This window comes from Thermobia domestica, chromosome 3 (assembly GCF_964235325.1).
Source record: "Thermobia domestica chromosome 3, izTheDome1.hap1.1, whole genome shotgun sequence".
Lineage (NCBI taxonomy): Eukaryota > Metazoa > Arthropoda > Insecta > Zygentoma > Lepismatidae > Thermobia > Thermobia domestica.
The window spans coordinates 41,783,116-41,891,162 of NC_137456.1; the positions used below are offsets into that span (position 1 = coordinate 41,783,116).

The 108,047-nt window shown below is 36.1% G+C and overlaps 2 protein-coding genes across 3 annotated transcripts in view; both read left to right on the plus strand.

The window, feature by feature from the left end:
* The window catches only part of LOC145681422 (uncharacterized), a 5,657-nt gene extending 685 nt beyond the window's left edge, over positions 1-4,972 (plus strand). The window contains exons 2-3 of the mRNA XM_081753067.1: positions 283-612; positions 4,847-4,972. Of these exons, the coding sequence (XP_081609193.1) occupies positions 283-612; positions 4,847-4,888 (372 nt within the window). The 3' untranslated portion in view covers positions 4,889-4,972. The remainder of the gene's footprint in view (positions 1-282; positions 613-4,846) is intronic.
* Positions 4,973-28,255: 23,283 nt separating this feature from the next.
* LOC145681423 (uncharacterized) lies at positions 28,256-98,956 on the plus strand. 2 transcript variants are annotated; one of them, XM_081753068.1, is made up of 8 exons: positions 28,256-28,403; positions 35,339-35,506; positions 52,421-52,711; positions 61,924-61,953; positions 82,696-82,722; positions 83,586-83,651; positions 95,924-96,024; positions 98,752-98,952. In XM_081753068.1, the coding sequence occupies exons 1-7, from the start codon at positions 28,362-28,364 to the stop codon at positions 95,990-95,992; spliced, it is 693 nt and encodes a 230-aa protein (XP_081609194.1). In that variant the 5' UTR covers positions 28,256-28,361; the 3' UTR covers positions 95,993-96,024; positions 98,752-98,952. The 2 variants fall into 2 exon arrangements, with proteins under 2 accessions (XP_081609194.1, XP_081609195.1); XM_081753069.1 differs by lacking the exon at positions 82,696-82,722 and having other exon boundaries at positions 98,752-98,956.
* Positions 98,957-108,047: the final 9,091 nt, after the last annotated feature.

A 108,047-nucleotide genomic window follows, 5' to 3' on the forward strand; every position in this document is an offset into this window, starting at 1 on the left:
GGCGAGAGGCAGCATCCTTGTCGAACTCCCCTGCCAATTGCATTCTCTTCCGTCATTTCTTCCCCTATCCTCACACTTGTTGGTTCATGTATAAGTTCATTATTTAACACAAGAAATATAATAAAAATAAATTTGACTCCATTCTTTTCTTTGTTCGTCTTTAAAATACCTAACACTTCTGTAAAAGCACTATTTTCTGACTGTGTAACTAAACATCGAAAGCTTCCTGATTATTAGAAAAAAAATACTGATTCCATTGTCTTGATTATTTGTTTAATACAGATCAAGAATAGTCCCAGGTACGGAACTAATAACCAAGTTGCTTCACAAACTGGAGACAATCAAGTTCAACAAGTTAATACTGACGGCAGTGGTTTATGGGGCTATAATGGTAACTTGGGTGGCTCTAATAAAGAAGTCGCTAACCAACAAGGTAATGGCCAAATTCAACAAGTGAGTAAAGAGGATGGTTATGGTGGATTAAATAGCCAAGCTGCGCAACAATTTGGTAATGGTCAAGTACAAGTTCATGGGAACAACAATGGTCTTCGAGCTTATCGTAGCTATGCAACTGGTACAGGAGTGGATACTCGAAAAGCACGGAGTTATGGGGTTAGTATTTAGCCATCATTTTTCTAAGCATAATAAATAACTGATGAATAGGTGTCCCATAAAGAACGTACCTTTTGTAATGCCCACCATCTCTGTTCTAGTAAGTTGGAAGAGCGGAACGTTACATGATTTTCATCTGTTGCCTTCGTGGTCAGTAGTCACGGAGAGCGGAATAGCACATGTCGTCTGTTTTCTGTACAGGCAGGAATGAAGCGTTTCATATCATCCGTACAAAAAGCAGATGACAAGCACGCGCTATTTGGCGCTCCGTGTCTACCAACCACAAAGGCAACAGATGAAAATCGTGTAACGTTCCGCGCTTCCAACTTACTAGAACAGAGGTGGTGAGCATTGCAAAAGGTACGTTTTTCATGGGACACTCTTTGTTTCTTGAGAATGTAAATTTCCAAGTTTGTACTTTTCAGCATTGTATTCCGTAAAGTTCAACACTATCGGAAGGTGGGGGTAATCTTGTAAATTCCACATATGAAAAAAGAAGGCAATTATGTTCAGTGCACTGGTCGTTTTGTAGGGTGTGAGGTATTGATCTATAATTGTTGGGTGCAGGCTTTGCACCAATTTTTTTCCCGGGCTAAGGGTAGGAAAACTCAAATAGCAGAGTCTGCAATTGAACTCTGTTTGCTAAAGAATGTATCATGCTTAAGAGTAACACATAATTTAATTTATCTTAGCTTGAAGAGACGAACCTCCATGAAAAGTATGCCTGGCAGAAACAAAGATTGGTTGATACTGTAGTAATGTGGAAAAGTGCTTTCATTTATATGAATGAAATATTTTACATAGTGGCCTAATACGATATCAATGAATATTTGTGAGAGTGCATCTGAGCAGAAACCGATATCCAAAGAGTGACATTATGACTGAAAAGAAGGTGACGCTCTAAATAATATTAGAATGTTGCAATGACTTCCCGTATATATTAGTAATAAAGTGTGTGTGTGTGCATCTTTTTTTTCTTTTTTTAACTTAAGAGTTAGAAAAGAGGAGAAGAAGGTATAGTGGTTCTGAAAAAAAAATCGAATTCAAGATTTCAACGAATTTACACACTTCATAGACCCTAGATATATAAAAAAATATTATTCTCTAGTCCGTCCGTTTGTCTGTGCGTCCCTTCATCCTAATGTACACTTACCTACGGGCCAAACCGTTCAACGTATCTCAACCAAACTTTAAACTTAATGTTTTCATGTGATCCTCCAGGCTGGTTTTTCGAATTTTCTTCGAGGGCCGCGGTGACTCAGTGGTAGACCGTTCACCTCAGGTGCTTGGGATCACGAGTTCGATCCAGCACCCGCCAAGTGAACTTTGTTGTGGACAAACACCGTGTGCGTGGGTTTCCTCGGGGTTCTCCCGTTTCCTCCCACTTTCTTCATTCCAACATTTCATTCATTACTCATCATCACCGTCTCCTTTAGCCTAACCGGCATAAGCGTGGGACGTAAACGTCACAGATTTCATTTCATTCATTTTCGAATTTTCTTCCTACCCTTAAAAATAAGGCTAGTTTGCTCAAGGTAAAAATAAAATAATGCAATTTTCTTCCAAAAAAAAAACTGCTAACACGACCTTGTTTATATTTCATAAATAAATTGCCCAAAAACAACCACCACAGTACGTGATATAAGTCATTTCTGTGGGAAAAATCGACTAGGGTAGTTTATTCTTGGGATCAGTTTTTTTTTTTTCGGAAATTTTTCTCTAAAACGACTCAGGCGATTTTGTTGATACTTCATAAATAAATATTTTATTAATTACCTGACAATATAGTATAACTCACTTGTACTGTAAAACGTGCGAGGAGTAGTTAATTCTTGAGTGTGTTTTTCTCGTATTATATTCTGAGAAACGCTAATGTTATTTTCTTCACATTTCATAAATAAATATTTCATTAATTCTTCACATTTTATAAATAAGTATTTCCTTAATAACTGTATAATATTCCTTACGGAAAAGTTCAATGGGGTATTCACACTTGGGAATGAGTTTTTTTTTTTCAGAATATTTTCTCAAAAACGACTCAGGTGATTTTGCTCGTATTTAATATATAAGCATCTCATTAATATTCTTATAATGCTGCATAAATCGCTTCCCTGAGAATATCCACAATGGTGGAGTTTATTCCTGGAGTGAGGTTTTCTTACAGTTATATTAAAATATTACTTATGCGATTTTGTTAGTATTTCATAAATAAATATTTCATTAATAATCTTTACATGTAGTATAAATTATATCTTATAGACACTGTTTCAAGTGATTGTTTACTTTTGGGGATGCGTTTTCTTTCAGTGAAGTTTTCCGAAAACGGCTCAAAAATTTTGTTCGTATTTCATAACCAAATGTTAATTAATAACTGCAGCACTACTTGATTTTGTGTAAGGAATTTGAGAGTTGAAGTTCACTGCAGTGGCCCGTACCTTTTATTATAGTGAGATCTTTTAGTAGCAATGACGACTGTGTCAATTATTGGTTTGGAGATATTGGTTAGGTTTATATTTTCGTAAATTCTTTTCACTATGTACCAATGGGATGTCAGCACCACATTTGAAATTATATTTGTGTTTCCATTTTACTTTTGAAATAACTCTTCAAACTATTAGTAGAAATTTTTATTAATGCTTTACCAATTAATTAATTAATCAATATTGTATTTTCATAAATTAACAATACTTATGATTGATAAATTAAGTAAGATTCGATAAGACTCAGTGCTGCTCAGAATTAAGCCAATGATATTCTTAGTCAGTGGTTTCAGAGCAGGTATATGCAAATTGGAAAAAATGAAATCTTGAGTTTTACGTCACACGGTTATGCCGGTTAGGCTAAAGGAGACGGTGACTATGAGAAATGAATGAAATGGTGGAATGAAGAAAGTGGGAGGAAACGGGAGATCCCCGAGAAAACCCACGCACACGGTGTTTGTCCACCACAAAGTTCACTTGGCGGGGGCCGGGATCGAACCCGGGACCCCAAGCACCAGAGGTGAATGCTCTACCACTGAGCCACCGCGGCCCCCATATGCAAATTGGAATAGGAGGTGAGCCAATCACAGAGGACTTGCTGGCATCGAGAGCCGTATGAGACAATGTACAACATTTTCATAACAATCGAATAACTATATTTAATGGAGATACTCGTTCAACGTACACTAACATGACCTGTTATACAGACCGGGAACAGAAAACCTGTTATAATGTTTTCCAAAATATCTATTTACTAAACAAAAGCAGGAAAAATACTTATTTATAATTTTAGTGGGAAATTGTATTCTTCGTGTTTTGAACTAGTTTCTCAATGTTCCGTGATATACTGGATGTTCCAACGCGGATGATATTTTCCAAGATGGACATCAGTTATCTACGAAACATTTTCAGTTCACTTTAAAAAGTTGAATAATTTGTCAGGCGGGCCGGATGAAAGGGTTCAGTGGAGCGAAACTGACCCGGGGGCAAAATTTGGCATATAGCTGTTTTAGAGGAAGGTTCATAGATAATGCTGACGAATGCTTGCTATATTCTGTTGTTTTATACTAGGCCTATTTGTGATTACAGAAACTAAGGTTGCCAACTCTAAACAAAATACCCCTATAATCCTCAAATCAGGTGAAGAATAATTGTATGTTAAACTTTCAAATATACCTACACCGGAAAAAATTCTATAGTTTAAATTGCCAAATACCAATCATTTATCCTTCGTTTTGTAAATTGATATACATTTTCTGAGATTAAATTACAAAATTTGCTGTTTTTTCTCTTTTACCAATTTAAAGTAAATTTATAAGAAAATATGATGTTTCTATTGATAAAATGTAATTTTACATAGTTGCATATTATTAATTTTACTTTAAAGGTATAAATTGTTTTTACATAGAGGTTTGGCAGACAGATTGCCAGCCTTTTCTTGTAAAATTACCTCTGAAATTTTTTAGTGTAGGTATAGTATAACGTAACAAAAATATCAATCTTCCGGTAAACTAACGACCAGTTAGCGACCCTAACATAAGCTAAATAGCACAAAAATTATAACAACACTTTAGAGAAATAATTGGTGTTCTAAATATACATTTGGTTATCTTATTGTCCAAATAAAATTAATTTTAAAAGCATCAAGAGCATTAAAAGAATCTAAAAAATTCTTGCGAAAGTAACCCCTGTTTATCTATTAGTCTAATTATTGTAAGGATGAATTAAATTTTGATATTTTGACTTTTTTTCAGCAACAAGGAAAACCCAGGAACTTCAACATTGGATATTATTAAGAAGTAGATATAATGTTCTTCCACACCTAAACTGAAGTTTGAATCTTATGACAATAACTACAATTCCGTATGAAAGAGAACAACAAATAAAATTTCATTACAGTATATAAAAAATATAAAAGTTTCGTGATCAGTGTTCACTTTGAATCAGAACAAATTAGCTGCTCAAGTTACGAAAAACTTTCCTACACACATTCAAGTGACCAAAAAAAAAAAAAAAAAAAAAAGCTCAAGTATTGTCTGCGCAACGAAAGCTGGCCTCTGGCAGATTGCAGCACGTGTTGTAAAACAAAACGAAAAGGAGGATTGTTCGAATCACTGCAGTATTCTTACACGCTGTTTCTAGGCAACGACCGCGCTCTTGCCGGTAGTAAAGGGTTGAATCTTCTGTGAAATGGCTGTTTCAGTGTGTGGTACTGTGTGCTGTTAAGTATTCTTTCCCAATTGTTGGTTGTGAATAATTTCAGTGTACGCTGTATTTAGAAGATAAACATGAACACTGAAAATTCTAGAAAAACTATGAAAATCAAAATTGGTTCAATATATAGAAGTAAGTCACAGGAAACGATATATAACTCTCGGTACTATTACGAAGCCAAGAAAAAGAATAAAGGACTATTTTTATACTACTTTAAATTTTCTTCTTGATTCTTTACAGAAAGATTTTACTCTACTTTACGGAAAGTACTTTAAAGCTATGGTTTCGATATATGAAATTTTCGTTAAGAAAGATTTTATTAGAGAGGAAGGATATAATTATGCGCTGTCGTTCTTTGAGGGAAATAGCAAATATCGAACCCGAGAAAATAGTATGACTTGATGAAACATGGATTCATGCTAACCACTCATATAGCAAATGTTAGTCTGACTCGACACCGAAAGGTATAATGTCTGTCCCAATTGGTAAAGGTTATAAGTCAGCTCTTGTTGCATGAACAAAAAAAAAAAAAAAAAATCCAGTTAACCAATCTCTTGCAGATGGCAAATGATGAGACTTCAAATAACAGACGACCAGATTGTCATTGTTAAATATTTCTTTGTTATTATTGCAGTGTATACTTGCATAATAACTTTGTACTATTTTACAAACTTACTTCAAAGTCAGAAATAAATTCAATTCATGATATAAATAAGGAGTATTTGGTTTCAGTTTGTTCAATGATTGGAACTGGGATGTGTAAAAGATTAATAAATAGACATAAATAAAAGGTATTTCAAATAGTACTTGCATTTTATTATTTATCTTAAAACCACGTTTAATATAAAGCGTAATGATAAAATAGAAAAGCATAAGTATACAGAAATAAAGTACAATATGGGTTATGCACAAATTAATAAGTATACATCAACCATTCGTCAGTACAATATGAATGTACACAATAGGCACATCATAGATAGTTTCCAATTTAAATTTTACGTTATATAAAGGGCTATCTTTTTTTTTCATATTGCGTTTTGTCCTTGTATTCCCAAATGTACAACTTTTCCGAAGTAATTTCAGATGATGTGATTGGCTATTAGAAGATAGGTTGTCAATATACATTGATAAGATAAGGTTTCAGTGAATGCGAATGATGATAACCTTTGGCTGTTTCTCAACAAAGGAAGTTTAATTTGCTACCTTTATCACAGAGACAGAACAATGGTCGTTTCCACAGAAGTTAAATAACAAAAATAAGAAAACGAATTGATTAACATTGTCACACGGACACAAAAAATGCATAAGGTCTATAGTACGCATATTCAAAGAACATTATATTACTTGCTTTTTGGAATTGAATAGATTATTCATTTTTTGTTTGCTGTGCTCAAATCACGATCGAACGCACTTTCTATTTATAGATCAGGGACAGTTCTAGAATGTTGATCCGCACACATAGGTAAAGGTGGATTAGTAGCCAGAATGGTTCAATACTCTATTTACATAGTAATGCCCAGCGAGCGATAGCGAGTGAAGGCGGGTTAGTAGCCAGGTTGACTATTCTGTTATTACAATTCGTTGGGGAAGAATTCTAGAACCCTGTCCATAGTCCAAAACTTGTTCTTGAAACTTTAGAAGAATTGCAATATTGACATTTAAAGCAGATATCAATTGACAATGTGTATAGAAAGTGTATAATCTTTTCAAGAATCACAGGTTTAATAGAAGACACATTCAGGAGAAGAAGATGCCAAACGTAGGGACTTGGAATGTAGATTTTGTAATTGTGGAGGATATATCAGGAGTATTATTGCCATGGTGGTTACAGTTTTTGGCAAGATCAGCACCAAAAATTAAGTACGTAATATTACCAACATGTTATACACGTATGCAATCGTGTGGGTAGGACAGGGTGGGACTGTTTATCTTGAAACGCCCTTGTAAGTATTAAACTAATGGATAAAAACGCCAAAATTTTGTACAATGGAAATATCGACAAGTGAAAATTGTCTGACATACTTCGCAATATTTTTAGATGAACAAGATTGCGAACACAATATGGAGTTGCATTTTTAAACGCACCCAGTCAGATCATTATATCTTTCAAATTAGCATGTTCAACGAAACCTTACAATAGTTCATTTATTATTCAGTGTTATATTAAGTATAGAATCTCCAGTATCACAAATATCCGTGACGGACGTGTAAAGCACAGACAATTGCCTTAGTGTCACATGCTATAATCATGATATGGCGTATTTCAAATGAAAACTAATTTGCAAGGGAATGAAAATTTGATTGTTTTTAAAAAGGATTTATTTATAAAGAGTGCTTAAGTTAGTATCACATCAAGTCCAAAAGATAGTTTTCAATACTCTTGAAGATCGCAATAATATTTACAGCAAATCGATACCTCAAAGAGGGTTCAGATATGCGTATTGTTGCGAGACCCACTTTGGAGTCTTTGGGTTCGACTCCCCAGCGGCACTTCAGTTAAATGATTATTATCTTATTAATTCTTTTTAATTTATTTATTTGCTTACTTAGTGTCAGTTGTGAGGAAGTTCAATACTGATATTTGATCTCCAGTAGTTTTGGTAAATCTTAAGAAATATTTACTAATATTTTGATTTATCCTCGTATATGTTTATATTATTATTATTATTATTATTATTATTATTATTATTATTATTATTATTATTATTATTATTATTATTATTATTATTATTATTATAGTAATTTTAGTGTTTTTTAATTATTCTCAATATTTGAAGTTTGGAATATATTTTGTTTTATTTCTTGTAGTATTTTAATATTCAATGCAATTTGGATATATTTTTAAATGTTCCAGAATGATTTTGAACTTTGAGACAATAATAATTATGATTATGAAAATAATTAATAAAGATCTTCTTTAACTGAAATGCCGCTGGGGAGTCGAACCCAAAGACTCTAAAAGGGTGTCGCAACAGTATAGTAAAATTGTTAAATTTGTAACATACCTCCAAATTACATAATTGAGAGAACTTATAATGTAACTAGTGCTCTCAAACGGGTCGGGTCGGGTCAGTCGGGTTGTCGGGTCTGACTACTCGGGTCGGGTTGTCGGGTCGGGTCAGCTCGGGTCGGGTTGTCGAGTCGGGTCAGTCGGGTCGGGTCAGTTCACTTTGGTCAACTGAGTTTAGGCTGAGCTTAAACTCGGCTGGAGTCGAAAACTGTTGTTTTTCACTAGCTGCCTAATTAAAAATAGCAATTTTCAATTGATTTTATAGAAACCATAAATCTATTTTGAACACTTGCAGCTAGTGCTTTTATGGTAAATGCTTATTTTTGTAGTTGTGTGTACTTTAATTTTTAAATGTGGAAGATTGATTTTACCAATCGACTGTAATATTAATATCTACGCCAATATGGAGTCTGGACTTAGAACAAAACTAGAAGTTGTTTAAATAATTCCAAAAGAAAGATTGCATATGGACGACCAAGCCCAAGCAGGGCTGCGGTGGCTCAGTGGTAGAGAATTCATCTCTGGTGCATGGTGTCCATGGTTCGATCCCAGCTTGTGCTAAGTAGGCTTTGTGGTGGAGAAACGACGTGTAGTGGGTTTTCTCGGGGTTGTCCTGTTTAATTCCATTTTCTTCATTCCACCATTTCATTCATTTCTCATGGTTACCATATCCCTTAGCCTCGGTGCAGAATCGAAGGACCTTAAGCTGAATATTTCATTTTATTTCACTAAGCCCAAGGACACCGATACAAAAACAAGATAAAGATTGGATATGCAAGACGAATTGCATAGTAATCTTGCTCTTGGCCTCGTTTTGGTTATCACCAAGTAGTGACGAGCGTATTTTCTTGCTTTCCGTATAGTATGAAAGACCATAATCAAAATCACACTTGGTCTTCATTTGTACTGATGAGGCGAGCATTCTTAGCTCTTGTATAGCATGAAAGACCACCAAGACTACGAAATGCAGGACCAAGACTTGACTGCAAGATAAAGAATAAGACGCAGTATTGATGACCAAAACTCAGGGAGCGAATTGTTTGAATTTCATTTGTTGGGCTGAAAGTGATGAAATAAAATTAGTACTTTATAATTAAATATCATACTGTATTTTTAAATTTTAAATTACAAAATTCATATTATGTATCTTCTTACGTGCAACTATATACATTGTAAAATACGTTTTAATTACCGAGAAAGAAAAATCAAAGTGGCGCGGGTCCCGGAATCATAAGAACCTATTTTGGAATGAAAGTTGAAGGGTTGGAAAAAATCACAGGTGTTCTGTTTCCTCAACCCTTATCATTGTAGTTACACGATTTCCTTTTGTTTCCGCAAAGAGACTCTTGCTACTGCCTTCCGAGAAGATCCCCTGCCGTCCGAGCAGGTGAGAACATTGACCTTGAAGAAAAATTTCGTCACATAGAACTAAAGCAAGAAAAAAATTCTCCCACGTCGGACATTGGTATCAGTTATAAAAAGAAATAACCAAACCTCAAAAGTGCCAAATATTCATTAAGATGCATATACAAATCCGCCGCTTGATCTAGCTAGTGGTTAACGTGTAAGACTTCGGTACACATGGTCCGGGTTTAATTCCCAATGGGAGTTCATTTTGGCGTTCACCCAGTGTCGTGACCATAGTGCTCTCAAACGGATCGGGTCGGCTCGGGTCAACTCGGGGTGGGTTGTCCAGTCGGGTCAATCGGATCAGCTCGGGTCGGATTGTCGGGTCAGGTCAATCAGGTCGGATCACGATTCGGTTCAGTCGGGTCGGGTCGGGTCAGTCAATTCGGGTCACGGGTCGGGTCGGGTCGGTCTTCAGCCTGACCCGACCCGACCCGTTGAGAGCACTAAATGCAACTAAGAAAGCTATTGATGTAGTCGCGTAGTCGCGATGATAGTCGCATGAGGGCCGTAACTAACATTTTTCTCCATAAATGCATGATTTTAAGCACTACAGAACGTGATAGAATTGTGCTCAATATTTTCAGAATGGATTAATGTAACGAATTACTGTAAACGACCTTAGAATCATTACGTCCATTGTAAAGTACCTACTAATTGCATATAATACTAATTTTTCGCAGAAGTACTTTGGAAAAAGTCAAATTTTGTATCCCTTACTCCTTTTTACCTAAGTACTTATTTACTCGAAATACCTGATATCAAAACATAATATTTGCCAACAATGTACTATAGGTATATATTGTTCCACTCGTCTTACATGCGTTGTTACTGTTGTAAGTGTTGATGTCCAAGGTACTGTACAGTTCTTACACATCTAAAAACTGATGAGAAATCGTTAATCGTGTCTTTGGACCAATACAATATTTTCATAGAAATGAGAGTTAGTATTTTTAAAGAGTTTGGTTTACCAAAATCCCTTCACATGTTTACCTTATCGGTCTCTGTGTACGACAATCCGAAACACAAAAACTTCACATATTTATTCTAACTGTCTATGTTTACGTCCATCCGGAACACAAGAATCCCTTCACATATGCGGTCTCTGTGTACGACCATACGGATAACAAAAACTTCACACATTTATTCTATATGTCTGTATGTACGTTCATTCCATAAAAACTCTTCCACATATTTAGCTTATCTGTCTGTGTGTACATCCTTCCGGAACACAAAAATTCCTTCAAATATTTACCCTTTCTGTCTGTGTGTACGTCAGGCCGAAACACAAAAACTCAAAAACTAATTGATCGACCATCATTGATTTTGGCCAGGATGTAGAGAAAAAAAAAGGATTTTTGATTCATACAAGAACGTGCATTGCATTAAGTTGTGCAATATAAGGAAATAACTCATAGATACTTTGGACTAAGATAGCTGTAGTTAAACATGAATACAATTGTAGATTTTAGATTAACATTGGTCAACTTTAGAAAAGAAAAGGAACCCGAAGCAAAGTTGCAAAATTTCTTATTTGTTTTTATCAGCGTTTGTGGGATCTTTATGCATCCGCCTTATGAAGAGTCGTTTTGAAGTATGATTAGCGTCATACTAAAGGAATGACTACTGCAGGAAACATATATTAGTAGAACACTTTAGTATGATACTAATCAATCGTCAGAATGACTCTGCATAAGGCCACGATTATTTAAGTTACTGAAATTGTAGTAAGAAATGATTTCAAAAGAATCTTACTTTTCTTTGAATCATTGGGTACTATTAATTTAAAATTTGAAAAGGTTATCTCAACAAAATCAAATATTAGCATTATTCTGGCATTTTAAATATTTAAATTTCTAGTCATGGCAAAAGGTAAAATTCATACGAAATTCAGCTTAAATTAATTATTTTTGTTACACTTAGAGGCTAAAGGAGACGGTGAGAATGAAAAGGGTGGTAATGTAGAATGAAGAAAGTGAGAGAATATGAGAGAACGCCGAGAACACTCACACTCACGGTGTTTTTCCACCACAAAGTGCAGGGACCCTACACGCCAAAGATAGAAATAACAAACAAATCATTATATATATATATATATATATATATATATATATATATATATATATATATATATATATATATATATATATATAATGAGATTCACGATTTTAAAGGCTTTTCTATTCATGTTTGTATGTTTATTTTTCAATACTAGTTACAGAGTTATTTGCTGAAGGACTTTACAGAAAATAAATTACAAAACCTTTATATATTTCCTGAAAAACTATCATTTAAGAGCTCGCTTAAAAAAGGTACGAAAGTAACTGGTCTTATGTGTAACAAAACGTATTTCAGTTTTGGTTTATTTTCTGCTAGGTTTTAATATTGCTATTGAAAGTAAATTTGACTTTACTTTTTCTTTACCAAAAATGTACAACCTCTTAGAAATAAAAGCCAGTTTCCTCTTAACTTTCTATGTAAAAGACGGGTAGAATGAATTATATGTTACACTAAAAACAGCAGAACGTTTTCAAATATTCTTCCTTGTACGCTGCTGATTATGATTGTTTTTTCATGAATTATTCCTAAGTTTTGGAACCGAAGAAAATAACAGAACAAAGGTATGCTTTGGGCCCACTAGAATTGGCAGTGAAACAATTATCAAGTCGTGTGAAGCAGATGATTAGTCATTGTAGTTTCATTGAAGTTACGATTTTTATCCTACTTCCACGATTATTTAATAGTTCTAGATTATAAATATACATAAAATATCAAATTTACGAGTTAACTGTAAATTTCCTGTACCGTTACAATTTTGTTTGTCTACAATGAAATTTGTATATGTATACTTAATATTATTCTTCCGTTTCCATTCCTGACTATGGTAAAACTGAAGAAAAATCGAGCCAGATCTAATGGGAATTCGTAAGGATCTAGGGTTATTTTTTTCGGATTTAGTCTCTGAATGGTAGGCTAGGTTTTCGTGACCAGAAGTATACAATAACAAGTATTAGGCCCCTATGCTCTATACAATCATACTCATCCTGTAAGAAAAAAGACATTTCTTCTGAAACATTTACAGAAGCCCCAGAGGGAGAACTGGTAAATTGGCACGACGTATGCAAAGTAAAATGGGCATGCGATTTGGAACATGGAACAAAAGAAGTCTTTGTAGGGCAGGGGCGTTGAATTCATAACGAGTGAGTTAGAAAATATATGATGGGCCTAGTGGGAGTTTAGGAAGTAAGATGGGAAGAAAAGAGTGCAGTAAAGTCTGGAGATTTTACGTTCTTTTATGGAGAAGAGAATAAAAATCACCAATTAGGAACAGGTTTTTTTTTTTTTTTTTTTTTGTTCGAACGAATAATATAAGAAATTAAACGGGTTGAATTTGGTACACTTTCTTTTGTCATTTTTAAAGGTCAGTGGTGCGATATTATTGTTCTAAATGTGCGTGCCCTAACAAAAGATAAGAATGATGATATAAAAGACTAACTCCCGCGAAGAAAGGTATGTGACGAACTCCTGCGATATCATGAAAATTCTATTAGGTTATTTCAATGCGAAGGTAGGACGGGAGGATATTTTCAAATCGACTATAGGGAATGAACATCTGCACAAGGAAAGTAATGACACCAGGTAAAAAATTCCCACATCGCGATGTTCATAAATATACTTGAATCTCACCAAACGGAAAAATACACAATCAAATTGATCGCGCTTTAACATTAGTAGATAGAAGAACACAGTTTAACTTAACTGATGTCCGGGCGTTCAGAGGAGCTGACGGTGACATTGATCACTACCTGGTAGTAGCGATAATAAGAGAGGGATTGTCTTTGAATATAGGAAATATTTAACATCTGAAAAGGGAGTGGTTTAAATTAAAGAAATTAGAGGAGAGTCAGGTGGAGGGAAATATCAGATTAAAGGTCGAATAGATTCTCGGTTTTAGAAAGTTTGGAGCGCACTACTGTTCAGGACTCTTGGATTGCAATTAGGAATAGCATTAAAATTTCAGCGAAAGAAAAACTGGATCACACGGAAATACATAGGAACAAATCATGGTCCGATCAGGAATGCACTAAACTAGCAAAGAAGAAAATAGACAAAACTACGATGGATACAAAATTCGAAAAATATAATTACACCAAATATTCGTCACATCAGGAAGTGATCTTCCAAAACTTTTTAGAACAAAAAACTTTAGAAAGGCTATCAACTTCGCTCTAATATATTAAAGAAAGCCGATGGAATAATTCTTAGCGATACAGATAGCATCTTGAATAGTGGAAAGGTTTCTTTGACGATTTAATTAACACGCAGCTAAAAACTAATGTTCGTGGAGAAAGTGATATGTATACAGCGAAACCGTATATTCCAGAGCCTAACCTTACAGGAATAGAAATTGCTATAAAGAAATTAAAGAAATGAAAATCTCCGGGTGTAAGTTAGACGTAATTCCGGATGAGCTAGAGGGGGGGAAATTGTGGAACAAAATACACAAACTCATTCTCCTTATCTGGAACAAGGAATAATCTATACAAGAATGGAAAGAATTAATTTGTTCTAATTCACAAGAAAGGCGATTGTAATAATTATTGAGACATTTCTCTTCTGTCAACGTCATATAAAATTCCTCTCAAATATTCTATTAGCAAGATTGACCCCATATAAAATTGGAGGCTCAGTGGTAGAGCGTTCAACTCCGGTGCTTGGGGTCCCTGGTTCGATCCCAGCTCGTGCCGTGTGGACTTTGTGGTGGACAAATACCATGCTCGTGGATGTTCTCGGGGCTCTTCCGTTTCCTCCCGCTTTCTTCATTCTACCTTTTCACTCTTTTCTCATTATCACCGTCTCCTTTAGCCTAACCGGCATAACCGTAGGATGTTAAACTTAAAGATTTCATTTCATTTTTACGCAGATAAAATTATTCAGTGCGAATTTGGCTAAATCGATCAACTATCGACCAGATATTTACCATTCAACAAAACCTCAAAAATAAATTGAAATACAGTACTCCAGTACAATCAATTACCTAGGTATTTATAAATTTTAGAAAAGTTTACAACTCGGTTATGAGGGAAAAACGACACTCTTACAGAATTTGAAATACCGAAACAGCAACTTATATTAATTAAGATGTGTTTAAATGAATCCCAAATAAAGACCGCGTAGCAAACTTCTTGTCCACTAGCTTTCACGTCAAGAATGCCCTGAAAGAAGAAGATGTGTTGCCGCCTTTATTATTCAACTTGGTTCTGGAGTAAGCTATAAGAAAAATGAAAGACCTCAACCAGGGTCTAGAGCTGAATGGTGTTCATCGGTTTATTGTGTATGCTGATTATGCAAATTTAATAGGAGAAAAAAGAAAACAAATACAGAGGTCTTTGTAAACACTTGCAGGGACATAGCTAGATTTAGAAGTAATTACATGGAAGTTCGTCGGAATTGTAATGCTACAAGTTATAGGTGTGTCAAAATATCAAATTATACTTTTGAGAAAGTAGATACTTTAAAATATCTAGGATCAATGTTAACAGATCAAAACCACATGCACAAAGAAATAAATGTCGACTGAAAGCAGGGAATTTGTGTTATTATTCAGTTCAAAAACTTTTGTCGTCCCGAATTCTGTCGAGAAATTTGAAGCTTAAAACATATAAAAGGATAGTCATGCCTGTTGTGCTGTATGATTATAATTATAGTTATATTAATAGCTATAACACAATGATGACGACATGTAACCCGAGAAGGTGCCTATCACTTATTCTGAGGAAAGAACTTAGACTGAAAGTATTTGAGAAAAACAGCCTGAGACAAATATTTGGACCCAAGAAAACGGGGGTGGGGAATGGCGGAAATTTTATAACGAGGAACTACTACTTAATTTATACTGTTTATCAAGCATGGTTAGGGCCATCAAGTCTAGAAGGCTCAGATGGGTACGTCATATAGCCACAAGGAAAGAAAGTAGGAATGCTTTCCAAGTTTTGACTGGAAATCCAATCGGTAAACGAATATTAGGAAGACCCAGGCCCAGATGGCATCACAATATTAAGGTTGTTCTCGCAGAAATGAGAAAGCAAAGTAGAAACTGGATCCAGTTGTATAAGGAAAAAGTTGATGACGAGCTTTTGGGGGTGTGCGATTGAACCTATGTGTGTGTGTGTGTGTTAGAAACCAAATTCGTTGATGGACGTAATCTATACACCAGAAGTTACTGAAATCAACAATTTTTCGTTTTTCGGGTTGATCACTATAGAGTAGGAATTTCTATACAAGTAAATTACGCTTTGTCGAAAAAAAAGCTTCTTTCATTTAATGTTTATTTTTTCTGTCCAACACTGATCTTTGATTACTATTTAAATATTATTTATTACGTTTTCATTTTATTCCAAATAAATTGATTTAGATCTTTTTTATGTGGATAATTTAGGAACCAGAAGCTCACATTGGATAACATTTCACGACCTCGTATTGTCAAGTTCTACTAGCAGCCAAAGTTTCATTCTGATCGAATAAGTTCTGGTTGTGTATTTTTATTTATTTATTTATTTATTTATTTATTTATTGGTCTCGAAACTGTAACTCAAAATTTGACCTCACACAACATGAGAATCAAAATACTGTCCAAGATAACATCTATCTCACACTCTTGTACAGCGAGTTAAGGTCTATCAAAATGGGAAGTTTGTTCTCGATTGGTTAAGTTTCGTTGGACTTGTCCGATATATAGGGTGATATCAATAAAAATAAGTAACTACTCCTGAGAAGTCCTGCTCGAGAATCGGAGTAACTACACCTGGAGTAATCTCCTCCCTCAATTTCGTATCAATAAAACAAGCCACTACTCAGGTCTAGTCTGCTCCAGATTTATGAACGTTTACTCGCGCTTCCTCTGCACGTAGCACTGAGTCGTATCAATAAAAGAAGTGATTACCCATTTCTCCCATTCATCGCGCAGTCATTTCGTTGTTTTTAACCTATGGCGTAGTATCTTAAAAGCCATGAAACGGGCAAGTAGCAACGATAGCTTCAATCAAAGTGCATTTGTGGATATTCTAAAAGAGTTTCCAATGGTATTTTCAAAGTCACAGCTACCAGAAAGTAAACGAAGGAAAGCCGAAACTTTGAAGGTAATTACAGTGAAATGCAACGAAATATCAAATACATCTACGACTGAGACACAAATTTAAAAGAGAATCTTTAATATTCGAGCGAGAATAATAATAAAAACGGGAAAGAAGAAAGTAAGACTGAAACCATGGGAATAAACCTATTTGAGCTGATGGATGTTGATTGGAATCCAGCAATATCAAGATTAACACGACAAGCGCATATCACGTGTTGTCCAAGGTCTTTGTAGATTGTTTGGCTTTAAGAACGAAATCAGACACTTGGCTCCTTTGTTTTCTTTTTAAAAAAGTCCAGCCACCCACGTCATAAATCACGTCCATCTAATTGCGTTTTCCACACCATACGTGTCCCCTTTCGCCTTGACATAAACAAAATACATTCTCATGTATACACCCTTTCTATCAATGTTGAGTTGAGTTGATTATTAGTTTAACGTCCTTTTCAGTAGCGTGCCTATATGAGACGGAACCCACTGATTAACGTGGAATCCGAACCACATAAGCTTCTGCCGGGAATCGAACGCGGGTCTCCTATGCCAAAGGCATGTATGCTAACCGCTTAGCCACGAAATAGCTCTTCCTATTAACGTATTACTCTCCAAAATACTAGGTTTCTTTAATGCCACTTGTGTATAGTCAAGTGCTCCGATAGCACCCGGAAATGTATATTGCTCTTGCCACTCTGCCTTTGCTGTTTGTATATTACGCACACTTCCGGAAACAATCCATTTTCAGGTAGTCATAAACAGTATTTTGAGCCACACCAGAATCCCCTGACATTCCGACCTGGAATCCCGGATCACTCACGTAACGCAAGAAAACAAAGGGCACCGATTTCTCTGTAAATTTGGGGGGGCATTCAGATGCAGAAGGTATATATATCAGGATTTTAAGACAAATTGCACTCTAATTATGCCAAATATTGTATATTCATAAATACAATAGGGGGTCCACATGAGCTTTGGGGGGCCCGGGCCCCTGCCCCCCACAAGATCGGCGCTCTTGAAGAAAACCCGCATCTTTTCATCATTACGTAGTCCACCACCCCGAATTTCGGTTGATTCTCCTTAAAAAATGTTGTGCTAATCACTACATTTTCTTTTATAAACTTATAATGCTTTTTGCAATCTCCATTTCCAACATTTCTATGCAGTTTATAAGTTTTTCTACCTAGTAAAACAATCATATACTCTGCCATATTTCGCACGGAGTCACCTATTTAGCTTGCTCCACAAATTTGGAGAAGTTACTAGCATCACAGAGGAGTCTTTCATTTTTATTGATATCAAACGCGTAGTAGTTACTCGGCTCGAGAATAGAGGTGTAGTTACTTCAAAAGGGCGGGGCTTCTCCGAGGTCAGTCGAGACGACTAGTGCTCAGTTCTCTTTTTATTGATACCAATGCGAGTAACTACCTCAAAATTGGGCGTAATGAGTAACTTCTCTGTTTTATTGATATCACCCATAGTATCTTTGATTTTGAGTGGAGAATTAAACGAAAAAGGAAAATACATCATAAGGAGTTTTATAACAAGATCTGATCTAAGCATCATGCAGCAAATAAGAACTTCATGAATTCCGAAAAGTGAGAGCTTTAAGAGGTTGGGGAGAAAATTACATTTGGAAGTCAGAAGTTTGAATAATAAATTTTTCAGTTTAACATTCAACGTGTATGGACTTTAGACAAAGGGAGACGGAAGGTTAAGGATCGAGCCAGGAACTCCACGCATCAGACGTTAGCGTTCTACCACTGAGCCACCGAACTTCCCAAGAAGTTCGAATATCGTACGGTTGATATAATCCGACATCGCAGCAGATACGAGTGAGCATTTTTATATTACGTTTGCAATAGTGGGACAAATATAACGGTTAAGATCTTGTGTCTGTATTATGAAGAAGACAATATTACAGAAATTTATACCAATCCTAATAGGTTGTGGTTGTGATATCAAACGCATCTGAAAAATAAACCTAGAGTAATCATTTCATTCCTAAATGTCCAGAAATCATCTGATAATAGCTCTCTAGTTGTCATACGATTATCAATTTCACAGGAGCTACGCTTCGTCAGAAGACCTTACATGCACTTTTGCTTTAAGCCAATTAAAGCAAATTTCTTGCACACGCTAGTAGAGTTTCAAAATTCATAAAACATTATATTATCGATACATACCTTTTCAACTGACTTAAAAAGGAAAGTGGTTATCAATTCGACCCGTTTTTATATGTCGTGTTCATACAGACGCATAACTACAGCATGGATACATCAATTTTTTAAAATTATTTATTAATTTATTTATTTTTGAAAGGCTATCCTTTACTTGGGATACGGACAAAATCTCGCGGCCGAAACATCGCCGCCCAAAATCTCGCCGGCCGAAACCTCGCATGGCCAAAACCTCGAAGCCCAAAATCTCGGAAGGCCAAAACCTCGCCGCCCAAAACCTCGCGGGACAAAATCTCGCCGGGCCAAAACCTTGCCAACCAAAGCCTCGCGGCACGAAACCTCGCGTTGCCAAAACCTCGCCGCCCAAAATTTCGCCGGGCCAAAATCTCGCCTGTCAAAACCTCGCCATCCAAAACCTCGCGAACCAAAATTTCGCTTGGCCAAAAGCTTGCGGAATGAAACTTTTCTTTAAAATTTACCCAATGAGTTTCTTAATATGCAATTCCACATTACAAATAATAATAATAATAATAATAATAATAATAATAATAATAATAATAATAATAATAATAATAATAATAATAATAATAATAATAAGAAGAAGAAGAAGAAGAAGAAGAAGAAGAAGAAGAAAAGAAAAAGAAGATACAAAACATCGTGAGCGAGGGCTTTCTCGTGTTATTCCCGTTTCCTCTCACTTTCTTTATTCGATCATTTTCTTCATCCTGGTCATCTATGTCTCCTTTAACCTACAGGACATAATCAAAGGACGTCGTAAAAACTCGTATATTATTTCATACTTTCATAAATATTATTAGATTTTTGTTAAAATTTTAAGTATATATTATTTGAAGGTTGGCACAGTTCTCACAGCTTTGATTAAAATCAGTCAGGAATAAACGATGAATTTAGCCTCCAACTAAGGGCGAATTAATCCCCCTTGTTCCCGATTTTAAAAAGTTCAAATATACAGTAATTTTCATTTAAATAAATAGTATTACATATTGACGCAATATGGCACTTCTTTTTGGTTGTTTTCAATAACTGGGGACTCGAGGTCGGTTGAACCTGAGAGCCTGCCATTGGATCTGGCAGACGTTCGGCCTAGGACTAGGGGTGTTCGGCCTAGTCGATATTTTGGGACGCGAGGTTTTGGAAGGCGAGGTTTTGGCCCGGCGAGATTTTGGCCCGCGAGGTTTTGCCCAGGCGAGGTTTAGGCCCCGCGAGATTTTGGCCCGCGACGTTTTGGGCGGCGAGGTTTTGCCCAGGCGAGATTTTGCCCCGCGAGGTTTTGGGCAGCGAGGTTTTGGCCAAGCGAGGTTTTGGCCAGGCGAGATTTTGTCCCGCGAGGTTTTGGGCGGCGAGGTTTCGGCCCGGCGAGATTTTGGGCCGCGAGGTTTTGGGAGGCGAGGTTTTGGCCAGGCGAGGTTTTGGTCCGCGAGGTTCTGGCCGCGAGGTTTTGTACCCAAACCCCTTTACTTGTGATCCCATGTAAACGTCGTAAGGATCTAATGATAGTATTTGGAGGTAGATAATAAAATTCCTGAATTCTTTTAAATTGAATTTCTTGCCACAATTGCATCATCATGGATAATTCTATAAAAGTGCACTGATTATGATTATTCTTGTTTTGTTCTTGTTTATTTGAAACAGTATTTATGTTTGTGGTCCCATGTAAACTTCATAATAACCTTACGATAGTCTTTAAAGCCATACCATAATATCCCTCAATGGTTAACGGTGTTCACCATTAATAATGCATATCATCATATAATATATTATAACTTTGACAAAGATCTGCAGATTTTCATTTTTTTTTGTTTTTTTTTTTGTTTTTTTTTGTTTCAAAGAACATTCTTTTCTTGCGACCTCATGTAAACTTCATAATGATGTAACGATAGCTTTTGAACCTACAAGCTGTTCATAAAGTTGCGCAACCTTAAATTTGAAGCATCAGAACTTTTGAACCATAAGTGTGAATGTCCTTATATATATTTTTGAAAATAAGCCTTTCGGTGCGAGTTCGACGTACATCCTCACAAATCTAAGAAACATGTACAAAGGTAAAGAGGATTTTTTTTTATAAAACACGAAAAACCAGAAATTAAAGACAATTGCGAGCTTTTGTGCACAAATGGAAATACCAAGAAACACTAATAAGTTGGCTGGGCAGGAATGTATCGGTTTGAAACAACAACGGAAGATTGATACCAAGTGTAGACGTTCCAAGGACGTGATAATGACATGTCATAAGGAAACAACTATTTTCCGGCATTATGGCGCAATATGGTAACACTGGCGGTAGCAAAATATAGACTGTTACAAACAAACAAGAAACATTCAAATCATTGAGGAGATGTAATAAACTATCAACTTCTGGCCATGGCCTCCTAGTCTTCATAAAGATCTAACAATAATCTTGAGAGCTAAATTATGAAATTCTTCGACAATGTTAACATCGCAATTTACCAACTTTATGGTGTGTATGTTTACGCATAACTTGCACACAAATGTGTCTATCTTCATTATAAATTTTCCGTTTCAAAAAACACATCTTCTTGTACGTTCCATGTATCTTTCATTAGGATCTAATTACTGTCCTTCGAATTAGACTTTGAAACTTCTCAACAGATTATAGTGTTACTCTCGTGTGTATATTCATGTATAATACCTAACACGTAGACCTATTAATATATATAATGAACTGAAAAGACCAAAAATTCACTTGAAAAGATAAAATATTTTTAAAAGATTTAACCAACTTAAGCAAAGGCGGTAAAAAGTAGAAAATAATAAAAGTGCTAAAAAGCAGATAATATAATAATAATAATAATAATAATAATAATAATAATAATAATAATAATAATAATAATAATAATAATAATAAACCGCTTAAAAGGAGAAAATAATTCATTAGTACTAGATATACAAATTTTTGTACTCTAAACAAAGTCAAACATTAATAGTTCATATAAAATTATTCGGAACCCACAATTTTTTCGAATTTCAAGTTCGTTTTCTTATTTCAGTTACCTAAAAGATATGATTTTTTATCCCAAGAAAACGACCGTTTTAAATAACATGGGAATTTCTTCAACCCCCGTTTAGACCTCCCTTAAAAACTAGTAATAGTCACTTTTGTCAATTTTCCTGTGGTTTAGTCCAGGAATGATACAATCATGCCAAGTTTCATCATTCTAATCCTGCCGGAAGTGCCTAAACATATTAGGGTGTAAAAGGTGTCTCATATAAATAACATGGGAAAGATTTTTCAGTACCCCGATTAAACCAATCTAAAGTTGGAAATTTTTAGCTTTAGTGATTTACTTGGGTAACGATAACAGAAACGTACACGCACACCGAATATCAAGTTTTTATTCCATTCCTAAGTACCTAAAATATGAGATTATGGGTCCAAGAAATGGTTTATTTTGTTAGCCTGGCCTACTCTTGTCCAAAAATGAGTATGGGGATTGTAGCTAAAGAGAGAAGGCCAGACCAAACTTAGAGAAATATTTTAAATATATCTTATAAACATGCCCCTAAATGTTAGGCAAAATTGTGTACAATGAAAACTATAATTCGAGCAGTGACCAATGAGGTTGATGTTTAATTTAGAAGGAAGCTTTACGTTCATTTCAGATCCATTTATTGGACATAGTATTATGTGTTCTTAGATTGAACGTGTTTAAATGTCTGAAAGGTTGTGTAGGATAAAAGAAAGGAAATTTGGCCAAAAAGAATGTCATACCTTGAGTACTGTTGGATCCATGTTGTCCAGAGTCCTTCTCTGCAATTCCTTTTCGGTTGTTATAAAATATCCTTGGAAGTATCAAGCTTGGCAATCGAAACACTTGATAGCAAGAATCGTTCACGAAATTTCTATACACTTTTCAGACTTAAATAGATTATTCAGTCTCTTTACTTCGTAGGTAGTACTGTATCGAAAACATGATATGTTCTTCACGCGTTTACTGATTCGTCGCGACTCTCGTCTACGCTCTACTGCAGCGTTTCCCAACCGGTATGCCGCGGCACAATGGTGTGCCGAGAACGGGTCGCTGGTATGCCGCGAGGTAATTGAAACAAAATTATTAATTCTATAGCAATCAAATTGCAAGATCTAGAGAAAAATGTATATTTGTATTTTACATTACTACTATGAATCTTAAGTTTAAAGTTTCATACTGTGTTACTTTCTGTAGAACATTTTTAATTTTCTGTAGAACATTCTTCTGTACATTTCTAATTTTGAAAAAAAGTATTTCTTATCATTGTTATGACCATTATTGTTTCTTTATTATTGCAAACTATTTCGTAACTTGAAATTTTAAAATATTATTCAATCCTTCCAGCAAAGTAAACATGGATACGAATTACCTACATTTGTGTTTTAAAAGTAAAAGAGATTTGTTTGTTCGTTTATTATTTAGTAATCCTCCTTCTTAATGAAAGGTTGGATACAGTTTTCGAAAAAGAAAGTGTATTTTTAACAACTTGAGCACTATCTCTGATTGCAATTGTTTTCTATTTTTAAATTAAGATGAAAAATAAGCATAATGATTTACAACGGGGAAAAACCAGTGATCAAGCTTTCTTCTCCGTGGAAAGAATGTCAATAATCAGAAAAAATACTACAGTATTTTATATCTTCTAATAATAATAATAATAATAATAATAATAATAATAATAATAATAATAATAATAATAATAATAATAATAATAATAATAATAATAATAGTAATGTGTGCCGCGAGAATTCAAGTTACCCTGAAGTGTGCCGCAAGTTTAAAAAGGTTGGGAAACGCTGCTCTACTGACTCCCGGACTCTGCTACAATTGGAGAGCTCCTCCGTGGCTAATCGGTTAGCGTACGCGCCTTTGGCGTGGGAGACCCGGGTTCGATTCCCGGCGGGAGCTCATGTGGTTCGGATTCCACGTTAATCAGTAGGTCCACGTCTCATATAGCCTCGCTGCTGAAAGGGACGCTAAACTAAAATCAACTCAACTCAACTCTGCTACAATTGTTTCTGGAAAAGATTAATACAAAGATTAAAAACATTTGCTGTTACAATTCTGGAATTAAAATGGTGATTTAATACTAGTTATCTAACGGTTATATAATGGTCTCATTATGTAAATTCTCTTAACGTAATATTACTAGCTTGCATTATCTGGTTTCATAACAAAGACTATAATTCATGAACAACGTAAATAATTCTCATAACACTATTTCTTTCTAAACTTTGTCGAGTAATAGAATTTAATAAACACAAGCGATTATGTAAATAGAATAAAGGTAAATTACTTTTAAGAATATAATGTATCGTAGCGTTACCGAGAACTAAACCCAAGTACCATAACAAATTAAATAACATGAATAATTTCTTCATGCCCCCTATAGACGTCCTAAAAATTAAAAATGTTCAGACATTATTATTATTATTATCATTATCATTATTATTATTATTATTATTATTATTATTATTATTATTATTATTATTATTATTATTATTATTATTATTATTATTATTATTATTATTTTCTAGTTTGTAATCAACTTTTAGGGCTTTTATTGAAAGTTTTTTAATATTGTTATTTTTAAAAATATTTTTTATTAAGGATGAATTTCTTTCGTGATACTTTTGGCATCATTCTTTGCATATTTTTCAATAATATTTCTAAGTTTGTTCTTTCCAGGTGCTAACATTTAATTTTTTCCTATTATTTTTGTATTACAAACATTCCTGTCACCTCCTCTCACATCCATATCGTTTGCATTAGAATCTTCACCCGTTGTGACCCAGTTTCTTAAAGTATTACTATCGTGACCAACAGCGTTAGTGTTCGGATGATTACTACTAAGAACTCCATTACTTTCTTGAGCCTCTAGCTCCTGTTCCTGAATGTGAGACTTATCATCTCTGAAGTGAAGCCACTTTCATACATCCAAGGAGCGTGACACTGTTTACAGCAAGAAGAAAACACAAGTCAGTTTATAAACAATAACTCGTAACACGATTGATCGGGCGTTGGAAAACTTTTTTTTTTAAGTTCGTAAAGTTTAATGGTTAACACTTGTAATCACACAACAACTGACGCTTTTTGAAAACAGTAGAGGCTGAGAGGATACATATTTTCCACATCCTATTGGCAACTAATGGAATTTCTAAACATTAATGATTTTTTTTTTTTCGAGTAGAGAAGAGGGTGGAACTACTTGTTGAGAAATACCAATAAAGTTGGAATTGCGACAGCTTGAAAGAGCATTCGAATGGGTTGCTTTTCTCCGCCAGCACGAGAGACAAAAGATGAGAGAAAAGAAATCTTAGTAATTAAAGAATTTGCTATGCCAAAAACTTCTTTACGTGTTTACTCTCTGTGTGTGTGTCCATCCTAAAATCTCAAGAAATACTTGATGGATTACTATGAGGCAGGGGCTGATCCAGGACGGACTTCAGGGGGGATCGTGGGTTACTGCTACTTAGAGCTACTTTTAAGAGCTCCAAACTCTGGTATGGGTTTTACTTATTTATAAAATAAGAAAGTTTTCTCTTCACCTGGATTCGCCCCTGCCATGAGGTTTGGTCAGGTCGTAGAAGCTCGAAATTTAAAAATTGAGTTCCTTAAAGGACGTGATTCATCTAGTTGATCAAAAGATACAGACATCAATAACCCGTCTTCCATATATTCTTACGGGAGTCATGATGGTTATAATATTTCATCTGATAGACTACCGGTTACTACCGGATAGTACTATTGAGATTAGCGGGTTAGTATAATGTTTGGAATGAAAAGATTCTTATCTGTCCGAGGAATACAATGAAAATGTGAAACTGAGTAACTTTCTGCTCGACAAATCTAGACTTAAATATTTTCCGTTTCCAAATATTCATTCATTTTACTAAAGTTTTTCAGTTGGAAATGGATATTTGAGAAATTCAAAATTCAATTCGTACGTTTCAAATCACTATCGTGCTCGATCGATTGCATACGTGTATTATAAGGTAGCCACCATGTACCAAGGGGTGGGTCTGGGGAATTCGTCCCCCCCCCCCCTTTCGAGACCAGAATGGAAAAAATTAAGGAAGGATGAAACGAAAAAAAGAAGAATCGGCGTTGAAAATAAAAACTACAGCAAGCGTTTGGTTACTCTTTCTTATGATGAGCTTTGTGTGGAGAAAACGGGGAAGGGGGTCAAGTTAAAAATGAAAATTATTTTAACGGAGCATTTCGAATTCCATCTAGCTCCATGCTAATCTTATGGACTACAAATAACGATCGATAAACCTGTTCTATCACATAGACTCTCAAGTAGAACTTACGAAATGCCACAATCACCAATAAATATGAACATGGCATTATAGATTCCAGTTACACTTGTTAGAGAAATTTTCAGTTTCGCGTAAACACTAATGCATTTTATAGGATGTCTTTACTGCCGAAAGAGGTATCGTTGCTATCCTTGACAGCATTAAATGAAGATAAAAAAAAAAAAGAAGAAAGCAAGAAGAACCGAGTTCGAATGACCTCGAAAGACTATATCTTTTTCAACACCTTTTTTTAAATACTCGAGATTTCTTCATAGTTTGTTATTAAAATACTTACTAACATATCCTCATTTTATAGTCCTAACAAACCAATATGGATATGTTGTCTGTAAAATAGTTTAGATGGATCAAGCCCCTGGTGTGTAACCACAGTATTTCATGTCACCCCTACCCCCCGCCATTACGAAATCCTGGCTAAACGAACCAATATATGTTCCCAGTAAAATAGTTTAGAACGATCGAGCCCCTGGTGTGATAACTACAGTATTTCTTCACGGAGCCCCCCTTTTACGAAATCCTGGCTAGGTACCTGCACCATGTCATCTGAATAATAAAATAATATAGTAAGAAAATATTTACATTACTATTACATTAACGAAATTTCCATTCGTTAACTAGCAGTTCTAAATTCCTTAAAATGAGGTGGTTTAACGAACATTAAGTAGGGAAAAGGGGAAGTATTATACAAACACTCTCGAAATTCTGAACTTTGAGGTATACTGGCTTTCATTATAGTGATTGTTTGCAGTAACTAAGCAGAAATGTAACTTTTTAATTACTTTGGTGAAAATAATGTACACTTATACACCGGTGAGGTTTGACAGACCCCAGTGGTTTCTTTGACGAATATTCAATTTTGATGTTCTTTTTTAGAATTGAATGCTGAGTATTTTCTTTGTTTTTTAGTCCTTGTTTTGGTATTTTCAAGTAAGTCCTAGTCGCACATAGTCACTCCAACAGATATTTATAAACTTGGATGTATGTATTTTAAGAAAATGTAATTTCATTCCCGTTTGAAGTTGGGCTACCTGCCGAGGGTAACACCTTTTCTAGACTCAGTGGCATCTGTTGTGTCATATTGAGAGTTCTATAAATAAAACATCAAATTTATAATTGCAAAAGCTACATTATGAATATATATATATATATATATATATATATATATATATATATATATATATATATATATATATATATATATATATTGTATCATTAAAAATAAAAGCAGCATTCCACAATAACCGACTTTTCTCTAACTATGGCGTCAATTTGATTCTGCGGCGATTATCTTCCAGTTCATGAACTAATTGAGTTAGGTACCCATTATTATTCGATTACCTTAGATATCAAGAAAATGGATATAATAATATAAAATGTATTATAATCATGGTTTAAAGTTTTGATTTTGTGAACAAATAACCACGTTAGGTGAGGTAACGAAGGTTTTTTTCAGTTAGATACAATGTAGATAAATTGACAACAACATAAAAACTCATTTTGAAACAATAGTTTAAAAATTTTATTTATTACGGATTCAATATGAAGTGATAAGTGCCTGTCATGCATATAGGGAAAAATTATAGGGCAATTGTTTCGGATAAGTAAGTACTGGGAGTGATACTTCTGAGCTTCTTAACAATATACAGTTAGAAATTAATAGTTTCTAAGTTTCTTAAGAACAAACACTACATAATGACTAATTAATCATCAGGTCACTATTTGAAAGAGAAGATGTGATAGAACGTCCTTTGTTAAGAGATATTACAAAATTCTGAATCATTGTTTGCAGTCAAATGTTAAGGTAAGTAAACAATAGAAGATCGTTAGGCTATTAACGGCTTCTAATGTTTGAAATTAAGCGAACAGTAACAGATCATTAAACAAGAGAAACATTCTGAGAGGAAAGATGACGTGAGCCAATGTCTGATCTTTATAACTCCAAAAATCTGGATTAAGATATCACAGTTCGGTCGTATCCTTTGATCAGTAAACACAACCAACCATGGGACAGCTTAACACGTTATTTTTACTTTTAATATTACAAGTAAGTCTTTCTTTTACTTTTCATATGTAAGAAAAAATAGTCAAAAGTATTTAAGACTATTTGCAAGGACTGAGAACCAGATAAGTTTATCTTGATATGTTTTCGATATATTTAAGACTTGTGGAACTGTGCTATGTTCAGGACCGTTTGCCTCAAAAATATGAACATGACGGATCTTGAGGACGGATCTTCACATCCGTAAAAGAAATCGCTACAAGTTAAGAGTCTTCATCCCGGCGAAATTAAAACACCGCTAATTTTAAAGTAATTATGTGATATCTTGAAATAGATAAAAGATAATCGAAATGTGGAACAAGAGCGCCCTAGACAATATTATTTTACATGAGAAACCGTTATCACGACTCACTTATCTGCTTTCGATTTCGAGCCACTTTGAAAATCGGCATTTATTTTCGCGTTTCTAAACGGCTGAAAACGGAAAGCTACTAGGTGACTTGTGGTAACAGTACCTAACGCAAAATGATATTGTCTAGGGCGCTCTTGTTCCACATTTCGATTATCTTTTATCTATTTGAAGATATCACATAATTACTGTAAAATTAGCAGTATTTTAATTTCGCCGGGATGAAGACTCTTAAGGGAAAAGAATTTACCTAATGTATTTTACATAGTACATTAAGTTAAGTTTTTCCACCCTTAGCTTTTAGGAATATATTTCTTTTTTTAAAAATCCGATGTGACTTCTTTGTAGAGCCGAGACTAGATACTTTATTGTTACAAAGATATTTCCTGTATGTTGAAGTCTACTTCATCCATTGACAATGTATCTTTTTTTCTTAGAAATGGAGATGGATCAGTATGACTCTCAACAGTATTTTTCTTTCTTCGTTAATTCTCTCTGTTTAACAGTTATTTGGTTTCTTTGGGATTAGGATTAGGAATTAGATTCTGGGCTTTCGACATCTATGGTCATGTTAACCGGTCATGTATGAGGGATGACGTTGCTTGCGATCATGCTATCCAAGCAAATAAGCGGTGTGGGACCTGTATGTTCGGTATCTTCCCGGTATTTGCCTGGTAGGAATCAGAAAAACCCAGGAAAAATCTTACTCAGGATGACCGGTCGATCTTAAAAATCTTTTATACATACTCTAACGTACCCCCACCGGGAATGGAACCCGGGACAACCAAAGACAAGAACGATAAGTACTACACTATGTGAGGCCATTTATTTGTTTTCTAAACCGAACACTTTAGTTAAATTAAAGATTATATATTTACCCATCAGTTCGCATCACATGACTTCGTTTTCTTTCCTGTAGTAGAACGTGTGTAATTATATATTTTACAATATTTGTGATGGCCTTTGCGAATCAATTATTTAAGTTTGGTGGCAAAATAGAATTTTATAAATAGAAATACGGAGACTGCCAAATAGAAGGTGATCTGTTACATTTTTTATAAATTACAATTTTCCCCGCTGTGTGAAGAAAATTTTAGCTGTGATAAAATTTTATTTCAACCATAACCCAACAAATTCCTGAAATGATTATGAGGAAGTACAATAACTTCCAACAATAACCTCTTTCGTTTCTCTTTGTGGACTTTCTTTCATTTTGAATTGTTTCCATTCCTGTAAAATTTATCTTTTGTTCTCTTTTGCATGACACTATAGTGCTGCCAAAATGTCAGGATCCCTGGCGAATACGCGAACTAAATTTAATCCTTTCGACACACCCACGCGTTGAGCCAATAAGAGTTCAGCTGTTCTAAGCGAGAGAGCAGATGACGACTAGGTGTTAAGTCAATGTGGAATATCTATAGATCTTTCTGACCTTCACCTGATTTTTGCCGTCCATTTCTTGCATCTTCTCTTGTCTCGGAATATTCGTTTTCTTCTTATTTTGCAGTTCACTTTCATCTTCTTCTTGAAGTAAAATCTCATGAATGATTAAGATATTTTGTAATAGTAAGGACGTTTCTTTCTCTTCTTATGAGGTCCATAATTAAGTTTGTCTTTCCTCCTCTAAATTTTAGCAAGATATCCTCTTGTACTCTTTCAGTATCACGTTTTTTTTTTTTTTGACAATGTTATATTTCGTAGACTTGTTTACCTTCTTTTGAGAGATGTCTTGGAATTTCAAGACTGGTAACTTTCATCCTGAGATGGCAATACTTTCATTACAACCATTCATTCGGTTTGAGTCTATTTCCTCTTTGATTACCATAAATATCTTCATCCTTCATATTGTGAAATTTTGTTCCTCATCACTTTGTGTTTTTGTTATGGATATCAAAAATCCATACTCTCCCCTGAAATTTCTCGAATTAATAACCAGGGACGTACGCAAGGGGTGGGTCCTGGGGGTCCGGACCTCCTTCCTGAAATTTCGACTTTTGTGTAAGTTTAGCCTAATTTTAGGGGCAAGTTTAGGAATTTTAATATAAAATAACTTCATATTGAGTTTGGACCCCCCCCCGAAATAAATTCCTGCGTACGCTACTGTTTATAACTTACTTTTACTTTTATTTTATATTTTCCAAGATCTTTTTCTTTCTTTAGTTTGTTTTCTTTTCATTTAGTTATGATAGTTCTTGGTATGATTCACAATGGTATCTTCCATCATTTTTTTCTTGCGACAAAGGATATTCGCTTATTAATAACGTTATTTAGATTTCTGATTGTCTTTTTCTTAGTCTTCACATCGCTTGGCCTTAATTTCATGATTCCTTGTGTCATCTGATGATTACTTTCAAAACTTTAAAATTTCACTGGTGTCAACTTATTGATTCCAGATAGCTTTGTCTTGCCTTCAATTTTATTGTCTTCTCCTGACCTTCTCTCCTCTGACTTCCTTGAATATATCTCGCTCAACAAATTAGATTATATTCTTGTTATCACCTGGTTCGAATTTTGGATCTCTATTCTTTGGTCCTTCATCTTCTTTTTGAGGTTCGTCTCTTTCCACCTTCTCAAAATTATTTTCTTTTCTTAGCGTTTCTACTTCTAAGTTGGTATGATTCTGGTATCTTATAATTCTTTCATTTGAATTTCAATTTCCAATCCTTACATAATTTTCATTTCCTTACTCCTTTACTTTCTCAAGTGTTTCTTCCAGTTTGTTAATCGTATCTCTCCACATTTTGTTCATATCATCACTCAATTCATTCGTCTGAGTTTGCATTTTCTCTAGCGTATCACATCCATCCATCCGTAATTGGATTAATTCTTGGAATATGATCTGCAGCACGTTTGGGCTTCTCTGTTGAGTAGTATTCACTTCCTATTGCTGACTTTTCGTTCCAGAATTATGTATATTTCCTGTAAACTCATTCGAAATATGAATCCGATTTTCCGCATCTGTGTTTCCCTGTCATCCTACACGGAGAAAAATGCATAATCCAGTCGGCATGTAAATACTGTTTTTACCAGGTTACGCGCGTCACCACATTAAGTAATGTTGTTTCATCAGTAGTACGATCTACACCACCGTCCAGCGAAAATTTTGTATTGTGAGACCACCATTTCAAATCTAGAATTAACGCCATACCCATTCCGACGGTGGTAATTTAGGTATATAATGTTGTTGCTGCCTTCCTACTAGTGTCCCCTCTTGGTTCTTTCTAAATCTGTGACTCCCTACCTTACGAGAGTAATAGTTTTTAACACGAAATCAATCATGTGAATAAAATTATCCAATCACAGAGAGTCTAGTTCGACGATGAACTCCAGACTTGGCATGGCGTTCCCACCTGCTGTACTTTTATACATGAAATTACATTACTTAAAGAGCGCACCCGCGTAAATACGATGTATCCACACGGGAATCCTAGTCCTTTTTTTCTCAGTGTAGGTTCTTCAATTTTCCTTCTGTTATGGTATTTTCCGATTCCGTTTCTTTTTGTCACATTTATAATTTCCTTCCGTAACTTGGTACTGTTTTACGTATCCACTTGACGGTCAAGCTCGCATTCTGTCTCTCTATAGTTCCAATACAACACTAATAATGTCGTAATGGACACACAACATACAATATCACTTAACATGCGTACTGTTCGTGGTTGACGGCACTATTTACATTACCCTTCTGGATTTTCTTTCGCAGCATTTTACGATTTGTTGAACACTCGGATTTGCATATATCACTTTCCCCATATATATCATAATTGTATACTATTCAGTTGTTACTTTTCACTATTTACCTTCTCAACCTCTCCACTCACACTCCGTTTACGATGTTTCCAACTTGTATAATGTTTAGTGCTATCATCCACTACGTTGAACAAATTATGATTAAAATATATGATTGTATATTTCTGGAATATAATATACAGGGTGGCCCAAAAGTAGGTACTCAACCCAGTATTGATCAACTCAGTGCTTGTTATATAATTTCTTATTGTTATCCATAAGATAGACTTAGTTTCTTTATTATTTCTTCTTAAAGCCTCTTTACTTATATCTTAAGCCCGGAACAGCCGTGGAAAATAAACCCATAAGCTAGAATATTGTATTTGATCAATATACTTTTGGTCTACCCTGTATATTAGTCAGTTTTTCTTCCAAATTATAGATCTAATTTTAATGTTTGAATCCTTTATTATTATTATTATTGGATTTTTGTGCGGATCCTTTACAATAGGTATTTTCAATGCAAGTATAAAATTGAATAGCTAAGCAATCTGGACAGAAACTTAGTCCACATGGATTTCCCTCATTGGAACTCGACAAAAACAACTACCAATCAGAGCCTGCCTGCCGACTGAAACAATCGACCATATCAGAAGGAGATCAAATCGACAACTGATTGGACGTCATTGCATCGACCAATCACATTTCGCCGTTTCCATGCCAATTTATTATGAAAGGAATGTTTGTATTTATTTTTGTCATACTGGGTACTGATGATGAGAATAATGTTACCAGTTCTTGAGATGTTGGACAACGTGCCATACGCGTGGATGTTAGATCGAGAACAGCTATATTCATCACAACACCAAAAAGCGTAAGTTCTTGACTTTTAGAAAAATGAAATTTTTAAGCCTTATAGTTATGCTGGCTAGGCTAAAGGAGACGGTAATGATGAGAAATGAATGAAAATGGTGGAATAAAAACAGTGGGAAGAAACGGGAGAACCCCGAGAAAACTCATGCACCACCGTTGCTTTTGTCCACCACAAAGCTAACTTGGCGCAAGCTGGGATCGAACCAAGGACCCCATGCACCAAAACTGAACGTTGCAGCACTTTTTTTTTAAAAAAAAAAAAAAAGTTAACTGATTCACCGAACCTGCCTCGTTAACTTCCTTACCTACTTATTACTAGGTTTTCTCTTCATTTTTACTCGGTTTTCCAGTAACCTATTACGATAGGAACACGAACACAGAAACATCAAGAACAGTTAAAATTCCAAAGGCTATTCCACCGGGAATCGAACCCGAGACCACGTACTCTAAAAGGCGCATGTGGTAACAACTGGGCACTACTGGCCAAGAGGGCACTACTGGGCCACCGCGGCACTTTAAAACTGTACACTTACTATCGAAACCAATACAAAAATATTTAAAATCAAAATAAAAGAAATACTTCTTTTATTTAAATATTAAACTCAAAAGTTATGAAGGAGTAAAACAAAAATTGGAAGATTCGTATTTCAGATGTATAGTATTGTTCAATAAAATCTGGTTACCTGGTTTTATTTGTGAATCTGTCTAAACAGATTAAGTTACAATAAACTAAGGTGAACCTTCTTCGGTGAATGGAATTTTTTCTTTAAAATGTTCACATTTGCGACACACGAATCCGACAGTATGTCCTTTTAAACAAAAATGATCTAGTGACCATGTTTAATGAGCAGCTTTACAAAGGGAATGAAATAATAATTAAAGTTTTCGGGATTTTAAAGCAAAAAGTAACCAAAAGGTGACTCTAGCACTATATAAATTTATTTACAAGCAAAACAGATTGAATGAAGGAAGAAGTGATATAGTAATAATCATGGAAATGTTCGGATAGCTTACAGAAAACTTCTAAGATACACAACAAGATAAATAGTGCGTATAATGAAGATATAAGAATAATATGCAGATATACACGGAATATAGCCTATATATATCATTTGAACACATAACTGTTTGTCTGAATTCAACACATTGTACATTGTCCTCGGTTCAGGGATGGAGTCCTGCGTGGGGTTCGTCTTCCACATTCTCTCGATAGTTCTGAAGTACTTGTGCTATCTCAAAGAAGAAGCTTTTGATAAGTTTTCACTCCCGAACATTTGCTGCATCATAGCTGACTTACCAAATCCCACACAGAATTACATAACGTCGCGCTCTTCGAAGAACATTGCATTTTTAAGCTTCGACTGAGCCTAGATGTAAGGATGAACTTAAATCACGGTACGAAACGCACGGAAGGTTGTACGTGACTAACTCTATGTATATTATAAAGCTTACTTTTTCGTTCATAGAATCCGCCTAGAGTGAGTGTGCTGCGGTGTACAGTCACGTCAGAAAAATACAGAGTGACCCAGAAGTACGTATACAGCCTCGTATTGATCAGCTCATTGTGTTTCATAACATTTCTTATTGTTATCCAACAAATAAATCTAGCTCCTTTATTATTTGTTTTTAAGGTCTTTTTACTTATACCTTAAGCTCGGAACATCAGAAGCAAAGAAACCCATAAACTAGAATGTTATACTTGATCAATGCATTGGTGCATACCTACTTTTGGGCCACACTGCATTTATTTCATTACTTTTTATACGGATCCTGTATATGGTACGTGCTGCGATATTCCTCGTTACCATTCACAATTCCCAAAGACAATATTTGAGATTTACCAGTCTAAAGAAATTTCTTCGTCTTATGTAGTTTTAAAGTTACTGAAAGACGCATACATCTCTTTCACTTTAGAGATCATTTGTTAATATATATTTATTTATTTATTTTCTAAATTCATTTATTTCAGATAGGAAGAATTCAGCCTCAAAGAGTTGGTCCAAGGTATGGGTATAATAACCAAGTTGCTAACCAACAAGGAAATGGGCAAATACAACAAGTTAATGGTGGATATGGAGGTGCTACTCAGGTCAGAGGTCGTCCCTATGTAGGCTTACGGGCCAATTGGGTTACACTTGTAAGTATCGTTAAATAACGGCTTAGGTATGTTTAGATTTTCTGTATTTAATGATGTTTTAGCTTATTGATATAGATTAGACTAAGTCCACATTGTAAGTGTTCTGGATATATTTACAAGGAACTATTGGCAAATGTATTTTTAAGCCATTATTGTGAAACCACAATCGTAATTATATTTTCGAAACAGACTACATAATGTTAACCCTACACTGCGTAAGGTATAAAGTAAAGTTTTACTTCCCAGTAAATCAACAAGTTTTCACATTATTGTAACATAAGAAGTTCAAATAGAACATTATGCTTAAGTAATCCACTTTTTTTCTTTTAAAAAAAGTTACAGTTGAATCGCAGTAAATGTAGAGGCAATTATCCAATGTTCCGTACAATCTTCAATGGTCAATTTTCCAAAGCAAAATGTACGGATACTTTAATCCGCTAATGAGGCACGGTGGGATGCAAAATGTACTAGGAGTCCAGGCGGAGTAAAGTAATATTAGATCTTCTAGCGAACACTAAATCTTATTAATCTAATCGAGAAAAGAAAACCGGAAAAAATTAAATTATACAGGCTCAACCATAGGTTGGTGGATAACATGGAAATTTTAAAACTTTTTCTCTCGCTTGGGAGAGCTGTTTTATACTTTGATAAGGACTCTTCTTCATAACAGCGTCTAGATATTCTATCCTTGGTCTGCATCTTTCTGGTTTTCCTTCTGGCTTTCCCTCTATCAGCATGGTGATCTAATCGGAGTACCGAATAAGATGGCCAAGCATGCTGTTTCTTCTTTTTGCTATTATCTTCATAATCTGTCGTCCTTCATTAGCTTCCTTTAGTACGTCTTCATTCTTTTTCCTTTCTGTCTATGATATGCACAGCATTCTGCGCCAACACCACATTTCAAATGCTTCCAGCTTGGATATTTCAGCTTTTCTCAATGTCCACGGCTCTGATTCGTGAAGCGTAACGCTCCATACCAGACTCTTAATAAATCGTTTATAAATGTCCAACGACACATTTCTTGATGTTAGTAGTCTTCTTTTCCTAATGAATGCTTGTTTAGCCTGCACTATTCCGGAACTTAACGTCTTTTTCACTTCTTCCGTCCGAGGATATTAGACTTCCTAAATAGAGGGCCGTCTTAACGTCGTTGATTTTCTCTCCCTTTAGCCATAGGTTTGCTTCTTCCTGTCATGCTCTTATGCACTTTATCACTTTGGTTTTCTTCTTACTTATCTTCATTTTGCATGTTTTTTTTCCAGTTCGTCGTTCAAGTTTGAAAGTTGTTTCCTGCAAGTCCTTTTCGTTCTCAGCTATCAATGTTATGTCATCAGAAAACCTTATTGTGTTGAAAACCTGGTCATTTACTTTTACGCCTTTCTTGTTTCTAATAAAGAATTGTTTCATAGCTTCTTCTATGTGGACGTTGAACAGGAGAGGTGAAATCTACATCCTTGTATCACTCCTTTACTTATTATTGCTACTTATTAGGCCTATATCGCAGCTAATATTGCATGTAGAGCCTTCAAAAAAATTGCATAACCAAATCGTATGTGTAGAATGCAATGAAAATAGTAGCGACACCAGTGGCATATCGTGAATGTCTCCAACGGCAACTTTAAAATTTGGGGGGGGGGGCAACTTTAAAATTTGCAATGGAAAAAGTGGTATAACTGTTGGAATAGTTCGAAAGGACATTAAATCTCATGCAACGTTTAGAGGACAAACCTTGGCATATCCTTTCCCATTTAGCCGTTAGAGGAGTTGTTGCAGACTTCCCGTAGCAGGTCTTTATCTCAGCTAATAATGCACATAGAGCCTTCAAACAAACTATTGAACTACCAAATCGTATGTGTGGAATGCTATAAAAATAGTAGCAACACCAGGGACGTACCGTGAATATCTCCAACGGGGGTCGTTTGCAAAATTTGACATGGAAACAGTGGTTGGTTGAGCCTCCATTGAAACAAGCGTACAATGAGAGAAACGTCGAGAGAAAACACCCTCGCACCATCTGACTTTCAGCTAGTAATACGACCGTGTTGCTGCCAACGAGGAAGAAATATGCCGAGGCAAGTGGACGGGGTTACTTTGCACCGAAGTTTATATTTCAATAACTATGATCATATTGAATGTTTACTAATGAGCTTGCATGAATGTTTAAAATACAGTGTTCTAAATCATTACGTTTGTAAGTTAATGCGATTTTCTTTAAAATTCCTTAAATATTGTGCAAAGTAACGTCGTCATACGGCATTTGAAATTTGACCAATCGAATAGGAATCTTCATGGTCAATCAAGGATTGTCTTTCAAGTATCGACATGTTCGATGAACAGTTCCAAGAATATGGTCTCTGTAACAAATATAAGTGATTATATCTTATGAACTATTTTACATAGGTACGAAAATATGAAATTAACTAAGAAACTTCTGTCGCTTTTTCACCCACCACCTTCGAACATCGATATGTCACCTAAGTCGTATCTGGAAGATCAAAAATAGTACCCATCAGCATCAACGACCTTCTTCCAACGTTCTGGAAGGCCATGAATTCCATCGCGGAAGAAGTGGGTGGGCATTTTGCACCTCTACTAGAGCTCTGGAGGCCTCTAAGATGATTGTCCAATGAATGGAACAAGTGATAATCGAACGGTACAATACCCAGAGACTATGTCGGATGAAATTGTGTTTCCCATCCAAGTCGTAGGATGGTGTCCCGGGTCATCTAGCCACGCGGGACTAATAGTTGTCCTTCAACAGGAGGACCCCTTTGCGATTCAAATGTGCTGGTTCCAGCGTTTTGAGTTTTTCTTGAACACGACTCAACTGCTAACCGTACACAGTAGCATTGATGCTCTGACCACCTGCTGGCAGTTCCCGATGCACGATGCCGCGAACAGTCCACCAAACATACAGGAGGAGTTTCTTTAGGTGCAATACTGGTTTCGACTGTTTTAGAATCGGTTCATGGGATGCTAACTAATAATGATGGCGCCGTGAAGCTTCGTACAGGACCCACTTCTCATCACATGGCAAAGCCCTGTCCAGAGTGGCTCCTTCCTCAGACAAGACAGCAAAGAAACACAGGTATCTGCTCGTGTTGCCTTCTGGCCCGGAGTCAAATCATGTGGGATTCATCGACCCAACTTGTAGTGCTTCCCAAGTTCATGGAGGTGATGCCGAATGGTTTCTTCCCTTACATTGAATTGTAATCCCACTCCCTCAAACATCTGTCCACTGTTCGCCTCAATTGCGGCCTGAAGATTCATTTCGTACATTTGTTGGCCCTTCTCCGCGTGTGGTGCGTTTTCGAGTGTTCCGTCACCGTCCATAAGCTTGTTAAACAACCGATGCACTGTCCGCGTAGTTTAGTCAGTTTAGTCACGACACCCTCACCAAAGGCCTGGCATATCTTCCGCCCCGCTGCAGTGGCATTTGATCCCAGTTTGAACTCATACAACATATATACCCTTATAATGATCTGTGAAGGTCCCATGTTCACTCTATCGTTACGCAAGTTTACGGTGTAACTAAACTGCCACAACCAGGTAGTATGTTAGATATACACACACCAACAACTGACCTTCGCATTATATCCGTTCGCATTCAACTCACGAAGGGCCAATTGAAAACATACCACCGCAAAAAGCGACTGAACTTTCTTGGTTACCTTTATAAAATTATTTTTTGAGCTAATAGTTTTGTACATGTAATTTCAAAAAATGCTTTACGAGCACATTAGGTGTCAGCAAACAGAGTATTGGGCCATTTGGACGGTAATGGTGGAAAGAACAATGGTTTTCTGCACACTAACTATGACTGGATGGAGAAAAACCATGAAAAATGGAAAAGATCTAAATTGAATTATTTCAGGTTTACGTCCCACGATTATGCTGGTAATGCTGGGTAGAATAAGGAAATAGTGCTAATGACAATGAATGAAATGGAGAAATGGAGAAAGTGGGAGAAAACGAGAGAGTTCCTTCAAACCCCACACTTCTCATCCAATTAGAAATCTTATTTGGTGTGAACTGGAGTTCATCCACGTACCCCACACACTAGAGGTGAACGCTCCAAGACTGACCCACTGTGGTCCTAATATATATGTTGGTAGCAATGGAATGACGCCATGGGCTTGTAATGTTTTGAAATAATGGCACATACCCATATTAGTAGGTTGCTAGAGTACGTTTGTTTTATCTTGGCACGCTTCCCGCCAGTGCACTTTGTTGTCTTTTAAAGTACTTCTGCTAGCACTCACGTGAACGCTTTAATCCAATAGCCGTCTTATTGGCATTATCGTGTAGGTGACGTCAGTTGTCAGCCAGCACATCAAATGAGCTATTGCTGTTTGGCGGCTATATAAAGTGCTTAGTTGTCACAGTGGGTGTGTTACAATAACTTGTGAGTGGTGTGGCGTTTTGCTGTCTCCTAGCGTAATGTAACTCGCAACTTAACTGCGGCGTAGCGAAAACGTGTTGCAGGCATATCCATCCTTTAGGCGGGAAGCGTTCCAAGATAAAACAAACGTACTCTAGGTGATATAATGTGTAAACCGTTAGTTTAGGTAATGGATATAGATTAAGATGTACCGGTATTGAATAGAATCTAGATGATTATGGAATTATTAAAATCACTATTGGTAATAGATATTGATTGATTTGTGAAGATATGATTAGTAAGAAGATTTTGAAGATATTAAGTAACGAGATACTGATTGGAGATAGATTGATCAGAAAAGACTATGATGAAGTTATAACATGGTTTGGTGATTAGAGTAAGATTCAGATGTATAGCCATGTTAGTATAATTGTGGAATATTACCCTAGTAGCAAAGACAGTTTGCAAACTGCTTGCTGTAAACTTGAGTTGCAACTCGGCCAAGCCTGCATCCAGCTTGATTGGAAAACGTGCGAGCATGCCGCAAGTTGGATTCCAGTAAAGAAGTTACATAGGGGCAACCTTGCATTCAGTGTGCTATTCAAGCTTGACGCAAGTGTCTTACAAGTTATATCAAGTGGATAGCCAACGAAAGGCTAGTGATGCTATGAAGGTCGCTATGAAGTGTCTAAAGTATCGCTTGCAAGTACAACGAAAGGTAGATTGTATGAAAGGATGTGTTTCAAATGGAAGCGTAGAAAGCCAAAATAATTCCATTGAAATAATTCCATACGGTAAAAGGTATGGGTATAATAACCAAGTCGCCACCCAAGAAGGCAATGGACAACTACAACAAGTTAATGGAGGATATGGAGGTGCCACTCAGGTCAGAGGTCGTCCCTTTGTAGGCTTACGCGCCAATCCCATTAAGATTATTGTAAGTATCTTTAATTAAAGATTTCAGTTCTGAGTTTAGGTTTTCTGTATTCATTGGTGTTTTAGATGGATCATATAGGTAAGACTAGGTCCACACTATAAGTTGTTCTTGATAGGTTTACAAGGAATCATTGGCTAATGCATTTTTAAGCCATTATTGTTAAACCACAATCGTAGTTATACTTAAGAAACGTACTATATCATCTTAACCGTACAGTGCGTAATGTGTAATGTAAAGTTTTAAGTCTCAGTAAATCAACAAGTTTTTACATTGTTCTAAAGTAAGTAGTTCAAATAGATAATAATATTTAAGTAGTTCTTTTTTTTTAAAAAAAAAAGGTTACACGTGAATCGCAGTAAATGTAGAGGCAATCATCCAATGTTCTGTACAATCTAGGATGGTCAAATTTCCCAAGTAAAATGTACGGATACCTTATTCCGCTAATCAGGCATGAAGAGATGAGAGATGTACTAGGGGGAGTAATGTAATGTAAGTCTTCTTGTGAAGACTGAATCATATTCATCTAATTGTTAAAAGAAAATCGTTAATTTAACTCATATAGACTTCTTATCATATATATAGACCGCCATAATGTATAACAAAAAGTGACCAATTTGAAGAGTATATACTCTATGTGTAGGTGTGTGTGTTACGCACGTGCCTACCTGCTTCCTGCTATTGTGAGGTTTCGTCTAACTTTGAAGTCATTATATAATATATTGGAAGCTAATTGATAATAATAATAACCATTTTCATTAACAAAATGAAAGTTACGACATTTTAAAGTGTGAACAGTGTTATGTCAAGACTTGAGACATTTTCTCTGAAATAGAAATTATCCATATAAAATGAGGACGAGTGGTAACTCTAGTATAATATAAACCACTAAAAATGACTCGAGCGCTAATGAATGGAAATGGAAATTTCCCAGGACATCCTTCAAGTCATGTTATATTGTATATTCTACAGTGACGTAACTAGGGGAGGGGCAAACTTAACTTGTGCCCTGGGTGCCAGATTGGAAGGGTGCAAAATTGAGCAAATATTTGGGCAAGCCTTTGGGTTTGGTTGATCAAGGGAGCGCTAAGAGATCTTGCCCCGGGCGACAACCGGCGTATTTGAGTCGCTGACATCCTAACAGCAATAGAATTTTATGTAAAAAACAGAGTAATTTAAACATACTTCCAAGGGTGAGCCGAATTTTTTTTTTTAAAGTCGCTATAGCGCGGAAAAGTTGCCTTTGGTACTGATTAGAAAAATTAAGAAAAAAATTGAAATCGGTTAACATCTTCCGTTCCCGCATCGCAGTTAAAGTTTACCAATAATGACGAACATCTTGTGATTTTTAATTCCTTTTGTCTTATAAATAAATAATAGTTAATCGATTCCATGATTTATTTTCTGTAATATAAATTGTATTAAACTGTAAAATATAGTTATTGTATTTTTTTAATTTACAACATAACTGAAAATTATTTTCAAAAACATAACATTTTTCATTTGTATAACATAGTTTTCATTACTTCAGTTAAATGATTGGTTTAAAAAGCAAAATGAACATTGTAAAACCGTTCATGCAACTTTTTTTATTTTTTCAAATTGTACTTAAAATTTAAATAATTTCATCTTCAGCTCTTCGCCCATTCCTAAACAGGAATGACCCAAAACTCACCACGAGGAGGTGGCTGCAGTTCGAGTTCCACCCACACCCTTCCCAACAAACCATCCAATGCAGGTGTGTTTTACATATTTTTAGTTAATTCTTGATTTTTGTGGATTTTTTCACTTGTTTTAGCAATGCGGATTCACTTTGAAAGCAGATTTTTGGCTGAAGTGTGGCATAATAGCTCTGGATTGCAGAGTTGCCCTGATATATCCATCTCTTGACTGAGGACCACATACTTTGTCAGCTGCTCCTGTTACCAGTTTTACATGTCTCTCGACAGCTTGTTTGTGGCAAGGGAATCCTCTTACAACTTCCCAATCGGGTACCATGCCACTATGTATAAGGAGTCTGATTTCATCATCATTGACTCGACACAACAATGGAGGAGAAGATTCTTTGCAGGTCGACCAGTCAATCATTTCAGTATAATCTTTAGCACCAAAATTGAGTTTGGGTGGTATGAAGTTCCTGATTGTCTTTCCTTTAGTTTTTGCCTGTCTTGCCTTTATTATTAGTCTAAGCAAGTTCTCTAATATATTTCCTTTCGTCCGTTATCATAGCCAAGAGCAAGTTTTCTGGATGGGCAAAAAATGCGTTTCTCTCAATAATAGGCTCCACCACTTGCCGAAGAGTTTCAAGGAGGTATCTTGTTGTAGCAATTGCTTCAAAAAGATGTTTCGAACCATCTGAAAAAGAATGGCTTGTTTTAATTTTAAACCACAAAGGCATGTACGAATGCAATATAAAAAGTACCAACTCTTTAAGACCTTCTGAGGGATTTTCAGTACTCTTGAGTGCGACAGGCATCTTGAGTGCGACATAGGGCCAGGGTTTCGATAGGCTAAGTCTTTTGGACATTCCCCTGCATTTACTGATCTTGAAATATCCAAAAGGTGCTGCTGGTCTTTGCTGAAAATTTGACGGTCTACTTCAGGGATTATGCAGTCAACTCTTTCAAATTCAACTACAGGTAATCTTTCACAGCCATTAAGCAGTTGACCGATCGGCCTACTAAAGGTTTTAGGAACTGTTGTTTCCCCATCAACGTGTTGAAATAAGTGGAGAAGACATACAGTTCATTGCAACGGTTTACCAATATGAAGTTCAATTTGCCGAATTACACCATTAATCCATCCTGTATTGGTAACAGTACCATCACAGCCAACATCTAATTCGTCCAAAGAAATGTCAACTTCAGTCAAGTAGGAAATTATGCTGGAAGCGATATCAGTAGAAGATCCCAATGATGGAGAAACGTGGCCAATATATGCCGACCCAGGTTCTTGAATGATAGTGTAGTGCTCCTCTTTTTGAAGTCTACGAAATAACTTAGAATCACGTTCTTCAACTACCAAGGTATCATCTTTGAACCCATCAAAGTATAGACCACGAAGCAAAGTATCAGGTTTACACTGCAAAGATCTCCTAATATGACTTTTCTCTCTCTGTATTTTATTTTTATCGACCACGTGAGAATAGTCCGTGTCTGTCACCATTCCAATATCTTGTAGAACGCTGGAAGCAATTGCAGCAGTAGCACGGTCAGATACACCAAACCTATCACTATTTAGTGCCGTTGTATTCAGTTTTATTCTCATTTGCCATTCTGACGGAGTTTTGGTGGCGATATCTGGGACGAACTCATTATTTTCACTTTCACAGAACTCGGAAGAGCCCGGACCGTCTTGTTGAAGTCTTGAACTGAAACAATCTGTAGGGTCGTTTTCAAAAATGGTTGATGAACTCGAAGGCATATCATTAAACACACGTTTATGTTTGTAGTTCCTTCTTCTCAGTCTTGAAGTTAGCCTTTTCGTTTCTTAAAGATCTATTGATCCAATTTTGCCCAAACCACACTTTCTTTGAAAATAGATTAATCGTAACTCAAGGGCAGGTATCTTCTTAGACTTTTCACACTTGCACTTGATAGAAATTAAACATTCACACAAACCTTCTGTCTTATCACACATACAGTTCAAAATGATAGGACAATTGCATGCTGCCACATCAAATAACGACAATAATATTTCCTTGAAGTCTGCAATCTTTTTTGCAAATGTTGGCTTGTTTAAATCACGACCGTACGACTTTCTCAGTTTATAGTAACTGTCATGATACGCAACAACAAGCTGCACAATTCTGTACTCAGTAACGGTAGGAATGGACGCTCTATCATATTTTTTTTCTTCTTTCTACTATCCCAGCAAAGTTTGAAAAGTTCACTTTTGCATTGTTTGTTTGTGAGTACAATTGTAGTCTTTCGTAAAAACAACACCGAAGTACATCTTCATATGTAGGCGGTTTAGTTAGTGGCAAATCTCTGGAATTACCAAAAGGTGGACACTCAAAGTTTTGGTACATCTTCGAAACTGCCATTGTACGGCTACGAAAGATCACCGCACGGAATGCAACAAAAATACTAAGGACTATAATTCAAGATTATAAAGAACAACTAATACAAATGTAATAACACAGCTAACACTGAAGAGGACTTCTGCACAACGCCACACTTAATCACTAAGTGAAGAAATGACGAGGACGTGACGGACACGGAATGCGTGTTCAAACTTGCAACGTTCAGCATTCAGCAACAATGCTCGAACACTCTCAGTCAAGCTATCTTGCAGAAGGGGAGAGGAAGTGGGATTAAATCCAGTAAATTGTCGGACTGCGGTGAAATATTTCCCTGTCAATCTGCTTGTTTTTTAATCCAATCATTTAACTCATATGTGCAAAATTACCCCAGACATAAAGTATGAAAAAGTCATTTTTTGTAACAATTTTTCAGTTAAGTTGTGCAATTGGAAAACATAAAACAAAACAACACATTGTAACTATTGTTATACTTTACTACAATTTATATTAACGAAAATAAATAACGGAATCGATTAAATATTTTTTTATTTATAAGACAAAAGAAATTAAACATCACAATATTTTCGTCATTTTTGGTAAACTTTAACTGCGATGCGCGAACGGAAGATGTTAACAGATTTCAATTTTTTTCTTAATTTTTCTCTTCAGTACCAAAGGCAACTTTTCCGCGCTATAGCGACTTAAAAAAATTTAAAAAAAAAAAAGTTTTTTTCGGCCCATCCTAATACTTCCCCCGCTCCTGTAGAGTTATGTTGATTTCTAATTCATTTACCTTGTGAGTGTGTGGTTAAAATATCGTTTCTGTGAATTATTCTGCTTCCTGCTAATTATTTCTTAATGACTCACTTCCATTATCCATACGTCTTCTTTAGCCTACAGAGAATACATATAATACGTAAAACTGGAAGCTCTGTTCTCTTTGAATAAAAATTCACATAGTCGTTCATAACTATCACAGATAACGCAGATGAAGTAATAGCTGCTTGGACAGTGATGTACACCATTGAAATATTTTACAGAATTACCGCACAGATGACGTTAGTGTACTATTTGGCTCATATGTGACATTTTGGCGTTCTAACCATGGAAATGTTCATATTTAACCTACTAAATTTAATTGTATAAAATTTATCGAACAATGTGATTACAAAACACTTACAGTGTAAAAGCTTCTTAGGATAATAGCTACATATGAAATGTCATCTGCAGGAAAATTCTATGAAATATTTTAAGCTTGAGCAAACAAATGGATCGCCAAGAGAGCATACTTCCACTTGGCTCTCAACTCTCCGGCCGAGGTACCTAGGTATCGAGTCTAGGCTTTGATCGATCCTGAGTTGTGGACGCAACCAGGCAATCATTGCTACGGGCGTAGTGGTGCGGCGAGATAGAGGGTTTCACCCGAGAGAGGCCAGCTATTTTTGGCTATTGCATCATTTCATTTTTCTCATTCAGGCTACCTTCATCTGAGATACGTACTTTGTTGATTCATCACATCGACTTAGACGACCATGGATATCGACACCGGACAAACAACACCCTCACCTTCTGTTTCAACTGGTGCCATCAGCAAGACTGATAAACGCAAAAACAGCAAGGGTTCGCGGGCAGGTGTCCGATCTCGGTCGCGATCCCCAGCCCCAGTGCGAACCACTCGCAGTCAGCAAAAATCGCCACCGCCAAAAAAGCACCACTCTTCGCAACCTGTGCAATCTCACTCTACCGAGATGGACGTACCATCTCCAGACGATAGGCAGCAATTTCCTTCTTTAGAAGATATCTCAAAACCGACGTTCTATTCTTATCTGCTTACTAATTACGATCCGAAGTTCCAAAACGAGAAGCAAATTTTTCTTCAACTAACAAAGTATTTCACTCGAGCACAAGTCACTCAGATCACTACAACTCGCAACGGGATCATAATTAAATCCCCTGATCCTAACTTTGCAACGACTATTCGAAATAAATACTCATTTGAAATTTTTGGGAAAAACGCTAACCTGCAGAAACTAACAGATAAACATAGAAAACAGCAACCTCCTCCACGCCGACAACCTGCTTTATCAGTAGTCATACGTGGAGTCGAACCAAGTATAAGCGACGATGAAGTCAGCGAGGAACTAAAAGCTGAAGGGCACTCCATTCTCAAGTGTTTACGCATCAAAAGCGTACATGGCGCAACTTACATGGTCCGCGTTTTGACTAGCTCTCAAGAGACCATTGACGATTTACTTTGCAATGGAGCTTTCATTTATAAAAAACGCCACAGAGTGGAGCCATCACACACTCCAGCTCCCCTTCCATTGCGTTGCGAGAAATGTCAAATTTATAACTCGCATAGCACAGCGGAATGTCGCAATCCTGCGAAATGCGCGTACTGCTCGCAACTTCATAACACGAAAACCTGTCCAAACCTCCAAAATCCGCCAGCATGTAGTACTTGTGGAGATGCTCATCCCACTTTCAGCTACAGGTGCAAGGCACGGCCCCGTCCTGAACCAAGCAAGCCAGAACTAGTCGTGCCCTTAAAGGTTACGGCACCTACCGACAATCCTATGGATACGCCAACTTCTGTTTTTCAACCAATTCAAATCAACCAGTTTCTTTCTTTTCTCACCACAGCACTTCAAAATATTCTTCTCTTTCAACGGCAACACGTCTTCCAACAAATTCAACTGGCAGCCAAAAGAATCCTCAATGTTAACTTCCAAGCTACTTACTCTGGTCAAAATGTATATTTTCACTCTTCTATTCTCAACACTGACCTTACAACTGATACACATTGAGTTTTCAGACATGGACTCTCATATTAGTTTATTGTTTCTGAATATCAGCTCCTTACAGGAACACAGGACTTTGTTTGAACAACTTCTTTTGGAGGAAACCATTCATGCATTCTTACTAAACGAAACTCACCTTACAGCTGCACGCTCTAGCAAAGTTTCAAATTATCATGTTCTTCGCCACGACAACACCATACCAGCCCGCAGAGCAAATGGTGGGGTAGCTATTGGTTTCCCTCGAAGCTTACCATATCGCATCTTTCATCCTCCAATACAAAATCTGTCTGAAAACTTGGTTGTTACGCTCTATTTTTCAAACCTTTATGTAATCATTGCCACAATCTACATTCGCCCTGGTCATGAGCTTCCTTATGGGTTTTTTCAATATATTTCCAATAACTTCAGAATGTTTGTAATCGTGGCTGACATCAATTTTCACAGCCGTACCGATCGTCAGAAACGCCACTTCAAGGATTTCATCACCACTCACACTACCGGCACTATTCTGCAACTACCCAAACCAACTCGACATGTTTCCAACACTACACCAGATGTAGTCATAGTTTCGCATAATCTCATAGACCGATGCACTGTGCACGTACTCGATCCGATGGGCAGTGATCACCTTCCCATTAAACTTTCTATCACACGCCGAGTCTCCAACCTATCCAATTCTATTCCATCACGTGAAGTCCCACGTTTTGATAAAGCAGACTGGGAAGCATACCGCATTTCTCTTGCACGCAGTCTTGAACACTTAGAAGCCCCTACTACAGAAGAAGGTTTATATCATGCGCTTGACGTTATCACATCATCTATTCAGGCATCCGCAAACTCCCATATTCCCAAGTCAACTATTTCTCCTCATCATCCTCAACTCCCACCCCATTACCTTCCACTTATTCGTCGTTCTAGAGAACTCTATAGAGATTATCAACGCACCGGCAATGTCGAATCCTTACGGCTTCATAGACAATTTCAACGGACAGTCCGAAATTACATACGGGCATATAAACAACGGCGTTGGATAGACACTTGCAATAAACTTTCAGATACTGCTCACCCCACGAAATTTTGGAAAAGATTCAACATCCTAACAGGTAAAAAGACACATACGCCATATCCATTAATTCACCATGACAAAGCTCTTCATACCGATAAAGATAAAGCGGACGCTTTTGCCGATTACCTACAAACCATTTTCACTCCTCTACCACCTGCTAATCAGTCAAAAACTCATCCAGTCGAAAAAGTTAATTTTCAGTCCCCTCACCTTCAACCAAATCCATCCCACTCTCTTCCCGCTAACCATCCGCTTACAGCTCCTATCACCACAGTCGAAATTCAAGACACCATAGCACGCAAACGCAATACTGCCCCTGGACTAGATGAGATTACATATCGCCATATCAAAGAAGGACCGTATATTCTCCTACACCTCTTAGCTCTCATTTTTACATTTATACTCAGAACTGGTTACATACCGTCTCACTGGAAAACCTCGAAAGTTTTAATGTTTCAAAAGCCGGACAAACCTGCCAATAGCGTTGCTTCTTACAGACCAATTCAATTAACATCCATCTACAGCAAAATTCTTGAACGTATTCTCGTTTACAGGCTCCACCAACACCTCTCTGTTAAAAACCTTCTCCCGAATCATCAAGCAGGCTTTCGTCCAAATTACTGTATCAACGACCAACTTTTACGAATGCTCACTATCATAACTGATCATTACAATACCAACAAACCATCCTGCTTAGTATTATTTGATCTTGAGAAAGCATTTGATAAAGTTTGGCACCAAGGTCTCATTGCTAAATTGTTGAATTTCAAACTTCCTCTCGCCTACGTCCGTTTTATTTACAATTTTCTCTCTTGCAGATTGGCCTATATCTCAATCAACAGTGCTCTTTCACATCCCATCTTTCTACATTCCGGCGTGCCTCAGGGTTCAGCACTTTCTCCTTTATTATATCTTCTATATGTTGCAGACTTACCGCCACTTCCAGACAACATCCAACTTTTTCAATACGCTGACGATACAGCCTTCCTAGCCTTAGGGAACACAGTACAGCAAATTAATACCGCTATGCAGTCTGCTATCAACTCCTTCGTCAGCTGGTGCAACCAGTGGAGGCTCAAGATAAATCCAGATAAAACACAAACATTATTTCTTCTTCCTCCCGGAAAACGTAGTAAAATTCAGAAAAATCCATCTTATCTCAATTTAACCGTTGACGACACTCGCCTGAAACCCGCTAATTACGTTAAATATCTTGGTCTCACCATCGACAAACACCTTACCTGGCGTCCTCATTTAACGACGGTTGTCGCTAAAGCTTATAATAGATTGAATCTATTACGACGCTTAACTGGAACGACTTGGGGCCTCAAATCATCTGTCGTCCTAAACACATACAAGGTTTTTCTCCGGCCAATACTAACGTATGGGTTCGTGGCTTGGATTAACGCCTCTCCCTTTTATTACGAGAAACTAAAAATTCTTGAACGCCATGCCTTACGCATTGCATTCCGCATTAAATTACCCAGCCCTACACATGAACTTTATGAGCGCCTAACTTTCCCCCATATATTATACCACCTCGAAACCCTCCGACTGAAGTATATTACTAAACGGTTCGAGGAACGACATGCCCTTCTCTTAGATACTATGAAATTTGATATAGCTTATACCCCTTCACATCCCCTTCATCATACTTCACTTTCCCTTCTATTTTCATTATATCATTACACTTTACCCCCTGATCATCCCGATCTTCATGCCGTTGCTGCTTATAAAACCGACTATTCTTCACCTCTCATCTTTCCATCCTATGTTGCACAGTAGTCCTTTTGTTCTAACAGGGTTCCCACTGTCTCCATCATGGTCCTGAGCCACCCCAGGACCGGAAGATAAGCTCATTCGTCCACTAACATATCCCACGTGTTGTGATGTCCGATGCACTTCATTTCCATCTCATATATTCCCCTCATTTATGATTATAGCATTAAAGCTATAATGTCCTTCATATGATCTCATAACCAAATAAAGGCAATGCCATCGCTAGAACTAGTACCTACTCCCCATCCTTATGATTATAGCATAATGCTATAATGTCTGCAGTTGTATCATACATTCACTTCTATTTATCTTCATAATATACCTGTTGTATATTATTATTTTTTTTGTTTGTTTTGTTTGTTATTAAAGCTAAATAATAAAGAATGCACTCATAGACCAGCACTATATACCTTCTACCCACAATCCTCTTCCTTCTCTTCCCATATAAAGGGCATAATCCTTTGGGGGAGCTAGCCATCAAGCTAGCATTAAAAAAAAAATCGCCAAGAAAGCCAGCCAACGCCATCAAGCCTTGCTACCGCTACTCCTCTACCCCTCCCTCACCCTGAAAACCAAACGCCCCATCTATCAGATGAGCATTCGTCCCGTCATGATGTATGCCCACCCTGCATGGCAGCACGCAGCAAACACGCACCTCAGACAATTACAAGTCATCCAGAACAGAGTAGCCAGGGACATCACAGGACACTCGAGAGACACTCGCCTCGAACAATTACATGAAGATTTGGAACCCCCATTTCTACATGACTACCGAATCCACCGAACAGCCAACTTCTGGAGGACAATCAGAGCCTCGCCACAACAACACATAGCCACCATAGGAACGGCAAATCTAAGAAGACAAATCTACAAGATGCCGCACCCCTAAAGCGCACAACAAATAACATGACGTAGGAACAGCAAAAGAGGAGCGCGACAGTTGCGTCCTCTCTCACAACAAATACGCACACAAAACCACACGACAATCAACAAAACAAATGTAAGGCAAGGGCTCCGGTCCGGTACTTAAAGCAACAAAGAAAAACCGTCAAGAAAAGTATGAGTATGAGTATGAATCTTCTCTGGTCAGCCAAGGCTTCTATCTATTTGAAGTGTCAACATTTTCAATTGAATAGTTTTAAAAATACGTGTTCCTGTAACAAAGGTGGTAATGTGTTATAAACTATTTTACGTAAGTACGAAAATAATATTTTTGAATAAATAGTTTTGTACATGTAATTTCAAAAAAATGTTTAGAGAGCACATTAGGTGTCAGCAAACAGAGTATTGGACCATTTGGATGATAATGGTGGGGAGAAAGATGGTTTTCTGCACAATAACTATGACTGGATGGAGAACAACTACGAGAAATGGAAAAATCTAAATTGAACTCCTTCACGATTGAACGTTTCCGGCACCGGGCTACATTCGCCTAGCCATGTTAGTATAATTGTGGAATATTATTGATATAAATAAATGAGTTCTGTTTGTACGGATCAGGCCCGTATCCAGGGGGGCCGTGCCCCCCTAAAATTTTGCTGTCCTCTAAAATTTTCACGATAGGCTTGCAAATGAACTATAATATGGTGATGAACTATAATATTGTTGGATCGGCCCCCCCCTAACTTCTGCCGGCCCCCCTAAATTTTTGGGCTGGCTACCGACCTGGTACGGATTATGAATAAAGGTATAGAAGAATTCGAAGTATGCAGTAGTTGTATGTTCAATTGTAGTGATATATTCTCATGAAATAAGATTTATACAATAATGAAATACGAATTCCTATGTATGCGTGGACTTTGCTTTGGAAATCATTAAAGCAATTTTGAAATGTTTTACAAGATACTGAAAGGACTGTGCATTTCTCGAACTATACTGATGTTTTCAACTGTTTGTAATTTTTTTTTCTTTTTCATGCATTTCTTTCAGGTAAGACCTACTCCTGTGCAGCCTATTTTGACTGAAACCGTTGTAATTCCCAAAGGTGCCAGATATTGGTCTAATAACCAGGTTGCGTCTCAGGTTGGTAACGGTCAAATACAGCAATCAAATAGTGGAAACGGTGGAAATGTATGGGGGTACCCTGGAGGAGTGGGTGGAGGAAACAACCAAGTCGCTAACCAACAAGGCAATGGCCAAATACAACAAGTTAATAATGGCGGCGGATATGGTGGAGGTGCCACCCAACTCGGAGGTCGTCGCAATGTCTTATTCAAAGGTGTAAGTAGAGTCGTAAGTGCATTTGATTTAAATAGTGTTCCTGTGTATTATGGAAAGGACTTTTTTTAATTTTATTTTTTTTTTCCATGGCGTTATCTTTTACGAAATTCACTGTTTAATATAAAAATCGAAGAACTTTTATGAAATTTCAGCAAAATTTTTGTTTTTGAGTAGAAAGAAGGGGCAACCCATATCCTTCATTATTGAGTAATTTCAACCCGAAGCAACACAAATTCATGGAAAGCGTTCCTACCAAGGGCGCCCATCAGGGAGGGCAAGGTGGGGCACTCGCCCCCTAGAGGAAATTGTATTCTAGAATATCGAAAAAATTACAGATATATTTGAGAATAGTTACAACAAAATTTGAAACTATATTTGAAATACCGCTTTTTCTTGCCCCCCCTTGGAAACCACAACATGGGCGCCCTTGGTTGCTACCATAATTCATGTAAAACGAACATTTTTTAACGAAAAATTTGGAGAAAGGAGTTTCGAAAATTTTTACAGAAGAGTTAATTTCGCACTCACGTTCTCAACTAATTTTGAACTCAAGCAGTGAGAATGTTGGGATACCTCGGACAAATATATGCCATATTCGAAAAGAAAGAAAAACACACACATACAGTATATATATTATTTACGAAAATTGTAATGGAAATTGTCTATATAATTTGAAGAGAGGGAAAAGATAATTCATTCTTTTACTCTTCAGTGAATTTCAGTCCATATAACGGGCAACGGGTAAGTTTGAAAGGAAATATGTTAAAGATTCGCTACGGCCAAGGATACTTTATCTGTGCAATCACAAAGAACACCATTGCAAGAGTAGATTAGTTGATGAGGTAAAAGAGGCCTTGGCGACAGTACGAGGCTGAAACGAAAGCATATCTTCACTGTATTCGACTCAAACAACTTTCACCATATTGTGCTGCCATCCGACGGTGAATTTCGATTGGCTTTCACCCTTCAGCTAACAGGCATCTAATGACACTTCGCTGCTCCACGTTGGTGTAAACCTGAGAGAGTGCTGCCATCTTGTTTCAGTGATATCCAGCATCCTGTTCGCGAGACAGACGTGGCAGGCTCATCTGATAATACTAGTTCTAGGACACCACCAAAAAATAACAAAGAATCAGAGCAAGATTTCTTTTTTAATATATGGACGAAATATTTACTTCCTCACTTTTGACAAACTGTCTTTCATATTATTTAAATATCTAAACTTCAAAGTTTGAAGAACCTTATCCCCATAACTTGCTTATCCATGACCAATTACAACACCAGATGGATTGCAACCCGAAACAATAGGTTATTTTTGGAAGTGGAAGAAAGATATATATACTAAATATAATTAAAACCGGATGTAAGTTTTATTGTAATTATAATACCGTAGAAAATTGTATTTCATTCATAAGAAAATTTTATTTCGTTTCATTCATTTATCGTATGATCAAACTTATAACATGAAGTGAATTTTATCCCGTTATTCTTGATAGACTACATCCGAAAACAAGAGGGTTATTTCTGCAAGGTAAAGGATACCAAATACGGATAATTTACATGAGAGTTATCGTGTAGCAGACCGAGGGATAGATAGGCTGACGAGCACGATGTCGACTGAATCGGATGGTGCAAGCTTTGCTACCATTGCCTCAGTTACTCTTGGCAAATATCAGTTTGCCATTAGCTTTGTGTGTGCCATTTGGTGCTTCTCGTTTATTTCAATGCTACAAGATTAAATTAATTGTGTACAATTTATTTGTGATTTAGTTAGATTTTTATTTATTGAATATAATCTTGACCAATGGTGTATGGTTATATTCATTTCGAGTGGTATATGTGGTTAACGTCAGACAATCAACGTAACAGAGAGTGGTGCCAGGTGTTTCAGTCACGAAGTTCAACGAGTGCTGTAAGATTGTCATTTCCAAGGTTACGGTTTCAGATTGATATCATGAGGGGTCGTCTTACTTCAGTCCTCATCGTCTGTGGTAACTTGAGTGTAGGGAACAATCCTCTATGATCATTGTAGAGTCTGACTTACTGTGTTAGTGCCATGTTCTTCGTGGAAGAGGACAATCCCTTCTCGCCTGTTTCGGGTGTTGTTTCATAAACAGTTGCCAAACCTTACTTTCATATATATATACAGGGTTTTTCAAAACAACACTGACAACGTTTGGGAGGTGATTCCTGAAACTAAGATAAGAGAAAAAAATATAGACGATCGTGAGTGCACAAATACTACCTTTCGGAATTATAGTCTGCCGAAAACATGAGAAAATGAACTTTAAAGATCCATAGCTCCAAAGCTATAGGACCTACCGTAGTCGGGTCAAGACTTCACTGAGGAACTGCTATGAGCCCTATCCAAGTTTCAGAATCGTGTGGTACTTCCACAATAATATTTATAAAGGTAGTTGGAGAGTACTTAAATGATATGCTCGTAGCCAAACTCCCTCTATAAAAATTGTTTCGTGAGTACTTTAGGATTGTGAAACATGTATTTTGGGATAAGGCACATATTAATTCCTAAGAGAAGTCTCGAACCGACTACGGTCGGTCTCATAGTTCTGGAGCTATAGACCATTAAAATTCGTTTTTTTCTTTCATGTTTTCGGCAGCCCATAACTCCGAAAGGAAGCGTTTGTGCACCCAAGATGGTCTATACTTTTTGTCTTATCTTAATGTCAGGAATCACCTCCCAAACGGTGTCGGTATTGTTTTGAAACACCCTATATATATATATATATATATATATATATATATATATATATATATATATATATACAGGTGTTGGACAAAAATCTAAAACGTTTGCAAAAGTGTGAAAATCGTACCTACTGTGGCGTGGGGCCTCCATTTGCGTCCAAAACAGCTTTGATCCGACGTGAAATAGACGTATACAGCTCCTGAGTCGTGGTCTGGGGAATTTTGTACCATTGCTTCTCCAAAATATTTGCTCCAGTTCCTTAAGAGGTGCTTGTGGATTGTAATGAGACCGAACACCCCTTTCTAACTCAGTTCACAATAGCTCAATGATGTTCAGATCTCTTGATTGTTGGACTCAGAGGAAGTGTGATTGCTCCTGGTCATGTTCCTCAAACCATAATTTCTCCGTTTTTGCAGCGTGACAGGGTGCCAAATCATCTTGGTAAATGCCATCACCATCAGGGAACAACATTTGGGACATGGGTAGAACCTGGTCTTCCAAAATGGCCTCATATGCCTTAGCATTCATTATTCCATGCAGGGCTATGATGGGACCTGCAGAAAACCACGATAACACTGCTCGTACTGTAACAGAATCACCCCAATGCCTTACAGTTGGGAGCAGTCAGTCTGTATCATAGGCCTGCGACGGTATTCTCCATACGTAAACACGACCGATTGTTGGAAACAAGGTGAAGGTCGTCGATTCATCAAACCACATTTACGTGTTTCCACTGCTCATGAGTCAACGCCTCGTGGTCCTTGCACCACTGGATACGCCTCTTTGCATTTACTACTGTGACCAGGGTTTGCTTTTCGATAGCGGCCCTGCCATGAATTTTCATTTTATGAAGTTCCCGCCGCACTGTTTTCGATGAAACCGGGTTCTGTAGGCCGGAATTGAGTTCAGACGTAATTTTAATTGCAGTGGTTTTCTTTTTTAGCTGCTACAATCCGTTTTAATGCTCTCCTGTCCCTATCTGACAGGATTGTGTTTCGACCACTGTTGTGCTTTGCAGACGTAGCTTATCCATGAATTGTGTATTCCCTCGTAACATTGGACACAGTGCCTTTCGATACCCCCACAATATTCGCCACTGTTGCCACTGAAGCTCCAACCAGACGGGCATCAACGATCATGCCTCTTTGGAAGTCTGTCAGGTCGCCCATTTTACCGCACCACTTTAACACAACGACACTCTCAGGTGAACTGATTACTGCTGACGAAAAAGGAAGGTCCACATGATACATTGAAAACAAAAAACGATCGGCAACCGCAACACGTGTTGTACAGTGGAGGGCCAAACTTACGTGTCCTGCATAAAGTGCTTTTAGATTTTTTGTTCAACCGTTGTATAACATTTTCTTTCATATTAAACGGACATGACTCTCAAGGGGTATAAAGTATGGTAAACATTATTTATAAATAGTTACGGAGAACGATACAGTTGAGGTCAAAGGCGAACATGGCGCACAGAGAAAAAACACATAGGAACATTTCTACTTACATTTACTCCTAAAATTCATACGTTAATAAAACCATTTTCGTGAACGACTGTCGGAAATTACGTTGTTTGTTACTTGATATAAATGTCAAATATAACACGTAAAGCTTTTCTCATAGCAAAACTAATGCAAAGTTCCAGTTAGTAGAAAGTAGATTTCAGTTAGTAGATATTTATATGGATGGAAGGCCATATGCATGCTTGATTCCTGAGAAAGAGTGCACCTCTTGACGGGTTGATATAAATAAATAAATACTTGCACCCTTGAAATTACAGTTTCAATGTGCTGACAAAGAGTTTTGAAGTAGCTGCGAAACCTTTACTAAGTCCATGTTCTAAGTAAATGAAAAGCTTGGCAAACTACTAATGAATAAGGTATTTATTAATATTAGTATATTAAATACATCATGGAAGATTAGCGTTCCAATTTCCGCATTCGTTCATTAACCTAGTTCCATAAAACCGCTCCAACACCGTCTCTGCCGTCACACAGAGCTTGTGTTAATTGTAACACCTGCCCCCCGTTGTTGAAATAGAACGTAAAAGTGATAGTCACGCTGGGATCTGTGTTAAAAGTAAATTCAATTAACACAACAATTTCTTAATGTGTAGCAACGGATGAATACCAGCGAACAGGGTACACACTGAGGGATGTGGATATGCCGTTCCAATTTCAGCCCCCATCACTCTCATGTCTTAAGGATACATCAGGCAGCAGATTAACAATATTTTAAATTCATATTTGCGCTTCAATATGCTCATATCTACTGTAACGTGCCTTAATATAAAAAGACAGTCCGGTGCAAAGTCAGAAACTCACGCAAAATAAAGTATATTTGTTCTGTGAGTGATTTATAGTTTCTATATAATAGTATATGAATAGGTTGTTCGTTTAAATAAAACATTGAAAATAATTTATAGGTATCCAGCTTTAATATAATTCTTTGGAAAAGTCAAAATAACATAGTGCAACCAAAAGCCAACAAGACTTCAAAGTGGACTCAAGCCAAGCGTTGTTCAAATTACGAAGTTTACATAGTTTGCAGTTAAACATCTAAAGTTCAAATGTTTCAGCCTTTGTTTGATTTTAGCTACGTATATTAATAATCTTTTTCCAATTCCATGAAAAATTAAACATTAGAGCTTACCATAACACTGTGTTACGGTGGTTTTCTTTCCTGAAAGTTATTCACTGATTGTAGTTGTATTTCATGCCCTAATCTTAAAGCCGTAAATCTTTCGTATGTATCAGCCTCTATGTTCCCAAAAATTGAGGAAAAAGGTAATTTAATAATATATTTTCTCTTCTCAAGTTGGTAACATTCCTGCTGTGTAGTTGCAACACTATGTAAAAGTCTGTATTTGCGGAATTATAGCTCATTGTTTAAATTTCGTTATTGTGATTTTAATGTAGGTGGAAGGACTGGAAGGTTGTGCACTCGAAATATACATCTCTTATTGTTGACAGCTTAACCTTAGGGACAAAGATAAAAGTGTGTTGTTGGACATCACTCTTAGATTTTTTCCAAAAGGTACTTGGTTGAGTTGTGTGCAGTGAGTCTTCTCGAGAAATTCCTTGAATAATTCTAACAGATTCTGTTACATTTGTGGGAGAGTGACTGTTAAATCCAATGTTACACAGTAACACCGTTTGGGAATAAAGCTCATGAATGGTATTTTGAGTGCAAAGTCGGGGATCAGGAGAAAAAATGGGCTTTTGCTTACGATGTGTTTGTTCAGTCAATCGTCGGGGGTGGTTGAAAGGCATACACATAGCTGAAAGACCACACGTCAGACTGTTATTTTTGTTTAACAAACGTAAGTGGAATAACCTCAAAAGCCCATAAGTCAATCATATACCAAAATTTATATTCCACTGTTCGACCTCTTCCACAGCAAAGAGGTAACTGTGCCTGTTCCATGGAGGAAATGGTCGTTGGATGATTCTGATGAATGTGTTACTTGCGTAGATCGTGATTCTAAATTGAAGAAGAGGAAGATCCTGTCTATACTGAAAAATCATCAGATCCGTAATTAATATCTCAAAGTAGGTTAAATGAACTTGTTAGAGATTTACACTTGTCCAAGTCCCAGGCTGAAATATTAGCTTCGAGACTGCAAGAGTGGAACCTTATAGAGAAGTACACGAAAGTAACTACGTATCACTTTCGCGGATGTAATCGAGTTAAGTTTTACTACTCTCACGAAGGTTTGTATGTTTGAGGACTCATGTCTGCATTGAGCGTTGCTTACGATGTCAATGATTAGCGGTTATTCATTGATTCTTCAAATTTAATCTGAAAGCCATGTTATTACACAATAGAAATAGCCACTCTGCCATTCTGTTTGCTTATGCTGTGGGTATGAAAGAAACATGCGGAAATATGAAGCTTTTACTTGACAAACTTGAGTACGCGGAACATCCATAGCATATCTGTGGTGATTTTAAAGTTCTTGCTTTTGGTGATGTAATCGGGATACACGCAATATTGTTGTTTTATGTGCGAATGGGAAAGTAGGGCAAAAGGGCAACCCTACAACGCAAAACAATGGAAGTTTTTGACTCCCAGATAGAAAAGTGTTAGTTACGAAACTCTTGTCGAACCGCAGAATGTGTACTTACCGCCATCACGCATAAAGTTAGGATTAATAAAGATTTTTGTCAAGGCTCTAGAAAAATAGGGTGGTTACTTCCGTTATCTGAAGGAACTATTTCACCGTATCATAGATGCAAAACTTAAGGAAGGGAATTCGTTGAACCAGAAATGAGAAAAGTAGTGAAAGATCCAAAATTTGACGAAATCCTGACCAAAAACGAGAGAAGAGCGTGGGTTACGCTGAAGAATGTGGTAAATTCTTTTCTGGGAAACAGAAAATCTAAACAATATGCCCCAATCGTTGAAGAATTGATACCGAGTTTTCAAGAAATGGGTTGCAACATGTCTTTGAAACTTCGTTTCCTCTACAGTCACTTGGACTTCTTTCTCGAGAACTTAGGTGCAATATCATATGAACACGATGAAAGGTTTTATCAAACAATTCGTGTGCTGGAAGAAAGATGCAGAGATCGGTCTCTATGATAGCTGACTATTGTTGGACCGTGCAAAGAGAACATGAGGGTGCGTACAAAAGAAAACACCGATAAGAACGTTTATAAGTTTGTGAAGCAAGATAGTTTTCTTATTTTGCTTTAGTAACAGAGAAAATGAAAGTGCGTACAAAAGATAACGCCGATAAGAACATTTTGTGGAGCAGTATAGTATTCTTATTTTATTTTATTTTTGTATGTTGTGTTTCACTAATTTTGTTTCAATACATATTTTATTTGCATTGTAAGTTAATGTTTATATTTGCATTTCGGTCTCTGACTTCTTATAATGTAACTATGAGGTGCGTAGATGAACCTACTTCCCCCATTGTCCATCAAACAAATAAAAAGCATTCTCAGGCACATAGACGCCCATCCCAAGAGAAAACCTCTGAAAAATAGGTAATTTTGTCACAAAATCGTTCAAACTCCAGAAACAATTGCATAAAACCTGTTTTTCTAAATGGCAATCCAGGGGGCAAATGCTCCCTTGAGGCACTTATGGTCAGACGTTAGTAGGAATTTGTATCTGCAAGGTGTCCTCTAAATTCCACACGGGTCGTTCAAAACTTAGACGGTCTTTACGAGCTCTGTAATATTTAACTTAACATATTAATCACATTATATATGAAAACTTCAATCGGCTATTTCTCAGAACTGGGGGCTGATATAGAGATTCCAGTTACATCACTGTAATCAGTGTGAAGAGGTCTATAGGAACCAGTCTATAGGAATCAGTTCTATAGTAATCAGGAAAGAGAAATAAGTTGAAAATTCGTTACACAGTGTACTCTGTACAAATTGGGGCGTTCAAATATAGCACCTTATTGGTTAGATATGTATCCTTCGATAACAACCAGTCTAATTCCATATAAGAGGACATCGTATAACTCTCACATAGAATATTCACTGAATCATGCGCGCCGACTACGTGGGTACTCCGGAACTTCGGCACCCACAAAAATAATCTTCTGGATGGGCTGCACCTACAAGATTTTTAGTTTGGACTCGGGTTTGAACCAGTTTCTCTTGCGTTTAAGTCAACCGTGTTACTGTCTGAGCTAAGGCAGCCCCAACTTATCCTTATAGTACCGGTATATTTTAATTTAGCACAGCCCTTTATGACAGTGTTCATAAAAGATTTTAACTGAAACTAAATCAATCAAATATCGAGATTTCCCTGAAAACATATACGTTAACATATCCTGCCCTTGATAGGCACCCACATAAATTTTGAAAAGTTGGCGCTATTGCACTGAATAATGTTCATACGTAGTCAAATACTTCCTTAATACGAACACCTCAAACGATTTTATAATACTGTTTCCGGCAAACCACTTTAACTTCACAATATAATAAGTTTTTCCGCAAAGGTAGCACCGTTTTATATAATCAAGAAGGTTCGTTCATTCTCCTTCTTTATACTTTAGATATCTACCTTGCCAGTCAGGTATCTTACTCCACTTAGCATTCAACAGTTACCCAAAGGTCCGCTATAATTTGTTTTTGACATTAGTGGTAATTATCGGAAACAGAATGCGGAATTAATTTTATAATGACCAACACGTTACACCGTGTTACCTATCTTTCTGTTTTTTGTAGCAAACAAGCGGCCTCATATATTCAGAAATCATATACTGTATGTGTGCACGGATATTCTGCTATTATTTGTGGTAAAGTGAAATAGAAAATATGTGTTATTGTAAACATATAAGACATACTTGTAAAAGTTGAATTTGTTGTTGATAGTCATTATCTCAGATTTTTTTAAAATAGTACATGTAACCATAGAGGCACACATCATCATTGTCCATTAAATTTATTTCAATATCATGATAAGCTTCAATTAATTTTAGTCTTATTTTCCTAATTTAATTATTACTATTAATTGTATATTTTATTCCAAATAGCCACTGATACTACCAGTACAAGTACGTAGGGTGAGTAAACATCATCATCATTATTATTATTATTATTATTATTATTATTATTACGTTTTGTTGTTCGGTAGTGGTAAAACTAACAACTTGTAACCAAGAAGTTAAGTGACAGTTAACCCTTTTACTAGTTATGACGTGGTACTACGTTATGGCATACGCGTGTGCAGTGGAAATGGCTACCACATAGTACTACGTCTTGACTAATATTCAGTGGCAATGGGGAGTCTCTCTTGAAAAATTTTCTTCATACATTTAAATCGGAACCAAATCAATGGATGGGTCTGGATGCCCATAATGTGCAAACGACATTGGCTTTAGGAATATCAGATGGCACATTGTTGCTTGTAAGAACAACATTGCTGCTGCTGTAATAAAAGAAGCAGAAACTACATTTCAAAACAGTAGTAAAGGCAAGGTGGGGACGTATTTGTAACGTTTTTTTTTTGTTGTTGTTGTTTATTGTTGTGTGCTATTGTTTTTTGTGTGAAACACATCATTTTATCATAGTTTTGCGGATCTTGTAGCTACGACGTAGTACTACGTCTGTCACCTGAGCGTACATATTTCCAAAAAAAAAAAAAAACTGTGCCAGTTAAACGGTTAAAATAGGGTAGTTTTATGGTAGTTATCGTGGAACAAACAGACAGATACATAAATCGCGGTTAAGTCGAATGCTAGAAACATTTTATGCTCACTTACTTGAGAATTGATTTCTTTGTATTTAATCTGATTCATACAAGTTCGACATTCATACGAGTTTGAGTCTACGTCATGACTATAGGATATACTGTATATGATCACGTACAAGTTTGACTGAGTCCGAGACTACGTCATGACCGTAGTATATACGTGGATCACCTAATGTGGTCAAATACAAGTTCAACTAAGACTGAGTCTATGTCATGACCGTAGGATATACGTGATCACCTAATATTGCCATTTAATCACCGGTAGCAATACGTCATGTCAGTATAGTCATAGGATATACGGAGTATCCAAAAAAAAAATTGCTGTGCAAAGCATCAAGCCTCCGCTCTTATATTGGGATTTTCATTTCATTGAAACGTCGCACTTTACTGTCCTATTCCTCTAAACTGCTCATACCTTCTATCACATTTTCTAATAAAACCATTTATTCTCAAGTACCTCCGGTGCAATTTCGATAATTTTGGTACCGTCGTGTTTGTCTCGTCACATACTACAAGAATCAATCAGAAAAAGATGGGACCCAGTTTTCTTCCTCCCCTTCATTTTCCATAGCGAGCTACAAAATTACCCAAATTACCTATGTTCCCCCGGTGCAATTTCGATAATTTTGGTACCGTCGTCTTTGTCTCGTCACATACTACAAGAATCAAGCGAGAAAAGATGGGGCCTGTTTGTCAGTTTGCTTCTCTCTAACCTTCTTTTCTTCTCCTTATTAATCTCCATTATTTGTATATATTCTTTAAATTGTCCTTATCACTTCATTTTTTCAATTGTTTTCACAGCAACATAGACAGCAGCCAACCACCAACTGCCAAGTTGACACTACATTTTACTTGGATGCTTTGCCAAACATATAATAACCAATTTAATTGACAACATATTCCCCTATGAGCCGGTCAATGATTATCGCAGTAGATTGTTCTAAGTGCTAATTGAGCTTCACAGTCACTTTTATCGCATTTGTTTATGGGCCTTTGTAATAATTGTCTTCAATGTTTGGCAATTCTTGTCACTGAAGGTTTACTTCCAACTACTCTTGGTGTCGTACGTTGTTGAAGTGATCAGTCCTCTCTATCTCTCTCTCTCTCTCTCTCTTTTTCCGTCATCTTACCAATTTCAACACCAAGTTGTAGAACTAAGTCTATGTTCTAGAAGACTTTTGAGTGTCTCTAGTAAATATATAAAATAGAAGAGAATAAACTCCATCATTGGCCCGTTTCTACTGCTAGTAACTGAGGCGATTGGAGAAATCACCACTATAAAACAAAAAATAAAATAAAATAAAAAATAGAAACGATCCTATCATAGAATATTTAAAGAAATCATGGAGATTGGGAGGGTTGAGTTTGTTCTTGTATTTTGATTCGCCAATTCCAACACTTGTGGTTTATATGGAAACCTCAATAAACGCATATATTAGAATCGTCATAATCGAATCATACAACATCGGCGATTGACACATTGTGTCAAAATCGAATCATATAACATTATTTTAACGCAAGGATTGGTTACATTCACTCACTCGCTCTTGATTGATTTATAATTTAAGTAGTGAGAATTTGTGTTATTATTCAGTTCGAATTCTTTGCCATCGCGAATTTTGTCGAGGAATTTGAAGCTTAAAATATATAAAACGATAATCATACCTGTTGTGCTGCATGATTGCGAAACATGGTCGCTTACTTCGAGGAAATAACGCAGACTGGAAGTGTTTGAGAACTAGATCCTACGACGAATTTTCGGACCCAAGAGAAAAGGGTTTGGTGAATGGCTGCAACTTCATAACGAGGAACTTCATAATTTAAAAAGTTTACCAAACATTGTTAGGGTCATCAACTCTAGGAGTCTGTGGTGGGCAGGTCATGTAGCCAGAACGGAAGAAAGTAGGAATGCTTTCAAAGTTTTAACTGGAAATCCAGTCGGAAAACGACCATTAGGAAGACTTAGGCGCAGTTAGAAAGGAGAATATTAAGATGGATCTCGAAGAGATAGGAATAAAAGTAGAAACCGGATCCAGTTGGCTAAGGATAGAAGTCAATAGAGAGATTTTGTGAATGCAGCAATGAACCTCCGGGTTCCATAGGCCATTGAGTTAGTTAGTTAGTGGGAATAGTTGAGAAGCATCAAAATACGTATTTCATATTTCAGGGATTTTTTTAAAAAATTACGAAAGATATCGTGTATCATAATTTCGTTCGGGATAGAGTTGATGAGGAAGGAAATAATCCATAATCTCTAATGGGGCTGAATTGATCACCTAGACTTCACTGATTTATCGTGGAGCATATTATTTCTTTAAAATTATGGGATAAATTCAGTCTTTCATTCCTGCCAGATTTTAAAACTGACCATTGGGGATGAACAAAATACCATACAGAAACTATTAGTATTCATCATTCTCAAATCATTTTCAAGTGGTTTGTTGGTAAATTGTATTGCATGTGTAAGTTCAAACTTGCAACATGGGATGAATTTTACTCGACTTTACCCCCTTTCTCTTGATTGATCAGTACCTAAAAAATAGAGTTATTTGTGCAATTTGAAGAAAGGATATAGGAAATTTCATTAAAGAGTGCGTCCAGGTTTAGCCCCAATTTCGTCTTCCCATGGATTTGCCCGAACGTGATTGCAATCGGTATCTTCCGATGCGTATAACACGACTGTGAAGGAACCAGAGTGTGTCAGATGCACCGTTCCTGAGATATCGCTTTCCAAAGGTGTTGGACGCCAAGAGATGGCGCCAGCATCGTGGTTGAAATCGACATGGCACTTTAGTTTATGAAACTTTATCAGAAACATCCTCATCATCGACTATCCGAGCACTATCGATGACCGAGCACAACAAATTCATAGTTGTGGCCGTAAGAGCAGTACCAAATAATAGTGGGCATGTGTGATCAACATTCTACTGTACGTGCACCAGACTCGCAACAACGAGCTTGATCAACGAGTTTAATACTATACAGAGTTATATCCGTGACCACTATAACGTGATAACTTCACATGTATACAAATACCCTCGAGGCGTTAAGAGGCGATCTCGTAGCTGCGCCCTGATACTGACACCATCTCGTGGCATCTCACACTTTGGAACTCGATAACGCAGGAACGGTGCATCTGACCACTCTGGTTCCTTCAGAGTCGTGTTCTATGCATCGACGCTATCGCTTGCACTCAATTTCGAACAAATTCATGTGGAGATGAAATTGGGATTAAAGCCTAATGCTTTGTTGGCCTCACCACACTCTTTATGAGAATTATCGTGAAATTGACGGACTGACATACCAATGCCGATAGAAGCTTCTCTACGTTCGCTTGATTTACTCTTCACCATGAGTTGTGTAGGCAGTTATCATTAGCATTACTCATTCATTGTCATTTTGCATGGAATATTTTCTTCCGTTTTGAACGTTTATTTATATTACAACTTGCCAACATCTTTCTCTTCACCGATTTCAGACTCACCTAATATAGTTATTTGTTGAACCTCCAAGTTAATGCACATCATATTTCATGTACTATACATAAACGAGAATTTTTAGAAAGAAAATAACTCTGAAACATGTACAAGTTGGAGGTTAATTTACTAATTTATCATGAGTAATGTAAACTTGTAGAAATGTCGTGCTTCTTGAAAGTAATAATTTCTAGAGAAGGTATACTCGGTATTAAAGAATTAGACCGATAAACTTTAAAAAGACGATTTCTCATTTGGAAATAAGAAAAGAAAAGTTCATATGAGCCTGTGGGAGAAAGTGTATCGTTTCTGAGCTAGGTCACCCAAAAGTGTGGAAAAATACATTTCAATGCGAGGAACCCTGCAGCTGATGGCCCATGGATATGTAGACAAGATTACACATATCCTACTCAGGGTTCATTTTAAATTAATGTGCAATGAGTGCGCAAGCAATTCCCCACACGGCATAAATAATTCCCAGATGCACTCATGAGTCCTAAGTAGGACATAAAAGTAAGTCATGACAACAGTGAAGTCGGAATGCTTCTCCAAGAAGTTGAAAGTACTATTGGTCACCAGCTTCACTGTTCGTGGCCTTCGAAATAGCGTGTGGTGCAATGTAGTCTTTCTTGCCTTTGAGTTGGTTGAGTTGACTGAGTTGACTGAGTTGACTTTGAGTTTAACGTCCCGTTCAGCAGCGTGGCTGTATGAGACGTGGACCTGCTGATTAATGTAGAATCCGAACCACATGAGCTCCCGCCAGTGCTTAACTTACACATGAAATATGTTCAAAACGTCTCTTGTAACTTCATTTACTCTTTGTTGTTTATATTATCAATCAAATAACTTACACAGGAAATTTGTTTAAAACATATAGTATATTTTACCAGGTTTGCTCTAAAAGTAATAGACCACAATTTTTCAATGTCTAGTTTTCAGTCCACATCTCAGTTTTTCAGTACATTAATACAAGATTTAGTGTCAAAGATTCATTCTTTGTCATAACCTTAATAATTGTTTGGGCGTTTTATAGTTACAAGTCTGCCGCCGTTTTGTTGTGGGCGTGAAAAACTTTAATGTATCATTTATGCACACAAAGTTGAACGTTGAGCAAAAAGAACGATAGCAGTTTTGTTACCTTCTCAAACAAAAATAATTCCTAGATCAGTTGTTTCCAACTGAATCCCCTCTGACGTCACAGTTTGCTGTTCTAGTTCTCAGTAAGCCCTCACACAGAGCTAGTAGAAATCAACAAATCTACCGTTGATAGAAGAAGGTAGTTATGAGCTAACAAATCGTAGTCGATAGTTTTGGTCATCTCGTGGATGCATAACTAATTGAACACTGCTAAACGCGTTTTATTCCATTCTACCTATATTGTTGAACCCACCTTTTGCTCACCTGTTCTCTTTCTCCTATCTCTGACCGTAATAGCAAGTTACGTTATACTTTCAGGAGTTGGAAATGATTGTCCTAGAAGGACGGTTTTACAGAAAGAATGCTACAATTGATGGACGATATTACCACACAAAATATCGTATGTGAAGACGAGGAGGTTAGCTGAAAACTGTGGAGCATGGGAGCTTCTCAGTTGCGACAAGTTACCTGCAAGTAATAGCAGAATACCTACGTATAATGAAGATGGCTTGCATTTATTGGCTTCCTAACTGAAAGTCTTTACATAATTTCTCTTAATCAACTCAATTGTCCTAAGCTAGTATTGCCAACACACTGTATGTAATAAGAATCTTCAGGGACAAAAGCTAAGGATCCACTTTTAGCCGATAGGACACACTTTTACCTAAACTTTCTATGTATCAATCAATAGATCCAACTTAGGTGAACAAAATGACATGAATGAATGTAAATTTTGGTGTGGGAGACCCGGGTTCGATTCTCGGCGGAGCTCATGTGGTTAGGATTCCACGTTAATCAGTAGATCCACGTCTTATATAGCCTCGCTGCTGAAAGGGACGATAAACTAACTAATATCAACAACAACGACAATGTAAATTTTCATGCATAGTTTTGCACCAAATCAAAGAAACATTCTAAGTCTCAAATGTAATATTAGACAATAAGCAAACCATCTATTAAGATGTGACTGATGCTGAAGTATACCCTGATCATTATAACACTAGCAAGGTAATGTAATACCTCTGCCGTACAACGTTGCAAGCGACAATTTCTGTCACATTGATATTTTAACAGAACAACATGGAAAACAACATTCTCCACCACATAGATTATTTATTTTTCCGTAATATTGAGGTTAGCAGCACTTAGTAGCCAGTGGAATAAGCGGGAAATCGTCACTGTCTTCCAAAACAACGTTGTAACCGACGTGATGTCAGCAGTGGGTAGAGTTATTCTCTCGCCTGATGACCAAAATGGTTTAAGTAATGGTAAAAGGAGGAACGCTAGTGTGAGTGAGTAAAAAGATAAGTGTCGTATTTGTGCAAGAGATGCTGGAAATGCATATATCATATATATCTAAAAGAAAGCGGCCTGTTCCTTGCCGCTGATGAGGTAAGTAGAACAACGTTGCACCCGACGTACCTTAAGTTTGTATGCAGTATTACTGCTAAGACGTTTGTTATTTATTTAACAATACTACTAGCTTTAGCTGCGTATTGTCCATATTGTGATCACCACCATGTTACGGAGTAACTGAATGTTCGGCATGTCAGATGTTGTAAAGTTGAAAACAAGAATTTTAAGATATTTACTCAATATGTGTTAACAATCCTTTAAATATCTGTTTCTTTTTCTAAAATTTTTCATGTTAGCGATGTACAATGGTTTATTGTATTCTTTTTACCAACATTCACGTACTCATAAAAGTCATATTTTCAAACTGACATGGATTACTATACCAGCCCCCAGTGTTTAGGATTGCTGTCCCGGAAACTACGTTGCAAGCAACGGGGCTGGCAACGCTGTTTCTGGAATAAATGCGTTTAAAATCTCAATAGCTCCGTTAAAATGGTACTGTAATAGACGTTTATATTCTACGTAACATCATTTGATAAAAAGGCCTAGTTTGAAACTGAAAAAAGTACATTTAAAGCCTACACATAATCAATATATCTTTCTTTTTTTTATTTCTGTTAAGTTGGATTATTATCACTTGCAACGTTTTTCGTCAGAACCATTCAATTGTGCATAGTATGGTTAAAGAAATATAGGCCAAAATATAAAAAACTTCTGATTTAATTGTAGTTTAAGTATAATATTGTCAAGAGGTGATGTCATATAAATCAATAATTCATATGTAGCTGAAAAACAACATTACATGTGCCAGACTAAATTATCGTACATAATGTTCCAGAAAATTCAGAATAACAACTTTTCTATGACGATGAAACTGTACGTCGTTTGTCATCTAATATTCTGGAACACATTATTGACTTATTTATGTACCGTATACATAAAAGATACATTATTACCATATCCATGACAAATAATATCTGTTTTCTACGTTATAACCCTTCAAGGTAGGTTAAAGCACGAACAAAAATGCTTTTCTATGGACTTTTCGTTTCCATTTTAATTCATTTTTCGTTTGATTAAAACTAAATTGAACTTTATTTTGCCTATAGGAAAAACCTTTCTTGGTTTCCTATCTCATAATCTCTCGAGTAAAATGTCTTACTTTATCCCAATTTGGATATATATATATATATATATATATATATATATATATATATATATATATATATATATATATATATATAACGATAATAATACCTGTTGTTCTGCATGATTGCGAAACATGGTCGCTTACTCGGAGGTATCAAAGTAAACTGGATGTGTTTTAGAACAAGACACTGAGATGAATATTCGGATCCATGAGAAACGGGAATGGGGAAGGGCGGAAACTTTATAACAAGGAATTACGTAATTTATACCGTTTACGAAACATTGTTAGGGTCATCAAATCTAGGAGGCTTGGTGGGCAGGTCATGTACCCAGGATGGAAGAAACTAGAAACGGTTTCAAAGTCTTAACTGGAAGACCAATCGGAACACAACCATTAGGAAGATTTATGCGTAGATGAGACTACAATATTAAGATGAATCTTGCCGAAATAGGAATGCAAAGTATAAAGGTAACCAAACACATTCTGTCGCTATTTGTAGAGATATATGTTCATTTGATCATCCAACATGAGTTGAATGCGAATAGAGATAAGGCAAAGGTAAGTTGTTTGTGTGGGTATATCCAACATACTACCTGGTTGTGGCAGTTCAGTTATACCATGAACTTGCGTAAGGACAGCTTGAGTATGGAACCTACACACAGCATCATAAGGGCGTGTATGCTGTACGAGTTCAAACGGATCAAACGTCACTTCAGCGGGGCGGAATATATTGCAGGGATCCCCACATCACAACAAACGCACGTGTCAGCTCAACACGTGCTAATTATTACAAACGACCTAGCAGACAACAGGTCAACACGGAAGACACCGAGGAACACCGAAAGCAGACGGACCTCACGGAAGGACCCGAGGAAGACAAATAAAAGGTGGACCACCGAGGGACCCAGCATCAGTCGACCAACTGATCGCCTAACCTTTACCTTCCTATGTCGCTGTGGACTAGGAGCACCTCTTCCTTACCCTATGTCGCACTGGGCTAGGGATCCATCTTAAACTTATAATCCAAGTCTAACCTACAACCTGCCAAAGTGTTCTGGAAACTGCCACGAGTGGAAGGGGCACCCGGCAAAACATTTAGTATTCCTTCACTTGGTCATTGAGGAAGAGACATTGAATTAGAGACATTTATATTTATTATATTATATTTTGTAATAAATCTTGGTGAAGGGGAAAAAAACACCCGGTCTATCATTTGACTCTACCAAACATTACAATATTCTCGGCCTTTCGTGAAAGTGTAGTGAATACACAGACAGTTCAGCTGTGGTTTAACAAGTTTAAGGACGATGGCGAAATACCACGAAGACGTACCACTTGCCAGAAGACAAACACATGTACGAAAGAAAGATCTTCAGGCAGGAATTGAAAAGAATAGTGGCCAGACATGTGAGGAACTGGAACTACAATTCAGTGTGAGTGGGGAAACCATTCGGCAGCACCTCCATCAACTTGGGAAGCACTACAAGTTGGGTCGATGGATGTCACATGATTAATTTCGGGCCAGAAGGCAACGCGAGTAGACGCCGGTGTTTCTTTGCTGTCTCTTCTGCGGAAGGAGCCATTCCTAGAAAAGGTGTTGACATGTGATAAGAAGTGGGTCCTGTACGAAGCTCCACGATGCCGTCAGCATTGGTTAGCATCCCATGAATCGGTTACGAATCAGCCGAAACTAGCACTACACCAGAAGAAGGTTCTCCAGTGTGTTTGATGGACTGATCGCAGCATCGTGCATCGGAAACTGCTACCAACTGATCAGAGCATCAGTGCAACAGTGTACTGTAAGCAGGTGAGCCGTGTTGAAGGAAAACTTAAAAATCTGGAAGCAGATTTCTGAATAGCAAAAGGGTCATCCTATTATAGGACAACGCTAAGCCCCACGTGGCTAAGATGACCCGAAACACCGTTATGCGTCTTGAATGGAAAACACTACTGCATCGACCATATCCCTGGACAGTGCACCGTTATCACCTGTTACATTCCTTGGACAATCATCTTAGAGGACGCTAGTTCAGTTCCCTAGTAGAGGTGCAAAATACACTTGATACTTTCTTCGCTTCACGGTTCACCAAATTCTACCGCGATGGAAACTATGGCCTTCGAGAACGTTGGCAGAGGGTCGTCGATGCTGATGGAGACTATTTTTGATCTTTCAGGCACGTGTTAGGTGACATATCGATGTTCGAAGGTGTCGGGTGAAAATGCGACAGAACTTTCTGGGTTGTTTTTATTGAACCTGGATCCAGTTTAGATAAGGAAAGAAGTCAATGGAGAGCTTCTGTGAACGAGCATTGAACTTCCGGGTTTTATAGACCAAAGATTTAGTTATTATATTTGTTCGTGGTCCCTGGTTGATAAAACAAATCTTTAAAAATGTTTTGTATTGTTTTGTTACTCTTCTGGCAACGTTCTGCTCTTTACGGGACGATCTTGGAGTATTAAGTTTCTGTTGTAGTAATATACCGGGTTCTTCTCTCTTGATATTTTTTGTGGATAGGACCCGGAACATTTCTCCAGTTTATGTTTAACTCAAAGGAAGTTCATGATCTATTGCAGACTACAGTGTGGTCTATGCTATTTATCATTTGTATGAAAGAAGTACCGAGAAAATTAAGATTGGCTCAATAGAATTTGTATGATGAAAGCTTTGGTTTCATTAGGTGATATGTGGACTGCTCGAATAGCAAGTAATGAAACTCCAGACTTAAAATTTTACTAGGAGAGAACTTTGAATTTTAACATCGCATATAAATCGCATCTAGAGAATGTTATTCGCATCTAGAGAATGTAAATTGCGTCTAGACGATGTAAATCGCATCTAGAGAAAGTGATTTCATAATTACGTGTCTGGTAGCAACTAGAACTTCAAAGTCCTTTCATGAAAAATTTTCATTTTGGAGTTGCATCTCAGTCTTATACGATGCTCATTTTTATTTATAGCAATTTTAGTGTATGAAAGTAGCATATACGGTATTTGATTTTAGTGTACGAATTTCACGTTGACTCTCAAGTGAACTCTTCAAGTGAAAACTCAGCAACTATTACAACATTAGACGAAACTTAAAGTTCAACCTTCTCGAGGCAGATTATCAGTAATCAGGACCACGGAAAATCCGATAACTTTGACATTTAAACCCAGGAATAATAAATAGATCATCAGTAAATGAATAACTGATTAACCATAATCATTGCACTTAAAAAGTTCTACAATTAAAGGCGTTTTGAAGGTTCATAAGATTCTGAAGAGGAGTGTATATGCTGGGTTAATGTTAAGAATGGATAAATATCATGTAGCAAATAACGAGACCCAACATAAGATAGTTTGTTTTGTAATAGGAAAATCGCCAGTTTAGTCTTTCTGAAGTATTTTCTACTTGTCTGCATTTACGTCAATAATCTTGTTTCTCAGTTCTTGAATAATACGCAATTTTGTACTATAGAATGCGTTTTCAAACCTGTATTACGGTCTATAGATTTATATACAGATGGTGATCAGAAAAATGGAAACACCTGTAGTTGGCAACACGTCAGATGTATGGGTTGGCAGTGGTGTCGTGGCGCCCGCAGCGCCGGACCGCTGCTGGTGGTTGTTAGGTCGCTCTGCATACTACGTCAGGCGCAGTGGAACAGCAGTGTCCAGTGGCTGCAGCAGACGGAGGTAGTGTAAAATTGGAGACCTCTCAGATTTTCAAAGAGGGCAAATTGTTAGTGCGCGGTTATGTGGAGTGAGTGTGACGGTAGTGGCTAGTGTGTTAGGTGTGTCGCGTGGGACAGTGTCGAAGGTGATGACGGCCTACACAACACACGGGGAAACCACATCGGGGAAGCGGAACAGTGGGCGGAAGAAAATCGTGAGTGACAGGTCACGCCGGGTATTAAAGCGCATTGTCACGCAGAACCGTCGTGCCACTGCGGAGCAAGTGACGGAGGAAGTCAATCAGCACCTCCCCCACATGACATGAACTTACGGGGTCATGTTGCACGGGCCAAAACGCTCACCAGGGACCATAACGCTTTCGCACGCCGCAAATGGTACCGCGACCATGCAACTTGGACCATTGAGGACTGGAAACGTGTGATATGGTCGGATGAGTCATTCTTCACCCTATTCCCAACCACGGGCCGTGTTTATGTGTGCAGAACGCCCAAAGAAGCTTATGATCTGCAGTGTCTCCGCCCAACTGTGAAACATGGCGGCGGCTCGGTGATGCTGTGGGCCGCCATATCATGGATTTCATTGGGTTCTGTGGTCACACTTAGGGAACGAATCACTGCCAACGATTATGTCGCAATTTTAGGAGACCACTTGCATCCTATGGTCCGGATGTTGTTCCCGGACAATTACGCCATCTTCCAGGATGATAATGCAGCCATTCACACAGCTGGCGTTGTTGCAGCGTGGTTTGAGGAACATCGGGATGAAATTCAACACCTCTCCTGGCCCGCCCAATCCCCAGATCTCAACATAATTCAACATCTGTGGTCCGTTTTGGAAAAACGACTCCGGCGACGATTTCCACCTCCATCCTCTCTCACAGAAGTGGCCGATGCCCCACACGAGGAAAGATGTAAAATTCCACTTGCTACCATTCACGACCTCTATGTCTCCATCCCACGTCACATCAAGGCTGTTCTGAAGGCGAAAGGTGGCCCGACACCATATTAATCTGGTAAGTTGCAATTTCGTTCAGGTGTTTCCATTTTTCTGATCATCATCTGTACATGTGTAATACACTTTCTATAGCATCATTTATTTTTTTAAAATTTTTTATACTAATTTACAACTTATTTCTTAACACAATAGATAATCTACTAATTTTTTGAAAGAAAATCTGCTACGGAAAGAAAAAGTACTAGTGTAGAAATGCCGTTACAAGAATTTAATTATTATAATAATTTGTTAAAATACGAGACCTCGTACATTAATAGGCCTTATGATTTAGTATTCTCTGTAACTTTGTTACAGTCAACGGATGGTAGTGCCGAGTAGAATGCGACAATAGCCACCAGGAACATAGGACAAAAACGTTATTTGAACGCGTTTACTAAGGGTTGATTAGTCGGGCGCTTGGAACGAAGTGATACACAGACAGAAATAGCACGAGCCATTAATGTGTCACGAAGTGTCATGTCCAGGTTGTGGAAACCGTTTGCTGACACTGGATATGTCATCCGCAGATCTGGTTGAGATCGTCCACGTGTGACGAAACCCACAACAGGTTTCATATCAGACTGTAATTGCATGTCGCAACGAAACCGTGCCTGCAAGGAAACCCAGCTGAACTTGTGATCTCCACAGGAGTGATAGTGTAGCGCCTAACTGTAAACCGGGGAATGACTACCAGTAGACTCTATGCTCGACAACCAGCAACGTATCCACATACTCTAGCGTACAAAAGGAGCCGTTTACAGGGGTGTCGGAAGATCGTCAGTAGACCTGCAATAAATGTAGTTTTACTGATAAATCCTGATATAGTTCTCAAAGCGATTCCCATCAGAAACTCATCTAGGTGGACAAAAAACCCTATTATATATCATGAACATTGTGAAAAAAATCGATACGCTGATAATGGCGTACTTGTCTCGGCATGCATTAAAGTGAATAGTGAACATAATCCATTATTGCTTAGGAGCACAGGGAAGACGTTCTACATGCTTCTATTTGTGCTTCTGAGGTGCACAGTTTGCCTAGAGTTTCTGTTCGTGGATGACAATACATCAAGGCAGGCTGGTGAATGAGTGTCTAGAGACTGAAGACATCCAACGCATCTGGTGGACAACGTGATTTCCCGACCTTAACCCGATTGAACATCCTTGGGACACAGTAGGTAGACGTAATGATGAGACTAGCTCTCTACCATCGCTAAATCTAGATTATTCCTAGATTTAAATAAAATTTGCAACTTCAGGAAAATGCAAATTAGGTACGACTTCTAGTCAAGTTTATCAAATTCGTTGGATTTGCTGCTCAAGAAATTAGTTTTCAACTAATTTCTCTGACTGACTATTTAACAATGTCCAACTAGACTCTTTTCCTAGGGAGTAATTAATATGCAGGCGAAGCAAAACTAATTATTCAATAAATAACGCAAAGTATACTGATATTAATTATAAAATTGAATAAAATATCGTAGAAGACTTTGAAATGACTTAAGTCCATTATATTACAATAGTAGGATATAAACTTAAAACTTTGGCACCACTTTTATTTTTCATACTTTTTTAAAAAATATTTTGCTATTTTTCATTTTTCTGGAAGTTGTCTCCTCCTGGTCCTCGACATGTTGTTAAGGTTGTACCACTGACTGGACCCAGGAGGCTGCAAGGTTCTGTATTTCCTGGAGCAGTTCCAAACAAGGTAAATTGAATGCTTAAAGTGGAGTAAACCTTTTTGCCTTTTTTAGTGCCGTAAATATTTGCAAAGAAAATAAAAGTTAAGTATGAGGAAATAGTGTGATTTCTAACCGGGAATCAAATTTGAAACACTCGGAGCATGTTCAAAATGTTAAACCATTTAGACAGTTGAGAAACTTTCAAGCGGTAATTTGTAACTAGATTTATCTATAAGCGTATTCAAGATGTTAAATCAGACAGTAGGTAACTTTTCACTTGGTAACTTGGAGCTAGATTTATCTATGAGCATATTACAAATGTTAAATCAGACAGTTGGAAACCTTTCAAATGATAACTTGGAGCTAGATTTGTCTATGGGCGTATTAAAAATGTTAAATCAGACAGTTGAGAAACTTTCAAACGGTAATTTGGAGCTATATTTATCTGTGAGCATATTCGAAATGTTAAATTAGACCATTGGAGACCTATTAGATGGTAACATGAAGCTGGATTTATCTACTTTGTTGTTTGGAACTCTACCTTCCTTATTAGCACAAAATATACATAACTAGCTGAACATTGTATCGAAACCAAATCTACTCGGACTTGGAATCAAACCTAGATTTATTTCTGAAGAATATCAATCGTTTATCAATTTTGTATATCTATGAATGTTCACTGTGCGTGGAAACTTTTTTGTTCATTGTATTATTACAGGAAATGCTAACACATGACATAGGAATACCAGGATAACATCCTATCATCTGACAATGAAGTTGATCTCATTCTAAACCATGGATATACCAAGATACACAAAAGATTACAATAAATAACACTTGTAAACGTTTTAGAGAGAAACTGATTATCTGATAAATTGCATACTCATCCAACCTATAAAATGAAAGGATATAGAGCCTTTCATAAGTCGACTTCGACGTTTCCACTCACAGTTCTCCCTTCCACCTTCACTTGTATCGTACGTGACAAGTAATCTTGACAACAACCCGACATCATGCGCGTACGCGGGAAACTATTTCAGAAGGGGTCCAAATTAAATATGAGGATAAATATGTACTAAGATGTGTAAAAATCATCTCTAAAATGAGACTAAATTTACAGAAGTGTCGATATTTCAACCCTACCTTCAGCATCCACTTCTGTTTGGCATTGCACTTTCCTATAAAGAAGACTTCTTTGCAAGTCCACAAGTTTTTTTTTAAATTCAATTCCTCTTGAGATTCTATCCATAGGCTTAAATTTATGAACACTTTACTAGAACGAAGATGGCGTTTTAGAAGTCCAAACTCACAGTAGACCAATGGGCTGACATCAGAACTCTTCACTGTGATATCAATGAAATAAATTGCACGAATACTCGTTTAAGCCTTCATTCGTCTTTCCAGCTATGATATGGTTACGTAACTGGACGGCTTATCCTAACTTAGTTCACCCGGTTGATATCAACTTCCTTATGGGCTTAAATTCCATTGGTGTAAATAACCATGAAGACATATTACTAGTAGTACAAAGCATTGATTTTTACATTGCTGGAAACGCGACGTATCTTGATTATTCCCTCAAGAAAGTTCATCTACAAGTGTGATATCAGGTGCTCTCACAACCAAAATTGCTTCGTTCTTTTTGCGTCAATACTTCTGTACGTAATTTGCCCAAACTTTTCCACAATTTGTCAGATATTATATATCCACCACTATGGTTGTTACAAACATATACCAGGTGCAGTTTGTCATCCACTGCATGATCATTGGTCTTGTGGACAACTTGAGACTAACATTTTATGAATGGTATAAAAAATTATTGGTTCAAACAGACGGAACCAAGTGCTATAATACGTTATATCGGTGGATTCTCCCGTACTATTAATATTTTAATTCCGTACAGCGCCGGTGAAGTGAGCTTGATTGGGGTGTGAATGTAGGTTAATTGGCGTTACACAGCCCGGGGTTGGTCTCGCATATTGTCTATCTTATGCATTCACGGTAGAGCGCACAATAGCCAATACGTCTTCATGACATAATATAACTGTGTTTGAACAACTCAATCGTGCATTGGCCAGTGGTCGATTCCCTTTTCCAGAGTCAATTCACTTTTCGCGCTATTATACTTTACATAACGTGACTACTTTCTTAGCAAACACATCGCACACTACGTACCTACAAGAAGATATAATAATTACTGCATATCACACTGGTTTTAAGTAACACAATTGATGCTTTTTTTGCATTTTCATTTCCAAGGTCGACGTTACCGTTCGTAACTGCGAACTCCTTTTGGGTCTTATTGGTCAGCATCTGCATAGATGATGGAGTGTTACGGAAGTCCAAGTGTATGTGCACGTTTGTTAACTTTATCTGTATGAAAAATTGCTTTACGCTTGTTTTGGTCATATCACATGACTCCACAAGGCATGAAATTTCACGAAAATTTGTAGAGGTTTTACTGAGCGTGCTTAACGAAAATATTATGCTTTTGAGAACATTTTTAGTGGTACGAAATACAATGTAGAAGTGTACTCGGAACAAAATGACAAAATTAGTGCAACAGGTGTGGCACTGAAGAAAGGATAATTTAGTGATATGACGAGCAGGAGTGCTTCTATTGTGGGAAAGAACGGCCATAGGTGGAATGCTGAATTTCCTGATCCAGGACATACAGTTGTCCGTAACATACAGGAGTGTTTAAAGAAACTACTTCCTAAGGACTTGCCTTAAGGCATCGAAAGTGACCCTGTGTTGCAGATAAAATATCACCAGTGAAAGGTACAAATGCAGATCTCTCTAAACAATCATGATGCGGAATGTGTAGCTGGAACAATAACAGAAACACGAAGTTCTGTTGGAAAGTGCAGAATGCCTGTTTGTGCAGAACAAAAATATACGTGTGTTTTATGGTTTAAAAAGTATTTTCTATAAATATAACACAAATAGTCATTTTATACTCTTGTATGTGATAAAGCAACTTTTTTATCCACAAACTGGTTTATAATTGCATTTTGTAGTATTATATTAGGTGGCGGGAAAGAGAAGGAGGGAGCGAAGGAAACTACAATTAATGGATGATATTAAAACAGAAAGATCATACGCGAGGACGAAGAGGTTAGCGGAGGACCCGTGGAGCATGGAAGCTTGTCAGCTGCGGCAAGTGACCTGCCAATAAAGGCAGAATACCTATAATGATGATGATGATGATGATGATATTAGGTAGGATACTCTGGTGCCCGACCTATGTATTCATCATCATCATCATCATCATCATAGGTATTCTGCCATTATTGTCAACTCACTTTCCGCAAGTGAGAGGCTTCCATGCTTCCACGGTCTTTAGCTATTTTCTTCGTCCTCACGTACGATTTTTCTGGTTTGATATCGTCCACTAATTGCAATCTTTTTCACACTCTCCCTCCTTTTTCCTGCCACCATACCCTCTCGAACGCCTTCATGATAGAGCTCCTTCTTTGCCAATGTCCCAATCAGTTTCCATTCATATTCTCAATAATATCCAAAATTGTTATTTTCTCCCCCACCATTTCTAACACCATCTCTCCATTTTCCTCCGCACCTACATTTCGAAAGCTTCCTGTCTTGTTTGAGCCTTTATCGGCATCGAGGAAAAACAATAAGGGATAGTGATTAATTCCTTTTTGATGTAGAGTCAAAGACCGAAGAATATGTTCTATGTTTGATCTTATTAATCTATTGCAACAAGTAGTTACAGATGTACTACATCAAGTTTGAGTATTGAATTTGCGTAGATTGTGAAACGAAAGTAAATTTTTAGTGCTAAAAAAGGTCTCTCAGAGCCATACAAATTTGTTTTTCTCGATTTTGTTGAAAATTATGCTTGAAATTTTATCATTAGGCATGCCATTTTATTTACCCTAATATGATCTATCATTTGATAACATTTTCATCTTTGGACATTTCCTCCTTCTCTGATAATGTCGTAGAATTTATCTATAATTTAATTTGTAAAACGTAAATCAGACTAAATTACATTTGTTTATATTCACTGACGAGTAGTGTTTTATCTAATGATTGGTAACAAACTAAGAGATTTCGTTTAGTCAGGTAATAGTATGTCTTAGGCACACCGTTTTACGAGTGCACAAGAGAAACTCTTCTCAGATTTTAGATTCATATTATACGATGACGTCGAATTCAAGTCCTTGCTATTTATGATAAGTAATGGGCACAATCCTTCATCTTCTCTGGTCGTGGTTTTACACACTGTATTGGTTTCACATTCCTTGTGAAATACGACAAGTCCACTCCTCGTCCGTGTAGTAAATACCATGCTGTAGAAGGCTCACGTTCGTCTGAAGAGTGAGTCTGCTATATCGACTTAACATGAGCATTCGATGTCTATTCTCCTTGGTATCTAAGATAAGTTGAGTAATGTGAGCAATCCTTTACTCTCTTTGGTCAGCGCTTTATTCACTGTGTTTGTACCCGTACCTCGTTGAAGACTACAATTGGCTCTTCGTCCGTATAGTAAATCCTTCCATATAGAAGCCTTATGTTCTTCTGATGGACGGGTCTTCTATATCGCCTCAGAATATGCACGATGCCAGTTTGCCTAGCCGCTTCAACTTCAATGGATGAACTTTACATGTCAGTGTCTGTGAGTTGGCCAACCTCGAGCAACGACCCTATGGCAACAAGTACATACCGATATGGGTAAAAGTTGAGGTATGCAGGTGTGTGGTTGAGTTATCTGCTTTCCTTCCCTACACATCTGTCTGTTGTAGAAAACAAGCAACTCAGATGTTGTGGATATACTCTTTTATGTTTGCACGGATCCTGAAGTTTGAGTTTTCATATAAGTACTAGCTGAACCTGCGATCTTTGCACAGCGCATCATTCATATATGAGCATGAATCTCCTTGTTATTCCTCACACCTGTAAATGTTCCTTTGCAGACACAAGTGAAAGAAGTCTTGGTAAAAATTGGCAAGAGATACCGTAAAGGGGAGATTTTTTCGATTACTTTTTCAATATCTCGTACCGTTTGCAAGATTTGAGCCTACTTCCGGTTGGAGTTTTTAATTCATGTATGATCTGTGTTTTCTTTTTTCTTACATGTAGTATGTAATAAGCAAATACGTAAACTAAGTAACTCTATGGCCTATGGAACCCGGAGGTTCAATGCCGTGTTCACAAAAGCTCTCCACTGACTTCTATCCTTAGCCAATTGGATCCAGTTTCTACTTTGTATTCCTATTTCTGCGAGACCCATCTTAATATTGTCCTCCCACCTGCGCCAAGGTCCTCCTAATGGTCGTTTCCGACTGGTCTTCCAGTTAAGATTTTGAAAGCGTTCGTTGTTTCTTCCATCCTGGCTACATGACCTGCCCACCGGAGCCTCCTAGATTTGATGACCCTAACAATGTTGGATAAACCGTATAAATTATGTAGTTCCTCGTTATGAAGATTCCGCCATTCCCTATTCCCGCTTCTCTTGGGTCCGAATATTCGTCTCAGGAGCTTGTTCTCAAATACTTTCAATCTATGTTCTTCGTTCCGAGTAAGAGACCATATTTCGCAACCATACAGAACAACAGGCATGATTATCGTTTTATACATTTTAAAATAAACTAATACATTACACATATAATCGATCATAATGTCAGCAATATATGGTGTTTATTGTCCAAAACACTCCAAACAATAAAGATTCAACTTAGACTGCAGAAATGTTATCCTTCGTTTTTCGTTATAATTTGGCCATGAAACAAACACCTGAGAGATATGCAGCCCTATATATAATTATATGGTGTTGGAATGTATAATAGGTAGGATATGATGCTTTAGTTTTTTTTTTAATTTCAACACTTCCAGTGTACCCGTATTAATATAATAACCAAATAATGGCCATGTTTTTTTAATATTGAGTTAGAGCTGGACGATGTACGCAAAATTTGCAATCGATTGGTGAAAACGTCATCTTTCTAGAGCCTGTAGTTTCCGAGATCTCACTGTCAAAAGGATTTGCCACAAACATATAAACGTCCACAAACGTATAGTTTAAAAAACTCCAGAGATTGCAGCACAATTGATTTGCATTTATTTCGTAGAAGGCTTATTAAAATGCATAAGCTTTGAACAATAATTTAAAAGGATAAACTTTATGAAAAAGATCTCTTTAAGTAATTTATTTAAAGTACACCTTTTTAAAAATAATTGTTTTTGTTATAAACGTGAAATCACAAATAACAGGAAATCAAAGGTTTGAAAGCTACAGTTATAAGTTGGAGCTCAGTCGTTCTTAATTGCTATTGTAGCATTTTAGTAGATAGATAATTTGTGGAAACTGAAATAACAAATATTTTCAATTTTATCTTTCAAGCATGTAAGAATATTTTTAAACATTTAATTTGTTGTTGATAGTCACTTATCTCAGATTCTTTAGAGAAAAAGTATTATGTGGATATTAAGAATTGCTAGAGGTGCATACTCGCAGTTCATAAAATTTCTTTCGGCCTCATGATAGGATTCATTTATGTTATTCATTTTACATTTGTATTTTTATTATTACTAATAAATATATATTCCTTTTCAAACAGCTACAACCACCCCAAGCCCGAGCAGGAGTAAGTAAATAATATATTTTAGTATTATTACGTTTTTCTGTTCAGTAAGCAATAACACTACCAACTTTAATCAATATTAAAGAAAAGTTAACATATCCTTAGTTGTTCATATTCATTTATCTGTGTGGGCACCATCTGTGACAGTAATCATCGAAACTATAATCTTTACATAAGGTGAGAGAGAAATCAATTTATCTTTGACAGTTAATATTCATGTACCTGTATCGGCACCTTTCTGTACCAGTAATCAATAAAATTAATGCATTTTCCGTAAAAAATTTCCCAACTTAAGATTTCTCGAACAATGCTGATCAGAATTGCCCAATTAGGTAATGAGATTCTCGCGAATACCTCCTTTGAGGATTTCTTAAATCAAATACCTAAGCAGACAAACCCCAAATAATGCGACAATTCGAGGAGGAAATTCAAGCATTATCAGATACATCTATGATATAGTATTGTTTTAAAAAAAAATATACTCATTAACCTTACCAAAATAGCAAAGTTTACTTGGTCGGATTTTATTTTTAAATCAGAGCATTCACCCATTATAATTATATAAATATATTTCCCATTTTGAAAAGATACACTACTTTCTTAAGCATTTTAAATCCGTTGCGTTTAATGGAACATCCTCTATTAAAACATACAATTATCACGTTCACCTGGGTTGAACTACAGAGAAGGTCGTGAAAAACTTTCTGAGTTTGGGAGAAAATGAAATTTGTACTAGGACGAGGTTACAAAACAAAACCAATAGTCTGATATTCACGTTTGCACGATAAACCTAAAGTAAACTTATACTGGGATAATTAATGGGCATTTTATAATAGTTGTCTTATCCAAATATGTTTCTTTTTCAGAATCTGCCACCTGTCACTACTCCTAGAACAATATCAATCGTTACTCTTCCATATATAAATACTATAGTAAGTATTAATAATCAAAAATATTTTTGCGCTTATATGTAATAAATGAAGTTTGATTATCTTCTTTTCTGAAAGTAGATGGGTTACATGCACAAAACCCACTCTGCGTAGAACCGACATGGCATAAAAACCAAGCAGCATACGACTGAAACATCATAGGATCGAAACGGCATAGCACCAAAACGGCTTACGACCAAAACGTCATAGGACAAAAACAACGTACGACGAGCACGGCATAGGGCCGAAACGGCACAAACTGAAACAGGTTTCTGAGCTGAATTGTCAGTCGTATGCTGTTTTGATTCTGTGCTGCATTCCTGTAAGGGACGAGGTTACCATAATTTTGGGCGAGGCAGTTAATTAGTACCAAAATTTAACTACACAGTAAAACAAATGGCCGAATTAACTCACCACAAGAACTGAGGTTACCCTAATTATGTTAAAGTATCACACATGCTTGATTCTACTTCAAACATATCAGATTTTGGAAGAATTAGTTAAAATGGTAATGGTTAAACAAGTATCTGACTTATATATTGTAGTATAGAATGATTTTAGTTGACGCACGATTGGTGGTATTTTACTAGGTAAGTAAATCTTCAACTCCATTTTCTTTCAGTTAGACAGAAGTGACTATTTCGGAGGAACAATAAAGTATCCATCATAACAGAGTTTATTTATAAGGAATCACGAGGAACGAAATATATTCAATGAGAAGGAGGAGCATCTTAGACTTTAAGAGCCGGACTTACTGAAAATAATACAAAATTTACCACTTTTCTTTTGCTTGTTTTTTATTGCTGAAAGAAGATAATGAAATGTAACTTACCACAATCATAGGTAATGCTATTCTACAACCGAAAATATGAATTTGAAGAATTTTGAGGGTTGCTATCCATATATATTACAGTGTTGTCAGAATAACATTTCCCCGAAAATCTAAGTTAAGGTAGCGACTACACGAACGAACTCAACTGTATTTGATTACGTATTATATTGTTTCGGTATCCTGTGAACAACTTTTTAAATAACATTTTTATTTAATTTTAATAACTGTATGTTAAAACTTTTTAATTACAATCAAAATAACACTGTTATTTAAAAAGTAGGTCACAGGATATCAAAAGAACATAATACGTAATCAACGTAACATGACAGGAAACTTCCACATCTGACATACTTGTTTAATGTTGGTACTGCGAGGAGCGTATATTTCCAGCAATTCAGTATACCACAAAGAATAAATGAGGAAAATAAGATCAATGCTTCACTGTAACATTGATCTTTGTGAAAGGAATTTCATATCTACAAGTGCTACAGATAATTTAACAATTTTCACGCTCCTTAGAAAAGTATGGACCGAAGTTACTAATGGTATGGCTACTTCATCCTTTTCATACATACTTGTTCAGCAAGACCTTTATTATTAACTTATACTATTACACACAATCCAAGAGGCCAAGTTTCATTATTTCACTATCCATATGATTGGTGTTTGGTTTTCGAGCTACATAAAAGTACCATAGGAGTACAAAGAAACATATTAGATGATACTGTTTGCTTTTGCTGCAAGAATGGGGATTCACTCACTTTAGATATTGCTTTTCTCTAGATAATGTTAAGCTATAGACCTTATGTGATATGTACAAAATATATTTGTCTATATTTTCAATGTAATCACTTTTGATACATTCCTAGAGGTAGATTGTGACCCAGTCACTGTCCTTGCCGTTTAAAATTGGAGAAGTAGATCCAGTGTTCATCAGAGTTGTCAAACCACTTTCAGAAAACTTTCCTGGATATTAGTTGCATTCAGCAAGCTGCACATATGAAGCAAGCGATCTTTATAAGCCACTTTTAACTCATGAAACTCCCATGTGGTCATTTTTTTCATCTTGCGGATTGCGTGAAGCCCAAGAATCATAGTAATATAGTGCATATTTAACCGATTTGCCAATGATAGGAATACTTTATCCAGGATCCGCTTCCAAGATTCTCCTGAATTTATCGGAACATACTGTTGGAGGTTGGCAGCAGAGATAATTTTTAAAAAAATTAGTCAGTGGTTTAAAATCTTACAAGAACGCATAAGGCATTCATTCACCACTCCTGCCGCTTGTGCACTGTTCCTTTGTGGTTAGATTTGCAGACCCCTCAGCCTGTAATGTAACCAACCGAATTTGGTGATGGACAAACATCGTATGCGTATTCTTTTCTCAAAGTTCTCCCGCTTCCTTCCATTTTCTTCATCCTACCATCATCTATTACATCATCACCGTCTCCGTTAAATTCAGTGTATGATCATAAAACGTTAATGTAAAAAGAAAATTAGGACATTAGGTATTTTCCTCCTCTTAGGTTCTTTCGCATATCTGCACATGTCCAGCAATTGAAGAATATCACAGCACTACTCTCATGATAAACAGTTATCTGTCGATGACAATTAGTCATGAAGAGTTATGTCAGTTTATAAACTGATTTGTCAAACGTTGTTAATCGATAAAAATCAATAACATTCAAATTATTTCAATCAACGACAAGAATGCAAGACGTCGATCAAACCTTATATAAGATGTTACAACATAAGAGATTGACTGTGTATCATTAATTTTAATGTCTAGCTGACAAAGAATGACAAATAGTCTCACATCAGCAAAACAGGTAAATGTTCCAATTTCAGAATGACAAATGTGATTTAACTATATGTATATATTGTTTTGCTTGTAATTTGAACAAGATTAACTTACCTGCCACAACTTCTACGAGATGATTGCCTTCTACGTGAAATTTTCCGTAGGTAAGTCTGCTCTAGCAATGATGATCAGAATTGGCCAAGTAGGTAATAAGACCTTATTTCTCGACAATATCTCCTTTGAGGATTTCTTAAATCAAAGACCTAAACAGATGAATTTGAGGAGGAAAATTGAAGCATTATCAGATACATCTTTGATCAAGTATATATATAAATACACATTCATTATTCTTATCAAAAGAGTGAATTAGACTTGGTCGGATTTTACTTTAAAATCATAGCATTGACCCATTATAATTATATAAAATATTTGTCATTTTGAAGACACAGTACTCTCTTAAGAATTTTGAATCCCTTGTTTTAATGGAACATCCTTCATTTAAACATACTATTATCCTGGGTTGAGCTACGAAGAAAGTCGTGAGAAACTTTCTTACTTTGGGGAAAAATCAAATTTTTTCTAGGACCCAGGTTGCAAAACAAAACCCATAGCCTGACAATCACGATTGCACGATAAATCTAAAGTCAATTTTATATTTGGGAATTGAATGGACATTTTATCATAATTCTCTCATCTCAATATGTTTTTTCAGGTACCACCCGCTAATAGAACAATGTCATATGTTACTCTTCCATTCAAATTTACTAACGTATGCATTAATAGTCAAAAATATTGTTGTGCTTATATGTAATAGATGAAGTTTGATTTTCTCCTTTTCCGAAAGTAGATGGGTTACATGCACAGGACCGACATCGCGTAGGACCAACGATTCATAGGGCCGAAACGGCACAGGACTGACACGGCATAGACTGAAACAGTTTTCTGAGCTGAATTGTCGGTCGTGTGTCCTTTTGGTTCTGTGCCGCATTCCCGTGAGGACGGAGTTACCTTTATTTTTGGGTGAGGCAGTTAATTCGAACCAAAATTTAACTGCACAGTAAAACTAATGACTAAATTAATTCAACACAGGGACTCTGGGTTATCCTAATTGTGTTAAAGTATCACACATGCTTGATACTACTTCAAATCTACCAGAGTTTAGAGTGATTAGTGAAAATGGTAGTGATTAAAGCAAGTACCTGACTTGTAAATTGTAGTATAGATAGATTTTTAGTTAACATACGATTAGTGGAATTTTGTGTTCAATTGCCAAATAACTAAGTTTTCAACAACATTTTCATTCATTTAGACAGAAATGACTATTCAGAGGAACAACAAAGTATCTACCATAAAGGTGTTTATTTATAAGGAATCACGAGGAACGAAATATAGTCAATGAGGAGGAAGAGTACCTTAGACTTTAAGAGCTTGACGTACTAAAATAATCCAAAATTTTTGCTTGTTTTTCATAAGTGAGAGAAGATAACGAAATGCAACTTACCACAATTGTAGATAATGTTCGTCTACAACAGAAAATATGAACTTCAACTTTCTTCATCCCACCCACTATCACATCTCACCGTCTCCCTTAAATTCAGTGTATGATCATAAAACGTTAAAGTATAAAGAAAATTAGAACATTAGGTATTTTCCTCCTCTTAGATTCTTTAGCATATCTGCACATGTCCAGCAATTGAAGAATATCACAACACTACTCTCATGATAGACAGTTATCTGTCGATAACAATTAGTCATGAAGAGTTATGTCAGTTTACAAACTGATTTGTCAAACGTTGTTAATCGATAAAAATCAATAACACTCGAATCATTTCAATCAACGACAAGAATGCAAGACGTCGACCAAATTTGATATAAGATGTTCCAAAAAAGGAGGCAGATTGTGTATGATTAACTTTAATGTCTAGTTGAGAAAGAATGGCAAATAGTCTTCCACTGTGGCTTCATTAGACACTAACCACTATCCACTTTGCCTCCATTAGACACTAACAGATAGTGTCAGATGAAGCCAAGTGGATATTTGGCGAAACTGTTACACGTTAATATTTTTTGTACAATAAACGTATTGTTTTTCTCAGCGAGTGGCTTAAATCAGATTTAGAAATGTTATAGCTTGTATTTTTGAAAATTATATACGAAAGACATGTCCAAAACACTTAACGTTGAGATCTAATTAACTATTCACATCTTACATAAAATTATGGTGAAACTAATTTATTCCTTTGCTCTGTAGTGTGTGGTGTTCTAGAAACAAATGTCTCTATGAAGAGCATTTCGTACTGATTTTTAAAAGGTTCAAATACTATTCGGTTATAGAAGGTTCAGAATGCACTAGTGTTGAGAATACTTGTATTGAAATTAGGGATAACATTAATGATTCAGGAAAGAGTTGAAGCACGTGCAAATACATAGCAACAAACCATAGTTCGACCAGGAATGCACTAAACTAGAAGAGAAGAGCAAACAGGCAAAACTATGTTGCCTACAAAATGCGAACGACAAAACTACGCAAAATTGCGTTGACATCAAATGGGCAATTCCAAAGCTTTTACAACAAAGAAATGCATTTTTTTGGAAGTTACTGAACTTGAAGGTAATAGTAAATACAAAAACTATCGTCCATAACATATATAAAGCCATCAACAAATTTAAGAAACGCTATCAAACTGTCGCTTATATATAAAAGAAAGCAGGTGGAAAAATTCTGACTTACACAAAAACAATTTGAATAGATGGAAAGATTTCTTTAACAATTGCTTAACATGCAGCCTAAAACTAATGTTCATGCATAAAGTGAAGTGCACACAGAGGAACTGCATATTGCAAAGCGTAACCAAAGAAAAATTGGAATTGTTATGAAGAAATTAAAGTAACAGAAATCTCTGGGTGTAGGCAAATTTTAGCTGGAGGGGAAAAATGTGGAACAAGGTGCACAAACTTCTTGCAAACTTATCATTCTTCTTACCTGGAAGAGGGAAGAATTGCCACAAATGTGGAAAGAATCAGTCATTATTTCAGTGTTCAAGAAAGGCAACAAAATTGATTGTAATAATTATCGAGATGTCTCTCTTTTGTCAACATTCAATTAAAAAAAATCCTCTCAGACGTTTTATTAGCAGGATTGGCATCATATGGATATGATACTGAAGATTACGGATTTAGGCGAAATTCGTCATCTATCTACCAGATATTTAGTTTTCAGCAAATAGTTGAAAAGAAATACAATACTCCAGTACATCAATTATTCATTGGTTTCAGAAAGGCTTAGGACGCGGTTAGGAGGGAAACACTGAACGACATTTCTTACAGAATTTGGAAGACCCAATGAATTAGATTAATTAGAGTGTGTTTAAATTAGAGATGCAAGGGCTCGGAAAAAAACCGGCTTTTTTGGAAAAAAACTCGGTTTTTTCTGCTTTGCTTTTTTGCTTCGGAAATTTTGGGCTTTTTTCAAAATACTGCTTTAAATTGATAAAACAGACTTTGTATCGCTTCTCTATAACACAAAAAATCATTTAATTAGTAGTTGATGCTGATAATAATATAAAACATCGAAAATAAACTATGAATTTCGAAAAAATATTTCAAACAATTTTTCTTCAACATATTTACATTATGAATTCCACAGGATTAACCAATGTATATAATAAGAATTTTTTAATCTCCTATATACAAAAGTAAGCAGAGTTGGCAAAAACCGTGGTTGTTTTTGAAAATGCCAAAAACCCGTTTTTTGGGGGATGTTTAAACCAGGCTTTTTTGGTTTAAACCAGGCTTTTTTGACTTAGATTTTTTGCTTTATGTATTTATATTACATATTCACAGAAATAGCCTAAGTTTGTTTCGCCTTGATGTTATTATGCAACAGCGGGGTTATACCGGAAGAACTCCCATAAGCTTAAAGAAGTGCGGTCAGTAAATTTCTTAAGTTGAGAATCTCCCGCCCTAGCCATTGGGAAAATCCCGTCATTACTTGAAATGTAAAACAATAACGGGAAAATCCTGTTATTGCTTTGCATGTAAAATTTAAAGGTCAACGTACCATAATCAGTACGCTAAAACTGAGGTATTAAATTACAAATTTAGTACCGGTACGTAGATATCATTGAAAGTCCAATCCAAGCTAATGTTGGAAGCTACGTAGGCAATCGATAAATTTTGCCAATTTCTATCAATATATTTAAGCAATATTGGCTTCTTTATAAAACAACACGCATTTAGGCATGTAGAAATATACAATTTGGTTTGTTTCGTATATTTAGGCTTAACATCCTTACGAAATACCGAGGTTATCAAGGAGAAGACTTTCGCTTAAACTGACATCCGAACCGCTACTTGGGTTACGCATGAAAGAAGGATTGTGGTACGACCGAGAATTGAACATGGGACACCTTGATTAAAAGGTGAAAGGGAAATAAAACTATTGCAGGTAGTTTGATATCTGGAAACGTTACCATGAAGTTCACACGATTCGCATTTTTCATTCTTTTTATTTTTGTGGTTTAAACCAGTTATTAAAAAAAAGTTGGTGTAAATCAGCCAACCCTAAAAGTAAACACTTCTTTTTAAAGAATACACAAATAACTAGCAAAATAGTATGTAGTATTTTTACTTCAAAATATTCCATACCCTCTTTTTGAAACAAAATAAAATTAAAATAAAACATAAGATAAATACTTAGATTTATATGATACACTTAAAGGCTGCACATTTAGAGCTTTTGGTTCTGTATATTCTTGAAATTCTACAGTTAAGTTTTATAGAACCACCATCACAGTTTACCCAATCCTCAAGTTTTCTGAATTTTTAACAAGAGGGATTAAACATATCATTACGGAACTCCCCTCCCCCCCCCCAAAAAAAGACTACGGAATATATTTAAGTTAAGCTAAATACAACTGGACAACAAACATGACTGAGTGATTAGCTTTTGCGCTTGTATCGGGAAGTCCGGGATTCAACCAGCATTCGACCATTCTGACAAAGCTTTTTTCATTCCATCTGTGAATGTAGAAATAGTGCGTGTACTGTGAGTTGGGCGACTTCCTTTTTTATTGTTTTTAAATCGTTATTATTACTAATTACCAGCAGTGACGGTTTTGCAAAGGTTATGGGGGCGATCTTTCGGACTGAAGCCCGTTCCCCAAAGTTTCGGAATGTCTGCAACAAACGAAATATCTATTATTTATGCCTCTACTCATAAACTTTAAGCTCTCGTCAAATAAAAATTACGAATGTTTAAAAAAAACTAAACATTAGTAAGAAACGCTTCCCAAAATACTTTTCTAAATCCGCCACTGATTCTCAGTATAAAATGATTTTTAAGGTTGTATCCGGAAGATTATTGCTAAACATATAAACGAAACGAAATATTAGTTATGCCTGTACTCATAAACTTCAAGCACTTCCCAAATAAAATTAGGACTTTTTAGAAAACGAAACAATCAGAAAAAACCCTCCTAAAGTACTTTTCTAAATCCGCTACTGATTATTTGTATAAATTGGTATTCAAGGTTGTGTCCGGAAAATTATTGCTAAATCACTTCACAGCCACAGTATAACAGAAATGTGGAAGTACGGTTTGACGGATATATTGAAAAACGTACGCTTTGACGGATAAATAGTAAAACAGGCAAGTTTAACTTTTGCGCTAGAAGCTAGAGTACTAAAAGCTCTTAGAAATGAAACACGGATGACAAACTAGAGAAGAAAAAAGATGTCGATAACTCAAAAGTTAAAATAAAGTTAAATAGCCTCTAAAATTACCCTCAAATACTACATTCTTCATGTTAGCTTTAATTCGTAAAACATGTGCTCCATCCATCTTGATGGTGAATTTCAGAGCGAAATATCACATTCAAGTCATGGAATTTTTATCTAACTATAGAATATACTATAAGAAAGCTATTTAGATAGAAAAATCATGAAGTTGAAAAAAGCCAAAATTTCCAAAATTCTCGTTTTTTTCCCAAAAAAGCCGGCTTTTTATGTGAAAAAACCATCGATTAAAAAAAGCCGGCTTTTTTGCATCTCTAGTTTAAATGGATCCCAAAGTAAAGTCCGAGTAGGAAAATTCTTGCCCACGAGCTTTCACGTTGAGAGTGGCTTGAAACAAGGAGAAACATTGTCGCCATTATTACTCAACCTTGTTCTAGAACATGCTCTAACCAAACATACCGACCAGGTTATAAAAAACCAAACCTAGCAACCAGGGCATAGAGATTAATAGTATTCACCAGGTTATGGCGTATGCTGATTACCTCGATCGTATAAGGGATGAGAGAATGGCAATAGAAACAAATTGAGAGATGCTATTAAACCTTTTGCAGGGACACACGTTTAGAAATAAATGCACAAAAAAAAACATAGACATTGAACAAAGTGGATACTTTGAAATATCTAGAATTATTGTTAACAAACCAAAATCATATCCAAGAAGATATTAAATTTCGAATGAAAGCAGGAATTATTATATGCAAGCAAATATGTATATATATATATATATATATATATATATATATATATATATATATATATATATATATATACAAGATAATAATAAGTGTTATGCTGTATAGTTGCAAAACATGGACGCTAACTCTGAGGGAAAAATGCAGACTGTACGTTTTCGAGAATAAAATCCTCAGACGAATATTTGAAACCAAGAAAAATGGGAATGCCGAATGGTGGAAACTTCGAAACAACGAACCGCATAATTTATGCCTTTCACCAAACATTGTTAGGGTCTTCAAGCTTAGGAGGTTCAAGTGGACAGATCATGTAGCCAGAAGGGAAGAAAGTAGGAACGCCTTCAAACTTTTAACTAGAAATCTAATTGGAAAACGCTCATTATGAAGACCTAGGCACAGATACGAAGACAATATTAAGATGGATCTCACAGAAATAAGAATTCAAAGTGGAAACTGGATCCAGTTGGCTAAGAACAGAAGCCAATGGAGAGTTTTTGTGAACGCTACATTGAATCTCCGGGTTCCATAGACTCTAGAGATAGTTAATCAATCGTATAAGAAAAACCTTCTCCTATCACGTATTAAATTTCAAGTTGTCAATGTCAATAATATATATTCTCAGTTTATAAAACTGTGATTCTCTCTTTCGGTTTGCATTGTGCCAATTTTGTTAGTTTTTCTCCCTTTCCCATTGGTTTATTGATATATTTCACATCTCCAAATTCCTGCGAAAATGTGCATTTCTTAGCTCGATATTTTACCTCTGTATTCAGTGGGTATAGTTTGCGTATCGTCATAAAGTTATGAGATGAATAACAGATATTCGAAAAACGATAGGCTTCAAGAATTTTATACTATTGATCTGAAAATAACACTAGTGTAGGGTTATCAGAATTTTCAGAAAAACAAAGGAAAATTTTACTATTTGTAGCGGACTATAAAGAATATATTACTATTGTACTATTTACGTACTATTTAATATATATATATATATATATATATATATATATATATATATATATATATAACACGAATATGGTAACCTTATTAAGTATCTACGTATAAAAATTTTAATTATAAAAAGGGGAGTTTCATTAGTAATAATCGCAATACATAAGAAACCAAAAATAATATAAAAAATAAGATATATATATGGGAGCTCGTATGGTTTGCATCTTACTTTCAGCTTTAGGTTCTCGTCTCATATAGCCTAGATGCTGAAAAGAATGTTTAGGTCATATCGAACCAACTATATTACACAAATCTTTGTTGTACTTTAATTTCTTTCTTTTCTGAACACTTTCCATCTCCTAATAGCCCCACATACTTCTTTTATACGTTCAAAAAATTCTTGCAAATCATGTTTATAAAAGTATGGTAAAACATGTTATGAGTCTTTTCACACAAATTCAAATTTCAACATTATTAGTCAAATCTATGCGAGGACGGCAAAATACGTCATATGCATTTTTAGAGATGTACAAGTTTCAATCTTCTGAATGAAATCTATACGAGAATGGCAAAACATGTTATGGGCATGTCCACGGAAACAGGGACAAAAATTCATGAAAGAAATATAGTTATAACTTTTAGTCAAGTTGTTCTTTTGATAAAAAATATAGTTGTATGTGGCTGGCATCATTAATTATTTTTTCAGAGAATTACTATTTTCTTATTTTTTCCGTAGATTACCTTTAATCTACTAAGTTTTAATGTTGATTATGCTATACAAGCTTTATTTATTATTACATAGGTCTTTTTTCTGTCGGTATCCCAAATAAAATTTCATATAACTGATGAAACATTTTCTTAAAGTAAAGTTCAATGTTTAACTTAATTAAAATGTACTTATTTCAAGTTATTATAAATTTATGTTGCTTATACTTAATAATGAAAGATCGTTGACAAATGTAACGTGGGTTACCGTAACGTGAGTTACCCGACTCTGTGCATATTCCACTAAAATAAATAGTCATAAAATGTAAATAAAAATTTAATATTTTTGCCATAATTAAATTATATGTGTCCCTACCTTACATAGTAATTTCATGCACATAACTATGCCAGCACAAAAGAAAATGTACTGAAAAATCACAGGTTCTGAATGTAGGGAAAAAATTTGTAACGTGAGTTACTATAGTATTTTCTTTCCTCCTAGGTTTGCTGTATCATATAAAATGACGATATTTGGTAATTATCTGTATAAATATAACAGCTTTCCTTTTTTTAAGAAAAGCAGAGCTTTTAAGTTTATTTGGGTTTAGTATTCTTCAAAATATACGTCATTATGTAACGTGAGTTACCATGGACATACCCTTATGTACGTTTTTACAGAAGTGCAAATTTCATTCTTATGAATCAAATCTACAGGAGAATGGAAAAACATGTTATGTGCCGTTCTAGTCAGGCGTAAATTTAAGTCTTATGAATCAAATCTATACGATGATGGCAAAACATGTTATGTGTCTTTTTACAGAAATGGACATTTCAACCTTACGAAACAAATCTATACGGCACTGTTCAGTTTGAAGAGAGCAATCTGTATTACAGGTTGCTTAGTTTTGAGTTAATGATTGAAAGTTTTTAAAAGCGTTTGATACATCTCATAATGTGTCAAACTGAAAAGAATGGTCACTAGTATTACATTTGGAGAGGTATTTAATTATAATGCATCTTTAGAAAGAGTTAAAATATAATTAAAACACAATCATTGTTGCTTTACAACAGGAGTTCATACTTAATTGTCATGAACAACACTATACACTGCTAAAACGTTATTTTCAACATAATGTAATTGTTAGAAAGGAATACAGAAGCCAAAGTAATTAAAATATATATTCAGAACAATTTGTTTGCAATTTCCTTCAAAGTAACAATGTATGAATATTCCAGGCCAATGAAGAGACAATATTTGCTTCGATTCTCTAAACATGTACTCTTAATCAGCTCCTTAACGAACCAATTCCAAACAGGTTTCATAGTCTATTGTGGAGTAATTTTGAGTTTATTTTACTTTCAATCCCGTGAATATAGTTGGTGAAAGTCCTGAGATAGTCTTAAAGATGGGGACTAAATCATTGACATACTACTTCATAATTTAAAATAATAATTATTTTTTAAAATTTTAAATCTTCTTTGTTTTTATTTTTAGTATCCTCCTGGGGCAAGAGTAAATAGAGGACCCTGGCCCTACCCTGGCCCTAGAACGAGTAGAGGATAAATAGAGAGAATAAATAAAGGCGTACTTGAAATGTAAGTAATAGCAAGTTAATAATTATTAATAATTACATTGATTCTGGGGCAGATATAGAATCAACTCTTGGGGACAATGGGTTGGCGGTTATTAGAAAGATTCTCACATCAGTTTTCTCTCTGACTGGAGTTTTGCAACGCTGATTTCTGTACTGCTGCTGGAGAGACGAAGTGACAATTCACTTCTTCTTCTAGATTCGGCTATCAATGAATATTCCTTGACTAATTCAAGTAATGTCGCAATTAATAAACATACTCGAGTAGAACCCTGTTTTATGTTAGATCAAAACTCTTAACGTTTATCTTCACAAGGAATTAAAGGTTGAATGTATTAAATTCATATAGACGCTTATAATGTTTTGTACAGGAAAACACGCACAGCGAATATTGTAACAACTGCAAAACTAGGTACCTCAGTACCTCAACCTCTAACACGCGTACCACTGGCGGTAAGTGAGCCTCTGTTTGATGGTAAGTATCACTTATGATGGTAATTATTAAGGTTAGTAGGAAATGCCGAGAACTTCTGACGTAATATGTACCTGGAAAATCAGATGTGGCAGCCAAAACCTGTATAGATCTTATGATATTAATACTAGGCGGAAAACAACGACCAAGGAAATCGTTCGCTATGTTGGTCGCCTCGTCAAGAATTCAGAGGATTGTTCTTGGAGATAGATGTATAACGAATGAAATAAATGGTTATACTCTGTTCGGATACAATTAAATTGTCAGAATGATGTATGATAGAAGAGCTTGGAAATATATGGCTTCGGGTGTCCTGAAGTAGAAGCGTTTTCTAATCAAAACACAAACTATTCTAACGATATTCATGATTCAGTTATTAATTTGTAGCACTTTCGGCCTTTCCCTGTATTTGCTTGTCACTTGTACTATTAAAAGAATAACAGTTTCCCTTTATCTTTTCCACTTAGGTTTTTTTTTTTTTTTTTGTTTCGACCAGCATTTTAAAGAAAAATGGACCAATATATTGCGATCTTTGCCAATAATTAATTTTACGCTGCGCAGGAGTGATCAAACAAATGGATCAAAAGATTGCGATCTTGGCCAATAACTAGTTTTTGGATCAGGGGCCACAGAATTTTTGAACGACCTCTAAATCGAGTTCTCATATTTTCTACGGAAAAGGTACATCGTACTGATTTAAGTGATAGTTTGGGTTTGGCTACTTTGTATGTAGTTTCTCCAGATATAAGACCTACATTTTTTTTTTTGATTGTCGTATATTGTATCTTTGGAATCAATAAGGACCTTTACATAAATAAAATTACCCTTCTGAACTGAACATAAGTTAATGTAAACTAATTTCAATATCTATCAAGTACGAGGTGAATTGTGCCGTCATTTATGATAACTAGCTTTAATGGTTTTACATAACTTGTTGCAACATTTGTTGGTACAATTAATGTTAACAACTTGAGAAAAAGAAAATATCCACTTTGTCGTATCTAAAATATACCGCCCGAGGTGGCTACCTAGTTCGTTTATATGCACGAGCTGGCCTTGCAGTCATTTGTAATATTGTGACTATGTCATTTATTCTTAGTTACTTGGAGGCTTAGATATATACAATTTTTTACTAATATTTAGCATACATTTGTTTGATCTATTAACTTACATGAAAATTTTCATCGTAATACGATATTGTACTATATTTTGATTGATGTCATTGTTTTCTATTCTACCATAAAGAGTTAGCCTATACACATATATAGAGGGAGAGAGGAAGAGAGTATAAATTGGCTGGGAACGTGTGCCACCCGAGATTGTTTCCAATTATTCCCCGCATCTCTTAAGGTCAGCCCTGCATGCGATTATTCTGCAAGGAAAATGAAGAGTTATCAAATTTGTGGTTCCTTGCTTCTAGCACTTGCTAGAGACTATGTATAAGGGGATCAGAAGCACAAAATACAAAAACTCCATGTCTAGATTGTTACATCTGGTAATGCAGTGGATCCAGCAGTAGATCAGTAACTAAAGACAGAAACCTAGATGTCCTATTGCCGGTCATCATGCGGGCTCAATAGGAACAAAAAAAGTTAAGACACTATACACTAATGCGTGTTAATCACAGGAATCTCTGGTCTTGAGGTTATTCTTGAGGAGGCATGTTTGCATGATAAAGTATGCATTTCGTTTCGATCCACCATAAAATGCCTTGAAGACTTGGTCACGGAGATGAGCAGAACACATTATCTCGTCTTCCTCGTGTATTTGCGAATCATTAGTTCACTTATCCTGTACATATACCACGGAAAACCCGCGAGAGAGCCGGAGTAAGGTCCAACATCATCACCCCCTCTAAGTTCAAACTTAATGAAACTTGGCTGTATTGGTCTGTCCTGGATTAGGGCGGGTATACTTTTGACTTTGTACACAAACATGATGTATTAACCTGTGATCAACCAAATTGAACTCGACTTACAACATTCATGTAAGTCTTCTGGACAAATTCGCATTAATTCCTCATTCACGTTGTCCAAGAACCATTGAATCTTATCGAACATTTCGTGAATACTTTGCTTGTTCTACTCCTCAAGCTAAAGTGATTTTATTTTGTTAATTATGTATGTCTCTCACTGTTATATATCCTCAATTATTTGCAGTAGATAACATAAATATATAATAGAAATATACTGATATGGATAATATAGAATTTTTTACTGAAATTTCAAACGGTAACGTACTTTTAATTTGTTTTTTCAGCCTGCAACTCATCTTGGCGGTTCTAAACTATCTGTTTTAAAATTTCTTCGTGGGATTTGGTTTCTGAAAGTTGATGTTTGATAGCCTTTTAAGTGTATTTTTATTGCTGCAACTTACAAAAGCAGTATACCTTACAATTTTGATAGAATTATGAGTTAAACGTGTTTTTATTGGAACACAAGATTCTATCAGTGTTAGCATTATCTTCTCAAAGAAGTATTACAAAATCTTACACTTTATGTTATTTATGCTAAACATATGGATACAAACACATTTTTGATTCAATTTAGGGAACTATTCAATGTATTTTTCTCTTAATAATGGTAATAATAAGTATAGACATTAATTTAATTTTCCCAGTCGTATTTGCTACTGTGAAACTGTTATTGGCAGTAAACCATAAAACATAATAAAAGTGAGCTCTTTAACCTGTCAACACCCAGTGTCGCCTACAGGTGACACTATTTAAAGGCGTCTTCTTGTTCACCAATCGTCCTCCAGAGGGTCCTAGTGAACCACAGTAGCATCAGCTACTTACCTATGTATGTTGCATCAGCACACAAAAAAGTTTCAAAGTTAACGTATTGTACAATGAAGAAGACGCCTTTAAAGTAGTGTTACTTGAAAGTGACACTGGGCGTTGACGGGTTAAAACACAATTATCTCCATAGAATATTCACTCTAAAACTGTATTCAAAATATCTTTCTGTATCTTGTGTAGCATTTCTTATCAAATAGATCCTAATAAATAGTTTGAGATTTCCAAAGAGTAATATTAACAAAACTAATAAAAAGATTTCTGTTTTCTTGTGAATTTTTAGTGTCGTTAAATAAACAAAGATGTCCATTCCTTAGTTGCTTATAGTGTGATTTTCTATATACGCATCTGCATTAAATAATCTTGATAAGGCATTTTGAAGAAGCATTATACCGATACCGAAAGATAGAAGGATTTGAGATTTAAAAAAACAAACTTCAGATAAAAATGTGTCCAAATATTTACAGGAATATGAAAAAGAAACTTTTGCTATGTAATTAAAGTTGTGTCAAATCCTTAATTTATTGATGACGTATCATATTATGTAACGTATCTTATTTTAACGTGATCAACAAATTGTATTACATAAAATATTAGCAATAAAATCATGTTTGACGTAAAGGTACTCTTACTTGTAATTTGCACAAACAAATAAATAGCATAAATAAAAAGAAGAAGACGATGAAATATGGAATTGTTATTCATTAATGCTGAGAGTCAGTGGAATATTTCTTTTATCCTCAACCAAATTAGGATAATATTCCTTTTCTAATGTATTCTTTCATTCCTCTTACTTATCTATGAAAGCTAGTAACTCGACGATTAGCATTTCTAGCACCTATAATTGTCCAGACCTGGAAATTTAAATCACTCTTTATATATATATATTGCGAAATTGTGGTTATGCAAGAAATTATACACGGGATTCGTTTTCTCTTACTACCAAATCTTAACCTTCTATAAAATAGGCCTAGTATGATACAAGATAAGTATGATAAAATCAGGATAAAATGGGTGTCCCAAATCTAGTAACTGGTCATCAACTACTACAAGTTCCAAAATAGTGGCCATCGAGGTCAAAGGTCAACATACTTAAAACCTAATAACACGAAAACTGAGCCACATATTGAGGTGCTGTTTCCAAATCTAGTAACTGGTCATCAACTACTACAAGTTCCAAAATAATGACCATCGAGGTCAAAGGTCAACATACTTAAAACCTAATTACTCGACAACTGAGACACATATTGAAGTGCTGTTTCCAAATCTAGTAACTGGTCATCAACTACTACAAGTTCCAAAATAATGATCATCGAGGTCAAAGGTCAACATACTTAAAACCTAATAACTCGACAACTGAGCCATATATTGAGGTGCTGTTTCCAAATCTAGTAACTGGTCATCAGGTACCACATGTCCCAAAATAATGTCTACCGAGATCAAAGGTCAAAATACTTAAAACCTAATAACTCGAAAATAGATCCACATATTGAGGTGCTGTTTCCAAATCTAGTAACTGGTCATCAACTACTACAATTTCCAAAATAATGATCATCGAGGTCAAAGGTCAACATACTTAAAAACTAATAACACGAAAACTGAGCCACATATTGAGATGCTCGGTCACCAACTACTACAAGTTCCAAAATACTGATCATCAAGGTCAAAGGTCAACATACTTAAAAACTAATGACTCGAAAACTGAGCAAAATATTGAGCTGCTGTTTCCACATTTAGTAATCGGTCACCAAAGACCACATGTCTCAAAAGTGTCAACCATCGAGGTCAAACTCGAAAACGGAGCCAAATATTGAGGTAGTGTTTCCACATTTAGTAATAGTTCATCAATCACTGCAAGTTCCAAAATAATGACCATCGAGAGCTTGTAAACGGAGCAACGGATAAATTTTGTACAAAGCAGAAAAAGTGAAGGAGGAATAAATTTGAGTGGTCTATTGAATTTTGTACCAACGAGAAATGTCATTTTTTCTAGACCATGTTCTAATATTTAAACAAACGAAGGGGTGAATTTGAGTGACCTATTCAATTTTGCATCAACGAGAAATAATTGCGTATTTTAAACAAACATCGGATAAATTTAACCGGCTCAGAAGTTCAATACTATTTTGTACTCTTGAGTGAGCTTTCCAATTTTGTAGCAAGAAGGACCATTTTTTAAAAAACTAACTCAGAATTTCATTTCATTTTTGTAATACTCAAATTTGGATGAAGTGTTTAGTTTTGTACGAACCATAAAAACTTGATTGGATTATTTCCTTAGGTACCAACTGGAAAAAGTGAAGGACCATTATTCAAATAAACGAAGGAATAGAGTATTTAGTTTTTGTACCAACTAGAAGAAAAGAAGTGAAGTATGAATAAAATTTAGGTGGACTATTTTCTTTTGTATCAATCAGAAAAAAAAAACGAAGAAGAGCCATTTTAACAAGTTCATAATTTCTGTGACGAAAGAATAATTTCGATGTTCTACTTTTTATACCAACGAGAAAAAATGAACTAGCTGAATATACGAAAGAATAAATTTAGGTGACCTATTCAATTTTGTACCCATGAGAAATGGCTCAGCAAAAGGCGAAGAAGGACTATTTTAAACAATGGAGTATTTAGTTATGCACCATTTTGGAGTATTCAAATAAACAAAGGAATTATAATTTGTGTCAACTCTAAAATCAATTAAACGAAGTAATGCATTTGAAAAACCGAAGTTGAGTATTTTATAGCATTTTGTATTATTTCAACAAACAAAGGATCATTTTATATCATTTTAAACTAGTCTAATAAACGAAGGCATAAATATGAATGAGCTATTTAATTTTGTAGCTGAGTATTTTAACGAAAGAACAAAATTGTACTAACCAGAAAAAACCGAAGAAGACCCATTTTAACTAACTGGAATTTCTGTACCTTTTGTACTATTTAAACAAACGATGGGATAAATTTGAGTGACCTGTTTTTTTGTACTAACCAGAAAAATCGAAGAAGGTACCTTTGTACTAGCCCAATGAACGAAAGAGCAAATTTGGGTGTTCTATTTCTTTTTTTACCAACGAGAACCATTTTTAACTGACTTAGAATTTTATACCTTTTTGAAAAATTTGTATCAAATCGAAAAAAGCAAGGAAATACCATTTTAAATAGCTCAGCATGTTACAGCTTTTTGTGTTTTTGGTCTACCCAATTTAAACAAACAAAGGAATAAATTTGTGTGACCTATTCACTTTTATAGCAAGCAGAAAAAGGAAAGAATAAATTTGAGAGGCTTAAGCAAAGAAGGTCAATGGTAACTAACCTATTGAAGAATGAATAAATTTTGTTTGCAATTAAAAAAGCGGAGAAGGTCTACTTTCTGTACCAACCATAGAAAAACAAAATTGTTTGAGCTATTCACTTTTATAGCAAGCAGAAAAAGCACGAAAAAAAGGGAAGAAGGTTCATTATAACAAGCTAGGTATTTTTATACCATTTTGTATTACGGGTGGTCTATTTCATTTGTGTAACAATCAGAAGAAAAGCTCAGAATGTTATACCTTTGTGATGCTACATTTTGTATTATTTTTGTGTCATCCAAAGAACAATTTAAATTGCCTCTCCCTAACAAATCAGTTGCCAGAGTCCAATGTTTATAATATTACAATACTACAAATTGATCCAGTTAACAGTTCAAGTTCTTCTATTCTTACACAATCAAATGCATATGCTACAGTGGGCTCAGTGTTCATTTACAGAATTAAATAATTGTTTATCTTTCTCTAAAAACATTTCTACTATTTTGTTGATATAATAATCACACTCTGTAATGTATTCATATACCAGATTAAATTTTTTCTCCAAAGTATAAGTGTTCTTAATATTACAACTTTTAAAATGCTTCTCTATATAAAGTTTATAGATTTTTTCTCTCATTTCACGTTTAATTAAGATCGTCCACACCTTTTGCAATAATTCGTAATCATACTGCAGCAAACAGTTGTGATCTTTTTCATTCTCATTATGTTTAGAACATGCTTCACATAATAATACTGAATTTGGTGTATACTCATTAAATAATTGTATAACACATGTATCACTAATAGTTTCACTAGTACAGTCACACTCATTAGCTTCCAGCTCAAAACAGGTAATATTTGAAACACTGTCATCATCACTTTCCGGGAGTATTTCATCATTATATCTATTATAGCGTCTAAAATAATACACTTCTTCTATTTCTTGTGTTGGATATATGATTCTCACTTTATCACGTAATTCATCTGGCAAATCGGGGTCAGACGGCTGGATTAAAAGTATAGGTTTCTCGTTTTCACGCTGCATTTCTTTTTCTCTAGGTGAAACATAAACAATCTCCATGCTAGTCATTTTTCTGCCCTTCAGCAAAAACAAATCAAATAAATAATTTTATATACCTACAATAAAAGCATTCTATGCATTCTCCGTGTTTAATAACATGTTTTCAAGGCAATATAACATCATGATGTATGTTCTATTATTTTCCAAATATACTACATAAACTTATAATCCATTATAATAAAATACATAAATGCAAAAATATATATTGAAGTTTCATATACTTTACCTTAGACGAGGAAAAAAGTTTTAAAAAATAATTGAATCGTTGAGCAATACGCAGTACCTTAGGACCCTAACTATACTAGCAATACAACTGTTAAATATCTGCAGCAACATGGAACTTTGATATAATCTCTTCTTCTGCTGTGATTCAAAATGGACAAGTATGCTGTTATGATTTGTCGTCATTCATCAGTTTTCTTTAGAACGCTAATTGCTATGTAGTCTGTTCTACACAATTATGACGCAATTCTGGTTGGTTAAATCTTACGTTCAAATATGTAGTTAATGACACAAAAATATGCAAAATGTAACACCACAAAGGCTGTTTTCTTCTGATTGTTACAAAAATGAAATAGAGTAATACAAATGGTATAATGGACCTTCATGGTTGGTATAAAAGTGAATAGGTCACACAAATTTATTCCTTCGTTTATTTGAATAACACAAAAAGGTATAGAAATTCTGAGTTTATTCCGTCGTTTGTTTGAGTAGCAGAATATGGTATTTCTTTGTTTTTCTCTGGTTGGTACAGAAAGTAGAAATTGAGTAGTACAAAATGTACATAAAATAGACCTTCTCCGTTTTTTTTAATTGCAAACAAATTTTTTTCTACTGAATAGGTCACTCAGTTTTAATAGCACAAAAGGTACAAATTGACCTTGTCTGTAGACCGTGGGTGTTCGATTGTAATCTTTGCTCGTTATGTGGAATGAGTTATGTATTCTTATGTCATTTCTGTTATGTTAAAATAGGGGTTGAAAAATATGCTCATAAAAGAGAACGAGTTCACCCCTAAAATGGAGGCCTGCTACGTTATGTATTCTTCTGCTCTTATATGTGTTCGTAATCTTATGTTACCTACTATGTTAAAATAGTGCTGTGTGTTATCTACTTTGCTGTGTGTTCATAGTCTCAGTGTAATTTCTGCTATGTTAAAATAGGGGTTGAAAAATATGCTCATAAAAGAGAACGAGTACACCCTTGTTATGTTATCAGCTCTGCTGTGTGTTTCATATTCTTATCTCTTATCTTCTCTTCTATGTGTTCGTAATTAAAATAGGGGTTGGAAACGAGTACACCCTTGTTATGTTATGTACTCTTATGTGTTATCTAATCTGCTGTGTGTTACGTACTCTTATGTGTTATCTTCTCTTCTGTGTTCGTAATCTTATGTGTTATCTCCTATGTTAAAATAGGGGTTGAAAAATATGCTCATAAAAGAGAACGAGTTCACCCCTAAAATGGAGGTCATAAAAGGGAACGAGTCTTATGTATTATCTCTTCTGCTGTATGTTCATAGTCTCAGTGTAATTTCTGGTATGTTAAAATAAGGGTTGGAAAATATGCCATGCTCTTTTATTAGCTGTGATTTCTGCTATGTTCAAATAGGGGTTGAAAAATATGCTCATAAAAGGGAACGAGTTCACCCCTGAAAGAGTGCTCATAAAAGGGAACGAGTTCAATCTGCTCTGCTGTATGTTCGTTATGTTACGTAGTCTGATGTTCTGTTGTATGTTCATAGTTGTTGGAAAATATGCTCATAAAAGGGAACGAGTACACCCCCTAAAATGTGCTCGTAAAAGAGAACGAGTACACCCCCTAAAAAGTGGTCATAAAAGGGAATAAATTCACCCCTAAAATGGAGGTCGTAAAAGACCGTGGGCTCACGGTGTACGGTGGTCATTTTCCCAGTGGCTCCTGAGTTGGCTAATGTTGAGCCAGGTCTGGCCCAGATCGATCCATTTTCTACTACTGGCATTAAAATTTAAAGTTTTAAGTCACATGGTAATATATTAAAAGCTAGAGGAGACAGATGATTATTAAAAGTAAATGATGATGAAACAATTAGTTGAATAACAATGTGTCAAGATAAGTTGAGAGTACCCTGAGAAAACCCACAGAACGATATTGCGCACAAGTTCATCTGGCCTGAGATCTAACCAGACACTCATCGCACCAAGGGTGAGGGCTGTATTACTGAGCCATTGTACCCCAATATTTTCGGAAGGAGATAGCTGTTCTGGTATCTACACATTTGTACTTTACGATTTCAATTACAGTTATATTGCATTGGGAATATTAATCCACCGTAATTAACAAAGTGAAATACATACACCGTCCAAGAATCAAGTAATGAGATTTTATTGTGACCAAACAAAGATATTGTAATAATACCTGCGTAATATTCAAACAAAATACTTCCCTCCTGAATCAAAAATACTGCGAGTGGCACGCGTGAAGTAGAATGTCCTCTGCAACTCAGTTTGTGGTATGTTCCGTAATGCGACTGTCACTGCTGCTTGGATGTCTTCAACGTTGTCAAAAAGTGGTCCTTTTAATGGTAACTTCAGTTTAAGGAACAGAAAACAGTCGCAGTGGGACATGTCTGGAGAATAGGGGCACTTGTAGCATACACATTTGTTTTTGGGCCAAATATTCCAAACAATTACTGCCCGATGAGTGGTAAATTATCATGGATGAGAAACCAGCAACCTAGAGCTGAGTATTCAGGCCAAACATCATGAATTCTCTTCACGATACGCTCTAAAACACTTAAATATATATAGGCATTCGCTATGTGCCCTGCTACTACAAATGCATGATGAATGATAGCTTTATTTTCAAAGAAACACTCAAGCATTGTTTTCACTTTTGACTTCTGAAGTCGATGTTTCTCCTTACCCCCACATTCCCATACACTCTCCGCATCAAATCAACAGTTTCTGTGGCATTTTTACCCAGTTCAACACAAAATTTGGTATTCACTCTCTGAATCAGGCTGCTAGTTTGACAACTAACCAGGGTTCTCTCAGAGACTCCTGGTAATGGTGTCGCATTTCCCGTCATGCTTCGGGTGCGACAATTCGGTGTTGCCAAATTGTTGACGTGAGATTACTCTTTCAAACACACATTTGTTTACGGACTGCTTTCACTGTTTCGTCATAATAAAATCACTCTCATTACTTAAATGTCGGACATCGTATAGGTGATTACCCTAATGGAGTGCACATGATTGTACTCAAATAATTAGACATCTTGATTTGCTCAGTCACATTTGTATCATTAGTTGATGTACAGTTTTAACCCAAAAACTCTGTCACTTAATCTCTTTTTCAAAGGTCATAAACTACCATTACCAGCATGCTGAAGTACATGAAAGAGATCTTTGGTTCTGTAAGATGTCTACTTCAATCCAATATATGCATTTGTTATACGCGGAAGCTGAAAGAATCCATCATTCTAAAGACATTTGGATGTGTTTAAGTCATTTATCAGATACTGCCTTTCATATATAATTTAATGGACTATATTGGGTTCGGGCAATTGGAATGGCCAACTGACGTTTGTCACTTTCAAACCTACAATTACAATACCTGATTAGCCAAATAAGTTTCCGATTGTAGTCACATACTTTAATGATCACTTAGACAACTATTGGATTCCACGACGAAATAGGTTTTGAGTCTACTACGCGAAGAAGTCCTGAACAGCATATTACAAGGTCCGGCCATCAGAAAAATATTCTCTTCTGCCAAAAATTGATCGAGATGCCATGAAAGATGGTCTGCGGAAAAGACGTCAGGAGAATGTGGTAAGAGAGGTATGGCTTAATGTTGCAATCATAAAGAGTCTGCATATATCTTTAAACCACACATAGGCATACACTATTCTGCGCCATATATTGTCCACTAAGTATTGTATAATGCTTCAGGGTAAGTTTATGGTCGACATTTCTTGGCACTGAAACGAATCTCAGTATTGCTTTTGTATCGACGGACTAAGACATGGGGGATCAATTGTACAAGAAATAATTATACGAATAAAAACACCTCTTCATGAAAGTGATGGTTTTAAGTACCATTCATAGGCAAGGGAATAAGACAATGTTACAGAAACTGTTTCCGAAACTACTTCTTGACGGAGGATCTAACTTTCCTTATTGCTTCTAAAAGTCCAGACATAACGATGTGATGCTTTCCTGAGTGGTGTGTTAAAAAAAAGAAATGCTACTCTCCAGTATCACGAACTGGGAAAGATTCTCGTAACAATATTCAATCAGTAGCAGAAAATATAGCCCGTAAACAGTGTTCCGGCATGTTGTCGGCAATCATAGAATCCATGGAACATGTAAATATCTGCGGCGCGCGGTATGTACGATAAGCGTAAG

Excerpts from the sequence above, each read along its gene's own strand:
- LOC145681423 (XM_081753068.1), top strand. The coding sequence starts at position 28,362 with ATGGGACAGCTTAACACGTTATTTTTACTTTTAATATTACAA. Across the intron at positions 82,723-83,585 it reads CACCCCAAGCCCGAGCAGGA|AATCTGCCACCTGTCACTAC; the intron begins GTAAGTAAATAA and ends TTTCTTTTTCAG. Across the intron at positions 83,652-95,923 it reads TTCCATATATAAATACTATA|TATCCTCCTGGGGCAAGAGT; the intron begins GTAAGTATTAAT and ends TTTTATTTTTAG.